The sequence below is a fragment of the Notolepis coatsorum genome, assembly GCF_963971535.1.
Source record: "Notolepis coatsorum genome assembly, chromosome: 12".
NCBI classification, from domain to species: domain Eukaryota; kingdom Metazoa; phylum Chordata; class Actinopteri; order Aulopiformes; family Paralepididae; genus Notolepis; species Notolepis coatsorum.
In genome coordinates this window covers 84635569-84779747 of record NC_140176.1, presented here as the reverse complement: position 1 = coordinate 84779747, position 144179 = coordinate 84635569, and the positions used below count along the sequence as shown (strand labels likewise).

At 43.8% G+C, this 144179-nt stretch overlaps 2 protein-coding genes across 2 annotated transcripts in view; both read left to right on the top strand.

The window, feature by feature from the left end:
* Positions 1-42167, top strand: part of LOC311237945 (band 4.1-like protein 3) — a gene marked incomplete at its 3' end in the record, with an annotated part of 73861 nt that extends 31694 nt beyond the window's left edge. The window contains exons 11-22 of the mRNA XM_084325920.1: positions 537-712; positions 7408-7512; positions 9878-9945; positions 10084-10176; positions 10278-10325; positions 10511-10540; positions 14528-14755; positions 17774-18670; positions 31128-31532; positions 37676-37777; positions 39629-39709; positions 42060-42167. Of these exons, the coding sequence (XP_084182046.1) occupies positions 537-712; positions 7408-7512; positions 9878-9945; positions 10084-10176; positions 10278-10325; positions 10511-10540; positions 14528-14755; positions 17774-18670; positions 31128-31532; positions 37676-37777; positions 39629-39709; positions 42060-42167 (2341 nt within the window). The remainder of the gene's footprint in view (positions 1-536; positions 713-7407; positions 7513-9877; positions 9946-10083; positions 10177-10277; positions 10326-10510; positions 10541-14527; positions 14756-17773; positions 18671-31127; positions 31533-37675; positions 37778-39628; positions 39710-42059) is intronic.
* A 33176-nt stretch (positions 42168-75343) lies between these two features.
* On the top strand, positions 75344-130365 carry LOC311238196 (serine/threonine-protein phosphatase 4 regulatory subunit 1-like). Its single transcript, XM_084326215.1, has 22 exons — positions 75344-75355; positions 75471-75521; positions 77891-78008; positions 81236-81342; positions 84893-85038; positions 87780-87926; positions 90670-90777; positions 91662-91727; positions 96980-97138; positions 100702-100787; positions 102966-103699; positions 114666-114755; positions 115205-115362; positions 117005-117067; positions 117193-117378; positions 120783-120880; positions 121588-121651; positions 121813-121913; positions 122504-122624; positions 126163-126291; positions 127446-127587; positions 128127-130365. The coding sequence occupies exons 1-22, from the start codon at positions 75349-75351 to the stop codon at positions 128291-128293; spliced, it is 3048 nt and encodes a 1015-aa protein (XP_084182341.1). The 5' UTR covers positions 75344-75348; the 3' UTR covers positions 128294-130365.
* Positions 130366-144179: the final 13814 nt, after the last annotated feature.

Sequence of the window (144179 nt, the reverse complement as noted above, 5' to 3'; positions counted from 1 at the left end):
AGTGTGTTTGTTTAAAGTGAGTGTGTGCGTGTGGATGTGTGTGCTATGTGCGTTTGATGGTTGTTGTTGTGTAGTGTTCATTGTTCGTTTAGCAGCCTGATGGCCTGGGGATAGAAGCTTCTTCTGAGTCTTTCTGTGCTCGCCTTGAGACTCCGGTATCGCTTGCCTGACCGCAGCAGTTCAAAGAGGCAGTTGTTCGGGTGACTGGAGTCTTTAATGATTCTCTTAGCCTTGCCCTTGCAACGCTTGTTGTAAATGTTCTGGAGGGTGGGGAGCCCTCCAGAACATACATACTCTACATACATACTAATATATTAATTTACATATTTACATATAAATAACATTATCATTTTATTTCTCTATCTCTCTCTCTCTCTCTCTCTCTCTCTCTCTCTCTCTCTCTCTCTCTCTCTCTCTCTCTCTCTCTCTCTCTCTATTATTGTGATGACCATCTCTCTCTCTCTCTCTCTCTCTCTCTCTCTCTCTCTCTCTCTCTCTCTCTCTCTCTCTCTCTCTCTCTCTCTCTCTCTCTCCAGGCTTGTGTCCCCTGAAGAGCCACCTAAGAAGTTTTTGGCCCTGGGGTCAAAGTTCAGATACAGCGGTAGAACCCAGGTCCAGACCCGCAGAGCCAGCTCTCAGATCGCCCGCCCCGCCCCGGCCTTCCAGCGATTCACCAGCAAGCGATACACTCTGTCCCGCAGCTTAGACGGAGGTAATACTACTAACAATAATACATAATATACTACTACTATATGTAATACTACTATTAACAATAATACATACTTTACTACTACTAACTATAATAAATACTATACTACTAACAATAATACATAATATACTACTACTATATGTAATACTACTACTATTAACATTAATACATACTTTACTACTACTATATGTAATACTACTACTAACAATAATACATACAATACTACTACTAACAATAATAAATACTATACTACTAGTACTAACAATAATACATACTTTACTACTACTATATGTAATACTACTATACTACTACTAACAATAATAAATACTATACTACTACTAACAATACATACTATACTGTTACTAACAATATACATACTATACTACTACTACTATATGTAATACTACTATTCACAATAATACATACTTTATTACTACTAACAATAATAAATACTATACTACTACTAACAATAATACATAATATACTACTACTACTATATGTAATACTACTATTCACAATAATACATACTTTACTACTACTAACTATAATAAATACTATACTACTAACAATAATACATAATATACTATACTATATGTAATACTACTACTATTAACATTAATACATACTTTACTACTACTATATGTAATACTACTACTAACAATAATACATACAATACTACTACTAACAATAATAAATACTATACTACTAGTACTAACAATAATACATACTTTACTACTACTATATGTAATACTACTATACTACTACTAACAATAATACATACTATACTACTACTAACAATAATACATACTATACTACTACTAACAATAATACATACTATACTACTAACAATAATAAATACTATACTACTACTAACAATACATACTATACTATTACTAACAATATACATACTATACTACTACTAACAATACATACTATACTACTACTACTACTACTACTACTACTACTACATGTAATACTACTACTAACACTAATAAATATTATACTACTACTATAGTACTAACAATAATAAATACTATACTACTACTACTACTAATGATAAATAAATCATGTTAGCTTGTTAGCATCTCATTGTGTTAGCCTGTTAGCCTCATCATGTTAACTTGTTAGCATCACCATGTTAGCTTGTTAGCATCATCATGTTAGCTTGTTAGCATCTCATCATGTTATCTTCTTAGCATCTCATCGTGTTAGCTTGTTATCATGTTAGCTTGTTAGCATCTCATTGTGTTAGCATGTTAGCATCTGTCCAGGAAACATATATTTAAAAAGTGTGGTGTACGTTCATGTACGCGCACATCTATGAGCTCACCCGGGATAGATGTGTTTTATATGGGAAACAACCTTCTTTTGTTCATTATTCACACAGCTAGATATACAGCTATATCTGTCTCCATTAATGTGTGCTCCCTCTCCGTCTCCAGCTGCCTGAGTGTGCTGTGCTTTATGTGTGTGCGTCAGGTCTAAATAGGTGCAGCAATCAGCACACAGATGTCCATCAGCAGGCGATGTGTGTGTGTGTGTGTCTGTGTGTGTGTGTGTGTGTGTGTGTGTGTGTGTGTGTGTGTCTCTGTGTGTGTGTGTGTGTGTGTCTCTCTGTGTGTGTGTGTGTGTGTGTGTGTGTGTGTGTGTGTGTGTGTGTGTGTGTGTGTGTGTGTGTGTGTGTGTGTGTGTGTGTGTGTAGTGCTAGCGTAGCTGTCCACTTTCAGTGGGCTGCTGTGTGGTGATGAAATATGCGCACAGTCAGCCTTTATATTCCTTTGTTTATTTGCATTTCTAGTTTTTTTCACAGACAGTTAGTGCTAGTAGTACCAAATGGTACCAACATTACGTACATATACACACACACCTACACAATCACATAAGACAAAAGAACTAGGGATGTTCGATATTGGCTTTTTTACCGATATCCCCGATATACCGATATTGTCCAACTCTTAATTTCCGATACCGATATATTCCGGGTTTCCCCCCCCCCCCCAAAAAAAATTATAATTTCAGGTAATTAACATTACATATCTCTTGTCGTGGAATTAACACAACATTATGCATACTTTTGACAATAAATAAAATAAGAATTTGTTCTTACTTGCTTGCCTGGGTAAATTAAGGTTAAATAAATGTAAAAAGATTTTTTTTTATTATTATTTAAACCGATACCGATCATCATAAAATCATTACATTTTAATGCCAATATCGGACATCCCTAAGAAGAACACTTTGTATTAATAATAGTACGGAGCTGCTCTGCGTAGCCATTGACATCCAATATCAGGTTCACCCTAGTTGCCCTGATTTCCAGTTACAAGGTTCATTGTCTAGCCTCTACATAACCAATGAAGGGTTGCCAAGTCTTATGGGATTTATCAATAGAACCTCATAGAGGGAATCTGAGCCTTTCCAGTTTAAGAGGTTAAGCAAAAGTGAGATGCAGACCCGGTAAAATGTTGGGGGAAGAGTATTTGTCACGACTGAACTAGTGGAACCCAATGTGCAAATACAGAGACAGCAGACAGAACTTGGTATAACCCAAAAGACGGGGTACTTTATTGTATAATTGTCCAAGCAGTGGTCGGTAAAGCCACGGGGATACTCTTACTGTCCAGGGACTATGAGAAGGAGCGGGGTAGTCAGACAAGCGGGAAGTCGTATACGGAATCGGATACTCAAGTGGTTCGGGGTTAGAGCAAGGCGCGGGGTAGTCAGCCAGGCGGGGGGGTCATACACGGGATCTGTTCCTCATACGGTCCGGGGGCTAGGCGAGGCGCAGGGTTGTCAGACAGGCGGGGGGGTCATACAAGGGATCGGTTCCTCATACGGTCCGGGGGTTAAGGCAAGGCGCGGGGTTGTCAGACAGGCGGGGGGTCATACAAGGGATCGGTTCCTCATACGGTCCGGGGGTTAAGGCAAGGCGCAGGGTTGTCAGACAGGCGGGGGGGTCATACAAGGGATCGGTTCCTCATACGGTCCGGGGGTTAAGGCAAGGCGCGGGGTTGTCAGACAGGCGGGGGGTCATACAAGGGATCGGTTCCTCATACGGTCCGGGGGTTAAGGCAAGGCGCAGGGTTGTCAGACAGGCGGGGGGGTCATACAAGGGATCGGTTCCTCATACGGTCCGGGGGTTAAGGCAAGGCGCAGGGTTGTCAGACAGGCGGGGGGGTCATACAAGGGATCGGTTCCTCATACGGTCCGGGGGTTAGGCGAGGCGCGGGGGTTGTCAGACAGGCGGGGGGTCATACACGGGATCGGTTCCTCATACGGTCCGGGGGTTAAGGCAAGGCGCAGGGTTGTCAGACAGGCGGGGGGGTCATACAAGGGATCGGTTCCTCATACGGTCCGGGGGTTAGGCGAGGCACGGGGTTGTCAGACAGGGGGGGGGGGTCATACACGGGATCTGTTCCTCAGAAGGTCCGGGGGCTAGGCGAGGCACGGGGTTGTCAGACAGGCGATGGGTCATACACGGGATCTGTTCCTCATACGGTCCGGGGGTTAGGCAAGGCGCAGGGTTGTCAGACAGGGGGGGGGGGGTCATACACGGGATCTGTTCCTCATACGGTCCGGGGGTTAGGCGAGGCGCAGGGTTGTCAGACAGGCGGGGGGTCATACACGGGATCTGTTCCTCAGAAGGTCCGGGGGGTAGGCAAGGAGAGTCGTCAGGCAGGCGGAGGTCAGGCAAGGGATCCAGGAGTAGAGACAGCACAGGGAGCCAGATGAGGGACTGAAAAAGCCTTATAGAACTCCGTACAAAAACCATCTGGTCCTGGAGCTTTAGAAGTTTTCATTTTCTTTATTGAATGGTTCAATTCCTCCAGGGACAGGGGTACTTCGAGTTGTGCTTTATCTATATATTCAGTTTTCTAAAAAAGTTATCTATTAAAGTGCTGTCACCCTCCGACTCAGAGGAATATAACTTAGTGTAAAATGTTTAAATGTATAACCTTTTGATCAACAGTTGTCTGTCCAGAATTTGTTTGAATTTCAGTTATTATTCTCATCACTACCTTAATGATTTATTTATAACCCTTCCAACTCTAAATACTACCTAAAGAAGATTGCACTGCTAGAAACGAGGATATTTCATATAGAGAAAGCCCAGGACTTCAAGACCGATCTCCTTCTCCAGAGTTCTGACTCGACAACACAATGGACTCTGGTTGTGAAGCTACCAGCTTCTCGAGTCAAAACAAAGGACTTCTTCGTCTTCTTGTGTCACCTTCCCCCACTCTGAGCGCCCGTCTGGGATCGCTTTCGGAGCAGACGCTCCTTGGCTACAACAACGGTGATCAATGATTTTCAGCCATCAGCGGTGACTGGTCACTGGTCAGTTCAGGACCGTGCACAACCGGACGTCACTGTGCACGTGCAGCCCATCTCTTTGTTCTTTGGAAAGATGAGGTCAGAAGAGTTTGATAGTATTTACTGAGGATGGCCAGATAATGTGGATATTTAAACATAAAAAAGAATAATACATAATAAATGTGTACATGATCATGCAACGTTAATAAATGGTTGTAGGAACTGGGAAATTCACTGTATTATTTTACAGATTACTTTTGTTTTTCTACTTTAAGTGTAAAAGCCATAAAAATACAGTAAATTACCTTTTATCAAAATATTAACCATTAAATAAAGGTTGTAATCTGTAAATGTATTTGATTTTACTGTAATTTGACAGTAAGTATTTGGCAACCATTGATGCCAGACATTTACCGTTTTCTTGCAGCTTTTTTTTCCTTACAGTGTGCACTGTAAAACGGTAAATGTCTGGCAGCATTTACAGATTACAACCTTTATTTAATGGTTAATATTTTGATAAAAGGTAATTTACTGTATTTTTATGGTATTTATTTACACTTAAAGTAGAAAAACAAAGGTAATCTGTCAAATACTGTATAATACAGTGAATTTCCTGTAAAAAAACTTTACAGTGTGTATGTATACAGTTTTTACAGTGTACCCAAGCTAGCTCAAGTTTACTACTTGTAATTACGAATTGGTTGGCCATTCAAATGCAACTTCATAGTGGTAAACCGACAAATGTCCGACCTTTCCCGCTTGAAGAGGAGCGACTGAACGCACCATAATAACTGTCCTGGAATGAAACACTTTTATTGGTTAACTTCAGTGACCAAGTGTTTTGATTGGTTCCTAGCCCCGAGGAGCACGCCCACTCACGCAGGCTCTCCTGCTCTCTCGGCGCCCGCTAGGGCCAACGACAGCACACATGCAGGTAGACACAGACAACTGGCCAGCACACACACACACACACACACACACACACACACACACACACACACACACACACATAGCTCTTGGTGGCTATCAGTCTGCAGTGCATGCGCCCCATGCTGATTGGCTGTTTTGCCCGTCATGCTGAGCTCTGATTAGATGAGTCACCATGATGCTAGAAAGCTGCCGTGATATGATTGGTTAGGAATGGCTGTTATTGGTTTGGTATTATGTAAGTATTAGGTTGGTATTATGTTGGTATTGGGTTGGTAATATGTTGTTTTTTGTATTATGTTGTTATACTGGTGTTACAGATTATTTCTGTACAACACTGGTCCCAGGTCAGCTGGTGTTGTACAACACTGGTCCCAGGTCAGCTGGTGTTGTACAACACTGGTCCCAGGTCAGCTGGTGTTGTACAACACTGGTCCCAGGTCAGCTGGTGTTGTACAACACTGGTCCCAGGTCAGCTGGTATTGTACAACACTGGTCTCAGGTCAGCTCCGGACCTGTTGAGTTTTAACCTCTTAACATGCACCCAGAAAAGCGACTTGAACTTGAGGACTGCATACTTTTTTTTGCAAAGCTTATCTTCATACTTTATGCTCATAGCACATGCATAAGCCTGGTCTCTTTTGAAAGATAACATTCTGAAGTTACTAATGCAAAAAAGGAAAATCACTTTTAGTGCTAATGAAATAGAGTAACATAGGTCTGAACTTGAAGTTGAACTTCAACTGTACTGTAGTGGTTGCAATATCCCAAAAGAATATATATAATAAAAAATAGGTATAAACTGGAAAACACCACGGATCAATAGCCTGAAGTCTTATGTAGTACTGGTCCAAATTTTTATAAAAATCCGGTCAGAAATGTGTCTTTTAGAGAGATCCGGGTAAATCGTGTACCAAAAAAAAAGCTCCCCAGTATTCCATTTCCTCGTCCACGGCCATTCATTCAGAATTGTTTTCACTTCTGTTTTTCGCTCTTCACCTTTCACCTAGATCCCTTATTCGCCCCCCCCCCCCCTACAATGCTGACCAATAATTTTCGCAATCGCCGGATGATTGGCAGTTCTGGAGCCTCAGGAGTCTGGGGTGGTTATCTGACATGCAGGTGTGATATGAAGCTAGCCTAGCGTTACATATGCAGCTGTGATGTGAAGCTAGCATAGTTTTACATACAGCCAGGAACCAGCTAGCTGCTGGCCTGCCCTACGTGTATAGCGGTTACTATGCATTGCTATGGTTACCATCACTATGGCTGGCTGATGGGAGTTGCTATGGTTATCATCACTATAGCTGGCTGATGGGAGTTGCTATGGTTACCATCACTATGGCTGGCTGATGGGAATTGCTATGGTTACCATCACTATGGCTGGCAGTTATGGTTATGGTGATTGCTACTGACAGGCTAAACACATTATAAACTGACATGTGTGTGTGTTTCAGACATGGGGACAGGGCTGTACGGAGCGTCTAAGGCCATCGCCGTTAGCGACCTCATCACCACAATAACACCAGAGAGGAAAGTGGAGGAAAAGTGGGCGGAGCAAGGTATGTACCCACAATCCTCTCCTTTGACTGGATAGATTAGGTCAGTCAGTAGTTTGTCAGTTAGTCAGTCAGTCGTCAGTTAGTTAGTTATTCAGTCTGTCAGTAGTTAGTTAGTTAGTATAATATGTAATAATATGTATCTTACTACCCCTCTTTTTTTTCACAATATTTGTATTAATATTTTCAGACATTTTAAACAAACAAACAAAACTACTTAACCTCTTAAGCCCTAGCCATATTTTCAGAAAATTCGCCTAAAAATACATACCTACCGGTAAGTACATGATTGCTCCACTTCTACAAGGACCATTTGCATGTGCTTGGTATCTAGGGACATCTATGGATCTCAGGGAATGTATTCCCAATATTCCCCAATATTGTGTCTGTCACTAGGCTTGAGTAAATTGTAATGAACCAAAGGAGAATATAAATTTAAAAAAATCTTTTTATTTTTTCATCTTTGATGGTGAATAACACCATGCTAAAATTGACCGGACATGAAAAATGGCCACTGAGCTAATTCAGCACCTTCTTTTATCACATGTACAATCTAAGCAAATGAATGAAGGGCAGATGATTTACAGGAGGTTTTGTAGACACATGCTATTTGAAATATGATTATAGAATATAGAATATCAGGCCTATAAATTACCTTATTATGGCCACGTCACACATCTATGGATCGGGCAAAATCTCCCCTTTCCAATGGCAGAGTTCAATCTGGATTTAGTCAGGAAGTCCAAGACCCACTGGCAGAGGTCGTAGTTCAAGCCCAGGTCTCTGAGCTTGAGAGGGGACTATGGTGTTGAATGCTGAGCTGTAGTCAATAAATAGCATTCTCACATACTTCTCGACTCAGTCGAAGGCCTTCTCAGCACCCAAGACAAGAACCTCTGCTTGCTGAGGGTCTGAACTGGTGGAGTGTGTGGCAAGCATCTTTGTTTCTTGTTTCACTCGCTAGCTTAGTCATCGTATGTTATTTATCCCTGCATCTTTACTTACTAACCACCAGAGCTCCATATCTAACCCTAACCCTAGGTTAAGTAGACATTGAGTTCTAAACTATTTAATCTCCAAATTAATTAGTTGTGTTTGTTAAAATGTGCCTGTCTTCACTGTCTCTTCTCTGTCTCTTCACTGTCTCTTCTATGTCTCTTCTCTGTCTCTTCTCTGTCTCTTCTCTGTCTCTTCACTGTGTCTTCTCTGTGTCTTCTCTGTCTCTTCACTGTGTCTTCCCTGTGTCTTCTCTGTCTCTTCTCTGTCTCTTCACTGTCTCTTCTATGTCTCTTCTCTGTCTCTTCTCTGTCTCTTCTCTGTCTCTTCACTGTGTCTTCTCTGTGTCTTCTCTGTCTCTTCACTGTGTCTTCCCTGTGTCTTCTCTGTCCCTTCTCTGTCTCTTCTCTGTCTCTTCACTGTCTCTTCTCTGTCTCTTCTCTGTGTCTTCTCTGTCTCTTATCTGTGTCTTCACTGTGTCTTCACTGTCTCTTCACTGTCTCTTCTCTGTGTCTTCTCTGTCTCTTATCTGTCTCTTCTCTGTGTCTTCACTGTGTCTTCTCTGTCTCTTCTCTGTCTCTTCTCTGTCTCTTCACTGTCTCTTCTCTGTGTCTTCTCTGTCTCTTCTCTGTCTCTTCTCTGTCTCTTCTCTGTCTCTTCACTGTCTCTTCTTTGTCTCTTCTCTGTCTCTTCTCTGTCTCTTCTCTGTCTCTTCTCTGTCTCTTCACTGTCTCTTCTTTGTCTCTTCTCTGTCTCTTCCCTGTCTCTTCTCTGTCTCTTCTCTGTCTCTTCTCTGTCTCTTCTCTGTCTCTTCACGGTGTCTTCTCTGTCTCTTCTCTGTCTCTTCTTTGTCTCTTCTCTGTGTCTTCACTGTGTCTTCTCTGTCTCTTCTCTGTCTCTTCACGGTGTCTTCTCTGTCTCTTCTCTGTCTCTTCTCTGTGTCTTCTCTGTGTCTTCACTGTGTCTTCTCTGTGTCTTCTCTGTCTCTTCTCTGTCTCTTCTCTGTCTCTTCTCTGTCTCTTCACTGTCTCTTCTCTGTCTCTTCTCTGTCTCTTCTCTGTGTCTCTCTGTCTCTTCTCTGTCTCTTCTCTGTCTCTTCTCTGTCTCTTCTCTGTGTCTTCCCTGTGTCTTCTCTGTCTCTTCTCTGTCTCTTCTCTGTCTCTTCTCTGTGTCTCTCTGTCTCTTCTCTGTCTCTTCTCTGTCTCTTCTCTGTCTCTTCTCTGTGTCTTCTCTGTCTCTTCTCTGTCTCTTCTCTGTGTCTTCCCTGTGTCTTCTCTGTCTCTTCTCTGTCTCTTCACGGTGTCTTCTCTGTCTCTTCCCTGTCTCTTCCACATGTCTCCATACCGAGGCACTGGCCTTCTCTTTCTACCAGTGGGACAGATGTCTCTACTAGTGTCTCTACTGGTGTCTCTACATATGTCTCTACTGGTGTCTCTACTGGTGTCTCTACATATGTCTCTACTGTTGTTGTTCTAAAACCTCCAGACACGCTGACTCTTTATTTGTCCCTTGCTTCTAGTTGAGGAGGAGAGGAGGATGGAGAGAAGAGAGGAGAAGAGGGAGGAGAAGAGAGAGGAGGTGGAGGAGGTAGAGGAGGAGGAGGAGGAGGACACAAGAGCGACAGAGGTCTCCCAGCCCAGCCCCCCTACGCCTGTTGGACGGGACACTAGGGTAACACACACATACATATACACACAAACACCCACACACGTACACACACAGATGTTTAGGTGAACTATATGTGGTCTGACTGTAGTCTAATTGTTTGTTAGACGGAGTTGACAGATACAGCTCTAGATGGAGACCTGACAGCTACTGAGGTTGGTACAACTATACACAGCTACGCACACACACACACAGACAACTACTACAAGCAACTACATAATCAAAGAGCATCTGGTGTGTTTATATATAGTTTATATTATATTATTATAGTATTAAAATGTATTGAATGTTGTCTGTCTGTCTGTCTGTCTCTCTGTCTGTCTGTCTGTCTTGCTACCAGTCTGATCAAGATGACGATTTGAAGACACTGGTAAGTACTGTATGCATTGTTAAGTGTGCACCACTTAAATTGACAGTGTAGAGAGAGACAAATGGAGCAGCAATTACCGGTACTGTAATCTATCGGATTAATTCTACTAGTTTGGAGAGTGCGTCTGGAGAGTGTTGGACCAGCAAGAGAGAGAAAAAAGTATGCTTTTCTAGTGGTCTGACTGGATATTATTTTAGATCCACACTTAATTAGTCTCAGTTCCTTTTACATTTTTATTACATCACCGCACGGCTTTATCTGGCCTACGCGGTGGGTCTGCTTGGGACACGGAGCCTGGATATTTGTCTTTTTACCTAGGAAACGATTTCAGTACTTTATTTTCTCTGTAAAACTTTAAGAAAAAGTTTAAAGAATGTTTAAATACAGGGGCGGCTAGGTGGTGCAGTGGGCAAGGCGCTCACCACCAATGCAGGAGACGCTGGGTTCGAGCCCAGCTCTCCGCATTGCTATCAGCTTGGCTGGTCGTTCATACTAATACAATTGGCAGTATTAGGGGGTGGGAAGCTGATGGGTGGGGATCGGACGTTGTGGACAGCGACTCCTACAGGTCGGTTGGTGCGCCTGCGCAGCAGAATCAGGAAGCGACGGGGGCGGCGTGCCCTCCAAACGCAGACCCCCGACGCTGAGAGATTGCGCTGTGCAGGTGAAAAGATGCGACTGCTGCTTCCTTGAGTACCGGAGGGGACACGTGATGTAAGGCTTAGTCCACATTGCAGCCGGCTTGTGGGAGGCATGGCCTAACAACGTTCGAGACAGGGGAGGGTAGAATTGGACGATACGAAATTGGGATGGGAGAAAAATAGAACTATCCTATTCATTTTTATAGTGCAACGTTTGGCTACTTAAACAGGCCCGAGCCCTATTTTCTGAAAGTCTGCCTAAAAATACATACCTAAGTAAATGGAAGATTGCTCCACTTCTACAAGGTCCATTTGCATGTTCTTGGTATCTAGGGACATCTACGGATCTCAGGGAATGTATTCCCAGTGTCCGAAATATTGTGTCTGTTACTAGGCTTGAGTAAATTGTGATGAACCAAAGGAGAATATCAATTTTCCTTTTTTTTTTTTTTTTTTTATCTTCGACAGTGAATAACACCATGCTAAAGATTACCAGACATGAAAGCTCTGAGCTCATTCAGCACCTTCTTGAAATCACGTGTACAAAATCTAAGCAAATGAATAAAGGGAAGATGATTAAACAGGAGATTTTGTAGAGACAGTACTGAATTCTGCCATCCGGACACATGCAAGGCCTCAGGCCTATAAATGACCTTATTATGGCCAAGTCGCACATCTATCGATCGGGCCAAATATTTTTTTAAAGCCTTAATGGAATCAAATCCATCCTCAGTGCATTTCAATGAGGCAGCGCTTCTGTCATCTAGACAAAAATTCAAGCAAAACCATAAGAGATAAAGCTTAGATATTTGAATATCTAGGACGGGACAACACAAACCCCATGATGCTCAAAGCACACCCCTGAGGCTGGAGGGGGTGCCCCAGCGCTTTTAGACCTCCTGCATTGTCCCGGTGCTCAAGAAAGGACACCCCAGCACCCTCAATGACTACAGGCCAGTTGCTCTGATGTCACACATCATGAAGACCTTTGAGAGGCTGGTCCTGCAACACCTTAAGGCACTGGTGCGTGACTCCCTCGACCCCCTGCAGTTTGCATACCAGGCAAACATTGGGGTGGAGGACGCCATCATCTACATGCTCCACAGAGCCTACACGCACCTGGAGAAGCCTCGCAGCTCAGTGAGAATTATGTTCTTTGACTTCTCCAGCGCCTTCAACACCATCCAGCCTTCACGGCTAGCGGAGAAGCTCACGGTGATGCGGCTGGAGCATACTGTATACTTTACTTACTCATAGTATATACTTACATTCTAGTGTTTATTGTAACCATATTTATTGGCCGTTATCTACCTTTGATCACACTGCCTACTTGCTCATATGCATATATTCAGAGTTAATTATATTGTTTACACTGCCTATTTTAACTTTTCTACTGTACTATAATTGTTATTGCCTGTATTTATGTCTTTCTACTATTACCATGCCCATACCTGTATCTCCCCGCCCCCCTCCCCACATGCTGCTATGATGCCTGAATTTCCCCAAGGGGATCAATAAAGGAATATCTTATCTTATTTTATTATAATTATAGCATTTTTTATTTTTTTTATATTTTTTTTATTATTGCAAAACAAAAATTATTAAAAGTCAGTACTCAACACATAATGCATAATGAAACTAACAGTCAAGGTGGTTAAAATTACATGCAAGTACAGAAACAAGATAAAAAAAAAAGTCTATAATAACATTTTAACCGTATACAGTGTATATCCAGCGAAATTACAATTATATAAATGTTTATATAGAACATACCCCTAATACCTATTTTCTAAAACCCTACACACATATGCTCCAGCTCGAACCCCCCCCTCCCGGACCCCTCCTTGGATAGTACCTCCATTATCCCTCACTCCTAACAGACACCACCATTATAAGCTAGCTTTTATTCTCTCCACCACTTCTACCCACATTGACATTTTGGATTCGTTGAGACCCAGAATTCTTGCTGTAGATATTTCTTGATATATCACATCGAGATATGTAAGAGACCAAACTTTCCGGCACATTTTTTCTGGTTGAAACCAGCGTGATGCGATCAGTTTTTTAGCTACTGTGATACCCGATAAGACCAATCTCTTTAGCTGTGGATTTACTGCAAACTCAAAAACATCATTTAAAAGAAATACAGAGGGGTGTACTGGTATATTCCAAGATACGAGTTTTGATAATTGATGGGTCACATCTTTCCAGAATGCCTTAACTGGTGGGCAGTCCCAATACATGTGCATAAATGTCCCTTCGTCTCCATTTGTACATTGGGTGCATTTTGAGTCTTGTTTCAGGCCCATTCTGTTCAGTCTTATAGTCAAGTATGTCCTGTGAATATAGTTAAGATTGATTTGTTGATGGTCCGGGTTCCTTGATGTAAGACGGACATTTGCCCATGCTTCTTGCCAATCAAAGTCACTTTCCAGGTCTGGAATATCCCTCCTCCAGACAGTGTCTAGTTGAAGGGTTTCATACGAGGACGTTAGTAATTGATAATAAAAACCTGATACAAAACCTCCCAATGTTTCTCTTTCATAGAAAAATTTGTGGTATCTGTGGTGTTCAACTGGTATGTGTAATGGAACACCGTGAGACCTCAAACATAGGCGTAACTGTATGTAAAAAAGCCATGTGGACTCGGTGAGGTTAAACTTTGTGCATATTTCTCCATAACTACAGAAGCCCTGGTTATTAAAAATATCCCCTAATGAGTGTATGCCTTGCTCTTCCCATATAGGGAATCTTATAGGACGTTTTCCCATTAAGAGTGCATTGTTATTGAATATGGGAGTGTGATTATGCCATTTTTGAGGGTTAGGATATTTTTTTTGTGTTTCTCGCCATGTTCTGATTGCATGGGTAATTATGGGGCCAAATTCCCGCTCACAGTGCTTGATTGAAAGTTTAGTGTGTGCTATGTCCTTCAGTCTCTGTGGGGCTACTATGTTTTCTTAATTATAGCATTTTTGAAGATATATTATTATTATTATTATTATTATTTTCATAGAAGTGGCCTCTTTTATTCACCTCTCCATATCTCCTCTCCTCTCCTGCTTTTCTTCTATTATCCTCTCTCCTCCCCTTCCCTCTCCTTTTCTCTCTCTTCTCCTCCTACCCTCCCCTCTCCTCTCCTCTCCTCTCCTCTCCTCTCCTCTCCTCTCCTCTCCTCTCCTCTCCTCTCCTCTCCTCTCCTCTCCTCTCCTCTCCTCTCCTCTCCTCTCCTCTCCTCTCCTCTCCTCTCCTCTCTTCTCTTCTCTTCTCTTCTCTTCTTCTCTCCTCTCCTCTCCTCTCCTCTCTTCTCCTCTCCTCTCCTCTCCTCGCTCCTCCTCTCCTCTAGGACACAGTGGGGAGTCCTGAGGAGGTGAAACCCCAGTCTACCATCAGTGACCTGAGGCGCTCCTTCTTGGAAGGAGGGGGTGGAGGTGCCATGACTGGAGGTGCAATGACTGAGTGGGATAAACGACTCTCCTCCTCCCCCATAAGGAGACTGGAAGACTCCCCAATGATAGAACCCCTGGAGCCAGAAGTGGAGGAAGAGGAGGAAGATGAGGAAGAGGAGGAGGAGGTACTGGGGGAGGGGGTATCATAGATGTCAGTCCCTCCAGGAAATCTCAATCACAATAATAAATGCAAATTCAACCCACACAATATTTGCGGGGGCTTGCAATGTGTGGCAACTACTTTACCTCGATTACAAAATCCCCACAATTTCTCTGCATTAAATGTCCAAATCCAAAGCTGTATAAAGAGCCATATAAAGAGACGTATAAAGAGCTGTATAAAGAGCCGTATAAAAAGCTGTTTAATTAAGCATAGAAAAAAATAAAATCTTAATTTTTTTTATTGCATACCCAAAGTAATTTGCGATTTATTATACTTTATACTTATAGCACATGCATGAGTCTGGTCTCTTTTGAAAGGTAACATTCGTAACTTCTTCTACCCCTTTCTCGCTGCGATCAGCCCCTGCATGGGATATCCCTGGCTCCAGAATTTATTGGCTACAAAGGTGGTCAATAGTTTTTGCCATCAGAGGTGACTGGTCCCTTCAGGACCATTCACAACCGGGACGTGGTCACTTGTCCGAATGGCTTGTCAAATGACGCTCGTCGGATGTTTCGTCATGTAACTCGAGACTGAAAGCACGCAATAGGTTGAGAGTTTAACTTTCCAACAATGTATTGAATGATCGGAGATCAAACGCAGCCCGGAGCCGGCAGACGAGCGCAAAGTGCCGTGACGTGCGCGAGCGTGTGCAACGTGCCCATCCGATGTTTAAGAGGTTAAACAACTGTATAAAGAGCCATATAAAGAGCTGTATAAGAAGCTGCTGTATAAAGAGCTGTAAAAAGAGATGTATTAAAAAGCCATATAAAGAGACACATAAAGAGACGTATAAAGAGACACATAAAGAGACGAATAAAGACAACCGTTCTAACTGTTACATCATCATACTGATGTGTTTGTGTGTTTGTGTGTGTATGTGATCTCTCCACTCCAGCTGCTTAGTGGAATCCCCCTCTCAGCTAAACTCTGAAGTGAAACAGGCTCAACACAAACTTACATGTACACACAGACACACACACACACAGACACACACACACACACATGCCTCTGAGCTAGTTTCCATCCTATTTGATTCATGCTCTCTCTATCCTTTTTCTCTCTCCCTCCATCTCCCTCCTCTCTCTGTTTCTCTCTATCTCTCCCTCCCTCCCTTTCTCTCTCCCTCTCTTATGCTCTCTTTCTCTCTCTGGTGTCTATATCTATGTCTCTCTCTCCCTTTCTCTCTCTCTCTCTCTCTCTCCCTCTCCCTCCCTCTCCATCTCTCTCTGTATCTCTCTCGCTTTCTCTCCCCCTCTCTCTTTGTCTATTGTCCCTCCCCTCCCCTCCCTCTCTCTCTCTCTCTCTCTCTCTCTCTCTCTCTCTCTCTCTCTCTCTCTCTCTCTCTCTCTCTCTCTAGACTAAAGAAGCATTAGATGTAGACGAGCCTCAGATCCTCCCCCTGGACATCAGCTGCACTATGGTAGGTCAGCAGACCTGTCAATCAAAGCCAACACTCACTCTGATAGGTCAATCAGGATTACAATCACTTAAAGTTACATTAGCTACTGCCTCAGTTTCAACGTGTGTGTGTGTGTGTGTGTGTGTGTGTGTGTGTGTGTGTGTGTGTGTGTGTGTGTGTGTGTGTGTGTGTGTGTGTGTGTGTGTGTGTGTGTGTGTGTGTGTGTGTGTGTGTGTGTGTGTGTGTATGTGTATGTGTGTATGCATGTGTGTTTTTCACCTGGAGAAGACTAGTATGTTATACTGTACATTTTACAGTAAATCTTTGTGTCCTAGTACTAGAAAACATTAATTTGTTCATTCATTCATTCATTCATTCATTCATTCATTCATTCATTCATTCATTCATTCATTCATTCATTCAAGTATAAATATCAGGCTAGTAGGTCCTAACTTCTGGGTACAGTATGAATATCAGCAGGTAGAATTATGCTCTGGGTAAAGTATAGATATCAGACAGGTAGGCCTAACATCTGGGTAAAGTATAGATATCAGACAGGTAGGCCTAACATCTGGGTAAAGTATAGATATCAGACAGGTAGGCCTAACATCTGGGTAAAGTATAGATATCAGACAGGTAGACCTAACATCTGGGTAAAGTATAGATATCAGACAGGTAGGCCTAACATCTGGGTAAAGTATAGATATCAGACAGGTAGGCCTAACATCTGGGTAAAGTATAGATATCAGACAGGTAGGCCTAACATCTGGGTAAAGTATAGATATCAGACAGGTAGGCCTAACATCTGGGTAAAGTATAGATATCAGACAGGTAGACCTAACATCTGGGTAAAGTATAGATATCAGACAGGTAGGCCTAACATCTGGGTAAAGTATAGATATCAGACAGGTAGGCCTAACATCTGGGTAAAGTATAGATATCAGACAGGTAGGCCTAACATCTGGGTAAAGTATAGATATCAGACAGGTAGGCCTAACATCTGGGTAAAGTATAAATATCAGACAGGTAGGCCTAACATCTGGGTAAAGTATAAATATCAGACAGGTAGGCCTAACATCTGGGTAAAGTATAGATATCAGACAGGTAGGCCTAACATCTGGGTAAAGTATAGATATCAGACAGGTAGGCCTAACATCTGGGTAAAGTATAGATATCAGACAGGTAGGCCTAACATCTGGGTAAAGTATAGATATCAGACAGGTAGGCCTAACATCTGGGTAAAGTATAGATATCAGACAGGTAGGCCTAACATCTGGGTAAAGTATAAATATCAGACAGGTAGGCCTAACATCTGGGTAAAGTATAAATATCAGACAGGTAGGCCTAACATCTGGGTAAAGTATAAATATCAGACAGGTAGGATTATGCTCTGGGTAAAGTATAAATATCAGACAGGTAGGCCTAACATCTGGGTAAAGTATAAATATCAGACAGGTAGGCCTAACATCTGGGTAAAGTATAAATATCAGACAGGTAGGCCTAACATCTGGGTAAAGTATAAATATCAGACAGGTAGGATTATGCTCTGGGTAAAGTATAAATATCATGTGTGTGCAGCACGAAGGATGGGTGGTTGTGAATGCAGCCCCATCACTGACCAAACCTGAAGCAGGCAGCTCACAGCCCAGCCAACCAATCAGAGAGAGAAGCTACACCCTGGGGAGGAGCTACGACACTACTTCCGGCAGGGTCATCACCTTGACAACGAAGAACAACACAGAAGACTCCGACGTCACTATGACAAGTCTCGAGAAAATTGCTGCTATGGAGATAAACAGTAGGAGGGGGGTGGAGCAAGTCAAGATCATCCCTCTGTCCTCGGGTTATGACATTCCTGGCGATGATGTCATCATCGGGGGACCTCCGTCGATCAACATCCGAGAAGCAAATATGCCCACTTCTCCCCCTGCGCCGGTCCGACCTGGAGGCTCCACTCTGGGCATGGAGTCACTGGGAGCTCCCCTGGGGGTTGGCAGATATGGGACAACTACTAGTACTACTACTAACACCACGATGAGTAGTCTGAAGAGAGAGAGAGGAAGTGAATTCAAGCTCATACCCATTTCAGGGGCCACCGGTTATGACACCGGCAGTGAGGTCATCAGTGGACGCCTGTGTTCTGCCAGTCCACGATCCACTATGGTGGCTACTGGAGGGACCGGACCGGGTTCTTCTACTGGTCTGGGTTCTGTTGGTCCTCCTGGTTCTGGACTGATTCTGAGCAGGACTCTGGGGTCCCAGAAGGAGGAGAGGCATCTGGACCTGCTAGAAGAACCTACAGCCAGTCACTTCTCAAAGACCTCCCCTCTGACTCCCATCAGCCCCTTCACCCCCCTCTCCCCCCTCTCTCCCCTCCTCCCTCCCAAATCTCCACTGGGCGAGATACACCACCTAAGCCCTGCTCCCCCGCCAGGTCACCTGACCACCAAGGCGTCGCCCTCATTGGCCAGACTGGTAGGATGGATGATTGATTGACAGTCAGCATGGCAACAAAGCATGGAAACAAAACATACAACAGCCTTGCACCCCACCCCCTGCCCCCCCCCCCCCCCCCCCCCCAACCACCACTGCCACAAACGCACTGAGTTTCCTCCCAATGCTACACAGGTTAACACTCCAATACTACACAGGCTGAGGTTAACACTCCAATGCTACACAGACTGAGGTTAACACTCCAATGCTACACAGGTTAACACTCCAATGCTACACAGACTGAGGTTAACACTCCAATACTACACAGACTGAGGTTAACACTCCAATGCTACACAGGCTGAGGTTAACACTCCAATGCTACACAGTATGAAGTTAACACTCCAATGCTTAAAAAAAGGCACACACAGCCTTTTTTAGGTGAAAGCAGTGGTGGGCTTGTTTGGCTGTTTCCTCTTCTGTTTGCCGCCGTTTTCTTTCAGTTTGACTACATAATACTACCTCATACTACTGCAGCTCTGGCTAGTTAGCCATAATCCAATGTGAAGTCAATGGGGTGGAGCTCCTGTAAACTCAACAACATGCCCGTTCATGGATGATTATAACAACGTGCCAGTTCATAGATGATTATAACAACATGCCCGTTCATAGATGATTATAACAACGTGCCCGTTCATAGATGATTATAACAACATGCCAGTTCATAGATAATTATAACAATATGCCAGTTCATAGATAATTATAACAACATGCCCGTTCATGGATGATTATAACAACGTGCCCGTTCATGGATGATTATAACAACGTGCCAGTTCATAGATAATTATAACAACGTGCCAGTTCATAGATAATTATAACAACATGCCCGTTCATAGATGATTATAACAACGTGCCCGTTCATAGATGATTATAACAACATGCCAGTTCATAGATGATTATAACAACGTGCCAGTTCATAGATGATTATAACAACGTGCCCGTTCATAGATGATTATAACAACGTGCCAGTTCATAGATGATTATAACAACGTGCCAGTTCATGGATGATTATAACAACGTGCCAGTTCATAGATGATTATAACAACGTGCCCGTTCATAAATGATTATAATGACATGCCAGTTCATGGATATTAAGGATGCACCGCCACGACACATCCTTTCTGTGAACACGATAACTGATAAGATTTTCTGCAAATATTCACGATCCCTGATTTTGGTGACTTCATGATCTTTCCTCTAGTGCCACCATCAGCCCAAACTTAAGATTTTCAAATGAATGGATTGCCATTTAGATTTTTGGGTAAAGTCCCTTTTTCCTACAACCCCTAGGCTGTTCCCCTGATTATCACCAAACTTGCTGTGTGGCATCTAGGGACCAACATCCTTTTTCTTCCAACCCGCAAACACTGACAATTGTGTTCGTAGGGAAGACTGACACCGGGAATTTAACCCCAGGTCTCTGTGGTGGTAGGCGAGTGCTTAGACCTCTACACTACCCAGCCTCTCCAGTGCTTAGACCTCTACACTACCCAGTCTCTCCAGTGCTTAGACCTCTACACTACCCCGCCGCTCCAGTGCTTAGACCTCTACACTACCCAGATGCTCCAGTGCTTAGACCTCTACACTACCCAGATGCTCCAGTGCTTAGACCTCTACACTACCCAGATGCTCCAGTGCTTAGACCTCTACACTACCCCGCCGCTCCAGTGCTTAGACCTCTACACTACCCCGCCGCTCCAGTGCTTAGACCTCTACACTACCCCGCCACTCCAGTGCTTAGACCTCTACACTACCCAGCCACTCCAGTGCTTAGACCTCTACACTACCCCGCCGCTCCAGTGCTTAGACCTCTACACTACCCAGATGCTCCAGTGCTTAGACCTCTACACTACCCCGCCGCTCCAGTGCTTAGACCTCTACACTACCCCGCCACTCCAGTGCTTAGACCTCTACACTACCCAGATGCTCCAGTGCTTAGACCTCTACACTACCCCGCCGCTCCAGTGCTTAGACCTCTACACTACCCAGCCACTCCAGTGCTTAGACCTCTACACTACCCAGCCACTCCAGTGCTTAGACCTCTACACTACCCCGCCGCTCCAGTGCTTAGACCTCTACACTTCCCAGCCACTCCAGTGCTTAGACCTCTACACTACCCAGCCACTCCAGTGCTTAGACCTCTACACTACCCAGATGCTCCAGTGCTTAGACCTCTACACTACCCCGCCGCTCCAGTGCTTAGACCTCTACACTACCCAGCCACTCCAGTGCTTAGACCTCTACACTACCCAGATGCTCCAGTGCTTAGACCTCTACACTTCCCCGCCACTCCAGTGCTTAGACCTCTACACTTCCCCGCCGCTCCAGTGCTTAGACCTCTACACTTCCCCGCCGCTCCAGTGCTTAGACCTCTACACTACCCAGCCACTCCAGTGCTTAGACCTCTACACTACCCAGCCACTCCAGTGCTTAGACCTCTACACTACCCAGCCACTCCAGTGCTTAGACCTCTACACTACCCAGCCACTCCAGTGCTTAGACCTCTACACTACCCAGCCACTCCAGTGCTTAGACCTCTACACTACCCAGCCACTCCAGTGCTTAGACCTCTACACTACTACCCAGCCACTCCAGTGCTTAGACCTCTACACTACTACTCTGCCACACCAGTGCTTAGACCTCTACACTACTACTCAGCCACTCCAGTGCTTAGACCTCTACACTACTACTCAGCCACACCAGTGCTTAGACCTCTACACTACCCAGCCACTCCAGTGTTTAGACCTCTACACTACCCCGCCGCTCCAGTGCTTAGACCTCTACACTACCCCGCCGCTCCAGTGCTTAGACCTCTACACTACCCCGCCACTCCAGTGCTTAGACCTCTACACTACTACTCAGCCACTCCAGTGCTTAGACCTCTACACTACCCAGCCTCTCCAGTGCTTAGACCTCTACACTACCCAGCCACTCCAGTGCTTAGACCTCTACACTACACTTTTTGGACCCCAGGAAGAGTAGTCTCACTTTGGTGTAGACTAATGGGGATCCACAATAAAACAAAACAAAAAAAACACTACCCAGCCGCTCCAGTGCTTAGACCTCTACACTAGCCAGCCTTTAAAATTATAAACATCTTAGTGCAGCAGCTTAGTGTAGCGTGACCATATTGTGATTTCTAAAAAAAGAGGACACTCTGCCCAGCCTCAAGATACTTAAATGATACTCAAAGTTTACTCAAAGATGCCTTATAATTTTATATTATTTAAAGTATGCCTCCTCTGTATTATTTATATTATTTTATATAACAAAATAATATCTCTCTATAACCAAAGTTACTCAACATGTTCTATTATGCCTAAAGTAATCTCTCTGACAAATCTCAAGAAAATTACTTCAAAGTCTTACTGGACAAAAAAAATTATAATAACTTCCAATTAGTGTACACAACGGATTTATTACACACGTAATCCTTAGAATGATTGTATCATAAGCATCTTATATCATCATAAATCAAACGCTGCATACTTCAATCAATTCGGTCAACTTTGCCATTAAACTCTCACCTCGCCACAGCTTTTATTTTTTGTGTTTGTCTGTGTCCATGTGAGCTTTGAGATCTGCACGCTCCTGGGCAGCTACGTTCAATGCGCACACACAAACACACACACACACGCACGTGTGCGCGCAATATGGCATATATACTGCTGCTGTAAGATATCACTGATCGTGCACTGAGGAGCTGGACCAGACACTCAAAACCTGTGCCATCAGGGTTTGAGCGTCGTCAGGGTTCCGCTCAGCCCACAGCACAGAAACAGCGCTGGTCAGGGTCACTAATGACCTTTTTATGGCTGCTGACAATGGTTCCTCCTCATCCTCGTGGACTTGTCAGCAGCCTTTGACACAGTCGACCACACCATCCTCCTCGACCATCTGCACTCCTCCATAGGACTCTCCCACTCTGCACTACACTGGATCACCTCCTGCCTCACAGACAGAACTGAGCGTGTCTCCTTGGGAGGCGCTAATTCCCGGACACAGCCACAGTCACCTGCGGCGTCCCCCAAGGTTCCGTCCTCGGCCCCACCCTCTTCACACTATACATGTTCCCCCTTGGTCGTGTCATCAGCCGGCATGGGATATCCTTCCATTGCTACGCTGATGACACCCAACTCTACCTCAGGACTGCCCCACTCCCCTCTGCCCCCCTGCCGTCACCACCGTCGTCACCTTCATCCACACTGACCACCTGCCTTGAGGAGATAAAGGCGTGGATGACTCACAATTTCCTTTCAACTAAACATCTCCAAGACAAGCCATTCTAATCGGCACCCCACACCAGATCAAATCATTGCCAATAACCAGCATCACATTTTACAGCCAGAACCTCACCCTCTCACTTGTAATCACTAATCTGGGCATAAAAATGGACCCCCATTTGACCTTTGACTCCCACATTAAGCACCTGTGCAAAACCTCATACTTCCACCTTAGAAATATAGCCAGACTCCGTCCCACACTCACCCTGCCAGATGCGGAAAAACTTGTTCACGCCTTTGTCTCCTCAAGGCTTGACTACTGCAACGCACTGCTCATCGGGATCCCTAGCAAGAGCATCCAGAAGCTCCAGTACATTCAGAACTGTGCTGCTAGGATCCAGATGAGAGGGTTGAAAAAAATCAACACATCACACCCATACTCCATTCCCTTCACTGGCTCTCCGTCTCCTTCAGGATTGAATACAAGGTCTCCCTCCTCACCCATCAGTGCATCCACAGCAACACTCCCTCCTATCTAAAGGAACGCATCGCTCCCCCGACCACTACCCGCACCCTCCGCTCTGGATACTCAAACACACTCAAACCCATACACAGGACACACCTCTGCACCATGGGTGACCGGGCCTTCTGCTCAGCTGCTCCTTGGCTGTGGAATGCCCTCCCCGACCATCTGAGAGCACCACAGTCCGTTGAGGTTTTTAAAAGGGACCTAAAAACATTTCTTTTTAACAAGGCATTTGCCCAAATGGACCGACCAATGCCTTGTTTTATTTCCTTTATTTATTTATTTTTTATCTGTATGTTTCTTCCATTTCATTGGTTGTTTTATTCATTTTATAAATTTTAATTGTTTTTATAAAAAAAAAAATTTATCTTTATCTCCTGTAGCACTTTGAGATTGTCACAAATATAAAGTGCATTACAAATTTAATTTATTATTATTATTATCACACATCCAGTTACTGTCCACCTCGGGCACATGCGCAGAAAGGCACCCTTCCCAGACGCGTTTCCATATCTCAACAGAAAGCAATACCACACCAGCATCTCTCTCCTGTGTTTTGTGATTATTTTTTTGGATTCTGATTTCACATTATCCCATTTCTGTGCGCTCCTCTCCTGACACCATGTTAACCTGCATATTTTGCATAAAACGCCTGTCGATTGCATACCCAAAGTAATTAGCGATTTATTATACGTTATACTTATAGCACATGCATGAGTCTGGTCTCTTTTGAAAGGTAACATTCTGAAGTTTCTTACACAATAAGAAAAATCATTAATAACAGAAAGGTCACTAATGCAATAGAGAAACAGAGGTTTGAACACACTGAAATAAAATATTTGGGGTGATCTTATACCCGTATTGACACTACTAAATAAGATGTCATGCTAAGATGTTCTACAGTATGACTTACTACTATAGGGATCTGAATCTGATGAGCACTATTACTCAGTATTATTTATATATTTTATACCCAGTTAAATCACCTGTGCATTGGGTGGCTGGGTAGAGCAGTGGACTAAGCACTCGCCTACCACCGCAGAGACTCTGGGATCGAATCCAGCTGTCAGCGGTACCACTGACTTGGCAGTGTTAGCGGGTGAGAAGCTGGTGGGGTATGTGTCCTGGTTGTTGTAAACTGCGACTCCTACTGGTCAGTCGGGGCACCTGTTCAGCAGGGAGGGGATCTGGGGGAAATAGCGTGAACCTCTGCACACGTTACATTCCCCCAGTGAGAGTCCTCGCTGTCAGGTGAAAAGAAGCGGCTGGCTGACTCCACATGTATCGGAGGAGGTATGTGGTAGTTCTACACCCTCCCCACGCCGACAGTGGGGCAATGCGCGGAACGACCAGGAAGGGAATAGGGAGGTGTAGTCTGATGTCACTGGTTGTTCCACCCGTATAGGGATTTATCATTGGGAAAATGGATTATCGGCTATTGTAACAATTCAGCCGCATGGAAATTGAAAAGCTTAAAATGTTTGCACAAAATGAGTTCCCTTCTATCACTAACATTATTGTTTAAACATTTTTGGTTGGAAAAAAAATCACGATATTTTTTTATGATTAATTGCTAATATTTTCATGTTGAGCTATAGATTGTGGATGAATAAGCACAGAAAGGTACACCATGCCATTGCCAATGTTAATGCTTTATTTGTTTTAAACGAGGCGATTTAGAAATGGGCAATGGGGAAATACATTGCGTTGGACAGAGGGTGGAACACGAAAAACGGCAATGACGTAACCACTACACCTCCCTATAGGCATAACGACTAAATTGGGATTGGTGAAAAATACAGAAAGCCCAAAAATAAACAGAATAAAAAAACAAACACCTGTGACTATTGCACTTTACTGTTACATTTGTACTCTGGTTAGATGCCAAACTTATTTCCGTTGTATTGTACTTGTGCTGTATAATGACAATACATTTTGAATCTAATCAAAATTTTATCAGTCGCAAATTGCTTTCACGCTACCTGTTGATTATATTCACAGGGGTCATCGCAACCGGAGTGCAATGTTTAGCCTCTCCCTTCCATTATAAGGAGCTGGTGGGGCGTTTCTTTATGCAAATGCAGGTGTACGAACGCACTTTCAGTTTCAGTTTAAGAATAAATGACGTTCTTCATTCAGGGGATTGTACTGTAGCTGCGATCATTTTGGCCATTTATGAGCACCTTTCCACGCGTTCAGGTATCCGGAGGAGATCTATCGTAAGTTTCCTCTTATGAATTTCTTACAAGGTTATTTATGAGGAAACTTACGAGAATGTTCGAGAATGAGGTCCATTGAGTTGAATGGGATCAGACATCTCCTCGTTTATGACCATATTAATTTCAAACCTTTATTTAAACTCGAAAGGCAACTAACATTTCCTTAATTTACAGTCACGTTGAGTGTACATACAGAATTAAGCAACAATTTAAATGGGCATATAAAATCACACAGCATATAAAATCAGAACAATAAGACAAGTACGGATAACAATCATGTACAACATGTACAACTTGATTGACAATGGTTGGAGATCAAGGTTTTAAACTCTGCAACAGTGGGGAGAATCTATCATTAGTGATTAATCTGAGGGCAGAGTGATATACAGAGTCCACGGATTTAAGGGTTGAGGCTGCAGCATGCCTATAAATTACATCACCATAGTCCGGACTGATAAGAAATCTGTTTCGACAACAGTTTATTACCTCAGATGTTAGAATCATTGGCAATTTGTAGCATTGTTAACTAGCTAATGTTTGATATATTGGTTGATGTATATTACCTCATATAGCTTGTATATTTGGGATTTTAATACAGGCGTCAATAGAATGTGATGACCCTTCCCTCTTTTATACTTTCCTTGGTAACACACAGTGAGTTAGCTAGCACAGTTCCATCTCATTAACACAGTGAGTTAGCTAGCACAGTTCCATCTCATTAACACAGTGAGTTAGCTAGCACAGTTCCATCTCAGTAACACAGTGAGTTAGCTAGCACAGTTCCATCTCATTAACACAGTGAGTTAGCTAGCACAGTTCCATCTCAGTAACACAGTGAGTTAGCTAGCACAGTTCCATCTCATTAACACAGTGAGTTAGCTAGCACAGTTCCATCTCATTAACACAGTGAGTTAGCTAGCACAGTTCCATCTCAGTAACACAGTGAGTTAGCTAGCACAGTTCCATCTCATTAACACAGTGAGTTAGCTAGCACAGTTCCATCTCATTAACACAGTGAGTTAGCTAGCACAGTTCCATCTCAGTAACACAGTGAGTTAGCTAGCACAGTTCCATCTCATTAACACAGTGAGTTAGCTAGCACAGTTCCATCTCATTAACACAGTGAGTTAGCTAGCACAGTTCCATCTCAGTAACACAGTGAGTTAGCTAGCACAGTTCCATCTCAGTAACACAGTGAGTTAGCTAGCACAGTTCCATCTCATTAACACAGTGAGTTAGCTAGCACAGTTCCATCTCAGTAACACAGTGAGAAAGCTAACACAGTTTATAACATAGTACACTAGAGGGCGGCTGATTGGCACAGTGGGCAAGGCGTTCGCCACTAACGCAGGAGACGCTGGGCTCGAGCCCAGCTCTCGGCGTTGCTACCGGCTGGCCGGTCGTTCATACTAACACAATTGGCAAGTGTTAGAGGGTGGGAAAGCCGGTGGGTGGGGATTGGACGTTGTGGACAGCGACTCCTACAGGTCGGTTTGGTGACGCCGGTGCGGCGGAAGCAGGAAGTAGCGGGGGCAGCGTGAGCCTCCCACGCGTTACTCCTCGCCACTGAGAGTTCGAGCTGCTGCAGTGAAAAGATGCGACAGGCTGCCTCCTCGTGTACCGGAGGGGACACGTGATGCAAGGCGTCTGTCCTCACTACAACCGACCAGTGGGAGGCATAGTCTAGCAACGCTCAAGACAGGGGAGGGAAGAATTGGATAATACGAAATTGGGATGGGAGAAAAATAGAAAATGGGGAGAAAAAGTGGATAAAAAAAAAAACATAGTACACTAGATAGAAACTGTCCCACAACCAGTGCCACACAATCTGTAAAAGTAGCCGCTACAGTATTATTTCTAGAGCATATAATGCATAATAATCAACACAAATGTAAAACAGTGCCCGAATTTATCTTGCTTCAAGAAATATATTTTTTGTTGACATTTTATCTGTCTTCCATGTTTAAACAAGGTGCATGTTTACCTCCCACAGTCACGTCAAATTTCTAAACGTTAATGAGATCAAATGAGAACTTGTTTCAGTCCTCACAGACTGATGTACTTGTTCCAAGAGCAGTGGGCTAGATCCTCCTCTAAACTAGGCTACATGATGTTTCCATTCTATACAAAACCCCACAATCAGTCTAAACTGTATTAATCCCTCACAGAGATCTTCCCTGGCTGTCCACACTATACCCTAGCAGTACACTAGAAAATAACATACAACATCTCATATCTGTCTCATAATGACTCAACACGCTTTTGGCTGGACACCGCCTGTATGTCTCTCTATCTGTCTGTCTGTATCTGTCTATCTGTGTGTCTGTCTTTCTGTCTGGCACTTACCCTTGTATGTGTTTGTGTCTAACCTTCATTCTTTTCCGTCTCCTCTCTATGTGTGTGTGTGTGTGTGTGTGTGTGTGTGTGTGTGTGTGTGTGTGTGTGTGTGTGTGTGTGTGTGTGTGTGTGTGTGTGTGTGTGTGTGTGTGTGTGTGTGTGTGTGTGTGTGTGTGTGTGTGTGTGTGTGTGTGTGTGTGTGTGTGTGTGTGTGTGTGTGTGTGTGTGTGTGCAGCCCAAGCCTCCTATAGAGGGGATGTCAACAGAGCTAACAGCTCTTTTGAAGTCAGCTAGGACCCAGGTGACATCACGACCCTGGTTGACCTCTCCAGAACATAGCCCGATCCCTCCCAGACCATGGGTGTCCTCTCCAGAACATAGCCACGGCCTGGTTAAGGTGGCTACCCTGTTTCTCCCTCTCTAGCTTTGCCCACACTGTCAGCTTTTAATGGCACACATTGCACTAAAAACACTGCACTTAATTGGTTCCAATCACTTCATCATCTTCAGCTCATCTAATATGTGGCATTTCCCAAGGATCGATTTCAGGCCTCATATTGTTAGCAAAAGCTAGCAAGGCGCTCTAGGAATGGCAATGTTGGTCAATCAGTCAACAGTTTTGGTCAGATGGTAAGCTTATATAGGTTAATGATCATCCGCTGACAACCACTGGATGGCAATAAAGTAAGACAGCTTGGCTGTGATGCAATTCTCTCAAAATAAGCCATTTGCTAACTTGTAACATAGCATTGTTGGAGTTTCGTTGCTACATACAATGGAAGATGGCACAGTGGAGTAAAAGAAGTGGGGAAATCTGTCCTAAATGAATGCTGCTACTCTTCAGAGCTTCAGACCGCATTCAGTCCATGCTGCCAATAACCTAACTGGTTACACTTGCTAGCTAATGATATCAGGCCAACAAACTGAAGAGACAGCTAACGCTATCAAGCCAACAAACTGAAGAGACAGCTAACGCTAGCAGGCCAACAAACTGAAGAGACAGCTAACGCTAGCAGGCCAACAAACTGAAGAGACAGCTAACGCTATCAGGCCAACAAACTGAAGAGACAGCTAACGCTAGCAGGCCAACAAACTGAAGAGACAGCTAACGCTATCAGGCCAACAAACTGAAGAGACAGCTAACGCTAGCAGGCCAACAAACTGAAGAGACAGCTAACGCTAGCAGGCCAACAAACTGAAGAGACAGCTAACGCTATCAGGCCAACAAACTGAAGAGACAGCTAACGCTAGCAGGCCAACAAACTGAAGAGACAGCTAACGCTAGCAGGCCAACAAACTGAAGAGACAGCTAACGCTATCAGGCCAACAAACTGAAGAGACAGCTAACGCTAGCAGGCCAACAAACTGAAGAGACAGCTAACGCTATCAGGCCAACAAACTGAAGAGACAGCTAACGCTAGCAGGCCAACAAATTGAAGAGACAGCTAATACTATCAGGCCAACAAACCTAAGTATCATTAAATGTTGTGAGTATCATTAAATGTTGTTATCATCTAATTTAGACTGTAATTCACTCTTCTCCCCTCTAAGCCATAATTCTACTTCCTATCTACAACTAGTGCAGAATGCAGCAGCTAGGCCTTTAACCAATTATAAGCATTGTGATCATATCTATTAGCCTCATTACAGGGATAGCCTGTCTCATTTTGAATAGATTTCAAGATCTTATCTTAAGGTATTTAAGGTTTGTGTTGGACTATTGATGCTCTCATCTTTTAATCCCTTCTGAGCCTGATTGCAGTCTGAGATCCTGGACAAGGCAGTCTTGGTGGTTCCAGTCTAGGCTGAAAAATAAGGGAGATCAGGGCTTCTCAGTTACAACACCTGTTTTAAAATAAAGGTGTATAAAGATAGGGCACCGTATAAGGACAGCAAACTGTATAAATACAGGACAATTCACTGGTTGTTTAGTCATGCAGTCAAAAAGGCTCCATACCTAACAAGGGAGTAAGGACTATGAACAACACACTAACGAGAGAGTAAGGACTAGGAACAACACTAACGAGGGAGTAAAGACTAGGAACAACACTAACGAGGGAGTAAAGACTATGAACAACACACTAACGAGGGAGTAAAGACTATGAACAACACACTAACGAAGGAGTAAGGACTAGGAACAACACTAACAAGGGAGTAAAGACTATGAACAACACACTAACGAGGGAGTAAGGACTAGGAACAAAACTAACGAGGGAGTAAGGACTATGAACAACACATTAACGAGGGAGTAAAGACTGAACAACACACTAACGAGGGAGTAAGGACTATGAACAACACACTAACGAGGGAGTAAGGACTATGAACAACACACTAACGAGCGAGTAAGGACTATGAACAACACACTAACGAGGGAGTAAGGACTATGAACAACACACTAACGAGGGAGTAAGGACTATGAACAACACACTAACGAGGGAGTAAAGACTATGAACAACACATTAACGAGGGAGTAAAGACTATGAACAACACACTAACGAGGGCGTAAAGACTAGGAACAACACTAACGAGGGAGTAAGGACTAGGAACAACACTAACGAGGGAGTAAGGACTATGAACAACACACTAACGAGGGAGTAAGGACTATGAACAACACACTAACGAGGGAGTAAGGACTATGAACAACACACTAACGAGGGAGTAAAGACTGAACAACACACTAACGAGGGAGTAAGGACTATGAACAACACACTAACGAGGGAGTAAGGACTATGAACAACACACTAACGAGGGAGTAAAGACTATGAACAACACATTAACGAGGGAGTAAAGACTATGAACAACACTAACGAGGGAGTAAGGACTATGAAAAACACATTAACGAGGGAGTAAGGACTATGAACAACACACTAACGAGGGAGTAAGGACTATGAACAACACACTAACGAGGGAGTAAGGACTATGAACAACACATTAACGAGGGAGTAAGGACTATGAACAACACACTAACGAGGGAGTAAGGGCTATGAACAACAGAGATACACTACTTGAGCTCTAGCTGGAATTATGTGTGAGCTCTTACACCCAAATAAAATGTATATTACTCTCTTTCTTTCTCTTTCTCACTCTCTCTCACTCTTTCTCTCTCTCTCTTTCTCTCTCTCTCTCGCCTGTTTCAGACATCAGAAAAGGTGGAAACAGTCCTGCTGACAACAGAGGACCAATCAAGGGCGGACTGGCCCCAGGTAGAGACAGGAAGTCTTCTGGGCCCGCCCCCTCCGCCAGGGGCACACATGGTGCACACTGATGATGTCACAGAGGAATGGGACATTGGCAGTCAGGCTAGTGACAACAGCACTAATGATGCGAACACAGCAGCTAGCCAGATCTCCAATGATGTAGCTAGCGACTCATCTAGCAGCCAGGCTAACGGAGAGGCTAGCCAGGCTAACAAAGAGGCTAGTCGGCTTAGCGAGGATGCTATCAGTGTACTAGCGCAGGCAGCTGTTGACGAGGCAGTGGAGGCGGCTATCAGACACACTCAGACCATGGAGGCTAGTGATGCTAACATGGCTAACCAGGTGGTAATTAGCATAGAAGCTAATGATGCTAGCCAAGATTTTGCCCTGGAAGGTAACTGCGCTGCCAAGGGGCTAATTAGCATGGAGTTTGCTGGTAGGTCTGTTACAGATTATTTTAACAAGGAGTCTGATGATTCAGAGGTGGACAGCGGGGGGGCATGGAGGTCCCCCCCCCTCCTTAGCCCCGCCTCCCACCTCTCGCACCATACACACAACCCCCCCGTGCACATGGCATACAGGATGCAGCCAACCGACTACCGTAGCCATGGCAAGGTAAAACATGAAGAGAAGATATACCCACTGTTGAACCCTGACCTTGAAAACTGTCCCATTTAAACCTCCTTAACCGTAAAACCCTGTTTACCCCTGTCCTGTTTAAACAGATCCCTTACCTTAAAACTGTCCCATTTAAACCCCCTTAACCTCTTAAGCCCGATAAGATTTATTTCACATCACAAATAGATCAATACAGTCCGTATTAAGTGATGTTTTCTTTTTTTTTCAAATGTAGCCAGGAGTAAAGACCCCAACCCTATCAAAACAGCAGTCAAAGTGTATATTTTCAGCACTACGTTTGTTTAGCAATTTTTTAATTTTTAAGTGATTTTAAGTGTGAAATATGAGCTTGTAAAGATCGCCTAAGAAAGAGGACACCCAGATGGACGTCGAAATTTCATAAAACTACATTACCCAGCTCACACCAGCCGCAGACAAAGCCGCAGTCGCTTGACGTGAAAAAATATATTGATGTGAAAATTGTGTTTATATCTATTTTATATATCTATATGTAACGGATGGTACCGTGAGGCGCAGTCACAATGGACTTCAGATGTTGTGAAGTGACTGGCGTGTAGTGGTACAATGGATTAAACTCACTCTCTCCCTTAACACATTGTGTGCCGGCCGGATATGACGAATTATCGCTTGTATGCCAGCACGTTAATCAATGGGAGGACGAGCACATTTGCGAGCGATTAAACTATATCTTAAATTATGGCTATGGGTCTAATACACCCGTCGCTTATCAATGACTTGCTTGCAGTCAACATGTACAAAACGGAATGTTTTTTCATCAGTACATTTCCGTTTTATACCGTTTTGAATACGAGTATAGTTTTGGAGATTTCTAGAAAGAAAAAGATTCCGCGATAATAGCCATTTACTCGAATACACAAAACACGTTGTCATTTTCCGGCTGATTTATGAATCGTTTTCAAATAAACGCTAGATTATCGAGAGTATTTGTGTTCTTATGCACGATACAAAAGCGGGCTGAAAAATCATTTATTCGTGCCGCGCCTAACGCCACACACACACTCACACACACACACACACACACACGTTGTGAACGCTGTGAAAAAAAACTCTGATTAACCCAAAACTGGTAACATAGAGTCCTTACCTCAGATCAGATGTTCTGCAAAAAGATGAATCCAATTCCTGATCGCCATTCCAAATATCGATCGCGTTTATTGATCCAACGTTATACTCCGAAACACATAATCCACGCTGCTTCCAGTCCCCTCAATGAATGCAATAGTATCAGGTTGCATGCCCCAGAAGTAAAATGTGGACCGGAGTTCTTTTTTCTGATGCAAGTCCCATCGACTCCAATCCAATGATGTGCATTACCATCCGGGAGATGATAGGGGGCGGTAGTTGCCCTTTTCGAGCTCAGAGCCATTCCCAATGATAACGTCAGGCTGGATGGATGAAAAATGTATGGATATCGCTAATAAAATAAATAACGATTAAATAACGAGAAATCTCGTTATTGGCACACAACGCATGGCGAGTTAGGACGAGAAATCTCGTTGTTGGCAACCAAAGTGTTAAAAGACACATAGACGCGTTGCAAAGCAGTGAATTCACCTCTTGGTATAGCGGTCTGTGCTGTTGCCCGCGGCGTGGGAGACCCGGGTTCGAAACTCCCTCAGGGCATCGAAGTTTGAGGTGATGATGTCACAACCGTTACATATATTTTTTTTTTCAAATGTAGCCAAGAGTAAAGACCCTAACCATGTCACAACAGCAGTCATAGTGTATATTTTCAGCAATATGTTTGTTTACCAATAGGTTAAAGTGTTATTAGTGAACTATTCGTTTTTTAAATGCATTCATTTACAAGCGATTATCCGCCATTTTGAATCGGCACCACAATTCTGTTTGTAGTCATATGAGAAGACGAGACCTTGAGCTTTGAATGAGCGTTGAAATTTCGAAAAACGACATTACCCTAGCTCATGCCAGCTTCCTGCAAGCAAATTACTTGTGGATGATTTTTTTTTTCTCTTATTTTTCGGGATTATCTACCACAAAACTGAACATTATTGGCATAAATTCAAAGGCAGTTTGTTTTTCTACCTTTCTGTGAACGTTTAGCAAAAATCTGCGTTACAAACCGATTCAAAATGGCGGAGCAGTTTCCATTATAAAGAAATAACTGTACTTACAGTAGATTTCATTCACGGTTCTTGCTGCACGCCTGGTGATACTAAATCCAAATTGCCATTGGAAAGAGTAGATTTGGCCCGATCCATAGATGTGCAACTTGGCTATAATGAGGTCATTTATAGGCCTGATATTCTATATTCTATAATAATATTTCGAATTGCATGTGTCCGGATGGCAGAATTCAGTACTGTATCTACAAAACCTTCTGTTTAATCATCTTCCCTTTATTCATTTGCTTAGATTTTTTTGTACCCGTGATCTCAAGAAGGTGCTGAACGAGCTCAGTGGCAGTTTTTCATGTCTGGTCATTTTTAGCATGGTGTTTCGTCAAAGATGCAAAGTCATAAAAATCATAATTTATATTCTCCTTTGTTTCATCACAATTTACTCAAGGCTCAAGCCTAGTAAAAGACACAATATTTCTGACACTGTGGATCCATAGATGTCCCTAGATACCAAGAACATGCAAATGGATCTTGTAGAAGTGGAGCAATCTTCCATTTACTTTACTATTAATTTTTTCAGAATAGGGCTAGGGCTTAAGAGGTTAACCCTAAAACTCTATTTAAAACTGTCCCGTTTAAACCCCCTTAACCCTAAAACTCTGTTTAATCCTAACCCTCTCCAGAGCCTCCTGTCAATCAAGCATCCTCCTGCTGTGCTTCAACAAAACTACAATTCCCACAATCTATTTGGATACCGAGTGGTCTCCTTCTTCCTTGTAGCAGTATAGACCACCACAACACTTCCAGTATTCTGAAATCATGGGAGATAGAGCAGGGGAGAAAATTAATTAATATGGATGAGAGCCTTGACATTAACTCATTCAGTGCCAGCGATTACCCTCATCCCTGTAGTCAATGGGCCATGCTTTAAAAGATAGGCATTTTCACTGTGCGTCACGATGTTTGCAGAGCTATATCTATATTCTATATTATAGCTATGGAGACAATACTATGGCTCATTTGACAGTCACTATCTCTCGTCCAACATGTAAAAAAGAGTCAATCTTTTCATGTATACGTTTGAGTGTGTTATCGCATGTTAACATCTGCATTTTGCGAAAGTCGTTTGCATTCCTCGCCTGGACACGATATTATTTCCAAATCAAAGGTATATAATAGGTATTATGTTTCATCATGAAGGCATCAAAGGGGGGGGGGGTCGTTTTGTGATGCTCTGATCGTCAGCAACGGCATACGTTTTGAATACTACATACATGTGAAATCATTGTAGTCATATAGTCCTTACCTTTGATAGGAGGTATTGCAAAAAGAATATTCCAATTGTCTGATCGCGATTTCCAGTATTGATGTCCATCGGGTCTCTGACATGAAATGGCACAAAATATGCATCAAGTGTGCTGGACGCGTTCCAAGTTGCTCGAATGAAGCGTTTCACTTGCCTGGGTCTAAATTCTCCACACGGACCATATTAAATGTAACACACAGTGTGAAATGAGGTTTCAAAGGGTAGGCGATACTGCCACCTAGCAGGATTTGGCCGGCATTACACTCTCGGGGTCTCAGAATGAGTTCCAACTTCCAATGATAACACAGAGGTCCGTGAGAGTGTATAGAATATTAAAATCGAAAACAAGAAAAAACTATGAAAACCCCAGAAATCTCGGGTTTTGCTGCTCAACCGCTGGCGAGATAACCCGTGAAATCTCAGGGTTGGCGCAGAAAGTGTTTGATGAACCTAGATCTCTGGACAATCCGGAGACAATCTGTGGGCAACCTGCACATGCGTAGTTCGGGAGTAGGTGCGAAAAAGTTACTATAGCTCGGCAGAGAAAGTACCGATCGACTTGGGATTGGTCGCTCCGTGTTCAGGAGACTCAGGCGTATAAAAGTCTATTGGATCATGTCTCCAGCCCCCCCACAGCCGTAGCTACAACCACTTGGATTGGTCGCTCCCGCTCTCTCCTCCATGAACGCAATGTAACGTGGAAGTGCAGTGGTCTATAGTCTCTAACCCTAACCCTCTTCTCTGCTGTTGAACTGTACTTCCTGTTCATATCCTCTTCTCTGCTGTTGAACTGTACTTCCTGTTTGTGTTTCTAGAATGATAATAAGAGAATGAGTCACAACGTTCTAAGTTAGAATAATAATAAGAGGATGGGTCAGAACGTTCTAAGCTAGAATTATAAGAAGATGATAGGTCACAACATTATAACCTACAATATTAAGAAGAGGATGGGTCACAATGTTCTAAGCTAGAATAATAAGAGGATGGGTCACAATGTTCTAAGCTAGAATAATAAGAGGATGGGTCACAATGTTTTAAGCTTGAATAGCAATAAGAGGATGAGTCAAAACATTCTAAGATAGAATAGTAATAGGAGGGTGGTCACAATGTTTTAAGCTAAAATAATTAGAAGAGGATGGGTCATAATATTCTACGGTAGAATAGTAATAAGAAGATGGGTCACAACATTCTGAGCTAGAATAATAATAAGAGGATGACCACAACGGTCTAAGCTAGAATAATAATAACAAGAGGATTGTTCACAGCATTCTAAGCTAGAATAGTAATAAGAGGATGAGTAACAACCTACTAAGTTAGAATAATAATAAGAGGATGAGTCACAACGTTCTGAGCTAGAATAATAACTGACCCATCTTCTTCCTGCCCTCCCAGTCAATCACCTGCCCCTTTGTCCTCCCAGAATATACTGGTGTTTCCATTGATTGAAATCCTTCTCTCTCTCTCTCTCTCTCTCTCTCTCTCTCTCTCTCTCTCTCTCTCTCTCTCTCTCTCTCTCTCTCTCTCTCTCTCTCTCTCTCTCTCTCTCTCTCTCTCTCTCTCTCTCTCTCTCTCTCTCTCTCTCTCTCTCTCTCTCTCTCTCTCTCTCTCTCTCTCTCTCAGGAGGTTCCAGTTGTCATGAAGACTCTCACATACGAAGCTCCAGGGGTGAGAACACACACACACACACACACACACTTTTTATGTTCAATTCTGCAATTCAGTTAATTACTAAATTATCATTATTGAGGCGGCTGGGTGGCGCAGCGGAGATTGCGCTTGTCAGAGTCGTCACCAATGCAAGAGACTCCGGTCTCGAATCCGGGTGTCAGCATTGCCTACGGCTTGGGCCAGTCGTCATACTATCTCAATTGGCAGAGGTAGCGGGTGGAAGTCGATGGGTGGGGATTGGACGTTGTGGACAGCGACAGGTCGGTTGGGGGACGCCTGCACAGCAGAGACAGGAAGTAGCGGGGGTAGTGTGAGCCTCCCATGCGTTACACCTCGCCACTGAGAGTCCGCGCTGTACAGGTGAAAATATGTGACAGGCTGCCTCCTCGTGTACCGCAGGGGACACGTGATGCAAGGCTTTTATCCTCCCTACGACCGACCAGTGGGAGGCATAGTCGAGCAACGTTCAAGACAGGGGAGGGGATAATTTGAAATACAAAATTGGGGTGGGAGAACCATTTTAAATAAGGAGAAAAAGTTGCCACATCCCAAATAAAACCAAGCTAATATCATAATTATCATCATCATCATCATCATCATCATCATCATCATAATCATCACCGTCATACAGTCTCACAGTACGTATAGATACTATATGTAGAAACAGTACATATACTATATAGAAACTACTTATACATACTATATATAGAAACAGTATTTCTACATATAGTTAGAATAATTTTGACATATTCATCTGTGTGTGCGCATTTCAGGTCTGTGCCGACTCAGATCCATCACTTGGGGCAGTAGTGATGAGCGCTCAGACTATTACTGCTGAGACGAGTAATACTACTACAACGACACATATCACTAAGGTATTACTACTACTACTACTACTAATTCTAGAATATAATGTCATAGAATTCCTTCATTGTCATTACACAGAGTATGATGTTTGGACTGGTGATGTTTAGACTTATGATGATGTTTAGACTGATTTTGTTATGACTGGTGATAATGTTTAGACTGGTGATGTTTAGACTTATGTTGATGTTTAGACTGGTGATGTTTAGACTGTCGATGATAATAATAATAATAATAATGATGCGTTTTATTTAAAGGCGCCTTTCTGAGCACCCAATGTCGCCGTACAGGGTTAAAAACAAATACAATTACACACAGTAAAAACACAGTATTACAAAGTTACATAGCGGAGCAGTTATAATAAACTTTAAATGAAAGTGAATATGCCAGAATGAACAGATGTGTTTTGAGACGAGAAACAAAGGTGGGGAAGTTGTCTATTGCACGGATGTCTTGTGGTTGGGAATTCCAGAGGCGGGAGAAGGCTCTGGATCCCATGGTAGTCAGACAGGAAGGGGGAGTGACAAGTTGGAAGGAAGAGGAGGATCTGAGTGGCCGAGAGGGAGTGTAGGACTGGAGAAGTTCTGTGAGATAAGGAGGGGCTAGGTTATGGAGGGCCTTGAAAGTGAGTAGTAATACTTTGTAGTCAGTGCGTGACTTAACAGGCAGCCAGTGGAGTTGGTGGAGAACAGGGGTGATGTGGTTGGTGGAGGGAGTTCTAGTGATAATGCGGGCGGCTGAGTTTTGGACCAGTTGGAGTTTATAGAGGTACTTGTGTGGGAGACCAATGAGGAGGAGTGAGTTACAGTAATCCAGGCGGGATGTGATCAGGGCGTGAACAAGAGTAGCGGTGCTGGTAGGTGTAAGTGAGGGACGGAGGCGATTGATGTTGCATAGGTGGAAGTAAGCAGACCGCGTGATGTTATTTATGTGGGATTTGAATGACAGTGTGCTATCGAGGATGACACCCAGACTCTTAACCTGAGGGGAAGGGAAGACTGTAGAGTTGTCAATGGTGAGGGGGAAACTGTCGGATTTGGCTATGGTAGATTTGGAACCAATCTACATTCAGTAAGGGAGGGATGTTTAGACTGGTGATGTTTAGACTGGTGATGGTGTTTAGACTGGTGATGTTTAGACTGGTGATGTTTAGACTGGTGATGTTTAGACTGGTGATGTTATGTCTGGTGATGTTTAGACTGGTGATGTTTAGACTGGTGATGTTTAGACTTTGTACAGAGTACAACAAATTTGGGTAACCATCCTGACGGTGTATTCATACATATCAAACACCAATTACAAATATAAAAGAGTTATTGAACTAATTGAAGGTGCTAAATATATAAATACAATATTTAGACTAGTGACTAGACTAGATCTTTAGACTGGTGATGCTGTTTAGACTGGTGATGTTTAGACTGGTGATGTTTAGACTGGTGATGTTTAGACTGGTGATGTTTAGACTGGTGATGTTTAGACTGGTGATGTTTAGACTGGTGATGATTAGACGGGTGATGGTGTTTAGACTGATGTTGTTTAGACTGGTGATGCTGTTTAGACTGGTGATGTTTAGACTGGTGATGTTTAGACTGGTGATGTTTAGACTGATGTTGTTTAGACTGGTGATGGTGTTTAGACTGATGTTGTTTAGACTGGTGATGTTTAGACTGATGATGTTTAGACTGTCGATGTTTAGACTGATAATGTTTAGACTGATGTCTAGTACATTACAACTACCCATACGACCTAGAGAAGACATGAGAGATGGCTTGTTTTTTCTCTCTCTCTCTCTCTCTCTCTCTCTCTCTCTCTCTCTCTCTCTCTCTCTCTCTCTCTCTCTCTCTCTCTCTCTCTCTCTCTAGATGGTGAAAGGAGGGATTTCAGAGACGAGGATTGAAAAGAGGATTGTCATTTCAGGAGACACAGATATCGACCACGACGAGGTTAGACCTATCCATCCATCTATCTATCTATCTATCTATCTATCTATCTATCTATCTATCTATCTATCTATCTATCTATCTATCTATCTATCTATCTATCTATCTATATATCTATCTATCTATCTATCTATCTATCTATCTATCTATCTATCTATCTATCTATCTATCTATCTATCTATCTATCTATCTATCTATCTATCTATCTATCTATCTATCTATCTATCTATCTATCTATCTATCTATCTATCTATCTATCTATCTATCTATCTATCTATCTATCTATCTATCTAGCCTAGCTAGTGAGTACCAGTATCAGTACTTTTTGAGAAGTCACTCAAGTCAGTCAGTTGAAGTCCAGCGACAGGTAGAAAACCACAGTTCACAGATTCTCAGTAACCCTATCACTGAGGAGTAGGGGGAAAGCACTGGAGGAGGGGATGTAGACGGTACTGAGGCCAGCAGGATCTCAGTAACCCTATCACTGAGGAGTAGGGGGAAAGCACTGGAGGAGGGGATGTAGACGGTACTGAGGCCAGCAGGATCTCAGTAACCCTATCACTGAGGAGTAGGGGGAAAGCACTGTAGGAGGGGATGTAGATGGTACTGAGGCCAGCAGGATCTCAGTAACCCTATCACTGAGGAGTAGGGGGAAAGCACTGTAGGAGGGGATGTAGATGGTACTGAGGCCAGCAGGATCTCAGTAACCCTATCACTGAGGAGTAGGGGGAACACACTGTAGGAGGGGATGTAGACGGTACTGAGGCCAGCAGGATCTCAGTAACCCTATCACTGAGGAGGAGGGGGAAAGCACTGTAGGAGGGGATGTAGACGGTACTGAGGCCAGCAGGATATCAGTAACCCTATCACTGAGGAGGAGGGGGAAAGCACTGTAGGAGGGGATGTAGACGGTACTGAGGCCAGCAGGATATCAGTAACCCTATCACTGAGGAGGAGGGGGAACGCACTGTAGGAGGGGATGTAGACGGTACTGAGGCTAGCGTGCTGGTCAGAGGGAATAGCTTTTGGAAGGAACAGTGGTCAATAAATTAAAGAAGATGGGAGACATTATTTATGAATATGGTGCTGAAAGATTTGGAATCATTGAGAGAAAAAGAGTCAGTTAGGTCAGTTAGGTCCAGAAATATAAATATTTGTGAAGGAGCGGAGACAGCTAAGAAAGCAGTGGGGAAAGGCATCAGTAGATGAGAAAGAGGGAATTAATGTTTTGCAGGAAGAGCTAAGAAATCAGTTAGCAGTACTCAGGAGGGCAGAACAGGAAGAGAAAGAAGGAGTGATTCTTCCTGAATGTAGAAGGTAAGATTTGCTTTAGTATAGTGGCACAGACACTAGCAAACTACCTAGAAAATAACTGTTTAAGGAATCCATGTCACTTGTCACAATGTAGTTTTTACTCCTGGTACAATGTTTTGTTTGGTGGTTCAATGATGAGCTGAGTCCTTGATCATGAACACTAGCACCTTTATTTACTCCAGACGATCAGGTTACATGTAATTCATGCAGGTAATCCAAGATGGTCGTTCTTACTTGTTCTTGCTCAGAACCTACCATACTGACACCTAGTGGTGCAAAGGAATAATAACATCCCTAATCATCACACTTAGCGGCAGGAATGGAAAGTAGAAGAGTACAGGTGAATTCAGGATGTAATCGGATGGAGGGTGCAGCCATTCAATTTGTCCTTGAGGGAGAGAAATGTAGAGGTAGGTTTTTAGGCAGGCATATGTCAGGCAACCTAAACGGAGCTACTGATTGGGAGATGCAGGTAGATTAGGGAGGAAATGTGTGGTTCCATGAGGGATAGTTAGCACTAACTTACTGACGTAGTATTATCGTCTGTTCGTCAGCAATTAGTTTGTTTGTTTTATAGAGTTGACCGTGCCTTGGGAGGATTCAGTGGAGGAGGCATACGCTTAGATATGCAGACTTGGCAACAGAAACTGAACAGCGAGGATGGAAAGCTAGGGGTTTGTCCGGTGGAAGTAGGATGCAGAGGATTTATAGATTCATGCAGAGTTTGTGAAAAGCGGTAAATGAGATGTCAGAAAAAAGCCTTGAAAGGCAGTCAGTGGATTTGGTTCAGGAGAAATACTGTCAGCTGGGGGCCAACGTAAACAACGGGTAAGAGTATGCCTTTTCTTCTCGGTTGTTGCTGTTTCATGTGTGATATTGGTATCAGGAATTGTTTTATTTTTGACATAGGATAGCATAGGGAGGTTCGGTGTGGATATCATGGAAAAGGGGAGCTAGCATGGAGGGGGTCTGTCTATCTGTCTGTCTGTCTATCTATCTATATATATATATATATCTATCTATCTATCTGCATATGAAGGCGTTAGCTCAGGCTATCAGAGAGGCTAAGCAGCAGCATCCAGACATGTCCGTGACGAGGGTTGTTGTCCACAAGGAGACAGAGATCAGTCCTGAGGGGGAGGAGTGATATCTGATTGATGACATCACAGGTAACAGGGCTGCACTAGCCCCTCACCCCTCTGATTTGAATCTGATCGAAGCATGTCGTTGGCTGAGACTGGATGCAGATACTATGGCTGGATGCTGATTGGCTGCTGCTGTGTGATGGCTTATTAAATACTGAGACTAAGGCCCAATCCCAATAACCCCCTTGGCCCTACCACTTGGCCCTACCCGCAAATGGAGGGGTAGAAGAGTGATGTGATCAGCTTATTTGGTTTTTGCAGAACATGGCATTACACCTAAATCAAATCAAATCAAATGTATTTGTAAGGCCCGACAACACACATTAATGTCCCCATGGGCTGGACACGTCTTCTTTAAACAAGTCAAGAAGAAACATCACAATAAATCAAGAACAAAACAAAAACACCATAAAGTCCAAAACATTTAAAATAAATGCAACACTCCCACGCGAAGGTAAGGAAAAACTCACTAAAACCTAGCAATAGGAAAAAATGCACCACAGGCAATGTGGAGGAGAGACACCTTAGAAGGGCCATTCAAGGGGGGATCTCCCTTCTTAGATGTCGGTGATAGTAGTGTTGCAACACCTGTCATAACACCTGTCATAACACCATTTTTACATTACAACTTTTCCACTGCTCTAAATCAAGAAAATAATGAATGGATTTAGGCATCTTTTGACAGCGGATGCTTATGTCAGTTTAACGATCAGATACAGTGATACTGCTAAACCGAACAAACCGGGCAGTGCCGCTCCTCGTTCCAGGATCGTTGTATCTGTGGCCGGGGTTGTAAAACGGCAGTAATGTAGGAGAGACCTGTCTGGTTACGGAGAACCGGCTGTGTTTTGTAACTCCCAGGTGTATATTGAGGAAAAACACTGAATTGTGTGGCTTGTTGTCCTTTCTCCCCAGACGCACATACATTGTATTTCAGTTCAAATAATATAATAACCGAAGGCAAACAATTAACAATCTCGGAATACGCTGTAAATAAAGTGCTGTTTTCGATAAATACAATAAATGCGTAGGCCTATCATTATTATTAGTGCTGTCAGGCGATTAAAAAAATGTATCTAATTAATTACAGGATTTGTAATTAATTAATCTAATTAATCGCATTTTAATCGCATAACCATTTTAGGCCTGATATTCTATATTCTATAATTATATTTCAAATTGCATGTGTCCGGATGGCAGAATTCAGTACTGTATCTACAAAACCTTCTGTTTAATCATCTTCCATTTATTCATTTGCTTAGATTTTTCAGGTCTGGTAAATTTTAGCGTGGTGTTATTCACAGTCAAAGATAAAAAATAAAAAAAAGAATTGTATTGATATTCTCATTTGGTTCATTACAATTTACTCAAGTCTAGTAACAGACACAGTATTTCTGACACTGGGAATACATTCCCTGAGATCCATAGATGTCCCTAGAATCAGATACCAAGAACATGCAAATGGACCATATAAAAAAAGTCTGTAAATGTGTATTCTACGTTCTTATGGAATGAATGAGATACCAATTTTTTATTTTTATTTTTTGTTAATTTTCATAAAGCGATAATTTGCTGTGTAATTAATTAATCTAATTAACACAGTAAACTGAAAGCCCTAATTATTATATGTTAAACTACACTGTAGGTTACTGCAAAAACCAAATAAGCCAATACATACAAAATAGACGTATCACTACAGAAATATGTAGGTCCTTTACATTATTTTACTACTGATGAGGTAACAAGGGTTGTCCCATTTCCCAGGTAAAGATTTCAACGTCTTCCCCGTAGCTCCGTTCTGAAGAGCCACTACCCAGTCGAGGACACTCCAAAACCAGGGGTAGAGCCAAGGGAAGGGGATTGGGATTGGGACTAATGCCGCGTTCACGTTACGTGGGAAGAAGCGGAAGAACCAGAGGACATCTCGTTGCTACAACTAGGAAGCCTTCACGCATTGACTCGATCAAACGCCCACATCCATACTTCCGCAATTCATGACGTGAAGTGGGAGATATCGGGGTCTATAAAAAAATCCCATGTCCTAGTAGGAATTACCACTAGGAGGCTGACGTGAATGGTTTTTCCCAGTCGGAAGCTGGTTCTTCCGCTTCTTCCCACGTAACGTGAACGCGGCATAAACCTAACCCGATATGGTTATTATACCATGACCAGATTGCTTGATTTGAACTATTCTATAAATTTCACTAGAGCTTTTTTTTTTTACTACCATTCAAACACTGTGGGAGGAGACAATGCTATGCTGCAAGGCACCAATATGCAATGTTACCAAGCAACGCTAAGCTAACAAGCAATGTTAGACTAACAAGCTAAACTAACAAGCAATGTTAGACTAACAAGCTAAGCTAACAAGCAATGTTAGACTAACGAGCTAAACTAACAAGCAATGTTAGACTAACGAGCTAAACTAACAAGCAATGTTAGACTAACGAACTAAGCTAACAAGAAATGTTAGACTTACGAGCTAAACTAACAAGCAATATTAGACTAACAAGCTAAGCTAACAAGCAATGTTAGACTAACAAGCTAAGCTAACAAGAAATGTTAGACTTACGAGCTAAACTAACAAGCAACTAACAAGCTAAGCTAACAAGCAATATTAGACTAACAAGCTAAGCTAACAAGCAATGTTAGACTAACGAGCTAAGCAAGCTTAATGCTAACAAGCTTTGGCATGTCATCTTGTGCTATGGAGCTGTCTTGCTAGCTAACCTTGGCCTACTACCCCCCCCCCCCTCCCTCTCTCTTATTTATATTTCAGTATCTGCTGTTTGATTTGCATGGATGAGCATATCATCTATCACCTATCCATGGAACTTATCTTCCCATTGTTCTGTTCTACTCTGTTCTGTTCTACTCTGTTTAGTTCGGTTCAGTTCTGTTCTACTCTGTTCAGTTCTGTTCTACTCTATTCTGTTCTGTTCTGTTCTGTTCTGTTCTACTCTGTTCAGTTCAGTTCTGTTCTACTCTGTTAGGTTCTGTTCTGTTCTACTCTGTTCAGTTCTATTCTGTTTGGTTCGGTTCAGTTCTGTTCAGTTCTGTTCTATTCGGTTCAGTTCTGTTCGGTTCTAACATTATGTTCTCTCTGTTTCAGGAGTAATGCCTGGACATACTGTTGCATCATGGGTCCTGTAGTCCAGACCAAGGAATCAATAAGGACACAGACTCTACAGAACTTCACACACACCCACACACACACACACACACACACACACACACACACACACACACACACACACACACACACACACACACACACACACACACACACACACACACACACACACACACACACACACACACACACATACTGTACATACATACTTATACCGCATTGACCTGAATTCAAGACGACCCTGATTATAAGGCGACTCCCCTTTTTCAACACTTCAAAATCTTTGATGATCAAATCTTGTTTTCATAATTCTGACCAGAATGTAGGCTACAAGTAATACTAAACATGTTGTAGATACAAACAAGCTAGGTATATACAACATACATAATAACAAAAAAGTAACACAACAAAACAACAATACAGTATATAATATATAATATACACACACACACACAGACACATGTGCACTACCACTGAGCTGCTCATCTACATTCACCTCATGCACGCTTTCAACCTTCTGTGGTTGCACACTCCTATGCAGAGAGTTGAACGAGAGGGGTGGGGGGTGGGGGGAGACACATGATGGGTGACTGGCTGACTGATGAACAAATGCCAACTTTGGTTGAGGCAAATTAAAACAAGATACAATGTCACACAAACTTAGCTCAACAGTGTTGCACATTTCTGACAGTAGCTAACGTACATTGTCTGAGACTACTCACCCTTATTGAACCAAAGACATGGGCTGGGGGTAATGTTAGCTTTAGCTTTGCCTAGTGGTGGTGAACCGTAGTGGTGGTGAACATTAGTGATGGTGGATGGCGCCGGTGACAAGACTGGTTGCTGCCTATCCCATGGAAGAAAGGGCTGCACTGTCCTTTACTCCCTCTGTAGCTGCTAACATTAGCAGCAGTAGACTCTGTTGTAACACAAGCACACACGTTCAGAAATGTGTATCAATTAATTTTCCATTTTATAGCCTGGCTTTCTTTTGCATCTTTACTTAGTCTGGCAGCAAAGTGCACAGGGGTTGCTTTAGTGATTGTGTGGACTGGTGGTGGATTGGTGGCACCGTAATGTTTGCTAGCCAGTAGCCATGCTAGCAGCCAAACCCCCAAACTGTAGTGCATGCATCAAGTACCACTGAGTGTTAGACGTAGGCTATACGGCACATTTTACATTTTATATTTACACATGTTTACGATCCAGCATTTGTGTCGGTTCTAATATAGTGGAGCAGATAAGCTCAACGATTGTGCACTTTGGATAGAAGCATCAAATTTGGTACACATGTAGCCAAAGACATTACAAAAATATTTGGATATGGAGCCATCATAAATGTTCAGTATGTCGCTCATGGCAACCATATTTTTTCTAAATGGCCACCAGATAACCAGAGCGATTCAATTTTCTGCACATTAATTATTCTTCATTTTGCAGACTTGTGAGTTTATTGGACTTTGCTGTTGTTATATTTGGAATTACAATTACAGTAATCGATGTAACTGTACTGCAGTTATAATTCTAATACCATTTATGGCCGCGGTCTTGACAAATTTGTTCACATCACCATTCATAAGAACTATATATTGTTGATAAATTGAACTAATTATGTTTTTTAATATCATTACATATCCAACCCTGATAAGTAAACTGATCAGAAAAAGGTTGGCACTGGCGACTAACGGCAGCCAATTAGAAAAATGGCATGCTTCTATCACAAAATGCTCTACTAATAGTAACCCTGTCCAAATAGGGAGTAAACTAACTGGTGCTACCTATACTACCTATACTAATAATAACTATACTATTATTTCCCCGTAACATATTGAATAGATATTAGCACAAAATAAATACGTGAGGGACGACAGTGATGACAGGTAGAGCGGTCGTCTGGTAATCTGAAGGTTCCTGGTCTGATTCCGGCTCCTCCCGGCAGCGTGTCGGAGTGTCCTTGAGCAAGACACTTAACTCCTAAGCTCTCGATGAGCAAGTTGGCACCTATCGGTGTGTGAATGTGTGAGTCAGTGAATGGGTGAATGTGAGGCATGAGTTGTAAAGTGCTTTGGATAAATGCTGTTATATAAATGCAGTCCATTTATAAAAGCTATTAGATTAACTGCCCCCCCTGTAAGAATTGCAGGAAGGTAGAGATGCACAATTTCTCTCACTTGATGCACTCAGCGAAAACACTTCCAGGAACACTGTGCTATCTGATCCGTGCCGTGCTAGCAGCAGACTGAACGCCGCCCAAAAACAATGGAGGCAGAGGCAGCTCTGTGTGACGTACAGGCGTAGATACAGCTCTGTGTGACGTACAGGCGTAGATACAGCTCTGTGTGACGTACAGGCGTAGATACAGCTCTGTGTGACGTACAGGCGTAGATACAGCTCTGTGTGACGTACAGGCGTAGATACAGCTCTGTGTGACGTACAGGCGTAGATACAGCTCTGTGTGACGTACAGGCGTAGATACAGCTCTGTGTGACGTACAGTCGTAGATACAGCTCTGTGTGACGTACAGGCATAGATACAGCTCTGTGTGACGTACAGTCGTAGATACAGCTCTGTGTGACGTACAGGCGTAGATACAGCTCTGTGTGACGTACAGGCGTAGATACAGCTCTGTGTGACGTACAGGCGTAGATACAGCTCTGTGTGACGTACAGGCGTAGATACAGCTCTGTGTGACGTACAGGCGTAGAGGCAGCTCTGTGTGACGTACAGGCGTAGATACAGCTCTGTGTGACGTACAGGCGTAGATACAGCTCTGTGTGACGTACAGGCGTAGATACAGCTCTGTGTGTCGTACAGGCGTAGAGGCAGCTCTGCGTAGGAGTGTGTTCTGATTGCTGAATTTATTGGTATTCCCAAACTAAATAAATCATACATTTGCTTAGCTAGCTCATTGCTCTAACAAAGATAACTTTGAAGAAATTTCATTAAACATTTTGAGAATTTGTGTCCCTATTATCCCTTCCTACATACTGTGTCACATCACATCAGAAGTGGAATCACACAATTGGCAAATTAGCAGCATCCTTTTTGCCTAGAGACATCCTTCTCCTCTGTCCTATAACCTAACACCATAACACCACAACACCATAACACCATAACACCACACCATAACATAACATCATGCATACATGTAACAAACCTCTCCCACGGTGACCATGTATAAATTCTGTTTTGGGGAGGATTTCCACTTTTAATAACCTGATGCAAGTTGTTGAGTTTTAGTTTTAAATGTAAAGTAGAAGCATCGTAACATCTCCCTGTAGTAGAATCAGAATTCTATCTACCCACAATGCAATAGGAATGTGCCATGCTTTAGCCTTGTCATAAAGACCCCATTTATTTACATTTGTATCTATTATTTGTGTATTTATATATCTAATAATTTATCTATGTATGTATTTATTTATTTATTTATTCATGCACCTACTTATTTATTGATTTATATTAATCTATTATGTCTCTTCTGAGATATTTTTCCATGTGAACTAACCTGCGCTCTGCTGTAGCCAATTCAACCTCCTTATGTCGTATGGTTTTAATTCAACCTCCTTATGTTGTATGGTTTTAATTCAACCTCCTTATATCGTATGGTTTTAATTCAACCTTCTTATCTCATATGGTTTTAATTCAACCTTCTTATCTCATATGTTTTTAATTCAACCTCCTTATGATGTATGTTTTTAATTCAACCTTATGTCGTATGGTTTGGAGTTAGAACTGGGAACATTTCGACCTACAAGTTGGAAAAAACACCTCATCTGGACATTCTCTATCTCTAACTCACCACGTTTCTGACTCAACTCTCTTATTTAGTCACTCACTCACTCACTCACTCACCCACTCACTCACTCACTCACTCACTCACTCACTCACTCACTCACTTACAGTTAGCCGCGCTGCCCCTAGTGGCGGTGCACATGAAATGTTAGACACAGTTTTGTTCTATACTTTCAATGGCAGACATTGTTAATGCTGCCATGATGTCATTGATGTTTCTGCAGGACCCACAATGCCTCGCTCAGTGTTCTTCTCACATAGTCAGAGGCAGCCTGCTCTAGCTTTGACGTTGTCTTAGCCACTACCCTCCTGTCTTTGGCAACACTAACATCAGCACTGGCACCAACTATCAACAGTGACTGAAGTCAGATGATCTATTATTCCCATATTTTATTCCAATAGTCCGAATTATTTCCCATTGGACCGGAATTAGGAAAAGGCAATAGGAAAAAAGCACCACAGGCGATGTGGAGGAGAGAAACCTTAGATGGGATCCCCTAAGGGGGATCCCCAACTTGGATGTCGGTGATAATAGTGTTGCTATGGATGATCGATGGGTGGAGAATAAAAATGTGAATAGTTGGTATGTATATACATATATGTGTAATAAAACACATATAATGTAGTACATGCAATAGCAACTGAGGTACATAAGAAAGATTTTTAAGAATTAAAATAGAATAGAGCTAAGAACAACAACCACAAAAGAAAAATCATAGGGAAATGAGCGCTGGTATAAAAATAAGAAACCAATGGAAACATACAAATCTCATATGGAGCTGCTAAATGCTGACGAAGGACACATCACCAGGGTGTTGCTAGCTAGCTAATGTTAGGGTGCCATGCTATCCCCCAAGTTCCACGGCCCATTATTCCCACATCTCTATAGGCCCAAACATTTTCATCATAGGCAAAGTGCGCTTGACAAAGAAAGGAGGGTATAGTGACTAGAAGGCATTATTGCAGGCTGTGACCTGTGATCACAGAAGAAGAGCACTGTCTGAGCGTTGCATTGTGGGACTCCTCTAAAAACCTAGAGGATGTCTCTATTCATTGTTTGCACTGCAGTGAAATTGAAATATACAATTGAAGGAAAAGTAGCTACCTGCTAATAGTAGCAGCAGCAGTCTGATAGCTACCAGCCTATGTCATGTTCTTCCAAACGTCAGGTGTTCAAAGGTAAAATGTCAGTAAGTTGGACACTTCCCACCTTTGACTCATGAATCAATCAACTAATCAACTGCAGGTGTAAAACACCAGATCATAGACCACTCCCCCTGGCATCAAGCCACACACACACCCAGCTTTGGCAGCAGAATGTGTGACCATGCCCCCTCGCCAGAGGCTCCAGAGGCGTTGTGTTTTATCTCTCTGTATGATGAAGTCATCCACATAGAATGTTTCTCCTCACAATGAATCAATCAAATTAAACAATTCATAAACAATGTGTCGCCTGGCTGGTTTGTTTGATGTTTGACGTGTCCAAGAGTGTTTAATAACATGAGATATTAAACAGAACAAGGGTACATAAAACCAACAACAAAAATAAAACCTCTCAGTAAAAACTGGAAGAGGGGAGAAAGGGAAAACTAAATTGGGAACTGGGAACACTTACTTGCAACATAGACAATGGACCGACACAGGAAACTAGGAACTCAAATACACAGAAACAAATGACAAAAGAGAAACACCTGGGATGATTACAACTGGAGACATCTAGGGAAACACTGACAAACAACACAAGGGGGCACCCAAGTGGCATGTAACGCGCTGCGTCGCGAAGCGGCCGACCCGGGTTCGATTCCCGGACCCGGCATCCTTTACAGGCATTAAAGCGTTCCGTCCTGAGACGGATTTCCGTCTATTTGATTATATTTATATAATATTTTAATTTATATAAAAAAAAATGTTATATAAAGTTTGCCAATAGGGATGTATCAGTAGTATTGGCACTGGTAGTAGTCGTAATAGTAATCCAGTCTATTTTTTTTCTTCTAAAAAATAAACTAGTTCAACACAGGCAACCACTTTTGCTTAATTTCTTTGATGGCTCAAATGTATCTAGTGTCTAGTCGATTTTGTGTTTTGAGCACAAAGATCATCATAGATCTAGCCTCTTAATTTTGCTCTCAAAGTGCACCAGATTGATGCATTTAACTTTAAAACGTAAAAAAAAGAGGTTCACCCACCACCACAGTCTCACTAAATCCTGTGGGAAACACTGAGGATTCAAACATTTTTACGGCTGTGGGTAGGGCGTTCCACATTCTTGTGGCATAATTGTGAAACGTGTTTAGTCCCTTGTTTGTATGATAACAAGCCTTTTAGTTCATGGTTCAAAGTAATGGGAAAAGGGTGCTAGCTCGCCATCAATCAGAAGCTAGCCAGAAGACTTGCATTCACACTCTCCAGCACACAGCCTCCCTGCCTGGCACAACAACCACAACAGTAGGGTCTATAGTCAGTAGTCACAGTCAGGACAGTAGGCTCTACAGGCGCCTAAGGAAGTTCCAAGTCAGCCAGAAGATCCTTAAGAACTTCTACTCATGTACAATAGAGAGCATCTTGACCGGCAACATCACCTCCTGGTTTGGGAATAGCACTGCACAAGACCAAAGCAGACTACAAAGAGTGACACGTTCAGCCGAACGCACAATTGGAGGGGGGCTCCCCACCCTCCAGAACATTTACTACAAGCGTTGCAAGGGCAAGGCTAAGAGAATCATTAAAGACTCCAGTCACCCGAACAACTGCCTCTTTGAACTGCTGCCGTCAGGCAAGCGATACAGGAGTCTCAAGGCGAGCACAGAAAGACTCAGAAGAAGCTTCTATCCCCAGGCCATCAGGCTGCTAAACGAACAATGAATGAACACTACACAACAACAACCACCAAACGCACATAGCACACACATCCACACGCACACACTCACTTTAAACAAACACACTGTAGCACCCACTCCACACACTTATAGCACACACCCACTTTAAACAAACACACTGTAGCACCCACTCCCCACACTTTATATTTATGGATGAAGGATTGCACTACAACTCGTACACCTTACTGTAAATTGTACCTAAAATTGTACCTCATCCCATTTCTGCTTTGCACTAGATAGTACTGTACATTAGTACACTGCATAGTATTGTGTATTGTATATTATATGGTAACTCAGAACATTGTACATATGTCTATACCGAACACTGTGACCTCATTTTCTTCTTCTAAATTCATGCTATATTATGTTATTATGTTATTTGATACTATCTTGTCTAGCACAGTCTCTGGAGCGTAACAGTAAGAAGCATTTTGTATGAAAGTATTCTGTACTTCTGTATGACAACTATTAAAGAACTTGAACTTGAACTTGAAGTAGGCTCCCTTAAAACGCTAACGCTATTAAAAAAAAATACAGTGGAGGTTAAAATAAGAATAGACTTGGCCTGAAAAAAAGTTCAGTCAGGAGATTTGTTTTGCTTTAATCCCTGCCTTTGCCGAATGTTTCCCCCCCCCCCCCCGCTCTGTCTCCTGTTCTTCCTCTGTCTCTCTCTCTACCGGACTGCCCGGTAGTACAAACAAATAAAAAAAATCTACCAAAAACATATAAAAAAAAGCCGGATAATTTTCAGGATAGCTTGACTTAAGCCAGACCTTTCCGTTCCCCGATGTCGGATTGTCTAAATCACCATGGCTCCATAGCTATGCGGATGATACCCAACTGTACATATCTGCTGAACCAAATGATACAGCGATTAGCTCCATTACAGACTGCTTACTGGCAATAAATAAATGGATGAGTAAGAACTTCCTGAAACTAAACGAGAACAAAACTGAAATTCTAATTATCGGCCCCAAAACTAAAAAAGAAACATTAATAAAGAACCTTGGAGGACTAACCCCTTGGATCAAATCTTAGGTCACTAGTCTCGGGGTTATCATAGATTCAGAACTGAACTTCAATTCTCATATTAGCAAAGTGACGAAAACATCGTTCTTCCATCTCAGAAATATAGCAAAAGTACGACCATTTATTAATCAGAACGATGCTGAGAAGCTAATTCATGCATTCATATCTAGCCGGTTAGACTACTGTAATGCACTTTTCACAGGTCTCCCTAAGAAAACCACAGAGAGGCTTCAGCTAATCCAAAACTCTGCAGCCCGACTGCTAACTAGAACCAAAAGGAGAGAGCACATTAGTCCAGTCTTAGCTGCTTTACACTGGCTTCCTGTAACATTTAGAATTGACTTTAAAGGGGAACTCCAACATTTTGGGAAATTAGCTTATTTAACATCTTCCCTGGAGTTAGACAAGAAGATACATACCTTTTTTGTCTCTGTGCGTGCATTTTAGCTTTGGGAATAGACGCTCCGTTAGCATAGCTTAGCTTCATCACTGGAAGTGAGGCAGGACAGTAGCCTTACAGTGCCTTACAGTGTATTGCAAGGTCTGACATTGACCAAATTTGATATGCATGACCTTGGTGGGCTCTAGGTCAACTCCTGAAAAGGGGGTCAATGTCAGACCTTGCAATCAAAAGTTAGGGGGCGCACTGAAATTATGGCAAGGGTTATTAGCCCCCTAACTTTTGATTGCAAAGTCTGACTTTGACCCCCTTTTCAGGAGTTGACCTAGAGCCCACCAAGGTCATGCATATCAAGTTTGGTCAATGTCAGACCTTGCAATACACTGTAAGGCACTGTAAGGCTACTGTCCTGCCTCACTTCCAGTGATGAAGCTAAGCTATGCTAACGGAGCATCTATTCCCAAAGCTAAAATGCACGCACAGAGACAAAAAAGGTATGTATCTTCTTGTCTAACTCCAGGGAAGATGTTAAATAAGCTAATTTCCCAAAATGTTGGAGTTCCCCTTTAAGGTCCTTCTCCTTACATAAAAGTCAAGATAGACTGCGCTCACAAATTATAACACTGGGTGCTGAAATCCCGTCGAGTATAATAGAAAAAGAAAGCAATACGCTTGGACCAGCACTCACAGATTTTGGTATATTTAATGGCAGCCTGAAACAAACATGTTTCGGAACAATTATGTTCCTTCCTCAGTGTTGATGGCTAGCCATCAACACTGAGGAAGGAACATAATTGTTCCGAAACATGTTTGTTTCAGGCTGCCATTAAATATACCAAAATCTGTGAGTGCTGGTCCAAGCGTATTGCTTTCTTTTTCTATTCCTTCTCCTTACATACAAAGCTCTAAATGAACAGGGACCTAGCTACATCGCCAACACTCTAATAAATTACACACCAGCAAGAACACTGCGATCATCAGCTGCTGGACTACTAGAGGCTCCCAGAAACAGTCAAAAGAGGATCGGTAATGCAGCCTTTATCAACTATGCCCCAAAACTGTGGAATAAACTACCCCAAAACATCAGAGAAGCCAACTCGCTAGACATCTTTAAAAGACAGCTTAAAACCGGGGGCGGCTACGTGGCGTAGTGGGCAAGGCGCTCGCCACGAATGCTCGCCTGTTCGAGCCCAGCGCTCCACATTGATTTCAGTTTAGCTGGTCGTTCATACTAATACACATTGGCCGTATTAGGGGGTGGGAAAGTGATGGGTGGGGATCGGGCGTTGTGGACAGCGACTCCTACAGGTCGGTTGGTGCGCCTGCGCAGTAGAATCAGGAAGTGTCGGGGGCAGCGTGAGCCTCCCACACGTTACTCCTCGCCACTGAGAGATCGAGCTGCGCAGGTGAAAAGATGGGACTGCTGTTACCTCAAGTACCGGAGGGGACTTGTGCTATGTATGACTTAGTCCACATTGCAGCCGGCTTGTGGGAGGCAAGAAACAGCGTTCGTGACAGGGGAGGGTTGAATTGGATGATACGAAATTGGGATGGGAGAAAATATAGAAAAATTTGAGAAAAAGTGGATAAAAAAATAATAAAAGACAGCTCAGGCATTTCACTGTGGGGTAATGCAGGCAAATATTTGATGCTCTGTTGTGAGGAGAAGATGACTTTTGACCTAAATCTTATCAAAGTTGTTTAACATTCCAGTTAGGTACATCGTGAACATCACCGCCTAGCCAAGGTTGATTCTCCTAACTGGCTCTGATTGAACAATCTTATCAGACTTTTTACTGTAACCTTGCTATTTACATTTAAAAATGTTATGCTTGCTTATGCCTGTATTTTTTACTGTTGTTGTATGTCCGTTCTATTTTTTTTTTTTAAATAGAAACTTAATCATTTTTAACTATTTTATTATTTGTATTACTGAATGAAACTGTAAACAGCCTATTGGGATGCTAGATCCTAATGTGAAACACTGTGACACTGTGACCATACCTTGCTATACTCGCTCATGCCTGTATTTTTTACTGTTGTGAAGCACTTTTGGACTTGTGGACCCAACTCTTTAGATGAGGGAACGGGTACATACGCACACAATACGCGACCACTGATGGATCCATAAGGCTTGGATAAGCCTTATGGACCCAACTCTTTAGATGAAGGAACGGGTACATACGCACACAATACGCGACCACTGATGGATCCATGGGGCTTGGATAAGCCTTATGGACCCAACTCTGACCACTAATAAAAACGTAACTACACTAACGTTATAAGAGCTAACATTGCTACCTACTGTACAAGTGCATTGGTTTAGTGCATTTCCTACTTCTGGTTGCTACTGAACGGACATGTTTGTGCGGACCTGTTCTCCCAAACTGGTCAGCAAATGACTGTTTTCATTTTTACGTTATTATTATTATTATTATTATTATTATTATTATTATTATTATTATTATTATTATTATTATTATTATTATTATTATTATTATTATTATTTTATTTTATTTTTATTTATTTTTTTAAACATTGCTCTTAACACTTTGATTGCCTAAGGCCAAATTCATGATATACCATCCCTTGCCAGCTCTATTTGTCTATGGAGAAGTTCCCCTTCTTTGCAGGGCTATAACTTTTTTAATTCTATTGCTAAATTGCCATTATTAGGGCCCATTCAATGTCCTATATGTATTGTTCAGGGTGTATGAACGTTAAACTTTTTCATTCACATATTCATACTAAAATATGATCTAAAGTATAAGTATGTTTTCATCTCTTTCTGCAGCTTTCTCCAGAACGTGATTTATAGCCCCAAATGCATTATATTGATGATCAAATACAGTTTGATAGCAATCGGTGCGATATAAAAAAAATCCAACTGGACGGACTTCTGGAAGTTACTACACGTCATCTGATGTTGACCGGATGGGCGAGGGGGCGTTTATAATTCCGTGGGCAGCGTTATACCATTCATCTAATGTGGGTCAAATGTTCATCATAGCAGTTAGTGTCGAACACGGTAATATTACACGTTAAAACTCACCCCAGTCTCCGCGGGCCGTTGGGCGATCAGCGTGGGGTAGACAGTTTTCCATTATGGGATGTCGAAATACCCGGTCCATTTCCAGGTTGTATAATACTATATACGTCCAAATCATGTTGTTTATCGAGTTATTTGCAACCGATCGATGTCCAGTGTATCAAGATGGAGTCCCGGGACCTATAGCGAGTGCCCGGAAGTAATATGGGTGATCAGCACTTCATCCACATAACTTCCTGTTTGGCGCTTCTGCCGATCGGCCACCAGATGGCGCTCTTGAACCGCTAGAGGATTGAGAGGAGCTCAGAACTGTGTGTGAAGGCTGCGGATGGAAAATATGATTCCGATCACAGATTTTTGAAATATTGATATTAAAGACGAGTTACCGCGTCCTCTGCAACTTGAGCATGGCGGGGAAGGACGCCTAAACACGTTTTCGGCACTTAAAGTGTTAACTGATCACTGTGACCTTATTGCTTTTATATGCCTATGTTTGTGTACAGCACTTTGAGCTACATGACATGTATGAAAGGTGCTTTATAAATACTTACTTACTTACTTACTTACTTACTTACTTACTTACTTACTTACTTACTTACTTACTTACTTACTTACTTACTTACTTACTTACTTACTTACTTACTTACTTACTTACTTACCTACTTACTTACTTTTACTTACTTTGAACTGCAACCTCTGTATGAAAAGTGCTATACAAATAAAGTTATTATTATTATTATTATTATTATGGCAACATCGAAAAGTTTGAACCTGGTCGAGGGCAGGGTTTAGTTCAGTTAGCTGGATAAACCATGGCCACACCCTCGCAAAGAAATGCAGCTCCCTTCCTGAAATAATTCTCACAGTCTAGATCCCATTATACCATTCTGAATTATGTTTTTGTGCTTCGTTTTTCTAGAGGAGGCTTTTGAAATGTAAAATAATATACATAAAATGCTGATAATAAATCATATTCAGCCTATTGGATTTACTTTGTCCTAAATAATGCACGTCATATACGGATCCGGCGCTCACGCGTCGCGACACACAATGTGGTCATTTTAATAACGGAATATTGCAAATGTGAATCCCGCGGGATATTTTTAATGAATGAAACCTATCGGGCGTTTGGCTCTGATTAGTTTCATATTCTCCGTTGTGGATGTATTTGCTTAACGGAGCGCCCGGATTGTGTTTCATTCAAGCATAAATTGAAGCGTCTTCATGCGTGGATTGTGGATATGAATTACGACGGATCGGAATATGTGGATTGTTGAATTGTCACTCACACGTTATTGTGATATTGTAACTGGGATTAAAATGTTTGAGATGCACTGTTTGATTTGATGACGTGGACGTGACTTGAGAAAATGAATGAGCAATTGCAAGCCTTTGACGTTTTGATGAATTTGAGAAAATGCATTTATCTGTTCAAGCACTGTTAGTGTTATCTGATGATGAACAAGAAGGTGATTAACATGACTGGTGTCACTGGTATAAACCAAAGGTTAATCAATTCAATGCATGTATGGATGATGTCCAAAACAGATTAAAACCTGATTAATAGTGAAACTGTATAGCCTCCCTCCAAGCCTCTCTGACTGTTATTTCGGGGGTCGCGCCTTGAAAACTTTGGAAACCATGTATTTATATATTATATATATAGTATCTATTAATGCGTATCAATTAGATACTCTTTGAGCTTGTTTTTGTCTACTTATTCAGAAATAGTTTAGCTAATTATTTTCGCTAGCAAGATTCATTCCATTAAGCCTACTGCCAGCAGGCACATTTAAAGAAATATAATCTGAATGATTGGGGTAATGAGGGACTTAAAATTAGCCTATAGATATGCATTTAACTTGTCGGCGAGGCTATTGAGCCGTACTGTATTGTACCCATTCTGCAATCTGTTAATAAAGTTTTAAATCAATCAATGCCGTTAGAAAATCAGGATTTCTGCAATCGACACCTGCTGTCTTTTCAGGTGAGGCGGCCGCATGCAATTATCCTGAGTATCAAGTCTGGTTAGAATTAACGAGACTGATTCAGCGTTCGAGGAACAGGGAAAGCCTGGATTCAAACATCGGGTTAATTGAATCTGGATAATGGGACTTTTGATCGACTTAGTTGAACCAGGTACGGGGAATAGGGCCCAGATACTGGGACAAAACAAGCAGACTACAAACACTAAACAGTGAACCTAATACAAGACCGTAACTCTACTGCCACCACATGTCCAGGTACTGTACACCTTGGGCACGTGGGCATCAAGGCACCTTCCCCAGATTAATTTCCATGTCAACAGAAAGCAATACCAATCCACCAACATTCAAATCATCTGCCCAGAACCACCTGCTCAACATGGTCTCCCGCTTCCCAGGAGGTGTATATGACTCCTACATCTTACAGAACAGCTCTGTGGGTGTGCACCTCGAGCAAGGAGACGCATGGCTAATTGGTACGTATGTGCATAATGAATCGTTCATTGCGGATATTACATTTAGTCATTTAGCTGAAGTTTTGTATAACAAGACAGCAGGAAGGGTACAACTCTTATCAGCTGAGTAACAATGTTCATCAAAGTGTTGAGTGCTACAGTGTAGGTTAGTAGGTTAGTGCATGACAGTAAGGTTAGTTAGGGTTAGATTTTTTATTTTTTTTAAATTTCAGATAATGATTGAAGAAGTGCGTCTTTAGTCGAGGGCGAAAGATTGGATGGGTTTCGGCTGTCGACTGTGATGAGAAGTTCGTTCCACCATTGTGGGGGAAGGACAGAGAATAGGCGACTTTGATGACCCTCCTGGAGCTCAGATAGGAGTAGGTCTGAGGCGACCAGAGGATGTAGAGTGGAGGGGTCTTGAGGGTGTGTAGTTATTGACCGGAGGTAGGCGGGAGCCGTTCCCTTCGCCGCACGATATGCCAGGTCGAGGGCCTTGAAGCGGATTCGTGCGGCAATGGGGAGCCAGTGCAGGTCCCTGAGAAGTGGGGTGACATGGTCTGACTTCGGTAGGTTTGAGATCAGGCGGGCCGCTGCGTTCTGAATGAGTTGAAGAGGCTTGGTGGCAGTGGTCGGAAGACCAGCAAGCAGTGCGTTGTAGTAGTCGAGGTGGGAGATGACTGGACGAGGAGTTGGGTGGCTTCTTTTGTCAGGAAGGGGCGGATCCTTCTGACGTTGCTCAGGAGGAATTTGCAGGTTCTGGTTGTCGCTGCGATGTGAGCGGAGAAGTTCAACTGGGCGTCAAGGACAACACCAAGGTTCTTGGCGGTCGGGGACGTGGTCACAGTTGCATTCTCGACTGTGGATGGAAAGGTCGGTCAGGGGGGAGGATTTGGCCGGCAGGTGAAGCAATTCTGTTTTGCTTAGGTTCAGTTTGAGGTGGTTGGTCGGCTGGAGATGTCAGACAGGCAGGCCGAGATCCGCTCAGAGACGTGGATATCTGAGTGAGGGAAGGAGAGGAAGAGTTGAGTATCATCGGCATAGCAATGATATGAGAAGGCATGAGACGTGATAATGTTACACAGAGATTTAGTTTCCGCAGGGGGCGGGTGGCAGACAGGGTCCCTCTCCATGATACTTGGTAGGAGCTGTCATTGAGGTATGATGTCAGCCATGTCAGCGCAGAGCCAGCCACTCCAATTCCTGCGAGGGACACGAGGAGGATCTGATGGTTGACTGTGTCTGCACTCTGCAGATAGGTCTAGGAGAATCAGGACAGAGGAGAGGGCTTTCACTTTTGCTAAGTGCAGTGCCTCTGTGACCGCAATGAGGGCTGTTTCTGTGGAGTGACCAGTTCTGAAGCCTGACTGATTAGGGTCTAGGAGGTCATTCTGTAAGAGATAATCAGTGAGTTGGTTGGATACAGCACGTTCAAGTGTTTTAGAAAGGAAGGAGAGAAGAGAGACAGGACGATAGTTGCCTATGACGGTGGGGTTCATGGTTGGTTTTTCCTATGAGCGGTGTGACTCTGGCTTGTTTTAGGGAGGTGGGGACCACCCCAGAGTTGAGGGAGGAGTTGATGGTTGCAGTTAGGAATGAGAGGATGTCTGGTGCTATGGTCTGGAGGAGTGGGGAGGGTAACTGATCCAGCTGGCATGTAGTCGGACGGTTCGACGTTACCAGTTTCAGGGTCTCAGCGTCTGTAATGGGATATGCACTGGCACCCTGGTTGATGACCCCACTCACCAACCCCCAGACGGAGCAGGAGGTGGCCTACAATGAGAGCCACGTACGAGCACAGCATTGGACTGCTGAAAAGATGCTGGATGTGTTTGGACTCAGCAGCTGACACACCTCCGACAACCCTGAGCCCGCTGTTCCTCCTCCAGTGGCCAGCATTTCTCTCCTCTTCCTCCTCCAGTGGCAAGCATCTCTCTCCTGTGTTTTGTGATTATTATTTTTTTTTTACTCTGATTTCACATGAGCCCAATTATTTTTCACTTCAGCCGCTGTGCACTCCTCTCCTCTCCACACCACGTTAACCTCACCTTATTTGGGTGCCCTTTGGGTACCCGTATTGACTAAATAAAGGCAATGTTATTCATGTAAATTAAAGTAAATGTATCAATGTTGATAAATGAGGGCCCTGGTGCCTACGGTATCAAACAAAAGGTTATTTCATAACCTAGTTATATGAATACTGGCTGAGTGTCTTGCTCTGCCAATGAGATAACCTCTTACATATTGTGCACACGAAACAAACAAATGCACCCACTTGCACGTGACCAAGCCATGCCCATGCGTCTCCCTATATGACGGCGGAAATGGTCACGCTCCACCTTCCTCCGAACGATTTCCATAAGCGGAAAAAACCATCCAAGGGACCTCAGGGCGCTAAGAGCGAGACGCTTACTTGGCTATCGCGTCTCGCTCTGCCAATGAGATATGGGGCAGAGTGGACGCGTGGCCCAACAAGTGTACCCCCTGAGGGCCCGTAAGCCCCAGCCAGGGAGGAGGGGAGTCCCGTCCACCCGCCCCTCCTAACGAAGGGGGGGAGGCAGTCAACTCCACCAAAGTGCGCCCCTGAACGCACAGCACAGGTGGGACCACGTGTGACACAGCACTCCGTGGTCCACACCCACACACCCCTGCTAGCCCACCAAATGGCGGGACGCAGGAGAGGTCCCAGACCTCAGAACCACCTGGGAGACAGAATCCTGTCATGTCCACGAGGTAAAACTTAACGAAAGGACCCGGGGAGGACCAGGAGGCCGCAGCACAGATGTCCTCCACCGAGGCCCCCCCTAACAGGGCAGCAGCCCGGGGGGGGGACCTGTCCAGCCAACGTGTAGCAAAGGGCAACGCCCTCGCACAACCAATGTGACAGGTGCTGCATGGACAGCGCCTCACCCGCGCGAGGGCCACCGTAACAAACAACAGTTGATCGGAAGCCCTGAGATCCCGAGTCCGACTGAGGTAAACCCCCAGTGCACGGACAGGACACGACAGGTGAAGGCTCGCCTCCAACTCACTAGCGTGAGGAGGCGGACGACCGCCTGAACCACAATATACCTGGAGCGAAAAGAGCTCCGGATATTCTTTGGCACGAAGACTGGATTAGGCCTCAGATTCGCACCGCTATTGGCCGAATAGACAGGCACTCAGGCCGCACGAGAGAGCACACAGCTCACCCACACGCTTAGCGGAGGTGATGACCAAAAAGAACGCGGTCTTAAAGACAGCTGATCCAATGGTCTCAAACGGGGCCTCCGACAACCGGCCCAGGACCAGTTGGAGGTCCCACTCGGAGACAGAGAACGTTCCACAGGCTTGAGACGCCGAGCGCCAAGCAGGAAACGTTTCATGAGAGGGTGGCTGAACAATGTTCTGCCCCCACACTCGACCATCGTAAGCCAGCGTAAGCCGCGGTAGTGGACGGAGCGCGCGCGTTCCGGATAGCGTTAACCACAGAAGAGTCAAGACCCATCCCCACCAGATTCACACTTTCAACAGCCAAGCCTAGAGGCTGCCCCAGAACAGGAGGCAGAACAGAGTTCTGCGTGCCTGAGAGAGGGCCCGCGGTGACCACGGAACAGGCCACGGCGGGGCCAACAAGAGCTGAATCAGGGCCGGGGACCACACAGCTGAGCCCCAGCCCGCCGCGACCAGGATTAAGTCCATACAGCTATCAGGTGTATGGGGGGGAATGCATACAGAATCCCGGGCGGCCACGGAATCGGTCCCAGACCTGTCCGACTATGTCTGGACGTAGTCCCCACTCGTCAGGGTGAGGACCGCCCCGCGACATCACATCTGCACCCACATTCTCCCTGCCGGGGATGTGGAGAGCCCTCAGGCTGCGCAGATGGAGAAACGGCCATAGCCAGAGCCCGACCGCCGCCCGGTGCAGACGGGGTGAGCGCACTCCTCCCTGTCTGTCAATATACGATGCTGACGTCGTGTTGTCCGTCCTGATCAAAACATGGTTGCCCACCACAAGGTGGCCGAGCAGTTTGAGGACCAGAAGGACTGCCTTCAATTCCAACACATTGAATGTAGCGCAGACCGGGCAGCATGGTCTTGCCAGCTGCCCCGTACTGCGTTGGCCCGACACATCCCCCCCCCCATCCCATGAGGGAGGCGTCGGTGAAGACCGTGACGTGTGACAGCCTGCTGCCCACGGGGACACCGCTGGTGAGGGCACCAGGCCCTCCCCAGAGGACGAGGTCCCCCAGTACTGACATGGGAACCTTCAGCCGCTTCCACTTGTCTCTCACCGGGTCCATTTCCATACTGGAAAAAAACACCTCCTGATGAAGAGGAGACCAAGAGGGACCACAGAGTGAGCAGATGCCATCATACCGAGCAGGCGCATCACGGACAGCGCCGTAACCGTCCTAGGACGGAACCTCCCGAGCGCGCCGAGAACCACCCACCCGCCGCCGCTCTGAGAGGGATGCCCATATAGACCTTGAGCTTAGAAATAAGCCCAAGTACTCCACCCATTGACTGGGAAGAGGAGTACTCTACTTCCAGTCTACAGCAAAACCCAGGCTGGTGAGGAATTCCACCACCTGCCTGGTATGAGACCTGGCGATCTTCCCTGACCGGCCGAGGACCAGAACGTCGTCCAGGGTAGAATAAAATTCGTATCCCCAGACGACGCAGAAGCCCCAGCGCGGTCTCCACGCACTTGGTGAAGATGCGGGGAGCCAGAGAGTAGCCGAACGGCAGCCTCTGGTACCCGTACGCTAAGCCCTGCAAAGGAAGCGTAGGTATGTCCTAGGATGGAAGATCGGGATGCGAATACGCATCCTACAGGTCTAAGGAGGTGAACCAGTCCCCCACCTGACAGCGCCTAACAGGTGGGAGACGGTCAACAGTCTGAACCTTCCATGGGACAGGTCCAGTATGGGTCTGACACCCCCCCCCCCCAATTTCTCGGGCACCAGAGAATACCGGGAGGAAACGCCGCTCACCACGTCCTCTCATGGGACCATGACGACAGAGATTGCATCTCGTCTGCCAGAGCTGTCACTGCTGCGGACCCTGACAAAAGGGTCTGTACCAAACCCAAAAACGGACGGTGGGGTTGTGCAAATTGCAACACAAACCCCCGCCTCAGCGTTTTCTCCATCCACCTCGACATATGGCACTGCTGTAGCCATACGTGATGATAGATAGGAGGCCCGGTCCCACCCGCTGTGCGTTGCCAACCCTGGACTCGCCAACCACACAAGCAGGGCGTTTCGCGGAGCCGGGATATCGCACCCTGACTCTACCAACGAGGCAATCGCACCCAAGGGGGGACCCCGACAGAAAGGGCCGGTCTGATACGGGGAGAGCGGCCATCACACTTAGTGACATAAGCTCTCCCACTGAGCATCTTCCCGGCATGGACTGCTGAGGATAGCCTGCTCTGCAGCTGGACATGCAAGGCGTGTGGTCCCCACACTGCCCGATAGGGTGGGTTCCTACACACCGTAGCCCTGTAGTGATATTACTACCACCCAAACCACGCGTGCCTGACTGACCACCGCCGGTCTTCCGGTCGGGGGAGAAACTAACGTGATACCCGGCCTGGCGAGGGCAGGGCTGGGGGAACTCACGTTGTGACCTCCTGGGCCTCGAGTTCCCCCGCTGACAACCTTTTCCGTCGACAGACACAACACCAGGCTCACCAAATACAGACGCAGAACGTGTGGCGTGGGAGCCGCTAGACAGCACAGCATTCTCACAGGCAGACCCAGGCCTAGCTAGCAACTGGGTGTCAGCCCCTGTCCCCATGAGAAGCGAAACGTGGGGCCGCTTGCGCTTCACTGAAAGCACGCGGCCCGCAGCCAAAGGGAACAAATCAGAGCCCTGTGTCCCGCTAGCGGTGGGGGGGGGGAGTGACCGGAGAGCGTGCTAGACACAGCTAGACGGCGACGGTTTTTTAGGGCGTGCTCATCTAATGTAGCCGATCCCTCGGCCGCCAAGGCTGTCGGCCTTGTGATCACCTGTCTTCTTTGTGTCCAGGTTATCTCAGGCGGGGCAAACATGGCTGCTGGCCGGGGGCCTCGCCGCAGCCGCTGGCGAGGCCGTGCTCTCACCTCTGGCTGCGCGGTGTGGGGCAGCATGGAGCCCAGGTAAAATACCGCCTGCGCCTCCGTGGACAGACCCAGGTCCACCCGTGGAGGGGGGAGCCCTGAGGAGGAGACCCCTCAAGGGGAGATTGCTCCAACCAAAAATGCCTGTGAACAACCGTTGACAGCATCCTAGCCCTCCCTGCGGTTATAGCTTGCGGCTAGGTCAAAAGCTGAATAACCTCAAAACCTCGCACAATGTTTTGACGTCGGCTGGCCCTAAGGCCCCACCACCCGACACCATTTTTGACAGAAAAAAACAGCAAATTGAACAATGTTGCCAGTCGCTGCTAATTCTATACCTGCCGGGCCGACTCGCCTCATGGCGTCGGCCGGGCGGGACACCGTTCCACCATGTCAGGGCAAAGGACTGATGCCACCTGCTTCACTAAGCACGGAACACCAGTGGTGGCTGCAGACCAAAGTCTACTACTAGTGAAGCACTGCCTCACTAGTAGGCATGCAACAACCTCCACTGCAGTGTGCACCCATGAAGGGATAAATGAATGAATGAACAAAAACTCTATTAACATATTGCAGAATGGGCTAGCCCATACACACAATTGTTAAGGGGATGCAGACCAGAGAAAATGTTAGTCCTGTCCACACCCGGGACACCCATTTTCAATTCATAGATTCACAAAAAGCACACCTGCCCTGAGCCTCAGCCCATCCACCCATGTAAATGGTAAACAAGCCCCGTTAAAACCCCCAACATTAGACACCGATTGACCGTCAGCATGAATGGTTAAGAGGAGGGAAGACCTTTTAGTAAAGACAAGGGGAACAAGGGGAACGGCGCCCCAACATTGTAGCATTAGCATTAGCTGCGCGCTAGGATACTCGGAAAACATCCAAAAGAGAGTCATGTTTTCCCAAATATCCCGCCCCCCGCGCCAATACATCACTCGTCGTCTCACGAGACAACGAGCAGTATTACCCATGCTAGTATCAATGCCTGATAGCGCAGGCCCTACCTGTGCACAACTTAGCTCGACAGCTAACCGTCGCGCGACGTCCCTCAGTGCGCTGTCACGAGACGAGGAAACCCAGGACAGGCCCGTTAGGATGTGCTGAGAAGGTTCCGGGGGCAACTAGTTAGTCAAGTATGCTATATAACAGTGTGCCGACCACCACTGGGAAAATCGGACCATAACGTCATACATTTACTTCCGAAATATAAAACAAAGTTGAAACAAGATAAACCAACCGTCAAACAGATTCAACTTTGGATCAGGAGGTCAGGAAGCAACAATATTTCCCCTCAAATAACCTTTCTTTTGCCAATGATTTGAATCAGCACTACAGTAGATTTGATCCTGGACACCATGGTACGGCGTATGCAGTGCCATTAATTGTATCAAGCTCAATGATAATGATGTTGCTGCCAGCCAGGCTAGAGTCAGGCCCAGTAAGGCCCTGATGGCCTGAGGGGGAGGGTGCTTAACACATTGACTGCCACGCTGTTTTTCCATCTTTAATATCTGGCGCCAGCGTTTCAGACCGTTTTAACGATGTTTGTAGACCCATCGTATATTCCATATTATAGCTATGGAAACATACTGTAGCGGCCCTGGGATTTGGGTCAGTTGGTCAGCCGATCTGTCACTCTGTACTCCGCCATTCCGGGGCTGGCGGCGACGCTATTGGTCGCGCAAGCCGTGGGTTGACAGAGTCGAGGGGGCAGGGGCTGACCTGGGGAAGGTATAAGAGGGTGTGGCACCCAGGGTGCACTCTCTTGAGTCATGGGGAGCTATAGGGATGAGTCACTCGTGCACTGCAGCCTGTAACTGAGAACTGTTGAATAAACAAAGACTGAAAATGGCCAAGCAGAGATGTAGAATCCACGGCTCTCCCAGATCATAGATGCCTCTGGCATCAAGCCACACACCCCCAGCTTTGGCAGCAGAATGTGTGACCACGCCCCTTGTGGCAGGCCACGCCCCCTCGCCAGAGGCTCCAGTTTTCTCTCTGTGAATGAATGAAAACTTTATTTAACAGATTGCAGAATGGGTACAATACAGTACGGCTCAATACACACAATTGTTAAGGGGATGCAGACCAAAGAAAGACGTTTGTCTTGTTTACATCAGGGTCCCCCATTTTCAATTCATATTGACATTTATGACATACTCAACATACATGATATTTATGGCATAGGGACATATAGGTATTTAGTACTGATACATTTGTGACATATACGGTATTCAAATATACAGTACTGTTACCCATAGATCCTGACAGAGTATATACATATGATGGGGAGGGGACTGTACATTAGGAGGGGGTGGATGGGTGGGAGAGAAATATACATCCGGTGGTGAGGAGAGTGTACATTTGGAGGGGGTGGGTGGGCGGGAGAAAAAAATACATATACGGCGGGGAGAGAATATATACATGCGGTGGGGAGGAGACTGTTGACAGTCACCTGGGGAGCAACAATAACTTGGTCATGACGACAAGGTTCCTCTCTTTAGCCTTTGGCGTGGTTTATTATTTCACACATAGCTTAATGCATCATGAGACCTTCTCTCGTGAGAGGCGACGGAGGAAGAGACAGAGAGGGAGGGAACATTCCCTTAAATACCTCTTACCTGACGTCTGCTCCAATAGCTACGTCTCTGTAACTGCCTCTGTGTTCAGTTTAAGTTTAAGTTTGATGTCATAGTAGAACAGGCTAGAACATTAGCTCTGCCACAACATTTTGGAACGTTCGTGATGATGTCATAGCTGAACATTCTAGAACCGCTCACATCCCTATATAAGTGGACGTTTCGGCCACAACCAGTCCTTTTCGGGTAGAGCTCATAGCAAGAAGTAGAAGAAGAATCTGCTACAGTCCATAATTTCCTCTCGTATTGCATGCAGCCAATAAGGTACGTTTGGGGTCGTAAATGTTGCTATGTGTAGGCCCATGCCATGTAGCTAAGGTGCTAGCTAAAGGCTTGCTAAGCATCAATGATTGACGGACGTAATGTGCTTGTAGGTTAAGTTAATTTGGTTAACAAAATTGCAAAGACATGTGCCACTCCGAGACAAGTAGAGATAATATGGATGTATGTTGTTATGGTTTGATCTGTGATTTATTGTAGTTCATGTATGTGTTCACAGTTCTCACGGTTCGGATTAAAATCGGTTCGGTTCGGATTGAAATAAATCCAATCAGTAATATCAAGAACGTGTCGCTAGGCGGTCAGGTGGTGTAGCGGAGATTGCGTTCGTCACCAACGCCGGAGACGCTGGATTCGCCTGTTCGAATGCAGCTCCCGGCGTTGCTATCAGCTTGGCTGGTCGTTCACACTAATACAATTGGCAGTATTAGAGGGTGGGAAAGCTAAAGGGTGGGTCCTGGGCGTTGTGGACAGCGACCCCTACAGTTCGGTCGGGGCGCCTGCTCAGCAAGGGTAGGATCTAGGGAGAGATAGTGCGACCTCCCACACGCTACACTCTCCCCGGTGAGAACCTGTGCGGCCAGGCTGGCCTGCCGGCTGGCTGCACATGTGTCGGAGGAAAGCATGTGACAGTCTCCGGTCTCTCGGACCAACAGTAGGGGAAAGTGCGCAACAACCAGGAAGGGTGGGATGGGAGAAAAATCAGAAAAAAATGAGGGGGGAAAGGATAATAAAAAATAAATAAAAATAAAAAAAGAATGTGTCGCTGTCATCATTGCAAGTAGAGGGAGTTACAGTCTCCTTGCGCCTATAGCGCCCTCTTGTGGAAACAGTTAAGCAGTTACATGCAATCATATATAACACATAACCTCAACACTCCCACTTATGGCTGACATGTATACTGTACAACTTTTCCAAAAACAACTTTCAAAGAAAAAGAATACAGTTCAGAACATCAAAAAGAATATGGCAGTCAATATTACATAACAGGCAATATTTTACACACCAAACATGACCTCTGCAAATCTTCTCAATTTCAGTTTGGAGACAGGCTTGGTCATAGCATCTGCAACCATGTTGTCTGTAGGACAATAAACAAGTGTCATCCTTTCTTCTCTGATGACAGATCTGATGAAGTGATATTTTATATCCACATGTTTACACCTCTGTCGGCACACAGGGTTTCTAGCGAGTGGAATGGTTCCCTGGTTGTCTTCATAAACAAGTTTTCTTATATACATAGGTATCCATTCCTTCGAGCAGTTGTTCTAGATAAATACATTCCTGTATTGTCATAGCTAGAGCCATGTATTCGGCTTCACAAGTTGATAGTGCCACTGTGGGCTGTTTCTTTGTTTTCCATGAAACCAGTGAGCTGTCTTTATCCAAACTCACACAATACCCTGTGGTACTTCTTCTGTCTGTGGCGTCTGCCGCCCAATCTGCATCACTGTAGGCTTTAAGCCCTAAGCCCTCGCTGCTCTTTCTGAAACAAATCTGTTTATCTGCTGTGCCTTTGAGATAGCGAAAAACATGTTTTGCTGTAATCCAGTGCTCCTCTGTGGGATCAGCAAAATGCTGTGATAATTTACTCACTACAAAACATAGGTCAGGGCGAGTACATGTTGTCAAATAAATGAGGCTACCTACAGCTTCTCTGTACATTTTTACATCTGTCAATTTCTGAGCATCCTCTTGGTAGTCTAGTTTTTGATCACATGGTGTTTCCCTTGTTCTACATTCTTGCATGTCAAAACGTTTCAGGATCTTTTCCACATATCTCTTCAGGGATATTTTTACACAACTGGCAGACTGTTCGAAGTCCATGCCTAGAAAATGCTTTAACCTACCTAGGTCTTTCATTTTGAATCTGGTGGAGAGCATACTTTTCACCTGCTCTAGGTTTCTAGTGTTGTCTGCTGCGATGATTAAATCATCCACCCAAATCACAATTATTACTTTTCCTGACTCTTTTGACTCCCTTGAGTAAACACAGGGGTCTACTGGGTTCTGTAGGAAGTGATCTTCAATTAAACATGTATGAAGCATCTCGTTCCAATTTCGCCCAGACTGTTTCAGGCCGTAAATGGATTTTTCTAGCTTACACACTAGCTTCTCTCCTTTCTTCTCGTAACCTTCAGGTTGTTCCATATATATCTCCCTATCAATGGGTGCGTGCAGGTAGGCTGTCTTCACATCCATCTGGTGTAAAATCAAACTGTCCTCAGCTGCTTTCTGCATCACTACCCGTACACTGGTCAGATTGGCTGTAGGTGATAATGTTTCACCATAGTCTATCCCCTCCCTCTGACTGTAACATTTAGCTACAAACCTGGCCTTGTACTTGTCGTGGCTTTCAATACCCTCCTTGATTGAGTAGACCCATTTTCCTCCCACTGTCTGTCTACCCTCTGGTAACTTGGTTAGAGTAAAGGTGTGGTTGTCCTCTAGGGACCTCATCTCCTCATCCATTGCTCTCTCCCATTTTCTTGACTCAGGGGACACCATGGCCTCTTTCAAGGTCTGAGGTATTCCACTCACTACTCTGTAGCAGTAATCAATGCTGGTAAGTGTACTGTCATCCTCGTCACTTTCTCTCTGGGCATAGTCTTTCAGATACTTTGGGGGTTTGTGTTCCCGTGAGGGATACCTCCCACTGCATGAGGCACGTGACGTCACCCTCAGGTGCTTCCCGTCATCATCCTCTGGGGGTTGTTGACTGTCTGTCTGCACGTCTGTGCCCAGTACACTAGGCTGTGGTGTCTCTCTTTCTCCACACCCTACTCTGGAGTCCAGCTCTGGCTCCTCTGTCTGTGTCTCATTCTCACATGTTGTCTTTGTGACAAATTTGACTAGCCTGTGTTTTTGCACTTTCCCTTTACCGGGATAGTAGACTAGAAAATCGGGGCTTCCTTTGTCGTGCCCTACAAAGAGTCCTTTTTCACACCTGGACTCGAGCTTTCCTCTGTCCTGCTGGTAAGCATAACATACTGACCCAAATTTGTGCATTCTGGCTAGATCACACTTTTTTCCTGTCAGTGCTGTATACGGGGTGGTGCCCGTGTGCTTATTAAAACACCTGTTTCTGGTGTAAGCGGCTTCTTGTACCGCATAATGCCATAGACTCTTAGGTAAGTTACCATCTATTAGCTTACACCCATTTCGAAAAGAGTGCGTCCTTCCCTCTCTGCTATCCCGTTCTGGTGCGGGGAGTAAGGACATGACGTCTCGTGTCTTATCTTGTTCCTTCTCAACAGTGATTGTGAACTCGGTTCCGTTGTCGGACGTCAAGCATCTTATGTTGCCATAAGGGGCTACATCTGCAAGGAATTTCTCTGTGGCCTGGAATGTGTCACTCTTTGCTTTGAGAAAGTAAACAAACACTGCCCCTGTACACACATCTGTAAAAGACTGTACATATTTAAAGCCAACTATGGACTCGTTGCTTACTGGACCGGCTAGATCTGTGTTAACTAGCTCAAGTGGTATCTATACTTTTTCCGTGGGACCTCTGTTCCTCGATTGAGTGAACTTCCCCTTTATACACACTTCACATTCCTTGTTAGGTCTATGCTTTTCACCGTTAATGTGCATGCCTTCTGTCACCGCTTGCAGTTTCAGTAAATCCTCGTAATTACAATGACCCATGATCTCATGCTATGTCTGAATATCGTGACTGACATTACACATATCATTATCGTTACATTCTGTTTGTAGATAATACATTCTCTTGTACACCTCAATGTTAAATCGCATACCGTTAGGCTCTACAAGAACATCTTTACCTTCATTGAAGAACACTTTGGCACCGTTTGCAGTAGCAGATTTTACAGAGAATAGTTCTTGTGTGAACGAGGGTATGTAGAGAGCGTTCTTTAACGTCACTGTACACCGGCGCCCCTCACTGTTTATGAGGCATACCTGTGCGTCTCCTCTCCCCTGCGCCAACCCGAATGTGCGCTTCCCGTCTGCCAGCTCCATGCTGTGTCTCTCCGGCTCGAAGGTGCTGTCAAAGTTCTTGAATCGGTTCCTGTCGTTGATGATGTGGGACGACGCACCTGTGTCCACAATCAGTCCCTTCCTTTGGACCTGCTGCTGCTGCGTTGACTGGGTGACGTACGTTGTCTGCGCCCCGAAGATGAAGTCCTCTCGTCCCGCTGCTCTCCGGGTGTCGTCTCGACTCGCCTCATGTCCACCGTTGCCGCCATCTTGTCCACAGTCGCCATCTTGTCGATGTGCGTACCGAGCGATCTGGTCGCGTTTCTTTCTGCACGCTTTGTCTGTGTGCCCCGTGCTTTTACAGAAGCTACACCAAACAGTCTTTGTGCAGTTATCTTTCCAGTGCCCCTTTTCTCCGCATCGCCAACACGCCAGCTCCGTCGGGGGTCTGGTCTTCTCTCTTGGTGCCGCCCGGGCCTTCAGTACCCTCTCCCGCCTCCTCTGCGACTGGGTGTGTCTTCTGAGGCCTCAAAGTTCCGCAGCTTGGCTTTGAACTCCCCCAGCGACATGTCCGCTGAACCGTGTGTCACCAGTAGTGTGAACGGTTTGTACATCTCCGGTAGTCCTCTCATAACCATCGCCATAATTAGTCCATCGCTCGGTGCTTCTCCTGCACTCTTAAGCGCCGTAATGATCTGTTCAGCCCTGATGACGTATTCGGTCACAGTCTCTGTGTTCGCTTTCTTCAGCACGGTCAGTGTTATATAGAGGGATACGATCCGGGGTCTACCCCTGCCGATGTAGTGATTTCTCAACACTTTTAGGCTCTCTCAGCCTTTGTCCTTTGTGTCACGGAATATCAGCCCCAAGCTCGTGTCGTCCAGGAGTGGTGCCAACTCGCAGTATGCGTCTGCATTTTGCTTGATATCCTGGGCTTGCGCTTCCGCCGTTAGTGGTCCCGTGGGGGCCGTCAAGATTGTTGTCTTCAGTCCCACTCCGTGCATGCAGCACAACATTCGCTCTTCCCAGAGCTCATAGTCCTCTGCCCTTCCATTGAACGAGGGCCATTTGCTCCTTCCTCTTGTCGCCATCCTCTTTTTGATGGTAGGCGTAGCTTTAGCTCCCGTTAGCCTAGCCTTAGCCACGCGGTGCTCCTGGTGCTAACCTAGCCTATACTTTCAGCTAAACTTGCTACCCTTATTATTTCGCTCTTGCGTGATCTGGACCCATAACCTGTTGACAGAGTCACCTGGGGAGCAACAATAAGTTGGTCATGACGACAAGGTTCCTCTCTTTAGCCTTTGGCGTGGTTTATTATTTCACACATAGCTTATGCATCATGAGACCTTCTCTCGTGAGAGGCGACGGAGGAAGAGACAGAGAGGGAGGGAACATTCCCTTAAATACCTCTTACCTGACGTCAGCTCCAATAGCTACGTCTCCTTGCGCCTATAGCGCCCTCTTGTGGAAACAGTTAAGCAGTTACATGCAATCATATAACACCTCAATAGAGACTGTCTATTAGGTGGGGGTGGGGGGTTTGGACATTTACGGTGGCCAGTTTCGAATTGCAGCCTCCCGTAGGTGCTCTTTAAGAGCGGTTTTGAATGTGGGTAGGGATTCACATTCCTTTACAGCTTTGGGTAGGGCGTTTCACATTGATGTGGCATAATTGCGAAACGTGTTTAGTCCCTTGTTTGAGCCGAATCTGGGTTTAACATGATTTGTTGAGCTTCCTCTGGTGTTGTGGTCGTGGTATTCACTGACCTTTGGGAAGTATTTTGACATGTAGTACATGGGTACCTTAGTCATATAGTGTATCTTGTAGACCAGGCCCATTGCAAGTTGCTGTACTCTGTCGTCTACTCTAAGCCATCCTAGGTTGTCAAAGTGTGCAGGGGTGAGGTGGGTTCTAGGGGTAAGGTCAAGTAGTAGTCTGACCAGTTTGTTTTGTGATGTTTGTAATCTTGTTTTTAGCGCCTTTGAGGTGCTTTGGTACCATGAGGTGCACGCATAGTCGTAGTACCCTTGAATGAGTGCTCCTGCCAGAGTCTGCAGGGTCTGTATGGTGAATTGATTGATTGATTGAAAAGTGTATTAACAGATTGCAGAATGGGTACAGTACAGTACAGCTCAATATACATACAATTGTTAAGAGGATGCAGACCTGAGAAAGACTTTCGTCTTGTTTCCATCAGGGTCCCCCATTGTCAATTCATCATATGACACACATGACATACAGATAGACAGTACTGCTACATCTATACATTTATGACATACCAGATTTTCAAATACAGTACTGTTTGTGATACTAAAAAAATCCAGAAGAAGAGTATATACATTTGACATAGAAACTGTGCATTGGGGGAGGTTGGGTAGGTGGGGTGGGGCTGTACATTGGAGGTGGGGGGGGGGGGGGGGGGGGGGTAGGGGGGGACACACAAGAATACTGACATACATTTGACATGGAAACTGTACATTGGAGGAGGTTGGGTAGGTGGGGTGGGGTTGGGTGGGGCTGTACATTGGAATACTGACAAAGCCATGCTTGGTCTTTATTGTACAACTGGGTTAGGACATTTGTAGGGGCCAGTTTTGAATTGCAGTCTCCCGTAGGTGTTCTTTGAGAGTGTTTTTGAAGGTGGGTAGTGATTTACATTCCTTTACAGCTTTGGGTAGGGCGTTCCACATTGTTGTGGCATAATTGCGAAACGTGTTTAGTCCCTTGTTTGAGCCGAATCTGGGTTTTACATGATTTGTGGAGCTCCCTCTGGTGTTGTGATCGTGGTATTCACTGACCTTTGGGAAGTATTTTGACATGTACATGGGTACCTTGGTCGTGTAGTGTATCTTGTAGACCAGGCCCATTGCAAGTTGCTGTACTCTGTCGTCTACTGAAGTCATCCACATAGAAGGTTTCTCCTCACAAGTAAAACATAAACAATCTGTGTCGCCTGGCTGCTTTCCTCAGAGGGACATCAAACTTAAGCAGACTGTCCCCAGACGTTTGAAGTGTCCCCAGATGTTTGAAGTGTCCCCAGATGTTTGACGTGTCCCTAGAAGTTTGATATACTATAGTGATATAAATACTATGACAATGATTTAAATACTATATATAGTGATATAAACACTATAATGATTTAACTACTATGATATATAGTATTATAAAAACGATGATATATAATGATTTAAATAATACACATAGTGAGATAAATACTATGCTAATAATTTTACTTACTATACATGACATCATCATTCAGGGAAATGAAATAATGTTCCTAATGTATAAAATATTTCCATATAGCATTAGAGTATGTTTTGTAAAACGTAGCTGTTTCCAAGGATGTATTACAATCTCAGTTTGATCATGAACAGCTCTGGTGTGTTTTATGATTAGGTTAATTGTTTGAGTTTCCAAACCCAGTCGGTGTTTTCCTCGGCGGAACGATGTTTCCGCCCGGCTCGTATTTGGCAGGAACTCTAAATGTGACACCGGAGCCAAGATGGCGGGTATGTGGCTGAAATTCTCTTACTTAAACACTTTGAACACTTTAGATTCACCTGCAACCTTGACGGATCTCTACCGGTCCGTCCTGCTCTCTAAGGTCTGTTTTTGTTGTTGCAGATTTGTCTTTTCTTCAGGAGCAAGAAGACTCTCAGGAGGAACTGGACGGATGTGAGTTGTAAACTAACGGTAGCTTAGCTTAGTTTAGCTTAGTCTGTTAGCCTGTCGGCGTGTCTCAGGCCAGCAGGGTTTCCAATAGGAGCAGCAATAGTAGCAGTCATATTTGTTGTGGTAGTAGTAGCAGCAGCAGTAGTAGTAACAGTGGTAGTTGTAGCAGTAACAGTATCCGTAACAGTAGTAATACTAATAGTAGTAGCAGCAGCAGCAGTGGTAACAGCTTATGATGAATTGAAAATGGGGGACCCTGATGTAAACAAGACGAAAGTCTTTCTCTGGTCTGCATCCCCTTAACAATTGTATGTATTGAGCTGTACTGTACCCATTCTCCTCTGTTAATAAAGTTTTCAATCAAAGCAGCAGTAGTAGTAATAATAATAGTAGTAGCAGCAGTATCGGTAACATTGGTATGAGTAGTAGTAACAGTAGGAGCCTAGTAGTAGAAGCAGTAACAGTAGAAGTAGTAACAGTAGTAGTAATAATAACTTTAATAAGCAGAAGTATCAGTAACAATAGTAGTAGCAGTAATATATGTAGTAGTAATAACAGTAGTAGTAGTGGTAGCAGCAGTAACAGTAGTAGTATCGGTCGTATTAATGTTAGTGGTAGCAGCAGTAGTAATAATATAAATATATGTTGTGTATGTCATAAATGTTATGATGAATTGAAAATGGGGGACCCTGATGTAAACAAGACGAAAGTCTTTCTCTGGTCTGCATCCCCTTAACAATTGTGTGTATTGAGCCGTACTGTATTGTACCCATTCTGCAATCTGTTTTTTTTTTGGTCCACTTTTTCTCCCATTTTCTATATTTTCTCCCATCCCAATTTCGTATCATCCAATTCAACCCTCCCCTGTCACGAACGCTGTTTCTTGCCTCCCACAAGCCGGCTGCAATGTGGACTAAGTCATACATAGCACAAGTCCCCTCCGGTACTTGAGGTAACAGCAGTCGCATCTTTTCACCTGTGCAGCTCGATCTCTCAGTGGCGAGGAGTAACGCATGGGAGGCTCACGCTGCCCCCGACACTTCCTGATTCTACTGCGCAGGCGCACCAACCGACCTGTAGGAGTCGCTGTCCACAACGCCCAATCCCCACCCATCAGTTTCCCACCCCCTAATACGGCCAATGTGTATTAGTACGGACGACCAGCTAAACTGAAAGCAAATGTGGAGCGCTGGGCTCGAACAGGCAAGCCCAGCGTCTCCAGATTTTGTGGCGAGCGCCTTGCCCACTACGCCACGTAGCCGCCCTCCCATTCTGCAATCTGTTAATACAATTTTCAATCAATCAGTAGTAGTACTAGTAATGGTAAATGGACTGCATTTATATAGTGCTTTTACCCAAAGCGCTTTACAATTTATGCCTCGCATCCATCCACCTATTCACTCATTCACACACAGATGGTGGAGGCAACCATGCAAGGTGCCAACCTGCTCATCAGGAGCAGTTAGGGGTTAAATGTCTTGCTCAAAGACACTTCAACTCGCTGCCAGGAGGAGCCGGAATCGAACCAGGAACCTTCTGATTACCAAACAACCGCTCTACCTCCTGAGCCAGTGTTGCCCCATGCTTATATTAGTTATTAATTAATAATATTCAACCCCTACTAATAACAATAGTATACTATTAATGTTAGTAGTAGTAGTAGTAACAGTAACTATAATACAAATAGCAGTAGTAGTAGTAGTAGTTCAACCAGAATAAATAAAACTACAATTGAGTGAAACGACAGACATTGGACATGTATTATTTATATATATATATATATATATATATATATATATATATTTTGGCTCCAGATGTTCAAATGGGCCGCCATTTGAGGGGAGAGAAACCCCCAGAGAATGTCAATAGTGTATCTAGATGATTCCCTCCCATGAGGAAGCAGTATGGAACCCCTTTAGCCTTTACAGTTTACACGGATCACTGCAACTGAAATGACAGCACAACAAGACATACATAGTCTACGTCGTGGAGCATACAACAACAACAGCAGCTTTGATGATTCTGTTTCTAGATTTTTAAGGATCAGGTTTTTTTCCCCATTGCAATGGTTTGGTTTTTGAGGTATTGAAAGTGAAATGATTAGCATTTGTTAGCAATGCTAGTGGAAGTCAATTAGAAACTGCATGTCTGGAAAAGGGAAGCAGCTGCTGGTGGATTTGTTGCCAAACACTGCAACAGGAAGTACGCATCAGACTTAAAACAACACCAAGATTATTTAACTTCTCTATTATCTCTCTCTCTCTCTCTGTGTCTGTGTGTGTGTCTCTCTCTCCTTCTCTCCATGTCTCTCTCTCCCTGTCTCTTTCCCCATCTCTCTTTGTCTTTCTCTTTCTCTCTATCTCTGTCTCTAGTGTCAGATGAGTATGGTGATGGCGAGGGGGATCTGTTAGATTTTGGTTCTCAGGAAGAGTCTCTGAGTCCCCTGGCTCGAATGGATAAATACCTCCACTCTGACAACATCTTCAACAGGTAGAGAGAGAGATATACAGTCGGGTGCATAAACATTTGGACATCCACACAATAAAAAAAGGTGTTGGCTCTGTACACCACCACAATGGATTTGAAATGAAACAATCAAGATGTGCTTTAAGTGCAGACTTTTATAGCTTTAATTTGAGGGTATTTACATCCAAATCAGGTGAACTAATTTCTATATGTGCGTCCTCCTTTTTAAGGAACACAAATTAATTGGACAATTGACTGCTCAGCTGTACCACATTCAGATTATTTTATTGTCACAGCTTCTTTTTTTTAACATACATTCAGAAAAATGTGAGATGCTTGTTTTTCCCGGCTCCTCAACTGTAGTGGTTTGGTAGACAACAATACACAAAAAACAGGAAGACCAGATTAGAGTTAGCAAAAAAAAAACTAAAAAAGCCTGTTCAGTTCTGGAACAACATCCTATGGACAGATCAAAGATCAACTTGTACCAGAATGATGGGAAGAGAAGAGTATGGAGAAGTAAAGGAACTGCTCATGATCCAAAGCATACCACCTCATCAGTGAAGCATAGTGGTGGTAGTGTTATGGCATGGGCATGTATGGCTGCCAATGGAACTGGTTCCCTTGTATTTATTGATGGTGTGACTGTTGACAAAAGCAGCAGGATGAATTCAGGCAATGTTTCGGGCAATAGTATCTGCTCATATTCAGCCAAATGCTTCAGAGCTCATTGGACGGTGCTTCAATCACAGTGCAGATGGACAATGACCCAAAGCATACTGCGAAAGCAACCAAATTGTTTTTTTAAGGCAAAGAAGTGGAATGTAACGCAATAGCCAAGTCAATCAATCACCTGACCTGAATCCAATTGAGCATGCATTTCACTTGCTGAAGACACAACTGAAGGGACAATGCCCCAAGAACAAGCAGGAACTGAAGACAGTTGCTGTAGAGGCCTGGCAGAGCATCACCAGGGAAGAAACCCAGTGGTCTATAGGTTCCAGAATTCAGGCTGTAGATCAACGGCAAAGGATTTCCAACCAAGTATTAAAAGTGACCATTTTATTTATGGTTTGTTAGTTTGTCCAATTACTTTTGGTCCCTTTTTTAAAAAGGGGGTGCACGTGTAGAAACTGTTCACCTGATGTAAATGCCCTCAAATTAACGCTGAAAGGCTGTAGTTAAAGCACATATTTTTTTTTATTATTATTATTATTATTATCTTTATTCGCATTTTTCAGCTTTTTCTGGCCACGCAGGACCGAGAGAGGGAGAACGAACCCGGACTGGGAAACGAACCCGGGACAACCGCTTTGCGACTCCGCTATATGGTGTGCTACTGGAGCACCCTAGTTAAAGCACATCTTGATTGTTTAATTTCAAGTCCATTGTGGTGGTGTACAGAGCCAGAATTGTGTCAATGTCCCAATATTTATGGACCTGACTGTATACTAATACTAGATGTTAATATTATTATTCATATCTATCTGCTATTAATGCATGGTTATTATTAGTAATATATTGCTATTATTAGTAATATCTAGCCATTATGAATATGTAGCTTAATTATTATTAGTTATATTATTAATACCTGGTTATTATTAGTAATGTTTGTATTATTAATAATAATAATATCTAGCTATTAACTGGTTATTCATAGTAATAATATTGGTATTAATACCTGGGTATTATTAATATATGGGTATTAATATCTAGGCATTATTAATATCTGGGTATTATAGTAATATATTGGTATTGATTAACTAGCAAACTAGGTTAGACCACCCATTTCCATTCACGTAAATGAAACGGTTAGGGTTAGCTTTGCTATGCTAGTTGTTAAATTTCGGACAAATTCCGGGTATGTAAAAATGTGCTTGACAATAAAGATAACATAACGATATACTGTAGACCTATTAGACAACATATCTATATACAGTAGATCTATAGACAAGAGATTAGCATTTACGTTAGCTTCCCCAGGCTGTTCCTCTAATGTTAGCTTCTCCAGGCTGTTCCTCTAATGTTAGCTTCCCCAGGCTCTTCCTCTAACGTTGGCTTCCCTCGCTGTACTGTTCCTCTAACGTTAGCTTCCCCAGGCTGTACTGTTCGTCTATTGTTAGCTTCTCCAGGCTGTACTGTTCCTCTAATGTTAGCTTCCCCAGGCTCTTCCTCTAACGTTGGCTTCCCTCGCTGTACTGTTCCTCTAACGTTAGCTTCCCCAGGCTGTACTGTTCGTCTAATGTTAGCTTCCCCAGGCTGTACTGTTCCTCTAATGTTAGCTTCCCCAGGCTGTTCCTCTAACGTTAGCTTCCCCAGGCTGTACTGTTCCTCTAATGTTAGATTCCCCAGGCTGTACTGTTCCTCTAACGTTAGCTTCCCCAGGCTGTACTGTTCCTCTAACATTAGCTTCCCCAGGCTGTACTGTTCCTCTAACGTTAGCTTCCCCAGGCTGTACTGTCCCTCTAACGTTAACTACCCCAGGCTGTACTGTTCCTCTAATGTTAGCTTCCCCAGGCTGTACTGTCCCTCTAACGTTAACTACCCCAGGCTGTACTGTTCCTCTAATGTTAAGCTTCCCCAATCTGTACTGTTCCTCTAATGTTAGCTTCCCCAGGCTGTACTGTCCCTCTAACGTTAACTACCCCAGGCTGTACTGTTCCTCTAATGTTAGCTTCCCCAATCTGTACTGTTCCTCTAATGTTAGCTTCCCCAGGCTGTACTGTTCCTCTAATGTTAAGCTTCCCCAATCTGTACTGTTCCTCTAATGTTAGCTTCCCCAGGCTGTACTGTTCCTCTAATGTTAGCTTCCCCAGGCTGTCCCTCTAACGTTAACTACCCCAGGCTGTACTGTTCCTCTAACGTTAGCTTCCCCTGATTGAAAACATGTCCTTTAGTTTAATGAGGAGCTCTATTATACCAAAGATATCCTTCATTCAACCTGCTTTCGTTTAATGAGGAGCTCTATATACCAGACATCCTTCATTTAACCTAATTTAGTTTAATGTCGGAGCTCTATATATCAGAGACATCCTTCATTCAACCTGAATCAATTTAAAATCCTCTGTTGCTTTTTCTTTAAATGAATGAAGCCAGTATGTGACGTCTTTGAAGGCTCCCTCTGAGGCCAGCAGCTATGAGATGAGATGGTCTGCTGCCCTTATGTCTAACTGTGTTAGTGTGTGTGTGGTTGTGTGTGTGTGTGTGTTTATGTGTGTGTGTGTGTGCGTTTGCGCGTGTGTGTGTGTTAGGCAGATGGTGGCGAGGAGTCTTGTAGACACGCTGCGAATGATGGGCGGGGCTGAGGTGGAGGTGCTGGCGGTGGTGGAGAGGGTGTATGGTCTGGCGCAGGATGCAGGTAAACATCTTCATAATTTCATTGTCCACGAGATCAAAGTGCCGTCAACATTATGAGGAAAAAATCATGCTTTTGTAATAAATACATTACATCTTTGTAATGTATTTATAATCCATAACGGCTTGTGGTACCCATCATTGTATCCTATATTATGCTAAGGTTGGGTGGTCCTCTTTACATCACCTCATTGCTGGATTGGAGCTCTGGACCGTTACTTATCATACTCGCTCTGGTGATTGTCTTACACTTAACCTGTTGAACCCAATCGGTTCCGGGCTGAGATTTATTTAACGTTTAATTAACACAAACGGATCAATACAGTCTGTATTAATTTATGTTGTTTCTTTTTCAAATGTAGCCAAGAGTAAAAACAGCAGTCATATTTTTGTTAATATTTTCAGCACTACGTTTGTTTAGCAAGGATTTATGTGTTATTAGCGAAATATGAGTAAAAAAAAAATCTGCGTATTGAGAAAAAAAATAATAAAAAAATATACATCACTTGACCATAATAAGGCATTTCAAGTTCAAGTTCTTTAATAGTTGTCATACAGAAGTACAGAATACTTTCATACAAAATGCTTCTTACTGTTACGCTCCAGAGACTGTGCTAGACAAGATAGTATCAAATAACATAATAACATAATATAGCATGAATTTAGAAGAGGAAAATGAGGTCACAGTGTTCGGTATAGACATATGTACAATGTTCTGAGTTACCATATAATATACAATACACAATACTATGCAGTGTACTAATGTACAGTACTATCTAGTGCAAAGCAGAAATGGGATGAGGTACAATTTTAGGTACAATTTACAGTAAGGTGTACGAGTTGTAGTGCAATCCTTCATCCATAAATATAAAGTGTGGGGAGTGGGTGCTACAGTGTGTTTGTTTAAAGTGGGTGTGTGCTATAAGTGTGTGGAGTGGGTGCTACAGTGTGTTTGTTTAAAGTGAGTGTGTGCGTGTGGATGTGTGTGCTATGTGCGTTTGGTGGTTGTTGTTGTGTAGTGTTCATTCATTGTTCGTTTAGCAGCCTGATGGCCTGGGGATAGAAGCTTCTTCTATATGCCTTATATTCATATTTCATATTGCATGTGTCCGGATGGCAAAATTCAGTACTGTATCTATAAAAAAACCTGTAAATGATCATTATCATTTCATTTACTTGCGTATGTACTTTTAGGTGAATTTTCTGAAACATGAAATGTTTTGTAATTCACTTTAAAACTCAATTCATTAGTATCTTCTATTGGTGAGTTTAATCGTTAATAGCAAACCACAGTCTGCACTTGTTTTTAATTATTTAAAATGTTTAATTGATTGACTTTCTGTTTCTATATTGTTTTCTTTTTTTATATTTATTATGTTTTGTATTTATCAATGTCATTGTAAATGAGAGCTTGCTCTCAATGATCCTTCGAGGTTAAATAAAGATTGAATGAATGGTATGAGGTCTGTTAGTTGCTATGGTAACAGCGCTTTTTACATCTGTTAGTTCCTATGGTAACAGCACTTTTTATGAGGTCTGTTAGTTGCTGTGGTAACAGCACTTTGTATGAGGTCTGTTAGTTGCTATGGTAACAACCAACCTTCCCCCTAAGGTGCGCACATGGCAAAACGCTCCGGCGCACATCTGAAATCGGTCGCGCAAAAAATAAAAAAAATAACTTAATTTTTTATTTTATTTTTTTTCAACAAACATGACCATGTTCACGTCTTAAACTCATACTGAGGCCTTAGTTTTGGTTTTAAATTGCATATCATCATTCATTTATTTATTGTCACACAGAGCAGAAGAATTTTGCCAAAACAAACCAATAGTATCCAGCTGCAGAACGGCAGACCAGCCACACTCTCAAACCCAAACGCATTTCCTTTGATTTAATTATACATCAAATGATTTATGTCAAGGATTGCAATGCCTTGTTTGAATGAAGTACACTTTTCACCTCGATAACGTCAACATTCAGGGTGAAAGTAATGTGAGAAATTGGGATAAAAAATTTAATAAAAATAAAAAAAATATATATTTTTGTTGATCGGATCGGGAAAGATCGGTATCGGTAGATACTCAAAATCACATGATCGGGACATCCCTAACGGTAACCTGTTGCGTGTGACGTTACCAAGAGAAGCCCCGCTTTCAGTGCTTTGTGGGCAGCGCTACTGCACGCTCACACAGACACACACAACAGATGAGGAAGTGGACAGATCCGACCAGCATTGCTGGCTCCTCACAATGCAAACGCGAAAATGTACATTACAGATGAACTGCAGAGAAAATGTCCAATTTATCATCCCGGTCGAGACTAATTGGAAGCGGAGTGCAACACGTGCAAAGCTTGACCATATGTTTATGTGTCTAATAAAGGTGCTCGCGATCTCAAAGCTCACATGGACACAGCAAAACATTACAAACAAAGCAGTGCGAGGCGAGAGTTTGATGGCAAAGTTGACCGAATTGATTGAAGAATGCAGCTATACAGAGAGAGAAAGAAAATAATTGAAAACTATTTTGATGCCTCAAAATGATGTTTTGGTTTGATAAGATGCTTATGATACAATCATTCTAAGGATTATGTGTGTAATAAATTAGTTTAGTACACTAATTGCAACAAATCTGAAACTGCATAGTGCACTTTTAAATTAGTATCTTTGTGAGGTTTCTGTTTTATAATTTACATTACATTGAAAAGATAAAGATATATTTTTTAAAGCTGGATTTTCTAATACAGAAGAGGTATTATTTAGAACATTACATCATATTTTTCTTGTTATTTATTTTGTCCAGTAAGACTTGAAAATATATATTATTTTGTCATAGGTTGATTTAGTTATTTTCTTGAGATTTGTCAGATAGATTACTTTAGGCATAATACAGCATGTTGAGTAACTTTGGTTATAGAGAGATATTATTTTGTTATATAAAATAATATAAACAATAATTTTATATCCATACAGAGGAGGTATACTTTAAATATATTATAATGATAAGGCATCTTTGAGTAAACTTTGATTAAGTATATTGAGGCTGAAGGCAGAGTGTCCTCTTCAAAAAAAATCACAATATGGTCACCCTTGAAGTCGCATTATAATTCACTTAATAAAATAATGACGAGTCAGCCTCCTAAAAAGACAAAAGTTAGTGACACGACTCACACCGCCGCCGCCAAAGTAAGGACTATGCTCTGTATCGTCAATCAATGGTCAAATAAATATTTGATTAAGGAATATAATATGCCTTTTTGTATTATTTCTCTGTGTATCAGCAAAATGTATATATTTTTATGTTAGACATTAAGGGAAATTAAGATTCTCAGATCTTTTACAAACCGCCGCTTATCAACTAACCGGTTAATCGGCAGGTGACGTATGTTGCTCAGTAGTTGCTGATGTCTGCTCAGGAGGTTTGAGTGTTTGCTCAGACCAAAAAATAATTAGAGGGAACATTGGTAACAACGCTTCGTATGAGGTATATTAGTTGCTATGGTAACAGCACTTTGTAACTTATGTTTCTCTCTCTCTGCCCCACTCCTCTCTCAGAGCCGTCAGTGCGTGTGGAGTTGATGGAACAGCTTCCCCAGCTGGTGATGTTTTGTCATGACAACCATCCTCAACTGCTGCCCTCTGCCTTAAACAACCAAATGTTACCAGCCCTGCTGTCTCATCTAGCTGACCCTATCAACCAGGTATGAGCCTAAACCTGACCCTAACAACCAGGTATGACCCTAACCCTAACAACCAGGTTTGACAATGACCCTAACAACCAGGTTTGACCATGACCCTAACAACCAGGTCTTACCCTAAACCTGACCCTAAAAAACAGGTGTGACCTTAACCTGAACCCTAACAACCAGGTATAACCCTAACAACCAGGTATGACCATGACCCTAACAACCAGGTCTTACCCTAAACCTGACCATAACCCAGTACAGTGCATGTGGGTGGGGAATAAATGTATTCTTAGATGCATCGCAATTCTTTCATGCAAAAAATGTAATAATTCATTATTAAAGTTTTTTGGGTGTGTGCGTTTATTCTCACCAGTTATATGAGGGGATTGATGAAGCCAATGTCAAGGTGATCCGTGATGAACAGGGGAAACGATTACAAGCTCGAAAAGTTTAAACAGATGACCAAGTAACTAGAAACAGAGCAGTCGGTAGGATTAGGCTGTAATTAGAAGCAGAGCAATCTGTAGGATTAGGCTGTAACTAGAAACAGAGCAGTCGGTAGGATTAGGCTGTAATTGGAAGGAGAGCAATCTGTAGGATTAGGCTGTAACTAGAAGCAGAGCAATCGGTAGGATTAGTCAAAGTCAAATTCAGCTTTATTGTCACCTCGTAATGTGCAAGACATACAGACATGAAATTGCGTTTCCCCCTTCCCACAGTGTATATAAAAAACAAGATCTAATATAAACATATAGTACACTATAAACATAAAGTAACATATGGACAGTATACAGGACTATATACTAGGGCTGTCTTAAATACTTTGAAGCTTTGTTCGATGGGCATGGGATTCGAATATGAAAATAAAATTTGATTATGTAAAAAAATATGATTTTTTATTTTTTTTTGCAAAATCCACTCTGCCTCTCTTTGTTAACTACAACAAGCAATGCTGTTTGTTATTTAAGGTGAGGTCGGACTCGGTACTGACAGATTTGTGTTCATTGTGCTGCTTTTATAAAGCCTCAAATGACGGCTTACAATATTTCATGGAAGCAAAGTGTTTAGTTTGTCTAAGATTTTAAAAGGTTTCAACTTTATAGCACTGACAAAGTTGAACAAAGTGCTGTACAAGTCCCACAACATAAAAAAAAAGAAAATTAAAAAAAAAATGTATTTAATTTTTTTTTAATTTCAAAGCTTTGAATTAAAATCGAATCTCGGCCCAGAAGCTTCGAATTCCAAAAAAAATCCAAGGTCAGCCCTACTATATACAATGTAGACAGTAGCTTAAAAAAAGTGAATGTATGAGTGAAATGTAAATATAGAGGTAAACAAAAACTTTGAGCAGCAGTGGTACGGAGTGAACGGGTGAATGGAGTGGGACAGACCCAGGTTCACTCTGCATGGCAGAAACAGCCGTGTTCACGTAGTTGTAGCTGCTGTCCTTATGGTCATTCCATCAGCAAACATTATAATAAATGTAAGAGCTCAATTAAGAAATCCACTCCCATTGCCAAAAAAAAACATACCTATAATTACTTAGGGTGTTTTCACATTCCCGAGAACGATAGTCCCCACTCCCCCGCTAGCCAGCTTTCACACTACCAATCTCGTTTAGTTCCCGAGCACACTTGAGGGAGCAACACCCCGATGTTGGTAAAGCTGGCACTGCCACAGACGCGCTATAGCTGGCACTTCAACCCTTCTTTGCTCTCGCCTCTCAGAGAAAGCATTTCGGGATCAAATGAGATGGAATAGAATAGAAATACTTTATTCATCCCGAGTGAAATTTGGCACTACAAATCACTCACAGTAAACATTTAAGTAGACAAAAACAATGAGATCCAGACTCATTGAGTTTATGGAAACGAATGATACCGGTGATGTCTCTGACGCTACATTGTGGGAGTCTGATCATGGCAGAGGAGAGGCTGACTGTACTTACAGTAGATTTCACTCACGGTCTTTGCTGCCCTGTTACGGGGGCCTGGTGGTACTAAATCCAGATCTGCCATTGGAAAGAGGAGATTCGGCCCGATCCATAGATGTATGACTTGGCCATAATAAGGTCATTTATAGGCCCGATATTCTGTCCAGATGGCAAAATTCAGTACTGTATCTACAAAACCCCCTGTAAATAATCTGCCCTTTATTCATTTGCTTAGAATTTTCACGTCTGGTCAATGTTAGTATGGTGTTATTCACCATCAAAGATGAAAAAAAATATATAATAATAATTCATATTCTCCTTTGGTTCATTACAATTTACTCAAGCATAGTAACAGACACAATATTTCTGACACTGGGAATACATTCCCTGAGGTCCATAGATGTCCCTAGATACCAAGAACATGCTAATTGACCTTGTAGAAGTGGAGCAATCTTCCATTTACTTGGGTATGCACTTTTAGACAAATTTTTTGAAAATATAGCTAGGGCTTAAGAGTTTAATTCAGGCTCCATTTAATTGCCAAAATGGACATTAAGCAATTAACATGGAATTTAACACCCGCTAGAACAAACTCTATATCAACCCATAGCTGCATATATCAGAGTTCTATGGCTGTAGGCTAATGGCCCTGATACCAGGGGCCTGGGCTATGGCTATATATGTGTGTCGCCACTAGCGAGTGGACAATGCCTTGTATCGCTAAATGTCCTTAAAAACACATTGAACTTCTGAGGTATTTGAATCTCATGTATGTAGAATTTAAGTGATGGATTCAAATAAAGTATTTAAAATGTATGTGTAGGTGCGGAAGACGGCCCAGGCTGCTCTATTGGTCCTCCTGGAGCAGGAAGTGATGACGCCGTGTGAGTTGGTGAAGTGGGTGTGTCCTGTCCTGGTGGAGCTGAGTGCACCCGACTCCAACGACGATGTCAAGACGGAAGCCATGGCTGTAATTATTATATTATAATTACAAATATATTAGTTGCACTACAGTTTAAATATAAAGACTACAGTTTACATATGAACACTGCAGTTTAAATATTAACACTACAGTTTAACCTCTTAAGCATCGGACTGCCCGACAGCGGGCCGTCACACACTTGTGCGCACGTCGCGGCACTTTGCTCTCGTCTGTCGGCTCCGGGGTGCGTCTTCGCCGATCAACCAATACAGTGTTGGAAAGTTGAATTTGCCGCCTTTTAATCGTCACCACACTCGACCTATTTGCGTGATTCCATTCTCGAGTTACAAGACGAAACATCCGGCGAGCGTCATTTGACAAGCCGTTCGGACAAGTGACCACGTCCAGTTGTGAGCGGTGAACTGACCAGTCACCGCTGATGGCGAAAATGATTGACCACCGTTGTAGCCAAGGAGCGTCTGCTCCGAAAGTGATCCGGGAAGGGCGCTGGGAGTGGGGGAAGGTGACTAGAGCATCGAAATTAATTGCAGCGGACGGCCATTTTCGATAATCATGCCGAATTTTTACCGGTACACACAATGTAAAGGCATCCGGCAACAAGTAAACAGAAATGCAAGTACACAAAACGTTTACTTCGGTGTGTATAAACCTCTGTAACTCTATTTCATTAGCACTCAAAGTGATTTTTTGCATGTGCTATAAGTATAAAGTATAATACATTTCAAATTACTTTGGGTATGCGAAAACGCAGCCCGGAGCCGAGCCGACAAACGAGGCCAAAGTGCCGTGACGTGCACGCGAGGGTGTGGCGGCCCGCCGTTGGGCCATCCGATGCTTAAGTGGTTAACACTACAGTTTAAATATTAGCACTACGGTTTAAACATTAACACTACAGTTTAAATAACACTGCAGTTTGAATATTAACATTATTATTAACACTACAACAGTTTGCATTGTACACCTCTGTACTTCTGTATGACAACTATTAAAGAAACTTGCATTCAAATATACTACAATTTACAGGCTTCACACAAGGTCCTTGAAGTGCTTAAAGTGCTTGATTCTTTTACAAGGTGCTTAAAAAGTCGCATTCGCATTTAAAGTTTTGTTCGTCCATGATACAAATGTTCTGAATCAAGAAATAGAATAATTTGTGCTCGTCACCAATGCAAGAGGCTGCGGTCTCGACTCCTGGAGAGTCAGCATTGCCTTGGCTTGGGCTGATCACTATACTAACTCGTAGGTGGGTCCTGGGCGTTGTGGACAGCGACCCAGTTCGGTCGGGGCGCCTGCACAGCGAGGGTAGGATCTGGAGAAAGGTAGTGTGACCTTCCACACGTTACACTCTCCCGGTGAGAATCTGCGCTGCCAGGCTGGCTGCCGGCGGGCTGCACATGTGTCGGAGGAAAACATGTGACAGTCTCCGGCCTCCCGGACCAACAGTAGGAGGCGGAGTGCGCAACAACCAGGAAGGGGGTTGGGAATTGGCATAACGACTAACAGTGGGATGGGAGAAAATTTAAAGTGTAACTAATTGTCGGAAATTGGTTTTAAGCCATAACTATTAGATCAAATTCTTTTCTATAAAAAAACTGCATTTAAAAGTGAATTGTATCCCTTTTAAATGCCCTTTTAAAATAAGAAATACTGCATAGAAAAGTACTTGAAAGTCCTTTAATTTCATTTTGCAATGTCTGTGGGAACCCTGAGTTTAAATATTAAAGGCATAATAAGTAGGGTTGGGTATACCGTTCACATTTTAACCGGTACCTGGGAATCGATACCGGTACCCGACGGTACCTTTTTCCGGTACTTTCATTATAACAACATTTTTATTTCTGTTGTAAAACTAAACTAATGTCTAAACTTCTCAATTTCAACATTGTTATCACACCACACAAACTAAAACCCCTCCCTACCTCCCTCTCCCAACAATTTTTTTTATGTTGCATGATCATGTATACATTTATTATGTATTATTTTTAAGTTTAAATATCAACATTATCTGGCCCTAGATTTGATTAAAAAAGAAAACATTATCTGGCCATCCTCAGTAAATAGTGTAACGTTTATTTATAGTGTACTTTAAATCATTGAACGTAGAGAGAGACATATAGGGATAGGGAGAGAGATTCAGCCCCCCGGGCTACCAATCTACATCTAAAACCTTCAGAAAGATATGTATGTGATATGGTGCTCATTGTATATAATGAATTAAATGTATATTTTTCTGGAATGGTGGTGTTGACAGCAGATGACGGAGACAGCAGTGGTCGCTAGCTCACTTGTAGATTACTTTAAATAGAGGTAAGACTGCTAAATTGAACGTGTAAATTCCATCTAGCTGTCCAATCACACAACACCATTCCATCTCGCTGTCCAATCACACCGGCACACCAAAAGCTATGGCTGCAACATAAGTTGTAGAGGGGAGTGCCATTATGGAAGAGTGTAATGTCCCTTTCTCTCCATGCAGAATGCGCAATGCTTGTTCAGTGTTGAGCACCCAAGCATTAACCCTTTCACTGCCACACTACAGAAGGTTAACCCTTTACTATCACACTACCGACGGTGTGGCAGTGAAAGGGTTAACCTGCTGTTGTGTGGCAGTGAAAGCTTTAACCTTCTGTGTATTGTCGCAGTGAACGGGTTAACCGTTTGGTAGTGCGGCAGTGAAAGGGTTAATGAACTCCTTGAAAACTGTAGTCCTAGTTGTTGCCATTGAAGGTGATGAGTGTGTGTGTGTGTGTGTGTGTGTGCGTGTGTGTAGATGATGTGTAAAATGGCTCCTCTGGTGGGCAGGGAGGTGACGGAGAAACTGTTTCTACCTCGTTTCTGTGAGCTCTGCTGTGACTGCCGCATGTTCCACGTCCGTAAGGTCAGTATAATAATCTGTCCAGTGATGAACTGTAGTTATTATCAGCAGCACTTCTTCTATGTCCGACACTGACAGCCCTGACACACCAGTCGTGCGCGAAGGCGGGCGGGCGACCGACCAGCGCTTCACTTTCGCTCCCATGTTAACGGACGTAGCTCTGCCCACTGGCCGCAAGCGCACGCACGACTCGCAGGGTGGAAGCGATCGTTTTCGCTTTGGTTGGATTCAGAGGCGTGCACCACGCGCATTTTCACAGAAATACACTCAATATCTGCATTATTACCACACATATAGATGTTCTTCAACCAGCTAATGTGTCTGTATCTTTCCCAATACAAATAAACCATACTACTATACTTTTTCAGGAGTACAGTCACACTGATCATCATTCTAAAATGAATTCTAACATTCTAATTAATTATATAATAACTGGTTATACATGCAAAATGGGGACTGACTTCGCATAGGCATTTACAGCTGTTCCAATGTAAATGTGCCTTCCTTTGTGCACTTTCGCCCGCTCTGAAGTCGGACTCGGTGTGCCAGGCCACGCACGCGATCTCGCACGGAACTCGCGAGTGCCTGAGTGCGCGACTGGTCTGTTTGCGCCGTGAGTTTGGCTGTGCGCTGTCCAGGGCTGAACTGGACAGCTAGAGACAACTGAAAACAAAGTCTAATTTCTCTCTACATTCACCAGTGCTGTTCAGTGGTTGAAGTAAATAAAAGCCTGGGTTATTAATGACTTAGCCTGGTAATATTTACCGTGTGTTTATTGCAGGTAATATTTACCGTGTGTTTATTGCAGGTAATATTTACCGTGTGTTTATTGCAGGTAATATTTACAGTGTGTTTATTGCAGGTAATATTTACTGTGTTTATTGCAGGTGTGTGCAGCTAATTTTGGAGACATGTGCACGGTGGTGGGAGGAGGCGCCACAGAGGAGCTGCTGGTAATTCATTAATTAATTAATGTACAGGACGGTCTGTAATTAATATACAGTACAGTCTTAACACTTTGAGTGCCACGCTATTTCCCCACCTTTGTACTTAGTGTGCCAGCGCTGTAATGTATATGGAATTTCACTGTGCGTTGCGGTGTTTGCAGGGCTATATCTATATTCTATATTATAGCTATGGAGACAATACTATGGCTCATTTGACATTAACAATCCATCGTTCAACATGTGAAAAAGAATACATTTTTCATGTATATGTTCGCGGGTTATACCATGGTCGTGGACGGTATAAACGGTATACGGTATAAACGGTATGAATTTGCGCTACGGTATGGATTTTGACTATACCTTCATACCTGTGCTAACCAGCTAGCCCCTGTGTTCACCACCATATTTAATCGATCCCTGGCGGAGTCAGTGGTCCCTGCCTGCTTCAAGATGTCTACCATTATCCCGGTACCAAAGAAACCCTCCCCAACAGGTCTCAATGACTACAGACCGGTGGCACTCACCTCTGTGGCCATGAAATGTTTTGAGAGGCTGGTCAAAGATCACATTTGTGCCTCCCGCCCCAGTGATATGGACCCTATGCAATTTGCATACAGGCCAAACGGTCCACTGACGATGCGGTCTCCCAAGTACTGCACAGCACCCTCTCTCACCTAGACCGTCAGAAGGGGGGCTATGTGAGACTGTTGTTCATTGACTACAGCTCAGTGTTCAACACCATAGTCCCCACCAGACTGGTGGACAAGCTGATCGAGTTGGGTCTGAGCTCCGCTCTGAGCGCCTGGATACTGGACTTTCTGAGTGAAAGGCCCCAGGCGGTCAGGGTGGGGGGTCAGACCTCCAACACCATCACCCTGAGCATCGGGTCCCCCCAGGGCTGTGTTCTGAGCCCTCTGCTGTACTCACTATACACACATGACTGTGTGGCCAAGTTCAGCTCCAACTCCATAGTGAAGTTTGCGGACGACACAGTGGTGGTGGGGCAGATCTCGGACAACGACGAGAAGGCCTACCGGGAGGAGGTTGAGGTACTGGAACGCTGGTGCCAGGACAACAGCCTGCTCCTGAACATTGGTAAAACCAAGGAGCTGATCGTGGATTTTAGGAGGAGACAGCGGAGACACACACACCACTGAGGATAAACGGGGCTACCGTGGACAGGGTGAGCAGCTTCAAGTACCTGGGGGTCCACATCTCAGAGGATCTGACATGGACAACACACATAGACTCAGTCGTAAAAAAGGCGAAGCAGCGCCTCTACCACCTGAGAAAGTTAAGGAAGTTCAGAGTATCTTGGAAGATACTCCAGTCCTTCTACTCCGGAGCTGTAGAGAGCATCTTTTTTTTTTATCCACTTTTTCTCCCATTTTCAATTTTTCTCCCATCCCAATTTCGTATCATCCAATTCAACCCTCCCCTGTCTCGAACGCTGTTTCTTGCCTCCCACAAGCCGGCTGCAATGTGGACTAAGTCATACATAGCACGAGTCCCCTCCGATACTCGAGGTAACAGCAGTCACATCTTTTCACCTGCGCAGTGCGATCTTTCAGCATCAGGGGTCTGCGCTTTGGAGGGGCGCCGCCCCCATCGCTTCCTGATTCTACTGTGCAGGCGCATCAACCGACCTGTAGGAGTCGCTGTCCACAACGCCCGATCCCCACCCATCAGTTTCCCACCCCCTAATACTGCCAATGTGTATTAGTACGGACGACCAGCTAAACTGAAAGCAATGTGGAGCGCTGGGCTCGAACAGACGAACCCAGCGTATCCAGTATTCGTGGTGAGCGCCTTGCCCACTGCACCACGTAGCCACCCCTGTAGAGAGCATCTTGACTGGAAACATCACTGTCAAGTCAAGTAACTGGAAACATCACTGCCTGGCATGGAAACAGCACGGCGCAGGACAAGAAGGCCCTACAGAGAGTGGTGCGCTCAGCCGAGCGTACCACGGGTATTGCACTACCACCCCTGCAGGTCCTATACAACGAGGTGCAAATCCAGAGCCTGCAGAATAATGAAAGACCCTCACCACCCCAACAACAGCCTGTTCATGCTGCTGCGGTCAGGCAAACGCCTGCGAACACCAGCAACTAGGACAGAGAGACTTCGGCTCAGCTTCTTCCCCCTGGCCATCAGAGCCTTGAACACTGAACTCTCCACACACAAGCACACATGAGCACACACACAACACACACACTGTACATGCTCACACACTAGCAGCCACTTTAACCCTTTCTCCGCCGATGACGTGTTAACACGTCATTCTCCGCCATGCGTAATCTGCCAATGATGCCGTAAGGCGTCTTTGAGATCAATATTTCATATTTTCGTCATGGTATTCATATGTCACTCACGGAGTCTTGGGTGATGCTGTCTGGGCCATCACAACTCTGCAACGCTTCAATACCGCCACCTCGTGGCTGATCGACGAGTTGCCAAACCGGAAGTGCTTGGTCCGTCCCCTATTTTCGTCCGGCCACTCGCTTAGCGTCCCAGGACTCAATACAGACACCGTCGATATGAATCTTTGCCATAACTCAATAATCAACATGTTTTGGACCTGTATTAGTAATATACAAACCGGAATAGGATCGCATCGATCAACATCCCATAATAGTGATCTTTTTGCTCCAGTGTGATCGCCCAACGGTAAGAGGAGACTGACGTGAGTTTCAGCGTTTTTCTTTACCATTTTCTATACAAACTGCTCTGATCAATATATCACCCATACTACATGAATCATTTAACGTCGGTCATTGAATTATAAACGACCCCCCCCCCCCCCCTCCGGTCACCCGCAGATGACCAGTCATGACGTTTAGGACCATGTACAGTTGACATTTGTTATATAACGTTGATCGGTATCAAACTGCATTTGATCATCTAATATATGCATTTATGGCTATATCTCACGTTCTATGAAATACAGCAGAAAACGATAAACATTTATACTCTAGACGGTATTTTAGTATGAATGTGTGAATGAAAAAGTAAAACGTTCCTACATCCTGAACGATAGATAATTGATGTTGAATGGGCCATAGTAATGTCAATTTAGCAATACAATTTAAAAAGTTATAGCCCTGCAAAGAAGGTGAACATCTCCATAGACAAATAGCGCTGGCAGAGAGGCTACAAGGATGGATATAAGCTTCGGCAGAGAATGGGTTAACATGAGTACACACACTCATGCTGCACACGCTCACACTTTGGCCACTTTACAAAAGGAAAGGTCACTTTAAGAATGGTATAGTATAACTTGAGATTGTATAATATAGCATTGTATAACACTGTACATAAAGACCCAGTGCCTCATCCGTAGCTAACAGTGTATTGCACTACCACAGGACCTAGCATGTCCAGTCCTACCATGCTCTGTAAATAACTCATGTACATATACCGATATGCCCTACTTTGTTTACTTGTTTATTGCACAATGTCGTTCTATTGGATTCTTATTGTATATTACTATTGTATTATGCACATCGTTGCGGGCAAGACCCCCCGCATTTCATTGTATACTTGTATGCCGTGACAAATAAAACACTTGACTTGACTTGCCTTGTGACCGGTAGACAGAGCAGCTAAGTCACAGCAGTAGCAATGACGTTAACGTTACTTGACTATTCACTCAACGTTTGCAGTGGTCGTTGCATAGTGTTTAATTGTACCGAGTTTTTCTCCACTTGTTTACGGACCTTGCCATATAGTTTGGGCATTTCAATTTGGCTAAGGAGGCTGAGAGGAGACTTGCTTTAGCACAGCAATGGGCTAACGTTAGCCGCTAAGCTAACTCACGTTAGCCACTAAGCTAACGTTCTAACGTGACTCTGTGGCACCAGTTCCATTAGTGAGGAAAGGGGGGGAGGGGGGTATATTGAAGAAGCTTGACAACAGAGGTTCAAAGATAACTTCACATTTATTAATTTACAGTACCATCTGTAAGTAATTAATATACAATACAGTCTGTAATTAATATACAGTACCATCTGTAAGTAAGGAATATACAATACAGTCTGTAATAAATTTACAGTACAGTCTAAGTAATTAATTTACAGTACAGTCTGTAGATAATTAATATGCAGTAGTTTGTAAGTAATTAATATACAGTACAGTCTTAAGTCATTAATATACAGTACGGTTTGTAAGTAATCAATATACAGTACAGTCTAAGTATTTGATATCCAGGTAAGTATTCGATATACAGTACAGTCTGTAAGTAATCAATATACAGTACAGCACATAGTTTGAAAGCTAAAATGGCCGCAGTTTGATTGACACCCTGCTTGACCTAATACATGCTTCCAATATCCGGTTATAAGACCAAACGGGCAACGAGCGTCAGTTTCGAAAAAATTACCACCTCCGGTTTCGCCTCTCAATGACCGGACCGTGGGAATACTATAGCTTGAAATGTTTCCTCTTCAAATTACTTGAACTTGAGTTCAGTAGCTCTGAATATTGCCATACATTTACATTATTCATCCTATTGATACACTGACTGACAGCAACTTTATTTCTACTGTGATAACTGTGCATTTCATACTCTTCTCTGCAATATATTTATACTTATTCATCCTATGGATATACTGACTGCAAGCAACTTTGTTTGCTGTGATAACTGCATCTTTAAGTTGTGAATTCTTTATCTCATTGTATGAAGTATAATGACAATAATATCTATTCTATATATAACAGCTATTTTCACAAGTCATTGCACTCTTGTCAGCACTTTACTGATAGTGGCTGGGCGCGTTGTAGGGGGCTATGGTTCACGCCCAGTACAGACTGTTCTATGTGCTGTTATCTTGACGCGCTAAGAAATAAAGAGATGCTACAAGATTCAAATGAGCACATCTTCTTCACACATTTTCAGATTCCAACCTATATGACACATCATTTGAAAGCATACATTCTGTACTTTCACAATCTGTAAAATGACGATGGAGACATGTGGTCACAATCGCTGGTCGTGGTCACATAAGTACAGTCTTAAGTAATCAATATACAGTACAGTAAAGGAATAAATATACAGTACAGCCTGTAAATAATTAACATGCAGACTTGAAATGAACTCGACTATAAGGTTAAAGGTCAAACCATATCAGGTGAACCATGTAGGTTTTTACATACATAGTTCCCCCCCCCCCCATTTAAGGGATCAAATATAATTGGATAAAGCCTAAACATATAAACATAAAGTGTGTGACAATGGTTTTCTGTTTGTCTGTCTGTAGCTGCCCAGGTTCTTCCAGCTCTGCGGGGACAATGTCTGGGGTGTGAGGAAGGCGTGTGCAGAGTGTTTCATGACGGTGTCGGCCGCCTCGTCTGCCGACGTCAGGAGGACCAAACTGGCCTCTCTGTTTATCAACCTCATCACAGACCCTTCTAGATGGGTTAGTACTGTTTTATCAACCTCATTACAGACCCTTCTAGATGGGTTAGTACTGTTTTATCAACCTCATTACAGACCCTTCTAGATCGGTTAGTTACACGCTGTTTAAAACCTCTTAGCATGCAACGGCCCGGGCTGTTGTGCCCGCCGGCGGAACAGACGAGAGTCACGGCACTTTGCGAGCGTCTAGTGGCTCTGCGTTGCATTTTTCGCCGAACATATAAATGACGGAATTAAAGCTCTTATTTGTTGCCGTTTGAATGCCACAAAATCCGTGCCTCGGATCTCGAGTCACATGGCGATATGTCAGGCGTGCAACTTTTTACGTGTGAGCGTCTCAAATGACCACCCCGTACTCCCGGTGCTCTAACTCTGCCAATCATCCGCCGTTTGCGAAAATGAATGATCAGGGTTGTAGCCAATGAGTGTAGCTTTCCAATGATCCCCCACATGGGGGTGTGCAAATAATGGATCTAGGTGAAAGGTGACGAGTGAAAAAAAATTCCCAATGAAACATGAGTACACAAGTTCAAGTACAACTCAAGTTCAATCCTATGTTACTCTATTTCATTAGCTTTCTTTCAAAAGAGACCAGGCTTATGCATGTGCTATAAGCATAAAGTATAAAGATAAGCTTTGCAGAAAAAGTATGCAGTCCTCAAGTTCAAGTAAAAAGAAAATGGCCGCTTTTCTGGGTGCATGTTGAGAGTTTAACAACCTCATTACAGACCCTTCTAGATGGGTTAGTACTCACTGTTTAACAACCTGAGTCGGTACTCACTACACACTGTTTATGAACCTAATTACATACCCTTCTAGATGAGTCCGTAACCTCATTACAGACCATTCTAGATGGGTTCGTACACTGTTTATCAATCTCAGTACAGACCCTGCTAGATGAGTCTGTGGCGTCATATACTTTTCTAGATGGGTTAGTACACACTATTTAACAACCACATTATGAACCCTTCTAGATGAGTCAGTACACACTGTTTTATATTCAATACTGAATTATAGTTGGAGGACTAGAGACCAGGGCCCTCATTTATCAACAATGCGTAGAAAGTGTTCTATTTCCGGGCGGCTAGGTGGTGTAGTGGGCAAGGCACTCGCCACCAGTGTGGAGACGCTAGGATTTGCGTGTTCGAATCCAGCTCTCCACATTGTTTTCAGTTTAGCTGGTCGTCCGCAGTAATACACATTGGCCGTATTACGGGGAGGGAAACTGAAGGGTGGGGATCGGGCGTTGTGAACAAGCGACTCCTACAAGTCGGTTGGTGCGCCTGCGCAGTAGAATCAGGAAGTGTCGGGGGCAGCGTGAGCCTCCCACGCGTTACTCCTCGACACTGAGAGATCGAGCTGCGCAGGTGAAAAGATGCGACTGCTGTTACCTCCAAGTACCGGAGGGGACTTGTGCTATGTATGACTTAGTCCACATTGCAGCCGGCTTGTGGGAGGCAAGAAACAGCGTTCGTGACAGGGGAGGGTTGAATTGGATGATACGAAATTGGGATGGGAGAAAATATAGAAAAAATGGGAGAAAAAGTGGATCAAAAAAAAAGAAAGTGTTCTATTTCCGTTCCTACGCACGGAATTTAGAATGCGTGCACAGGTCATACGCACACTCCGTGTTGATAAATACCATTTGTTCCTACAGTCAATGCTCGTGCATGATTATCCATATTTGGTAATGAAACACCCCCATGGGATGTGAAATAATGGACTAACCTGAGCGAACTCTGAGAAACTTCACTGAGAGCGAGATTGTTCACGGAGGTCTAAGCAACTAATTTAACGCACTGTCGAACCAAGAAGACACAACGCGTGTTATGGGATAAATACGCGACAGGCTGGTGGACTAGTATACCTTATATCATATCATATTCATATGTCTCCAAGGAATCGTGGGGCTCTGGGGAAGAAAGTTTGGGAACCCCTGCTATTATAGCCTATCCTTTATAATGTTATAGGCTATTTTATTTACAGTTTACTTTATCAGCCTACCCAGCATGTAATACGTTCTTTGTTAGAACTCAACTCGTTATTATTTTGCACATAGACTGCAGAAACACGGGAACGCCCGACTTATATTCAAAAGTCTTTGACACAAAACGAAATAAGTGGAACCTCGAAGCTGCAAGCAGAATACAAGCCATATATCACCCACACCATACATGCTACCTGTATCCAGAGCATGTATGCTTTTCATTAATTTAAGACACATTTATTGCAAGGGTTTTGTAATACACATAAACTCAACAAATAACCTCTGTTCTCGTTGCAATGCGTTTTTAATTCTTTCTTATACAGTAGGAAGGGGGAAGAACACTATATCGTGGGTGTTCATATGACCCGTATTCTGCCCACAGCCCTGAAATTCCACCCACCTCGCCCAACAATGGCAAAGCCCCCCAAATACAGCGTATGTGGAGAAGTGGACTAAGCCGAGCGAAGCGTGTTATGGGAGAAATACGCGACAGGCTGACAGAGACGTGTACACGTACGGTGATGTCGGATATGATATCTATTAACCATTGCTGCCTGGGCAGCGCAAACACTAATAAAGACCGTGCTGGAATATGACTGCCTTTTCCCGTTTCGTTTGATTAATACCCAGGGATTAAAGTTCTCCTCAATTTTATTCCAAAATCGCGATATTTTTCGTCAATTCTCTACCTGCATATGATTTGTAGAATCTATTTTGATGTCTGTATTAGGTAGCCTACATATAAACAATAATACGAGAGCATATACAAGAACAATGAATCTCACTGCCATGTATGATGTAGCCTACGCCATGTGTAGCCTGCCTATATGTGATCAATACAAACTTGAACTTGAATTCCATCATCATATTTATATGTTGTGTCTGTCCACTATGTTTGTTACTTTGTTATTTCCCCCCCTATCTATGTAAAGCGACCTTGGGTCTCTTGAAAGGCGCTATATAAAATGAAGCTTATTATTATTATTATTACGTCTCAGTTAGTTTCAGTGAAGTTTCAACAGAGGTAATCTATTCTAACCAACAAATTGAAGTAGAAAGCATTTCGTTGTGACCAAATCTTATTTGGAAACATGACACACAAAATAATAGTATTTCGCTTTTTACTTGAAACAATATTTAATCGCGTTTGGAGGTGGGTGTTCTGCGTCTGCCCCCCCGTGCCAAACAAGCAGGCAAACCTCTTGTTCGCGCGTGAGCACGTTATAATTACACTACTGTCGCTATTTTACAATGAACTATAATGAATTACGGGTCATACAGACCACGCGCCAGTGTTGGAAGTAATGCACGGAAGCTTATTTCCGCATTGCAATAATAATATTCTACCACGGGGCGCCAGGTACGCATGGTCGGAGCTGTGCATAAATATACGCACAAAGTCAAGCACACGTTCAAATTGATAAGTCACACACTTTGCTTAGAAATGATCGTACGCACGGGTTACGCACATATCTGTGCGTACGCACCATTGATAAATGAGGGCCCAGGATGCTTTGGGTAGTTGGATGTCCGAGACAATGACCTGAGAATGTACCAACATGTCTGTCTGTCTGTAGGTAAGACAGGCAGCCTTCCAGTCTCTCGGTCAATTCATCTCCACCTTCGACTCCTCTTCCTGCATGGGGCAGGAGACCAGCAGCAGGTACACACACTTTGCACACACGTATGCACGCACGCACACACACTCATGATGACTGACTGATGCTGATTACTTGTCATAAAACTTAGTTGACATCTGCAGCTGTTCTACTTAATCTATGTATACAGTATTAGTATAGGACATTATACTGTATATATACATAAACTATATATATGTACTGTACATTATGCTGTATATATAAACTATATACTCTAAACTTGATCCATAGCGTGAGAATACTGACTTATACTGTATATATACATAGACTATATGCTAAACTTGATTCATAGCCTAAGAATACTGAGATCAATCTGAACTACATAAACTATATATATACTGGTCATTATACTGTATATATACACAAACTATACTAAGCTTGATCCATAGCCTGAGAATACTGAGATCAATCCAAACTACATAAACTATATATATATTAGGGGTGTAACGGTACACATATTTGTACCGAACTGTTTCAGTACGGGACCTTCGGTTCAGTATGCGCTGTGTACCGAACGAATGCAACGTTACTTTAACCTCTTACCATGCACCGAAATCGGGCCGTCATGCACGGACGTCGCAGCACTTTGCGAGTGTCTACTGGCTTGGGTCTGCCGAACATATAATATACTGTTCAAAACATCTTATTTGCCGCAGTTCAAACGCCACCTCACTCTACCAATTCCGTGCCTCGGTTCTCTAGTCACATGACTATATGTCAGGCGAGCATCGTTTTACGCGCTGCGCATCAAATGACCACGTCGGACAGTATACGCTCGAGAACTGACCAATCACGCTGATGGGTGAAAATGATTGGTCAGCGTTGTAACCAGCGAGTGTCTGCTTCCAACAATACCCCACGTGGGGGGGGGGGGGGGGGTGCAAATATAGGAAGTAGGTGAAAGTTGACGAGCGAAAATGAGAAGTGACTCAGACTTCAGAACACATTTCTGAGAAGTGACTCAGGTTTACTCAAACCTCTCTCAAACACTAATTTCTGAACAAATTTGTATAACATTTGGACCGACCTGTACTACTGAGATCAATCTGAGCTACATGAGCTATATCACTAAGATGTTTAACCTGTTAATAAGCCCTAGCCATATTTTATGAATATTTGCCTAAAAGTACATACCCAAAAATAAATGGAAGATTGCTCCACTTCTACAAGGTCCATTTGCATGTTCTTGGTATCTAGGGACATCTATGGACCTCAGGAAATGTATTCCCAGTGTCAGGAATATTGTGTCTGTTACTATGCTTGAGTAAATTGTATGAACCAAAGGTGAATATCAATTATAATTTGTTTTCCCATCATTGACGGTGAATAACACCATGCTGACATTGACCAAAAGCAGAAAGATACCACTGAGCTCTTTCAGCACCTTCTTGAGATCAAGTGTACTAAAAAGTTAAGCAAATGAACATAGGGCAGTTGATTTATTTGTAGATACAGTACTGAATTTTGCCATCTGGACACATGCAATATGAAATATGAATATAGAATATCAGACCTATAAATTACTTTATTATGGCCACGTCATACATTTATGGATCGGCCCAAATCTCATCTTTCCAATGGCGAGAGTAAATAATTACCCGATTGAGACGTGGTTTTCTCCGACCTAGACGTTCACAGAAAGGTAAAGAAACAATATACGTTGTATTCTATGGCAATAACATTGAGGTTTGTTCGACCTGTGAGATATAAACACAACATTCACGTCAATGATTGTAAGAAAAAATTGTGTTCCTTCCTTTGTCTGCAGCTGGTGTGAGCTGGGTAGTGTAGTTTTATGAAAAAGCCCTGGGTCTCCTCTTTCTCTGGACTACAACGATTTCATGAGTGCATCTTCTTCTTGCGTCTAAATCAAACGTTTTCCGATGCAATGCGCAGAGATTTTTATTTCGTTAATAACACTTAAAATCGTTGCTAAACAAACGTAGTGCTGAAACTGCTGTTTTGATAGGGTTACTGTCTTTACTCTTGGATACATTTGAAAAAGAAACACAACATCACTTAATATGGACTGTATTGATGTGTATTTGTGCAGCGTTAAATAAATATTGGCCCGGTGCTGGGCAGATCGGGCTTAACAGGTTAAATAAGAATACTTAGATCAATCTGAACTACATAAACTATATTATTAAGATGTTTAAATGACAAATAATTTCTCCCTTCAGCACTGAAGAGAAGACCAGCCCTGCTCAGGAAGAAGACTCCATATCCCACAATCCACCGCTCTCCTGTGACCCCACCCTGCCAGCGATGGGGGGAAGGGACGAGGACAAGGAGAGCACAAACGCACTCCATACAGAGACACCACACATACACTCACCAGTGCTGCCAGAGGCCACACACACACCAGAGGCAGAGGAGAGGAAATGTACACAACACTCGCCAAGCAACACACACGCAGGCATGCAGGACACTCATTCTGAGATTGAGGAGACGGATGGAGGCATGCTGGAGGAATACAACACTACCACAGTCTCCTACGTTACTTCCTCCTCTTCTATCTCCTCACCTCCTCTCTCATCACCTCCTCTCTCCTCTCCTCCCTCCTCTCCTGTCACTTCCTCACCTCCTATCCCCTCCTCTCCTATCTCTTCGCCTCCTCTCTCCTCCTCTGTCTCCTCCTCCTCCATCGCTGAGGCAGACATGTTTAACTCCTTCCACTTCTGGAGAACTCCCCTCCCGGTGATCGATCTGGATCAGGAGTTACTCAGTGCTCCTTCCTCCCTGTTCTCCTCCTTCTCCTCCCCCTCCCGCCGGGCCCACAGTGCTGCTCCTGCCTCCTCCCTCCAGACCCCCGACCAGACGCTTTATAACCAGGACTCTCTCCCTCAAACCCCCCTCCCCCCAGCCCAGTCTCCAGAATCACTTCAGACTCCTAGAGACAACTGGGAATCCACTGGTAGGTTCATAGAAATATCATCCATTCCTTGTCCTCCAAATGTAAACGGCAGTAACTGTGTGAGGAGAAGAGATTTCCTGTAGTTGGTACAGAGGCAGAACATAAGATATATTAACCTCTTAAGCCCTAGCCATATTTTCCAAAAATTTGCCTAAAAGTACATACCCAAGTAAATGGAAGATTTATTCACTTCTACAAGGCCATTTGCATGTTATTGGTATCTGGGGACATATATGGACCTCAAGGAATGTATTCCCAGTGTCAGAAATATTGTGTCTGTTACTATGCTTGAGTAAATTGTAATGAACCAAAGGAGAATATAATTTATTATATATATATTTTTTATATAAGTCCATCTTTGACTGTGAATAACACCATGCTAACATTGACCAGACATGAAACATTCAAACTGAGCTCATTCAACATCTTCTTGAGATCAAGTGTACAAAAAAATTTAAGCAAATGAATAAAGGGCAGATGATTTACAGCGGGTTTTGTAGATAGTGATACAGTACTGAATTTTGCCGTCCGGACACACGGCTGGGTGGTGCAGCGTACATTGCGCTCGTCACCAACGCAAGAGACACCGGGTTCGAATCCGGCTGTCGGCGTTGCCTCCGGCTTGGGCCGGCTGTCATACTGGCTCAATTGGCAGAGTTAGCGGGTGGAAGTCGATGGGTGGTAATCTGGACGTTGTGGACAGCAGAGACAGGAAATGGAAGGGTAGCGTGAGCCTCCCACACGTTACACCTCGCCAATGAGAGTCCGCGCTGGCAGGTGAAAAGATGTGACAGGCTGCCTCCTCGTGTATCGGAGGAGACACGTGATGCAAGGCTTCTATCCTCCCTACAACCGGCCAGTGGGGGGCATATGCGAGCAACGTTCAAGACAGGGGAGGGGAGAATTGGCACAGCGAAAATTGGGATGGGAGAAAAATAGAAAAAGAGGAGAAAAAGTTAATACAAAAAAAAGTAGAATAACAGGCCAAATCTCCTCTTTCCAATGGCAGAGTTAAATCTGGATTTACTCTCTGGATTTACCACCAGGCGCCCGTTACGGGGCAGCAAAGACTGTGAATGAAATCTACTGTTACTTTTGCATAATATCCATAGCTCTGCCATTTTTCACCAGATTGCAACGCGCTTTTTTTGTAGACGTTCATTCACATAAAGGTATAGAAACAATAAAGTTGTATTTTATGGCAATAACGTTCAGGTCTGTTCAACCCATGAGATATAATCAGGAAAATAACATTGAGTCATATGAATATACTAGTAGTGTTGTGAAGGATCAGATTAAACCGAATATATATATTTATTTATGGATATATATTTAATAGTATTTGTATATCGTTTGATATCCCCTGTATATTCCTTGTACAATATGCACTGAATATCCCTTTAGTCTACTAAACAGCCCATAATAGTTTCATTCTACCATTGGACGAGAACCTGGCGCCAGCAGCCATACCCCTTGGTTCAAGTTCAATCGTGCCGACCAACATGTCGTGGCAAGCCCGGTTCCGCGTAGGAATACGTCTGGCGAAATACGAATGGTACTATTTGTTCACAGCGCATATATATATGGCGCAAGTAAAGTAGAACTTTCTTTTAGTCCATTAGTTCTTTACCCTCCAACCTAGTAACAGACGCGAAGCCTCACCCACGACGCACGTGTGGTGCAGTAAGGCCTACTTGGCCTCAGAATAGGCATTGAGACATCGTATGGATTAATAGTTGAATTGTCATAGTTTGGCACTATACCGTCGAGTTGGACGTATTTCTATTAAGTTAATAATAGTCTATTATGTATGGTGCATCGTTCGGTTAGAGTTATAAAGTGAGCAGTACCCCCATCGTTCCTGACGTTATCTGGAGTCTTAACCAGGCTGGGCAGACCACGTGTGGTGCTTGCATCCGAGGAGCTCCGGGCCAGGACGAGTGGACCTGTACATTGGATTACTTTACCCGGACGACGGCGAGCCTTCCACGGCTTGGATTATCTACATGCTTTGGGTGCTTTGATTATTCCATGGATAACGGCCAACACTGCTGAGTGTTGGAACTACCCCCCGGAGAGGAGTCCAGGTGAGACGGCGCTCTACCCCGAGTGAGGTCGCCTCACGTCTCTTCATCTGTGGACCGGCAGCTACCGTCCACCAGAGGGTCCAGCTGTATTCATCTGCGGACCGAGGTTCTGTGGGCATCGTGTTCAGGACTCTGAATTCTCCCAAGAAATCGTCGGCCAGATGGGATACCGCCAGCGGCTCTTCTAACCCCCCCCCTACTGTCTTACAACCAGCGGGACCCCCCCCCCCCCTTAGTGTATCCAGCTATAATCAATTAAGTACCATCGCTATAGTTCCCTAAAGAACCAGGTTGTATATTTGCTCCCTGCGTAACCAGAGATTGGACATTCAATGTTGATTTACCTACGAATACTCATTTGCCATACAAGTGCATTTCAAATCATAAATGTCATTAAGTGAACGTTGTATATACCCTTTGCTATATAAAATATTCGATTTATACATTTGTGTGGACTTCGTTTCATCAGGTGGGAAAGTGTTCATCATATCTATATCATGTACTGGATGGCCAGAAGTTAAAGTACAAGAGGTAGTGGTTTAATAATACCATACTTATCAATACAGTCAGGGAATTGTACCCCTCAGTTACAATTGGTCCTTCGAGCCGGATGGTAACTAGTGTAATATTAATATAGTGTTATTAATATTGAAATGGCCTATGATGAACACTCCACGAAACGGTCCTCCTAACGTAGAACGCCCGCAGCGCAGACGACAGCCACCTCAGTACTTAGAGGATTACGCTGTCAGTCAACTACCTAGCCTTCGACAAACGGTAAACGCGGTAAAAGTAGAAAGTAAAATTATGTCTGACCTTAACGACCAGGTTTCCCCGACCACAGAGGCCCTAGTGGGTTCTAATGTAACTGACCAAGCTCACGTGGGGACCAGGAGGGAGCTGACATGCCTTTACCCCCCGCCAATACCGAAGAAGTAGTCCCCGACCAGCCCCGGGAGGAAGACAACCCTACAGAGAGAGAACTCTGCACGGAAGAAGAGGAGGAGAGCGCCGAGGAAATAGAGCTCCAGGACTCCCCAACGAGTACACCCAGGAGCGGCTCACCCAGGAGCGGCTCACCTCCACAACCGTCTTCCCCCAGCGAAGCGGAGAGGATGCTACAACAGGCGTTCCTCGTCAGCCTGACAGCCTCTACCGAACGCGATCGACTTCAGGGTGAACGCGATCGACTTCAGGGTGAACGCGATCGACTCCAGACACAGCAACGGAGCGAAGAAGAGCGCATACGCCTGGAGATGAGACGCCTTCAGACGGAAGAGAATATGGCAAGAGACCGGGCCGACGCCCAGCGCGCCGCTGCCGGTGCCCAAAGAGGAGCAGATCTCACCAAGCGCGAAGTCGAGCGCGACAAGTTACAAGCGCAGCTAATGGAGCAGCTGATCCTCAAGGCAACACCCTCTCCCTCCGCCAGGGGTTCAAGGAACTCGTCGAGACAACAGTCAAGGGCAGCGTCTCCTAACCGAGCAAGCGACCCTGAACTTGACCAACAGACCAAGCCTATACCCCCCGCAGACCCCCTTCCCAGACCGGTCCAAGCGAGACCCAGCTACAAGGAAGGAGCGGCATACACTGCGGAGAAGCTAAATAAACGATTACAGGATCTAGAGGACCTGATAGAAGAAGAAGAGGGAGAGGAGGAGAACCAAGCCCGACGACAGCACAGTACTCCACCGGACCAGGAGGTCCAGTACAGCCCAGGCTATACCCCCGCGGCGCTGCGCTACAGACCCCCGACTCTATTCACGGGTGAGCACGACGCACGACCAGCCCCGAGGAATAGCACCTGGACCAGCGGGCCATGGTACCCTGTCGGTACCAGCCCACAGAGAGGCGCAAGAGGAGACTCGCCTAGGAGGTCTCTCCCCCAACGCTCGCCGATGTATCAGCCATCCACGGCGTCATACATTGCCACGCCGTCGTTTCCAGACTTCACCTATGAGAATCGAGCACAGTACACGGAGCTCCGGATGTGCTTAGAGACAATGATGGTGGATGTTGCTGATGAACGTCACAAGTATGCAATATTACTGAAGCACCTGAAAGTACCGCGAGCGCACAATATAGCGCTAGCCTATGCCACCTCTACGACCCCATACACCGCGGCCCTAGCAGCGCTGGACCAGAGATATGGACGTATATGGGATTACGTAATCCAAGAGATAAGGCATATTGATCGCCTACCCCCAGCAACAGACAATCGCTCATTAGACGACCTGTCAATCAAAGTGCAGTCCCTGGTAGGGATGCTGGGAGCGCAACGGGAAAAGGGCATGCATGAGCTATACGCCAACTCTAACGTCGAGAGGATTTTGGAGAAGCTGCCACCCGCAAGACAAGAGCGTTTTAGGCGGCAGAGAGACTACCGGGATCCTAACGGCCCCGAACCATCCCTCCTTGATCTAGCCGACTTCCTGGCGAGAGAAGTCAGCAGCTTACGACTGGATACGTTCGGGCGGAGCACGCCAAGCTCCAGAGAGGGACCCAGGAGAATAAATGATGGAAGAAGATCGGTGACTGTCATGCACCAATCAGAGTCAGTACCGAGCAGTAAGAGCCACAGCACCCCCTCGAGAAAAGAGAAGTGGAAGATGGTGTGCCCCTACTGTGAGAGAACACTGGCTGTCACAATGTGACCTGTTCACAAAGATGAATGCAGAAGAAGTGAGTCAATGGATAAAGTCCAACAGGCGCTGTTACCGATGTGCGCGCAGTCACATGGCAGCCGAATGCCGCCTAAAGAAAAGGTGCAGTCGGTGTGACGGAGCCCATCTAGATATACTACACGCCAGTAACAGAAGACGGCCTTCACCTGCACCATCGAGCGGCACCAAGGCAAGTGTCATGTACATTGACCCCGCCAGCAGCAGCGGCGCCCAAGTGCTCTTAAAGGTAGTCCGTGTGACATTGAGCTACCAAGATAAAGTCATGGACACTTACGCCGTCCTTGATGACGGGTCAGAGAAGACCCTTCTGCTCGCGTCCGCTGCGGCCCAGCTGGGACTGCGGGGGAGCGAGAACCAAATGACGATTCGGACAATAAGAAGAGATTTAAAGACGATAAAGGGCGAGAATGTCTCCTTCACTATCGCAGCAAGCGGGCAGCCAGAGCGACGGTATAGGATTACAAATGCTTTCACCAGCCAAGAAATAGGACTATCGCAGTACACCTACCCCATCGCCAAGCTGATGGATAAATATGTGCACCTGCGTCAACTACCTATCCCGCTCATAGACGGCGCTACCCCGACCCTACTGATAGGCTCCGACCATGCAGAACTCATAGTCCCGATTGACCGGGTCCATACAGGACCCCGAGGCTGTCCTGCAGCAGTCGAGACCCGCCTAGGGTGGACACTACAAGGCCCCCTCGCTAAATCTCTCAACCGAACAGCAGCCACTAGCTGCCTCCACTCCAGAGCGACAGAAGGAGACACCACACTCCTGCAGCATGTCGAGAAGAAAATTGACTGGCGACGTCGTGCGCTGCTCCGCGCCTCCCTGATCAAAGACTGCTTTGATCTCCGGCAGCGGGCCAGCAGCGACCCCCCAGTATTGCGCAACCTCAACCCAGAGGTCGCAGAGGACCCAGCAGCAGATGAAGAGGTCCGACACAGTGTGAAGAACAGTTTCTACGTGGACAACTGTTTACAAAGCGTTTCGACTCGAGAAGAAGCCGAGGCTCTCCTAATCAAGCTACGCGCCTCCCTGATCAAAGGCGACTTTGATCTCAGGCAGTGTGCCAGCAGTGACCCGCACGTATTGCGCAGCCTCTCCCCCGCGGACAAGGCTGCCAGCAGCGAGACCTGGATGGCGACCATCCCAGGAGAAGCCCAAGAAATGACACTAGGACTAGTCTGGCGCTTCAAAACAGACTCGCTCCACTATAGACACAAACCCCTGAGTCCAGAGCAGGGAAGGTCGACGGCGACACCGACCACCAGACGGAGTGTGTACAGAACACTCGCCAGACAATATGACCCGTTGGGATGTATTCTACCTTACACCACCAGGGCAAAGATGATTGTACGAGCACTATGGGACAAGGACCAGGGCTGGGACGACCCAATACCCGCACACCTTGCCTCCACATGGAGAGAGTGGGAGACGGAACTCCGCTCACTCCCAGGCGTCAATATACGCCGCAGCTACTTCCCATCCACAGTGAGGCCAGAGACATGCAAGATTGATCTACACGTCTTCAGCGGCGCCTCCGAAGTAGCCTATGGATCGGTGGCCTACTTGCGTGCCCAAGAGAAGGGAGGAAAGATACACACTGCTTTCATCCTGGCTCGCTCAAGAATAGCCCCACGAAAGCAACAATCTATCCCGCGTCTAGAGCTCTGCGCAGCCCTAGCAGGAGCGCATCTAGCCACGTTAATCCAACGTGAACTCACCATTCCGGTGCACAGAACAATCTTGTGGTCAGATTCCACGACAGTACTCACATGGATCAAGTCTGATTCATGCAGATACAAAGTCTTCGTGGGAGTCAGAGTCACCGAGATTCAAGAGTTAACAGAAGCAGCGAGCTGGCGGTATGTGGACACCAAACACAACCCAGCTGACGTCATCACCCGGGGAATGTCCCTGGATGACCTCACCCGTCGCAACATCTACAGTGACGGACCAGAATTCCTCAAGCTCCCGGAAGAAGAGTGAGGCCAGAGACATGCAAGATTGATCTACACGTCTTCAGCGGCGCCTCCGAAGTAGCCTATGGATCGGTGGCCTACTTGCGTGCCCAAGAGAAGGGAGGAAAGATACACACTGCTTTCATCCTGGCTCGCTCAAGAATAGCCCCACGAAAGCAACAATCTATCCCGCGTCTAGAGCTCTGCGCAGCCCTAGCAGGAGCGCATCTAGCCACGTTAATCCAACGTGAACTCACCATTCCGGTGCACAGAACAATCTTGTGGTCAGATTCCACGACAGTACTCACATGGATCAAGTCTGATTCATGCAGATACAAAGTCTTCGTGGGAGTCAGAGTCACCGAGATTCAAGAGTTAACAGAAGCAGCGAGCTGGCGGTATGTGGACACCAAACACAACCCAGCTGACGTCATCACCCGGGGAATGTCCCTGGATGACCTCACCCGTCGCAACATCTACAGTGACGGACCAGAATTCCTCAAGCTCCCGGAAGAAGAGTGGCCTACGCCCACCCCACGGGAAGCAAGTAAAGAGGAGGCTGAGAACAAGAAACCTATGTTCTGTGGACTGAGCACAGTCGCCTCCACAGACCCCAACATAGATGACTGCATTACCCTACAGAGTGCGCAACTAAAGACATTCCTGTGGCACCACCCAGAGAGTCAGTCCACCACTGACATTTCAGCAGCTGACTACGAAGAAGCAGAACTTCTTCTACTACAACGAGCCCAGAGAGACTCGTTCCCCGATGAGCTAGACTGTCTACAGGGAGGAAAGCCCGTCCCATCAGACAGCAGACTGCTCCACCTGGCACCCGAGAGTGACGCCCATAATCTCATCAGAGTGGGTGGTCGCCTGCGGAGAGCCCCCGATCTACCGGATGACATTAAGTACCCGATAGTCTTGAACAGCCGACACAAGGTCACAGAGCTGATCATAAAGAAATACGACGAGGATGTACACCACGCAGGAGCAGAGAGAGTCTTCGCGGAGATCAGACGTCTCTATTGGATACTTCAAGGAAGAGAAGCGGTGCGACGCTTCCAGCGAACCTGTCTAGACTGCCGAAAGTGTCGCGCGCAGCCCAGCATACCACGGATGGCTGACTTACCCCCCTGTCGCCTCCGACTCGGCGACAAGCCATTCCACTCCACAGGCATGGACTGTTTTGGCCCGTTGTATATAAAGAGAGGAAGAGGAACCGAGAAGCGGTGGGGCATTGTATTCAAATGCATGACCACCAGAGCGATCCATATCGAACTCCTTCCGACCATGAGCACAGACTCATTCCTTATGGCCTTCCGAAGATTCACATCACGGAAAGGAAAACCGTCTACATTGTTGTCTGATCACGGGACAAACTTCAAAGGCAGAGAAAGAGAGCTGAGAGAGAGCTTCCAAGCTATGGGCCCAGAACTTAAGACCCACCTCGCTCCATCCCAGATTGACTTCCAGTTTAATCCCCCGAACGCACCCCACTTCGGTGGAACCTGGGAAAGAGAAGTACGTTCTATAAAGACAGCCCTGTACGCCGTGCTTGGGGCCCAGACTGTGGCGGAGGAAGTCTTAATGACAGTCCTCACGGAGATCGAGGGAGTATTGAACTCCAAGCCCCTCGGCTACGTCTCCAGTGATGTAGCAGATGTCGACCCAGTCACCCCCAACACACTCTTAATGGGGCGGCTGGACCCCGCGCTACCCCAGACAATGTACAGGCCTGAAGAAGCGAACGTCCGAAGAATGTGGAGGTACAGTCAAGTGCTAGCTGACAAGTTTTGGAGCAGCTTCCTACTCCACTACCTACCGTCTCTACAGACCCGCCAGAAGTGGGTAAAAGAGAGAGACAATTTGACAGAAGGAACAGTCGTCATGATTATCGACCAGTCACTACCCAGAGCTATGTGGCCGGCTGGCCGCGTAAGCAAAGTGATCACCGGTGCCGATGGCAAGGTCCGAGCAGCTGAAGTGCTCGTCCAAGGGCGAACTTACACACGACCCGTGGCGAGGCTAATAGAACTGCCCCGACTCCCAGACACTATCGATGATGACCATGACCCCATGACTTTGTGAGTTGACTGACCCTTACAGCGGACCTTGAGTGGTAGACAGTGCGGTTAATCTGTCTCTGCTTAGCTAATTAGGTGGGACTAATTAGGGGGCGGCTGTTGTGAAGGATCAGATTAAACCGAATATATATATTTATTTATGGATATATATTTAATAGTATTTGTATATCGTTTGATATCCCCTGTATATTCCTTGTACAATATGCACTGAATATCCCTTTAGTCTACTAAACAGCCCATAATAGTTTCATTCTACCATTGGACGAGAACCTGGCGCCAGCAGCCATACCCCTTGGTTCAAGTTCAATCGTGCCGACCAACATGTCGTGGCAAGCCCGGTTCCGCGTAGGAATACGTCTGGCGAAATACGAATGGTACTATTTGTTCACAGCGCATATATATATGGCGCAAGTAAAGTAGAACTTTCTTTTAGTCCATTAGTTCTTTACCCTCCAACCTAGTAACAGACGCGAAGCCTCACCCACGACGCACGTGTGGTGCAGTAAGGCCTACTTGGCCTCAGAATAGGCATTGAGACATCGTATGGATTAATAGTTGAATTGTCATAGTTTGGCACTATACCGTCGAGTTGGACGTATTTCTATTAAGTTAATAATAGTCTATTATGTATGGTGCATCGTTCGGTTAGAGTTATAAAGTGAGCAGTACCCCCATCGTTCCTGACGTTATCTGGAGTCTTAACCAGGCTGGGCAGACCACGTGTGGTGCTTGCATCCGAGGAGCTCCGGGCCAGGACGAGTGGACCTGTACATTGGATTACTTTACCCGGACGACGGCGAGCCTTCCACGGCTTGGATTATCTACATGCTTTGGGTGCTTTGATTATTCCATGGATAACGGCCAACACTGCTGAGTGTTGGAACTACCCCCCGGAGAGGAGTCCAGGTGAGACGGCGCTCTACCCCGAGTGAGGTCGCCTCACGTCTCTTCATCTGTGGACCGGCAGCTACCGTCCACCAGAGGGTCCAGCTGTATTCATCTGCGGACCGAGGTTCTGTGGGCATCGTGTTCAGGACTCTGAATTCTCCCAAGAAATCGTCGGCCAGATGGGATACCGCCAGCGGCTCTTCTAACCCCCCCCCTACTGTCTTACAACCAGCGGGACCCCCCCCCCCCCCTTAGTGTATCCAGCTATAATCAATTAAGTACCATCGCTATAGTTCCCTAAAGAACCAGGTTGTATATTTGCTCCCTGCGTAACCAGAGATTGGACATTCAATGTTGATTTACCTACGAATACTCATTTGCCATACAAGTGCATTTCAAATCATAAATGTCATTAAGTGAACGTTGTATATACCCTTTGCTATATAAAATATTCGATTTATACATTTGTGTGGACTTCGTTTCATCAGGTGGGAAAGTGTTCATCATATCTATATCATGTACTGGATGGCCAGAAGTTAAAGTACAAGAGGTAGTGGTTTAATAATACCATACTTATCAATACAGTCAGGGAATTGTACCCCTCAGTTACAAGTAGGGTAGCTTGTATTTCTATATTCTGTTTTATGCCTCATAGGGCTGACCTCGACTAAGGATTTGTATAGTCGACTTTGATTGGACGAAATTTGCCCCCCCCCCCCCCCCCCCCCCTGTGGCTGTGGGGCGTGCTTAATGTCTGAAGGAGTCGACTGAAGGCTTCTTGTCCTCTGCGAAAGCATGCAATTGGTCCACTGATGGATACATCTTGATATTTGTCTAGTCTAGTGTGTTCATTAGATGGGTGAAATCCTCGTTCAGTGCCTCTGTGCCCGTTTTCCTAGACAGTTAGCCTCTCAGCCCTAATGCCTCATAATGTATTTTACATTAGCTGGTTTGATTTTTAAAGTGTTATGTTCTTACATTTGTTGTTATCTCACACAATGTAGTGCTGCCTCTTTTCTCCTTTTCTCTTCTCTCTTTTAATTTTCTCTTTTCTTCTCTCTTCTCTCCCTCCCATCTTCTCCTTTTCTCTTCTCTTCTCTGTTCTCCTCTTCTCTCTTCTCTTCTCCTTCTCTTCTCTTCTCTTCTCCTCTTCTTCTCCTCTATTCTCTCCTCTTCTCTTCTCTCTTATTTTCTCCTCTTCTCTTCTTTTCTCCCCTCTTCTCTTCTCCTCTCCTCTCCTCCTCTCCTCTAGTCCCAGCCCATGGTCCCACCCTGGGCAGAAAGCAGCTGGAGGAGCTTATTGAGAATTTGGAGCCTCATATTGACGACCCCGACGTGAAAGGTGAGTCCACCTGATGGCAGCAGCTTTATGCACATGATGGCAGCAGGTTTATAAAATAGGTTGAGCAGTGTTAGTCAGTAGGACACCATGATTCAATGAGACCTTCTGATGGCAAGGTTGATTGAATATGACACCATGTTAGACTCTTATAGAAAGGTTATTGCAGCTTTAATAGAATCTATTCCTACATTATTCTATGTAGATATTAGTAAGAATTGTATTCCTACAGTATGTATTCTATGTAGATATTAGTAAGAATTGTATTCCTACAGTATGTATTCTATGTAGATATTATTAGTAAGAATTGTATTCCTACAGTATGTATTCTATGTAGATATTATTAGTAAGAATTGTATTCATACAGTATGTATTCTATGTAGATATTGGTAATAATCTATTCCTATGTGTTCTATAGTATATTAATAAGAATCTGTTACATGCATTTACAGCCCAGGTGGAGGTTCTGACAGCTGCCCTACGAGCCACCATCATGGGAGAGGGGTCAGATGAGGAAGAGGTGGAGTCAGAGCAAAGGTCATCTCAGACTCACAGAGAAGGTCGGAGGTCACTGAGGTCACCATCCAACATGGACAAGGTTTTTTGCCTGGTAGGTAAACCCCCAAATACATCCACTGACGCCAAGATCCACTCACCCCAAATACATCCACTGACCCCAAATACATCCACTGACCCCCCAAATACATCCACTGACCCCCCAAATACATCCACTGACCCCAAATACATCCACTGACCCCCCAAATACATCCACTGACCCCCAAATACATCCACTGACTCCAAATACACCCACTGACTCCCCAAAACATCCACCAATCCCAAATAAATCCACTAACCCCAAAATAGATCCACTGACCCCAAATAGGCCCACTGACTCCAAATAGATCCACTGACCGCCAAATTGATTCACTAACCCCCAAATTGATTCACTAACTCCCCAAATATATCCACTGACCCCCAATAGATTCACTGACCCCCAAATAGTTCTACTGACCCCAAATAGATCCACTGATCCCAAATCAATCCACATTTACTCTGTCCCAGAGACCCGTCTGATATGATTTAGTCCAAGAGACCCATCCGATCTCGGCAGCTTTTAGATGTGATTTAGTCCAGAATTCCATAACTGTCGTTATCCATACTGTAGGTGAGGACATGATGGTAAAGAGAATGAAACCTATGATCAGAATAGTCATTCTTATACATTGTTATATTAAACCTATGATCAGAATAGTCATTATTATACATTATTATATGAAACCTATGATCGAAATAGTAATTTGTATACATTATTATATTAAACCTATGATCAGAATAGTCATTTTTTTTTTTTTTTTTTTTACTTTATTTTTTAGCGTTTATCGCTTTTCTGGTCAAGCATGACCGACAGAAACAGGTTGAAATGGGATGTAGAGCAGGGGAAGACATTCTGAGAAATGACGGCGGGTCCGGGAATCGAACTCGTGTCCCCCAGATCCGTGACGAGCACGGTTTTCCCCGACGCAGAAATAGCGCCGAGATATGCGGTGAGCTACGGGAGCTCCCCCAGAATAGTCATTCTTATACATTATTATATGAAACCTATGATCGAAATAGTCATTTGTATACATTTATTATATTAAACCTATGATCAGAATAGTCATTCTTATACATTATTAATTATTATATGAAACCTATGATTGAAATAGTCATTTGTATACTATATAATAATAATAATAATAATAATAATAATAATAATAATAATAATAATAATAATAATAATAATAATAATAATAATAATAATAATAATAATAATAATAACTTTATTTGTATAGCACTTTTCATACAGAGGTTGCAGTTCAAAGTGCTTCACAACAGTAAAAAAATACAGGCATAAGCGGGCATAAAAAAGATGGACAGGTAGCGGTTGCAGTTCAAAGTGCTTCACAACAGTAAAAAATACAGGCATAAGCGGGCATAAAAAAGATAGGTAGCAAGGTATGGCAAATCACAGTGTTTCACATTAGGATATAGCATCCCAATAGGCTCTCCGCTTACAGTTATATGGCACCTATGATCAGAATAGTCATTCTTATACATTATTATATTAAACATATGATCAGAATAGTCATTCTTATACATTCTCTCGTGGGGCTAACTTCTAGTCAATGAAATAATTAAATTACATTAAACTAGTCATTATCTTTCTGTCTCCAGCCTCCCAACAGCAAGTGTCCCTGTGTATGTGTTTATAGGGGGTGGAGTCTGATGCGAGTGATGAACTCTTCAATCTTCAAGACAAGAGGTCTAAACAACAGGTACCCCCTCTCTCTCTCTCTCTCTCTCACTCCCACACCTATTCAGAGTAAGGTATTTACATGTACATTAATATTCCAGATACTAGCTAATATCTTCTCTCTCTCTCTCTCTCTCTCTCACACAGGACGTGGTCCCTCAGGCGTTGTTAGATCAGTATCTGTCGATGACGGAGCCGTCCAGGGCTCAGACAGTAGATATGGAGATCGCTAAACACTGTGCCTATAGCCTGCCAGGCGTCGCTAGAACGCTAGGCAGACACAACTGGCACTGCCTTAGAGACACGTACGAAACACTGGCCTCCGACATGCAGGTAGTGTGTGTGTGTGTATTTACTAGTGTGTATATTGATTTTTAATGATCAGATCTGAAAGATTAGAAATGGCTGCTTTGTGAGCATCAATTTATGAAAACCTTGATGAAAACAAGATATTTGTCAAGGTTGAATCCCTCAATTCATTTACAAAATAAATCTAATTATAATAAAATAATAGTAATACAAATAATTGTAATAATTTGTAAATGTACCCCTGGCCCCAGGGGCTGTTATCTGAGAGGATGATGGTGGTTGGAGGGTCTGAGAGGATGATAAGATAAGATGATATTACTTTATTGATCTCCTTGGGGAATTGTATGGGGGAGGGTGGAGGCGAGGTATGGGCAGGGTAATAGAAGATTGACATAAATATAGGCAATACAATTTAATCTGAATATAAAAATATGAGAACAAAATAAACTATACAAAGGTGCAGATGAGGGTCTGTACCCTAACTGGCATGATATACGCCATAGGTTATAGTCTGTATTTTTCCCCATTGAGCTCTTGAATTTGTACAGTTTAATGTCTGTTAAACTGCCCCCGTCGCATATGTGTGGGTGTCCCTAAAGCACGTAAAATTCATTAATATATAATACAAAAAGAGTGGCCCTAGCACACTCCCTTGAGGGACCCCACACAGCTACCATTTTTGGGAGAGGAAAACAACTATTTGGGTCCTACCTGACAGGTAGGAGTTTACCCAGTCAATTGCCAACCTGCTGAAGCCTATGGCCTTTAATTTCATTAGCAGGATGCCATGGTCGACCGTATCAAAGGCCTTTTGGAGGCAAAAGTGGAATTGATTAAAAGCTTTGGGACAATTGTATGTACAGGTGTGAATCATCAGCGTAATTATCTTCTTTTGTGTAACATCAGAGGTCCAACTCCGTATCTTGTAGCCATGCCCTTATCTCTGCATATGGCTAGCTGATAACAAACTATCATTACACATGGGCAAAACAGAGTCCATTCTCTTCGGTTCAAATAACAAACTCAGCAAGACCGACGGCTTCTCAGTTACAGTGGGTGACAATATTGTCACAAGGAAAGAAGATATTACCTACCTGGGTTCCATCCTAGAGGCAAATCTTTCCTGTGACAAAATGGCATCCAATGTAATAAAAAAAAGTCAACCAACGAACTTGTTTCTTGTACCGGATCTCCTCACTGGTAAACAAGAATACCCTGAAGACTCTGGCAGGAGCACTCATACAAGGGTACTACGACTATGCTTCCACCTCATGGTACCAAAGCACCTCAAAGGCGCTAAAAACTAAATGAGCCTGACAGCCTGGTGGAAAGCCAACAAAATCACTGGTAACACACTAACCCCCTGTAAATACACACCAATCTGGCACAACCCTGACTTTCAACTCTGCAAATCACCCATATACTTCCCAGCTTGGAAACAAAAAGGCATTACTCATCTTCACCACATCTTCACAGACAACAGCCTAATCGCTTATCAAGATTTGACTGAAGGATACGGCATTGGGACAGACCAACACTTCCAATTTCTACAGCTGAAATCAATTTTGAAATAAAAAATTAACACTACACAGAATGATCTTGAACCACCTCCAATTATATTAGCAATGAATAAAATAACATCACAGAAGAAAATATGTTCAAAAATATACAAAATACTGGCAAGCGCAGACACTACATTCCATCTCCCCTTCACAAAATGGGAACAGGACTTTGCTTTCTCTCCCAATGCCGTATCCTGGGAACAAATTTGCACCAACACATTCACAATGACTAACAACACTAACCTTCAATTAATCCAATATAAGGTGTTACACAGAGTACATATCACACAGCACAGGATGTTTCAAATGGGATTTGCATGCACAGATGTATGCTCCCATTGCACCCTTAACACCCCAGACAACTATTTCCATGCCACCTGGCTCTGCCCACCTGTTCAAGACTTCTGGAATTCCGTCATCAATACACTATCCCGGGTCATGAGCTGCAGCATTCCTCTCTCCCCCTCCCTCTGCCTACTTGGGGATACTACTGCTATCAATTTATTAGTCCAGAACACCAAACCCCTACTCGTTTCTCTAGCTGTTGCCAAGAAAACTATCCTCTTAAACTGGAAGACAAGAAAAAATGTGAATACTGGGCAATGGTTGGGCCTTCTCTCAAATTACATATCACAGGAAACAATCTCAACCGTGGATCACATCGAAGTCTCACAATTTAATAACATCTGGGAATTGCTTGTGGATAATCTAGGCTCCTAATCATAGGAGATTGACCTGTGAGCCATCCACTCCATAACCCACCCTTCTCTCAATCCCCCTCCTCACCCGCTACTTTACTTACTCCCCTCTCTGCCCCCCCCCTTTCCCTTGTCATGTGTATTCGTTGTTGTCCTTCATTGTCCTTAGTTGTAATTTGTTTGTCAATGTCTAGTCTGAGTTCCCCCCCTCCGAGAGGGCAATGAAATATATTTTTTAAATATCTTTCTTATTTTACTACACTTTTTATTTAATTTTGTACTGTAAATAGTTAAAACGTATAATAAATAATAAAGTTGTCCCCCGAAGAGGGGGGGGGGGGGGGGGGGGGGGTGGATGGAGTGCCCTCAAAAAAGGGCCGGGAAAAAAGCAAAAAAAAAAGAATTACAAACATCTCAAAACAAACTGGTCAGACTACTGCTTGACCTTACTCCTAGAACCCACCTCACCCCTGCCCACTTTGACAACCTAGGATGGCTTAGAGTAGACGACAGAGTACAGCAACTTGCAATGGGCCTGGTCTACAAGATACACTACACGACCAAGGTACCCATGTACATGTCAAAATATTCCCAAAGGTCAGTGAATACCACGATCACAACACCAGAGGGAGCTCCACAAATCATGTTAAACCCAGATTCGGCTCAAACAAGGGATTAAACACGTTTCGCAATTATGCCACATCAATGTGGAACGCCCTACCCAAAGCTGTAAAGGAATGTGAATCACTACCCACTTTCAAAAACACTCAAAAAACACCTAGGATAGATTGCAATTCGAAACTGGCCCCTGTAAATGTCCTAACACAACCCCCTCCAATGTACAGTAAATGACCAAGTATGGTTTTGTCAATATTCCAATGTACAGTTTTGCTTGTACAGTTGTACAGTGTCCCCCCCCCCCCCCCCCCGCCACCCCACAGTTTTCAATCAATCAATCAATCTGGTCCCACATCTGGTCTGTATAGGAGGCAGATGGTTAGGATATGCTTGACAGTCTGCTCAGGGTCTCCACACTCGCATGCAGCGCTGTCTGCCAGGCCCCACTTCTTTAATGATGCTTTGAAGCGAACCCATTGTTGGCGTGGAAGATAAGAATTATGATAACTTATGATCTATAAGCGAAACATGTTTGTCTGTCTCATACTAGTGGAAGGTACGTCGTACTCTAGCCTTCTCTATCCATGAGCTGGCTCTGATCCTGGGAGAGGAACTGACGTCTGAAGACCTGCTGCCAGTCTTCAATAGGTCAGAGGTCACTTATCCTCCTACTTCTCTTCTCTTTCTTCTATTCTCTTCTCTCCCTCCCTTTCCTTTTCTCTCCTCGGCTCCTCTTTCCTCTCTTCTCCTTTCTCCTCTTCTCATTTTCTAATCTCCTTTTTCATCACCCTCTCCTCTTCCTCTCCTCTTTTTGTCATAATTTCCTTCTCATCCACTTCTCTCTTCTCATCCTCTCCTTTCTCACCCTCTCCTTTCTCCTCTCCTTCTCATCCTCTCCTTTCTCTTATTCTCATCCTCCTTTCTCCTCTTCTCATCCTCTCTCTCCTTTGCTCATCCTCTTTCCTTCTCATCCTCCTTTTCTTAACTTCTCCTTTTTCTAGTGTAGTCTTGATAGTCTTTGGAGTTCAGTCAATCAACTAGAGAATGAAAAAATATTAATAGGTTGTATTACTATGGTGTATGTTTAATATATATATGTTTAATATTAATATGTATATCACTATGTTATATGTTTAATATTTATATTACTATGTTGTATGTTTAATATTAATATGTATATCACTATGTTGTATGTTTAATATTTATATTACTATGTTGTATGTTTAATATTAATATGTATATCACTATGTTGTATGTTTAATATTATTACTATGTTGTATTTTTAATATTAATATATATATATATACCGTATATATAGTATAATGTATTAATATATTATTATGTTGTGTTTTTAGCTTCCTGAAGGACCTGGATGAGGTCAGAGTAGGAGTTTTAAAACATCTCTACGACTTCCTGAAGGTAAAACTTTCTCTCTTTCTCTTTTTTTCTCTCTCTCCTGTCTCTCTTTCTCTCTCCTGTCTCTTTTTCTCTCTCTTCTATGTCCATCTGTATCTCTCTCTCTCTCTCTCTCACTCTGTTCTCCAAAAACCCCAAAACCGAACTCTCTTCTCCTCTCCTAGCTCCTAGGTGTCGATGTTAGGCGAAGGTATCTCTACCAGCTTCAGGAGTTCCTGGTCACTGACAACAGCAGGAACTGGAGGTTCCGCTCAGAACTGTCGGAGTAAGAGACACACACACACACACACATACACATACACACACACATATACATACATACACACTGACCGTGACCAGTGATTGTGACCACATGTCTCCATCATCATTTTACAGATTGTGAAAGTACAGAATGTAAGCTTTCAAATGATGTTTCATACATTGAAATCTGAAAATGTTTGAAGAAGATGTGCTAATTAGAATCCTGTGAAACCTCAAAAAAAATCAGCAAGCAGAGACAACGGCTCTCGAAGATAGTCTACACCTTTGCAGATCTGTACTGGGAGTGAACAATAGCACCCTACAACCCGCCCAGCCACTCCTTCACATGAATAGCATTAACATAATCTGTCAGTAAGTGCTGTCACAGGACTGCAATGACATGGAATGATTAAGAGGTTATAATGCCATTAAATGCGGTGACGGAAACATTGGGCTGTACCACACAAACATTCTAAATGAACAACTAGTCAACAATAGTCAACAACTTACCCATAAAGAAAGTAGAACGTCGCATGACCACGATGTCGTGGAACCCTCTGACACGATTAACAAATTCCAATATGTACTCGTTCATCAACTCGTGTGTGTGTGCAGACAGCTGGTGTTGTTGCTGCAGCTCTACAGCGGTCAGGAGGTGTTTGACTTCCTGAGACCTCTGGCCTTTTCGCTCTGCTGCGACCGAGTCTCCTCAGTACGATGGACCTCCTACAAGCTGGTAAGACACACATATATACACACATATACACACACATATATACATATACACACACATATACACATACACACATTATATACACATGAGGAAGATTCATTGAGAGCACATGAAGTAACATTAGCCTACTGTAAACAGTATGAAGTAAAGTTAGTCTACTGTAAACTGTGTGAAGTAAAGTTAGCCTACTGTAAACAGTATGAAGTAAAGTTAGCCTACTGTAAACAGTATGAAGTAAAGTTAGCCTACTGTAAACAGTATGAAGTAAAGTTAGCCTACTGTAAACTGTGTGAAGTAAAGCCTACCGTAAAAACTTGAAGTAAAGTTAGCCTACTGTAAACAGTATGAAGTAAAGTTAGTCTACTGTGTGAAGTAGGCAACAGTAGAAAACTGATAATGTCAGAAGAATCAACAGGCTGGCGATTATCAAAGGACTGGCTGGTCATGGATTATCAAAGGACATAAAATACTGCCCAAGAAAGACCCTGGTGAAGGATGTCGAGGTTTTTTCAATGTATATAATGTATATATTGGGGGAGATGACAGCATCTAAAGGGGCCAGGTCAGAGGTAGATGTGGTGGTGGAGGCGGTGAGAGAGAGTCACTGTTTTTAGCAGCAGACTAAGATAGAGCCCAGGGCATGCCGAGGTCGGTTCAGCACATAACAACTGATAAGGACTGCGAGCAGGCAGAATGGTCAGAGAGAGAGAGTGACACCACTAGAAACAGACGTTTAAGGGTGAACAGCAGTTGCCATGACAGCGTGTCACATGACAACAAGAAGAGGGGCGGGGCCTGTCATTGATATGCCGAGATGATAATGATGATGATGAATATTATAAATGTGAGTTTCTTTCCGGGTGTAAGTTAGATCTAGACACGAAGCTGACGCGAGCGGACGTGGATCAGAGACTTTCATCCCTCCCTCACCCTCGCCGGTGGGAGAGGGGAGATGACACATCATCATTAGCTTCGGCTAACGGGAGAAGGGTTTTGGCTAACGACAAGGCCTCAGCCACCATTGTACTAAACAGCAGAGGAGACGATAGAATAATGAATTTAGTGTTCCATCAAAGACTTTTCAAGGACAATACGAAATGGGTAACATCTGAGGCTTTTGTTTATGTAATAAACAACGATTCCAAGAAAGGTACTACGCTGTCCAGTGTCGAATACTTATGGTTACGGATTGCATTAAAGGGGAATGACAAAGATTGTACAGCCAGTATGAGAAGACAGAGACAAATAAACACAACGCAGAAACTACACAACGACAACGATGGAGAGGTGATACTGGCTGATTGATCCAAATCTAACACCACTCTCCCCGGCCAAACCGTGGAAACGATGGTCCCCCTCCCCCGACATCCCCCCCCTGAGTTAAGCCCATAGGAGCCCCCCATATCCCAGGCAGATGCGTGCGCCTCCGGGCCCCCAGCGACACGGGTCCCTTGAATCGATTGGGCCAGCCCAGTAGAGGAAAGGATAGGGGACCCCCCCCCACCGAGTCAAGCCCGCTATTTCCCATGCCACAGAGAGCCACGCCCACCGACCCCCCCAACACACAGGACCCCGCCGGGCAAAGCCCAGCCACTCTGATCCCCCTGAGAGAAACCCCTCCCTCCCACCCTCCTCCCCGAGAAACAGAACACCCCCATATCCTGGTCCACCATGCGCAGAGCCAAGCTCCCGCCCGACCGCCAGGCCCCCGGCCCACGAGAACCACAAGCCCAGGCCCGCAGCAGGCCAAAGCACCACCACGCCTCAATGATCCCCCGACCCCCCGCGACCCCAAGCCCGGTGCCCCCCCGGTCCGGTGACCAGCCCGCCCAGGCCACGGCATCCGAGGGCCCCAGGAAACCCCCCCCCCCACACCAATCCCACAACACGCAAGGCCCCCCCTCCCCCGTGTCGAACCGCCGGTACGATGGCCCCTCCCCCCGACACCCCCCCCCCCCCCCCCCCCCCCCCACTGAACCCAGCCTGCCCACCTCTGTACCTCCCGTGTCACCGACATCCCCGTCCGTCCCCTGGGGGCTGTCCGTTTCACCTCTCCCGAACCAGCTTGTATCACTTGCTGCGTCATATTCCTCGTGTTAACTTCCATGTTAGCTTGCAGCTCCTTCTCCAGCCAGGCCTCGCTGCGGTCCAACACCACGTTAGCTTGTATCCCTTGCTGCGTCGTATTCCTCGTGTTAACTTCCATGTTAGCTTGCAGCTCCTTCTCCAGCCAGGCCTTGCTGCGGTCCAACACCACGTTAGCTTGTATCACTTGCTGCGTCATATTCCTCGTGTTAGCTTCCATGTTAGCTTGCAGCTCCTTCTCCGGCCAGGCCTCACCGCGGTCCAACGCCACGTTAGTCCCGAGTCCATCGATGTCGCTCTGGATGTCCTGCGTGCTAGCTTGGATAGCTTGGTTAGCTAACTCCATAGCCTGTGTGCTAGCCCGTATGTCCTGGGCCATCTGCATTTTAGCTTGGGTGTTAGCCTGCATGCTAGCTTCCCACTGCGTCATGACAGCCTGAATCATCTCCTGCGCCCTCATTTGCACTTCTTCTGGGATCACTTTTCTCTCATCTTTTCTCGTGTTCCTCCTTCCTCTCTTATATCCTTGAATTGTCACTTTATTTCGCTTTGAATTGTTTTACTTCCTTTTTCTGATATTCAATGACCGGGAGACGTGAATACTTTACCCAAGGCAGTTGTCCTTCCGCGTTCGGTTTGCGCGCCCTGATTGGCCTCTCATACTATCACTCAACTGTCCTCGCCCATTTCCTCGTATTGAAACTAACTATCACTCAACTCACTATCGTTAATATCTGAGATGAAAACATCTGAGATGAAAACACTACGTTATTTATATTGATGTGATGCCGATTGATATGAAGAGATGAAAACACGTTATTTATATACAACACTATGTGTTTCTACGTCAAATGTATATACACTCTTTTTCTGGACACTCTTTGTATCACAAACTACTGTATTTGCAAATCTGGTATGTCATAAATGTATAGATGTAGCAGTACTGTCTATCTGTATGTCGTGTGTGTCATATGATGAATTGAAAATGGGGGACCCTGATGTAAACAAGACGAAAGTCTTTCTCTGGTCTGTATCCCCTTAACAATTGTATGTATTGAGCTGTACTGTACTGTACCCATTCTGCAATCTGTTAATAAACTTTTCAATCAATCAATCAAGAGAGGCGAAAACAATACGTTATGTATATTGATGTTATGTCGATTGATATGAAAACAATACGAGGAAATGGGCGAGGACTTGGGCTGTGGAACTGAAAGCTAGGCGCAACACGATTGGGCGCTGAGAGGCCAATCAGGGCGCGCAAACCGAACGCAGAAGGACAACTGCCTTGGGTAAAGTATTCACGCGACCGGGAGCTCTTTCATGTGGCTGTTCACCAGAACGTCCGGCATTTTTGCTTTCAACCGACAGACGGCTGTAAACGTGTTGCGATGGAATTTTAAGAGGTTAATTGGTAATTAACATCCCTCCTCTGTTGCTGATTGGTTTATTTCAGGTCAGCGAAATGATGCGTAAGCTGGCTGTCTGCCATGCACTGCTGGCTGACTTCCTGTCTCAGCTGGTCAACAAGTTCTGTCATGCTAACAAATGGTCACATCGACAGACGTTTACGACTGTCTGTCAGGTAAATATACTACCATCTGTTAGGTAAATATACTACTGTCTGTCAGGTAAATATACTACCATCTGTCAGGTGGATATAGTACTGTCTGTCAGATAAATATACTACTGTCTTGTCAGGTAAATATACTACTGTCTGTCAGATAAATATACTACTGTCTGTCAGATAAATATACTACTGTCTGTCAGGTAAATATACTACTGTCTGTCAGGTAAATATACTACTGTCTGTCAGGTAAATATACTACTGTCTGTCAGGTAAATATACTACTGTCTGTGCTGTAAATATACTACTGTCTGTCAGGTAAATATACTACTGTCTGTCAGGTAGATATACTACTGTCTGTCAGGTAGATATACTACTGTGTCAGGTAAATATACTACTGTCTGTCAGGTAAATATACTACTGTCTGTCAGGTAAATATACTACTGTCTGTTAGGTAAATATACTACTGTCTGTTAGGTAGATATACTACTGTCTGTCAGGTAGATATACTACTGTGTCAGGTAAATATACTACTGTCTGTCAGGTAAATATACTACTGTCTGTTAGGTAGATATACTACTGTCTGTCAGGTAGATATACTACTGTCTGTCAGGTAAATATACTACTGTCTGTCAGGTAAATATACTACTGTCTGTCAGGTAAATATACTACTGTCTGTTAGGTAAATATACTACTGTCTGTTAGGTAAATATACTACTGTCTGTCAGGTAGATATACTAGTCTGTTAGGTAAATATACTACTGTCTGTCAGGTAAATATACTACTGTCTGTCAGGTAAATATACTACTGTCTGTCAGGTAGATATACTACTGTCTGTGCTGTAAATATACTACTGTCTGTTAGGTAAATATACTACTGTCTGTCAGGTAGATATACTAGTCTGTTAGGTAAATATACTACTGTCTGTCAGGTAAATATACTACTGTCTGTCAGGTAGATATACTACTGTCTGTTAGGTAAATATACTACTGTCTGTTAGGTAAATATACTACTGTCTGTCAGGTAGATATACTACTGTCTGTGCTGTAAATATACTACTGTCTGTCAGGTAAATATACTACTGTCTGTTAGGTAAATATACTACTGTCTGTTAGGTAAATATACTACTGTCTGTGCTGTAAATATACTACTGTCTGTATCCGTGTCTCTAGCTCGCTGTGGAGGAGGAGTGTGTGTCTCTAGATCAGTTCTCAGAGTTCCTTCTTCTCCCTCTGCTGCGCCTGGCTGGCGACCCTGTTCCTAACGTCAGAGTCCTACTGGCTAAAACACTGCAACGCACACTGCTGGAGAGAGGTACAGACACACACACACGCACACACACACACACACACTAGTGATGTAAATAGGTACGCATCCTGCGTCTCTGACACATTCAAATCCTAAAGGACTCTGTAAACTCACTATGAATCTGAAAGGACTGAGTAAACTCACTATCAATCTGTGTGTGTGTGTGTGTGCGTGTGCGTGTGTGTGTGTGTGTGTGTGCGTGTGTGTGTGTGCGTGTGTGTGTGTGTGTGTGTGAATGTGAGGCACAAGTTATAAAGTGCTTTGGATAGAATAAATGCAGTCTATTTTACTGTGATGGGGACAATAGGACCAGGTAATCTGCATAGAGCTTGATTTCTTCTAAAAAGGAGTCCAGTAGTGTTTGAGTTTAAAGAATGTATCCTTAACACAGCATCTCTCTCTCTACCACAACCCCCTGTCTCTCTTTCTCCACCCCAACTGTCTCTCGCTCTCCGTTCCCCTATCTCCATCCACCCCAACCCTCTGTCTCTCTCTCTCCTCCACCCCATCCCTCTGTCTCTCTCCAACCCTCTCTCTCTCTCCAGAGTATTTTGTCTGTGGAGGGTGTGTTCATAAGGATGCTGTGCAGACGACCTTGTCTTCGCTGCAGAGCGACACAGACCGTGATGTTCAGTACTACGCCACACACTCCTACACACCACACACCTCGCTCTGCGACGACGACACCAACATTACCTCGTCCACCTACTGAACTCTCAGAGAGGACACTGTGGCCAGTTGGTCTGAGGACCTGATCAGAGCCAGCCCGTCTGTCTTCCTTTTAGCCGAGAAGCCTTAAAGTGTGTCTTATGTCTTCTTCCTCCGGCTCCGCACCTCTGGGTGGACCCAGAGGAGGAAATGAAACCTCCCCTCGGCAGCCACTCCTTACTGGGATCAAAACAAGAAGGAACATCATGTTAAGGTTTTATTAAGACCCCATGCACCCCCTCCCACCTCAACCCCACCCTTATGGATTCTCCTGGAGTAAAAACCAAATGCACACAGGGGATGGGGTACATGGTTGTGTTTTCATGAACATTAAAGGTCCAGTCTCTAGTTATTTTATCTATGAGTTTGACTTGTAGATGGAAAACTCATGTCAGTCCAGTTTTGGGTAAATTTGTTTTTTGTTTGTTCATTTGTTTTCATTCTGAATGAGTTATTTTCTGTAAAAATACATAAATAAAAATAAGCACATCTTAGATATTACAATAATCCTACCCAACCTGCTTTGGTCTTTGATAAACACTAGATTTAAAGACCTACCCAACCTGCTTTGGTCTTTAATAAGTTCTAGATTCTAAGACATACCCAACCTGCTTTGGTCGTTAATACGTTCTAGATTTAAAGACCTACCCAACCTGCTTTGGTCTTTAAAGTTGCAATAATTATTTTCTGCATGAAAACTATTTTGTTTTTCGGTGAGCAAGGTTGTGCCGGTAAGGTTATGTTTCTATGTGGTGTAGGCCTATTGACATCCATCACATTTGAGACGAGGCTTTCGTTTTGGGAGAAAGAAAGAGCATTGTTTGTTTACTATGTCTTCCTGCTGCCCTCTAGTGGGCAGAAAATAATTATTGCTGCTTTATTAAGCACTAGATTTAAAGAGCTCTTCTCCACCCTAACTGTACTCCACCCCAACCCTACTCTACCCTAACCCTACTCCAATATAACCCTACTCCACCCTAACCCTACTCCAATATAACCCTACTCTACCCTAACCCTACTCCAATATAACCCTACTCTACTTTGAACCAGCGAGGAGCTGGTTTTGGAAATGTTGCAAATCAATTCACTACCTTTTTTAATAAACCATTCTCTGGTTTCTGAGCAGTGAGGAAAGATTCATATTGATTGGAACTATCAGTTCATGCCGTTCAAGCGCAAAACACCAGAGGGAGACAACAGACAGGTTTATCTCCTAATCCCTCCTGCAAGCATGTATTTAAAAACGCTGTGACAGGTTTATCTCCTAATCCCTCCTGCAAGCATGTACTTAAAAACGCTGTGACAGCTTTAGCTAGTTAGCTTGAGAGCATTAACCAGCGTCTCCAACAGCAAGACTGATGCTGTTCTGAGTTTACAACAGATTGCGCTTATGAAAGATACAAATGCACGTGTAAAAGTTTCCAAAACCACTCAAATAAGATCAAAATAAAACCCTTAAAAGGCCTTATCTTTATCAGCTTCCGCCTCACATGGACCATCTCTCTTTCTCTCTGTCTCTGCCTGTGTGTCTCTCTCTCTGTCGTTCTCTATGGGTGGGATCCACAAAGAATGGATTGCATGGTGCTAATTGCAGGTGATTGATTGATTGAACATTTTATTAACAGGTTGCAGAATGGGTACAATACAGTATGGCTCAATACACACAATTGTTAAGGGGATGCAGACCAGAGAAAGACTTTTGTCTTGTTTACAGCAGGGTCCCCCATTTTCAATTCATAATGAATTGTAAGTAAGGGTGCAATTAGCACCGTGCAATCCATTGTTTGTGGATCCCGCTCTATGTCTGAATCTCAGTAACTCTTCATTCAGAACAGAATGGTATTTGTTTAATCCGTGTCTTTTTCTTCCTCCTTTGTTTTTGAGATACTGTACATATGAGATGATGATGCTGCTTTAACCAGCAGGGTGTCTGTCTGTCTGGAGAAAGTCTGTTAATTACAGTTGACTCTCTAAGGTTGTATGTGTGTGCGTGTGCTAAGCAGTCATCATCATGAACTAGAATATTCTGGTTGAAACCTTTTTAATCTTTTATGTGTTTCTAAATGGTGAGATCTAATAAACAGACATGAAATCTAAATAGTCTCTGTCTGATGTTTATATGATGATTAATCTAAATTAAGTGTCTTTGATGTTTATATGATTTAATCTAAATTAAGTCTGTGATGTTAGCCAGCATGCTAATTAATCAACCAGTCAGTCAACATGCTAATCAACCAACCAGTCAGTTAGCCAGCATGCAAATCAACCAGTCAGCATGCTAATTAATCAACCAGTCAGTCAACATACTAATCAAGTAAAATCACGTCGCCTGAAACTACAGCATGTAATTGGTAGCAATGTTCAGCCAATCCACACTCCTATGCAGAGCTGTCTCCACGCCCGTATGCCACAGCCTACTAAACACATGCAACACATGTTTTGACAGTAATAATAAATACATAAATAAATAAATGTTTTGACAGTGGAACGCCATCAAATGTCTGCATAGGAAAATGCTGCTAATCAGCAACAAAAATGTTCTCATTCATGTTAAACATTTAGAATAAATAACCATCATAAACATCACACACACAGAGACTTCATTTAGAATAATCATAATATAAATATCAGACTTCTTTTAGAATAAACATGTTGACTGACTGGTTGATTAGTATGCATCCATCTTTCTTTTTCCCTGTGTCCAACCCCCCCCCCCCCCCCTCTCTCTTGTTCTCGTTCTCTCTCTCTCTATTTTACCCCCACACTAATATTAAACATCATCATACTTAAGCAATATTTTAACCCTAACCTCACAAACAAAAAACAACCTAAAACAACTTGCAGCCTGCACTGCCATCGGACCAGACATGCTGTTTGCTCTTTTCTCCACCAGAGGAGGCTGTCAGACCTCAACGTTGGAACAGACATGGCGACTGTATTTCCAGTACAGTTCATTCAATATAAAATATTACATAATTATTATAATAGTCCAGTACAGTTAATTCAATATAAAATATTACATACTTATTATAATACTCTAGTACGGTTAATTCAATATACAATATTACATACTTATTATAATACTTCAGTATGGTTCATTCAATATAAAATATTAACCAGTGCTAATCATTATTCAAATAAGAAAGAACAAATGGTTTGGGTTACATTTACATTTGCTTTTTAGTCATTTAGCAGACGCTTTTATCCAAAGCGACTTACAAGTTCTGTACGACAAGTCATCAGGAAGGGCACAATTCTATCAGCTGACCAACAATGTTCATCAAAGTGTTGAGTGCTACAGTGTAGGTTTGTTTATTAGGACAAGTCCATGACAGTAAGGTTAGTTTTTTTTTTTTTTTTTTTTTCAGATAATGGTAAATGTGTTAAAGATCAAACTGAAATACCTGGAATAAGAGGATTTTCAGTCATAAGAGTAGATCTAACAGACAGATAGACTGGGTTTAACAGACAGACGGGGTTCTCACTGGGTTTGAATGAATGAATGAAAACTTTATTAACAGATTGCAGAATGGGTACAATACAGTACTGCTCAATACACACAATTGTTAAGGGGATGCAGACCAGAGAAAGAGTTTCGTCTTGTTTACATCAGGTCCCCCATTTTCAATTCATAGTGACATTTATGACATACAAAACATACATGACATGCCATGGAGGTAAACGGTACCCTATCCCCCCCTCACAGTGAGCTGTGGTCAGGCACGTGCACACATAGAGCCCAAGGGGTGCTTGAGCACCTGCCTTTTTGAGCGTCATAAAAAAGTGCCCTTTTTGAAAAAATATTATTTATTTAAAAAAAATTTAGTTTTACCGTTACGCATATAGACTGCCCTTCCAACTGAAAAATGTCAGGATAGAATCAAAATATTAGGTAAAGAGAGAGAGATGCCCCATATTCCATTGCAGTTTGCATGGCCTCCTCAGCGTGCCTCTCCGCGGACCTATATATTTTATGCATAGCGTGGGTGGTGATGATGATGATGATAGAAACCGCTGTGGCGCATACAGTTGAATGCTGGTATTACACTCATTGAGGGACACGAAGAAGTCAAGTCCGATGGGATTTGGGAATCTCAATAAAAAATGCATTTATATTAAACAATACAGAATATACAGCACTTCTTGGGGTCTGTAGGCTAAGCACTTATTCCCTCCCCCCTGAACATTTATGGAGATGTATGGGCCTTTTAAGTCAGTGATAAGTGAGCTCCTGCACTGATTATTATAGTTCAATATTCAATATTTGATCACCAAAACCCCCCAAAAAGCATAAAAAGGGCCCCCCCCCCCCCCCCCCGCCCGAAAAGGGCCCTTAAAAATCGGGCTTGCGCGCAGCGCGCGCTCGGTTAAAACACACACAGGTATAGTGCCCTTTTCAGCCTTTGAGCACCTGCCCCTCTAAAGTCCTGTGCACGTCCCTGGCTGTGGTGTTCCACAAGGAAGCATACTAGGTCCGCTACTGTTCCTAATTTATGCAAATGACATGTCGTCAGCTTGTGACTGCAACTTGTTCCTGTTTGCGGACGACTCAGCCCTGCTGGTCTCTGACAAGAACAAGTTACAGGTTGAAAAAACCCTCAGCTCAGAACTAGTCAAAATCTGCATATGGCTCGCTGATAACAAACTATCATTACACATGGGCAAAACAGAGTCCATTCTCTTCGGTTCAAATAACAAACTCAGCAAGACCGACGGCTTCTCAGTTACAGTGGGTGACAATATTGTCACAAGGAAAGAAGATATTACCTACCTGGGTTCCATCCTAGAGGCAAATCTTTCCTGTGACAAAATGGCATCCAATGTAATAAAAAAAAGTCAACCAACGAACTCGATTCTTGTACCGGATCTCCTCACTGGTAAACAAGAATACCCTGAAGACTCTAGCAGGAGCACTCATTCAAGGGTACTACGACTATGCTTGCACCTCATGGTACCAAAGCACCTCAAAGGCGCTAAAAACAAAATTACAAACATCTCAAAACAAACTGGTCAGACTACTGCTTGACCTTACTCCTAGAACCCACCTCACCCCTGCCCACTTTGACAACCTAGGATGGCTTAGAGTAGACGACAGAGTACAGCAACTTGCAATGGGCCTGGTCTACAAGATACACTACACGACCAAGGTACCCATGTACATGACAAAATACTTCCCAAAGGTCAGTGAATACCACGATCACAACACCAGAGGGAGCTCCACAAATCATGTTAAACCCAGATTCGGCTCAAACAAGGGACTAAACACGTTTAGCAATTATGCCACATCAATGTGGAACGCCCTACCCAAAGCTGTAAAGGAATGTGAATCACTACCCACTTTCAAAAACACTCTCAAAAAACACCTAAGGGAGACTGCAACTCGAAACTGGCCCCTGTAAATGTCCGAACACAACCCCCTCCAATGTACAGTAAATTACCAAGTATGGTATTGTCAATAATCCAATGTACAGTTTTATTTGTACAGTTGTACATATTTTGCTTCCTAAACATGTCTTCTATGAAACTAGTGACAATACAACGTCAATAACACACATTTAGTTGCTTATTTTACTTCATTGTGCCTGATTGTGTCCATAGATCACAATTACAATACAGAACTTTGATGTCGTTTTCTGAAAAACTAGTTTTTATGCATTTTACTTACAAAGTCTTGGAACTCCATTTCCCTAGTACCTACACACACCAAACTTTCCACATTTCTTCTCGTCCATATTATGCTTCTTATTATAGAAGTGGTTGTTGATATATCATTAATAGCCGGGTTTATAGTACATTTTATACTAAAAACTAGGCGGAAAATAAATTTTTTTATGACAGTAGACAGTATTTCCTGATGTATGGGCTGATAAGAGGACATAGTCTATAGGCGTAGCCACAATCCCCTCTTTAATAAATTTCGTTTTGAATGTATCAACAAAATGAAACCAAGTTTTTGAATCCGGCATTATCCATGTGTTAGTGATGCGAGTCTTGGCGATACATGTGCACATATTTAATGGCGAAGTGCCTCATTTGCATATATAAACATACAATTCAGAAAACTCGCAATATATTTTTTCTTAGTTTATAATATGTACATAAGAAACTGGGAAAGTTTCATAGTGATATCTATTCAAATATTTTTTTCCTCCCTATTAGGGGGTGCTGTCTCGCCTTAATTCATAGCCTACTACTACTGTTTTGTACCACAGTCAATCTACGCTAATCTGTGTGATATTGTCAATGTGTAATTTCAATGTACCACATTGTAGTAGCCTATATAGGCCTACTGTTGTAATTCATTACTTAATAAGATAAGATAATATATCATGCCTTTATTGATGATCCCCTTGGGGAAATGCAGGCATCATAGCAGCATGGGGGAGGGGCCGGGGGGTACAGGTATGGGCTGGTAATACATGACTTATGTACTCGACAACTTATTGAAAGAACAATAGAAAGAAAAAAGGAAATAAAAAAAAGCGACACTTACAAAACATTATTAAAATGATAGATAGACAGAAATGAGAGAGGGAGAGAGACTGAGAGAGAGAAAGAGATAAAGAGTTAGAGATACAGAAAGAAAGAGAGCGAGAGAGAGAGAGAGAGAATCTCAAAGTAACGTCCCCATTGGTCAATAACCCACATTTTTCTGCTCCACCCTGCTCTACATTGGCCGGAGCAGCTGTCAGTCAGGTAGAAGGGGCGGGGCCGGGTGACCAGAAGCCACAGCTGGACGCGCGACTCGAAGGAGGAGGAGGCGCGTGCTCAGCGGTTCGTTTGAGGGGCGCGTGCGTTTTTACTGCCAGAAGAAAATAACGAAAAGAAAATTCAGCTTTTCAACCGTCAGAGAAAAAGAGAGAAAACGTCGCTTTGTTTTGTTCGTTTTAGTTTCAACCAACTCTGCAAGAAGAACAAATCATTTAGTGATTTAAACCGTTTCTCTCCTTGTGTAGGTTTTTATTCCTCAACAACTTTTTAAGACTGAAACTGAAAGATGAGATCAGACCGAGCTGGAGAGGACATTATTTTACACAACAACGTGTCTGTTAGACGGTAAATCTGTTTCCTCTGCTTCTGTTAATATGAAAACTGTTGTTTGAAAACAGAGAGAGAGAGAAAGAGAGGGAGAGAGAATAATAAATGGAATAAATAAATGTTACTTTAAACACAGTCAGACATTGGTTCTTAAAACCATAACACCTATATACGGACGTATAGATAGACAGACAGACATACAGACCTTTTATTTTATTTTTTTTAATTTATTTTATTTGTTTAAATTTATTTGAAGTCCCACACCACTTCCACTTGGTCCTGGGTTCTCTTCATCTTCAGCGGGACTCGACCCTCTCTTCTGAGCATAGGGTTTGGACCAGAACCAGAGTTAGGACACGTTGTTCTGGGTCTTGAATGATGTCGCCTGGTTCTGAAGCCCTCCCCAGCCCACCATGCCTCTCTGCGGCCTGCCTAGCACCTCTCTGACACCTGGATAATCCTACAACCCAAAACTAAATGCTCTAAAAATACAATGTCTCCTGGATCTAGAACCTAAAGCTTCCTGGGTCTAGAACCCAAAGTCTCCTGGGTCTAGAACCCAAAGTCTCCTGGATCTAGAACCCAAAGTCTCCTGGATCTAGAACCTAAAGCCTCCTGGATCTAGAACCCAAAGCCTCCTGGATCTAGAACCCAAAGTATCCTGGATCTAGAACCTAAAGCCTCCTGGATCTAGAACCCAAAGCCTCCTGGATCTAGAACCCAAAGCCTCCTGGATCTAGAACCCAAAGCCTCCTGGATCTAGAACCTAAAGCCTCCTGGATCTAGAACTCAAAGTATCCTGGATCTAGAACCCAAAGTATCCTGGATCTAGAACCCAAAGTATCCTGGGTCTAGAACCCAAAGTCTCCTGGACCTAGAACCTAAAGCCTCCGGGAGCAGCATGGCCTCAGAGCTGGTGGTGGACCTGGTCTTTAGACTTCTGCTGCCCGTCTGCCTCACCACAGGTAAGACACAACAACACGTCTGAACAGCTAACATGAAGGAAACCAAGACCGTAGTTTGTTGTTTAGTAGCAATATTATAACCTTGAATTGACAGGTTTGGACAGGCATGTCAATAAAACATTTAATTTAAATGTTGAGAGAGAGAGAGAGAGAGCGAGAGAGGGAGAAAGAGTAGAAAGTGGAGATGCGAAAAAATTATATCAGATGAGAAGAAGGCTCTAACCCTAAGTCTAAATCTAACCCTAACTCTAAGTCTAACTTTAACTCTAAGTCTAACCCTAACTCTAAGTCTAACTTTAACCCTAACTCTAATAATAACCATATCTCTAACCCTAGCCCTAACTCTAACAATAACTTTAACTCTGGTCCACATTGCATAGGACCTGATATGGTCAATACATACAGACACTGTGGTAAAATAAAAGGCGACACAGTGCCTCTACCACCTGAGACAACTCAGGAAATTCAAAGTATCAGGGAAGATACTCCAGTCCTTTTACTCTGGGGCTGTGGAGAGCATCCTGACTGGGACCTGCACTGCCCAGGACAGGAAGGCTCTACAGAGAGTAGTGCGCTCTGCAGAGTGCACTACGGGTATTGCACTACCACCCCTGCAGGACTTGTACACCAGGAGGTGCAGATCCTGAGCCGCGAAGGACCCTCACTAGGGATGCACCGATATGAAAATTTGCCACCGATACCGATTGTTCAACTAACACAATCGGCCGATACCGATATTTGTGGCAATTTAATTTTTTAATAATAATAATTATTTTTTAAATTATTATTATTATTATTTTTTATGAAACTACTGTATATTTGTATGTCTAAATGTTTTGATGAATTGAAAATGGAGGACCCTTATGTAAAAAAGCCGAAAGTCTTTTTCTGGTCTTCATCCTCCAGTCCACTGAGCTGTACTGTATTGTACCCATTCTGCAATCTGTTAATAAAGTTTTCAATCAATCAATCAATCAATCAATCTGACAAATGTATAGAAAAGCTTTTATTATAACCATATAACAAAAAATTATATTATTGTTTATGAAAATGTGTTAGCCCTATGCTTGACTATTATTTTAGGCATTGGCAACCTATTAGTTTTAATAAGAGAGCACTATCTCTCAACCAAAGCAATTCTCGAAGTCAACTTCCTGTCTTTTTAACTTTCTGTCTAAGTGCATGTCTATGGCTTGGGGGGAAACATGCACTTAGAATCACCAGAAAGGCTTTCGAAATAGTGAAATGCCATGTTGACCTCAATATTTTCAAAACAAATTATATGAAAAGGTTATGAAATTAACTAGAATGTGATAAAATATGTAATAAAAACGGAGCTCAACGCATACATTTGATGGTAGAAATCCGTTTGTTTCCCCAATACCAAGATGGCGGCGGTCTCGTGACGTCAGAGTGTCTTCGAGAATGCAACAGAACAATTTTGATTGACAGTCGATTCTGCCAATCACGTCACACCGCTTGCTGTTCTTACCACCAATCGGCAAGCACTTTACTTCCGGGAAGTCCGCCATTGATCTGCAGCGAGAGATCAACAACAAACCTACCGGCGCTAATAACATTAGGCATAAAAAAATATATTGTTTGGTTCCTGTTGGTTGTCAGTTAAGGCCATGAGTAGGTAGGGAATTTATTTTATTTTATTTTTTTATTTTATCTCTTCCCATGGCGACTATGGATAGGGAATTTCTTTATTTAATTAAAATGTTCACGACAACATGGCTGCATGTACTCTGCCAGCATGTTTAATATCCATAATACTAAAGGTTTGACTAAGATTTTTATGAAACTTTATTGTAATTTTAATTTTTAATATTTATTTTTTTAAACTCAAAAAATAAATTGGGTCGCACCTAAATCGGCAGGGTCGGTCAGCAACCGGAACCAAACCATTATTTTTGTTAGGCCTTAGCTCCCCGCGGCCACGAGTAGACTTACCAGCGCTCCGCAGGATGACCAAACGAGGCATAATGATTTTACTGCAACAAATGGAATAATAAAAGCTTTCCTATACATTTGTCTGATTGAAAACTTTATTAACAGATTGCAGAATGGGTACAACTCAGTACGCGCTCTCTGAGCAAAGGAAGGAACTGAGATGAATGAGTAATGCTTGCTATGGTCCGGTAAATAGAAATACGCTGATGTTATTGAACGTGTAACTATATAACGTTAATGCCACAAAACGAATGCCTTTGTTAATCATAAGTAGTAACTTTGATGCAGTAGCGTGTGTGTGTGGGGGCGGCGTTGTGCAGGTCGCTTGACTGAAACTTTTTTCAAAGTTTGAACGTGTGGACCAGATTGACGCGACACAAATTGATGGATATTTATCGGCTACTGCCATCGGCACATTTGAGCTTATAGGCCGATGGCAGTCAACAAGGCACTTATCGGCCGATACCGATACCCGACCGATATATCGGTGCACCCCTAACCCTCACCACCCCAACAATAGCCTGTTCAAGCGGCTGTGGTCAGGCAAGCCTCTGCAGTGCATACTGTACATGCAGCAAGAACAGAGACTCAGACTCAGCTTCTTCCCCCAGGCCATCAGAACACTAAACACTGATATCACCACGTACACAAGGACACATGAACACACACACACACACACACACACACACACACACACACACACACACACACACACACACACACACACCACACATCCTCACTTGCACTCTCTCGTCACACACCCCACACACAAACACTACAAAAAAGGTCACTTAAAAAAACATAACTGTATATTTGTATATTATTATTGTATATAGTACTCATTACCTTTATTCTTAACCCTTTACCGGTCACTTCTTGAAATACCTGGAAATTCACAATTTCAAGTCTAGAATGTTATTTCAAAAGTTATCTACAATCTTGAAAAAAAAAAAAAAAATCACTGTAAATTAAGGTTAACCGAAGTGTCCGTGAACAGGTCCTCGACCGGTACCCTAAAAATGTGGGGGCTATGGGGCATATTTTTCCTTAGGGGGCATATCTATGAAACTTGGCAGGTTGATTCGTAACATAAAAAAAATAAGAAAATGTATTGGGAGTTTTCTTGAATTTGCGTTGCCATGGCAACAGTAGCCGATAAAGGCCCAAAGAAGAATAGCGGACAAAACCATATAACTACATGGTACTATAGGGTACTACAGGGTACTACATGGTACTACATGATACTACATGGTACATGTTTACTACAGGGTAATACATGCATGGTACTACATGATACTACATGGTATGTTGTGGGATATTACATCTTATGTTGTGGGACTTGTACAGCACTTTGGTAAACTTTGTTGTTTTTAAATGTGCTCTATAAATAAAATGGATTGGATTAATGAATTAAGTAGCCCCTTTCGTGACTGTGACGCAGCCAACAAGGTTTCACTCGGCTGTGTGATTTAATTCAAGGTGGATCGCTGTTGTCGTTTGAACAACTTCAGATTTCATGGGAACTACCAATCCCCCAAATCAAGAATGTTTAAGATTTTGATTATTTGAAATATGGCCTGTGTAGACTAAACTATGCACAGAATTATGTCAGTCTACAAGGTCCGGATTCTACATGGTCCGGCAATGTAGACCTTGTAGACTCCACTACAGACCAATTATCAGTGAATGTTCATGCATTTTTAAGAAGGGCTACTTCCACAAAAAAACAAAGAACTCACCAAAACATCTCAGTAGCACCTTATCTGAATGTTCTATTTCATATATGGAGATTCATATTTATTTATGTATTGCATGCATTTCTACATTTTATTTCCTATTTTGTTTATTCATCCCAGTATCCTTCTTTCTTATGTGTGGAATTCTACAAGGCATGTAGGTGTATATGTGTTTGAGGATGATATCCTTCAAACAGGCAATAGTGATGATATCATAAATTTGGGCAGTGCTGAGCTGGGTTACTTTCCTCCAGTGTATTTGTCCCCCGGCCCCACCCAATGGCCCCATGCACACACACACACACACACACACACACACACACACACACACACACACACACACACACACACACACACACACACACACACACACACACACACACACACACACACACACACACACACACAGAAATCGAAGAAAAAAAAAATGAATTTTTTTTATGTTCGAAGCTTGTGCCATCGAACGAAGCTTCGAAGTATTTAAGACAGCCCTACATATAATATCGTCTCATATCGATCGCAGGCACCTGAATCGAATCGTATCGTATCGTGGCAGACTGTGTGATATCGGATAATATCGTATCGTTGTCCAAAGAATCGATATCGTATCGTGATGAAACTGGTGATTCCAACCCCTACATGGCACTAGTACATGGCACTAGAGGGTACTACATGGCACTAGGTAGAAGTAATACCCTAAAGGCGCTCCCATAGTCCAGCAGACTGTACACAGAGCAGACTCCGCGGAGGTCCGCGCGGCTCTTTGAGCTTTCATAGTCGAGCAGATCTCAGCGGACGTCCGCGGTCTATTTCCTACATTTCTCGCACCAGTTTTACTACATTTCCCACAATTCTGTCTGTTCTACTGTACTGGCAGATCAGAGGGAACATTATCAGCGGGAGAGAGAGAGAGGGAGAGGGAGAGAGAGAGAGACAGAGAGAGAGAGAGAGAGAGAGAGAGAGCGCGCTTCACGGGCTCATCTCTCTCCTCGCGCCACCAATCGCTCGCGCAGTGTCACATTTAATGCAGTTCGATGTCAACCAAAACGCCGAGCAGCGTTTTGTGTGACACCAAGTCAGCGGCGCGGATGTCCGCGCCTCAGAAAATAGGAGCGTCGCACCTGTGGGTCTGCTGTCCGCTGAGATCAAAGCTCAAGAGTCCGCGCGGACGTCCGCGCGGACATCCGCGGAGTCTGCTCTGTGTACAGTCTGCTGGACTATGGGAGCGCCTTAAGTGTGACTGACTAGATGCATCGGGCATATGTCTAAAAATGGACACTATGTCACTTCACCTGAAGGGGCATATGCCCGTTTATGGCTTCACCACTTTTCTAGCTAACAACAAATCCTGATTTCACTAATCCTATGCAAAAAACACATATCCCACCCTTTACAATGATTGTTCAACTGCAAAAATTAGTAAATGTTATCAACTTATCATGACTTGTTGAGAAAATAGTGGATTTTGAAGAGTAGAAGCAGGTGCAAAAATTTGCATTTTTTTTGCTGTGGTGAAAAGAAGGAAGTTGCAGATCCCCAGGGTCTATCCTGATTGGTCAGATGGGATGGTGACTATATCTGTGTCATAGTGCTGTGCTGATTGGCTGGTTAAGAAGTTTTTTTCATAGATTAAAGATCCCCCTCTCCCACCTGGCTAAATGTATTGTATGGGGAAGTGGCCAAAAATGGTTACTTGGCCGGTAAAGGGTTTGCTTAGCATTGTATTGTATTTTATTCTTATGACTTTTTATCATGTCTATTCTATTTGATTATCTATTCTACTTTATTATTCTATTTTATTATTTGTATTTTTGCACAATCAAGGCGGGCATGGCCACCTTCATTTCACTACATGTCTCGTGTATGTATGTGTAGGGCTGCCGCGGTTACCGCATTATCGCGATATCGCCATCACGTCACGCCCACCACAGAAGAGTCAAGCTGATTACCGCATCACCGGCTGTTTTTTATTTAATTTAATTTTTTATAATAATAATAATAATTATAGTTGTGTATAGCCTATTTTCTTCACGCCATGTGTTCGAAAGTTTCCACTCGCAGTTGCGCAGTTAACATTCTGATTGAACCCCAGAACTTGCTGCTACGGAAAGTTTTCGCTTTGAATCTGCTAAAAACATGGATCTTGTAGCGAAACCCAATCGAAGGGCATTCGGATGCCGTAAATTAGGGATGCACCGATATGAAAATTGGCCGCCGATACCGATACCGATTGTTCAACTAACACTATCGGCCGATACCGATACCGATACCGATATTTGTATATTTGTATATAAGTATTTGTAATTTTTTTTTTTTTTTTTTTTTTTTTTAATTTTTTTTTTTTGTTTTAATGAAACTACTGTATATTTGTATGTGTATGTTTGTATTTGTAGGCCTCTTTACTTACTTAAAAAAAGGAAACATCAAGAAATATGTTTATGGTATCACTATCTCTCTCCCAGTATCGTCTTGCGGCCTGCAGAGGGATACTATTTTCTCAACCAGAGCTTTCAACCAATGCAATGGAACCATTCTTGCGGCCTGCAGCAGGATACTATTCTCTCAACCAGAGCTTTCAACCAATGCAATGGAACCATTTTGATTGACAGTCGATTCGGCCAATTACGCCACACCGGTGACCGCTAGCACCCACCTCCTGCTGTCCTTACCACCAATCGGCAAGCGTTTATACATTTTTCTACTTCCGGGCATTCTGTTTGCGAGAGCAGAAGTTCAGAACACACTTAGCTACCTTAGCTGCCCGGCCCGCCGATCGGCGCTCCACGCATGACCAAATGAGACATAATGATTTTACTGCAACAAATGTTATAATAAAACAAAGCCTTTCTATACATTTGTCTGGTTGAAAACTTTATTAACAGATTGCAGAATGTGTAGTTGGGTACGGAATGAGCAACGGAATGGAACCGAGCTATGAACGTACTAACGGAGTAATGCCTTGTTTACTGCTATCTTCGGGTAAATAATATGCTTGTTATTGAACGTGTAACACTTCATTTTAACAGCAGATACTTTCTTAAATGCCATCTTCCCGAGAGAGGGTGTTGACGGGGAGTTGTGTTATTAATAGCATTGAACAGCTAACCGAAAGCTAGCGTTAACTATTGTTAAAGGTTTAGCCATAACGTTACCTTGGCTAAAGTTGCGGCTATTCATAATGCAGCAATAATGACTGCAGACCTGCAAGCAAAGTACAGCAAGTTGACAAAGGAGTATTCCAACGCAAATCACATTTTCACCAGTAACGTTAGTCTTGCATCTAATAGCTAATAACGTAGCTGCCCGGCCCGCCGACCGGCGCTCCACGCATGACCAAATGAGACATAATGATTTTACTGCAACAAATGTTATAATAAAACAAAGCCTTTCTATACATTTGTCTGGTTGAAAACTTTATTAACAGATTGCAGAATGTGTAGTTGGGTACGGAATGAGCAACGGAATGGAACCGAGCTAATGAACGGACTCGGAGTAATGCCTTGCTGCTATGGGTAATAATAATATGCTGATGTTATTGTCCGTGTAACACTAACTATATAACGCTAATGCCACAAAACGAATGCCTTGTTAATCATAAGTAGTTACTTTGATGCAGTAGATTGTGTGTGTGTGTGGGGGACGGCGGGCGTTGTACAGGTAGATCGCGCGAGTGAACTTTTTTTTTTGCCTTTTGACGCTACACAAATTGATGGGTATTTATCGGCGACTGCTATCGGCACATTTGAGCTTATCGGCCGATAGGCCGATAGCAGTCAACAAGGCACTTATCGGCCGATACCGATACCCGACCGATATATCGGTGCACCCCTACCGTAAATGCTGCCGTTTTGATCGCGAAAGAAGACGGAGTGGTCACGGTTAGCGAGGACAGGTCAGTTCTGGTTCTGTTCTGGAGCAGTAGATATGCCATATTGTGTGTGTGTGTTAAGGCTGAGCCCGAACGTTCGAACGCGAAAATTACGCTGACATTCGGACATTAATTAATGGGTTCGAACGTTCGGTGAAAAAAAAATAAAGGAGGCGCACGGGGTTGAAGCGATGTGAAGAGGCGGCGCTCGGCTCAACCAGTATGGTCTGCCGGGCTGTAGCTGGATACTATTGTCTCAACCAGAGCTCCCAATGCAATAGAACAATTTTGATTGACAGGCGATTCTGCCAATTACGTCACACCGCT

Excerpts from the sequence above, each read along its gene's own strand:
- LOC311238196 (XM_084326215.1), top strand. Across the intron at positions 78,009-81,235 it reads TCTGACAACATCTTCAACAG|GCAGATGGTGGCGAGGAGTC; the intron begins GTAGAGAGAGAG and ends TGTGTGTGTTAG. Across the intron at positions 121,914-122,503 it reads TTCCGCTCAGAACTGTCGGA|ACAGCTGGTGTTGTTGCTGC; the intron begins GTAAGAGACACA and ends GTGTGTGTGCAG.